Source organism: Trichosurus vulpecula, chromosome 4, assembly GCF_011100635.1.
Source record: "Trichosurus vulpecula isolate mTriVul1 chromosome 4, mTriVul1.pri, whole genome shotgun sequence".
In the NCBI taxonomy this organism is placed as follows: Eukaryota; Metazoa; Chordata; class Mammalia; order Diprotodontia; family Phalangeridae; genus Trichosurus; species Trichosurus vulpecula.
In genome coordinates, this window is record NC_050576.1 from 26,217,983 (window position 1) to 26,357,654 (window position 139,672).

Genomic DNA, 139,672 nt, shown 5'->3' on the forward strand with positions numbered 1-139,672 from the left:
GAGTTCTAGGTGCCACCAGGCAGGACAATGAAAGGCCACAAGGTTATCTTGGATGAGGATCAGTTGAAGGAAATGGAAGTGGAGAAAAGGAGATAAGACAGGGAGGATGCAGTTGGGTAACCCAAGAGTGTGGCCTCATGATGGGCTTTAATCATTGGAAAGGTTTGTTTGGATAGACTTATAAATTTGGCCCCAGAGGGAGGAACAAGGAGAAATAGGAGTTACAAAGAGGCAAATTTTGGCTTGACCTTAGGAAAATACCCTGCTTTGAGAAGTCATAGGATCCTAGATTCAGAGCTGCAAAGAGGCTTCAATGTCATCTCAGTTCAGCCACCCCAGAGAGATTAAGCACCTTGAGCAGGGTCACACAAGTTGTAAGGATTTGAACCCCAAGATGATCTTCGTACTCCAAAACCAGGGATCTTTGGACTGGTAGCAGAATGTTCCTCACTACTATGGAAGGAAAGACTGGAGTGTAGGGCCCAGCAGATCATATTCATTTGGACGCCAGTTCACTAAACACTCACATCTACTATTTACAGGTGATAAAGGTGGAACCAGAGGGATAGCTCCTCTAGTGAATGATGGGATCAGGATTTAAAAAATCTTGACATTAGGAATCTAGTAAAATAAAATTGAACAGGGATAAATGAATGTAAAGTCTCAAACAGGTTCAAGAATCTGTTTCATAAGTACAAGGCAGAAGTGCGGCTGAACAACTGTTTGTTTAAAAAGAAAAAAAAGATTGGTGAATCTTAGAGACTGCAAGCTCAGCATAGCTTCCAAGAAGTAATGCCATGAGAGCAGTGGGCATTGCCCTGCACCAGGAAAGTACTTCACAGTCTTGCTGTGGCCCTGGTTAGACTGTATTTGTATACTGTGTTCAGATCTTGGTACCACATAATTGGCTAAATGTTGGATCTGTTTACCAGAGGAGGATAACCAGAATGATGGGAGATCTTGGTTTGGTTCCTTCCACATGAAAATCATGTTGAAGGAACTGAGAATGTCCAGCCTGGAGAAGGGAAAACTTAGGGAGTGGACACAACCACCATCTTGCAAGTATTTTAAAACCTACTATGTAAAAGGAGAATTAGGCTTAAGCTCAATATTGGTTGAATGCCTCCTCATTGCACGTCCCTGCCTGCATTCCAGGAGCTTGGTTCTGCTGGAGGGAGACAGCGCATGCCCAAGTAATTGCCAGAAGAGAGCTCTGGGGACTGTGAGGTGGTTTGGGATGGGGGATGGAGTCAGAAAAGGCCTCTGGGGGCCCCTGGACATTGCTTCGAAAGGAAGCCAGGGACTCTAAGAGGTAGTGGTGAGGAAGGAGGGCCTGTCAGACATGGAAGGCCACTTGTGCAGAGACACAGGTGGGAGTGCAGAAAGGGAAGCAATACAAATGAAAGCTGGATGTGGGGGTATCACCCAGGGGAGCAATGGGGGAATTGCTGAAGATTTTTCTGGGTGATATGGTTAGATCTGTGTCAGGAACATCATTCTTGGCATCTCAGGAAGACAGATGGCAGAAAGAAGAAGCTAGAGGCCAAGTGACTCATTCTGTTTGGCTGGATTGCAGAGAAGTAAACTTAGTGTGAAGAAAACTTGCTTAAACCAATAGGAGCCGAGAATGCCCCTGCCCCCACTGGAGATCTTCAAACAAAGGTCATATCAGGGCTTCCTGTTGAGGTTGGATGCAGGGATCACTTTATTAGTCGGACTAGCAGTAACCAATAAATTGGGTCAATGGCCTCTCTCATTGACCAAAGACATTGAGTGAGGGCTGACAGGACCTTTTATAACAATAAGCAAGGTGACCCAGCAAAATCTGGAACCCAAGTGTCTCTTCTGATGGGCTATCAATGACATAGAATGGAGATTGCATCATTTGGACCTCTGCTTCTGAAACCCCCTTAACCACAGCCAAGACATATGATTCAAATCACAAGATAAAGGTTCCCAGGTGTTGGGAGTTGCTACAATAGTTTAAATTGATGAAATTTGACCTTTGAAGTTAATCAAGTTTCTCTGGAAAGTGCCCAGGGTGGTGGGTGGGGTTACAAAGGTGAAGGGTAACTAGTTGGTTCTGGGTGAAGTTTAGTAGGGGAAGGAACCTCCTTGGAAAGGGAATTTTAAATCTAGCTCCATTATGTCTTATCAAGATAGAATTTAAATCAAATTTTGATTTTGCTCCTCCAAGTTCTTTGACCCCCTCTAACCTACCCACACTACCTGACACCCTGGCCCCAGTCTGCCATTCTAGCCTTATTCCCTTTCGTGCACTCTATGGCCCAATTATTCTTTTTCCCGTCTCTGTCCCTTTGCATCGGCCATCTCTCAAGCCTGGAGTGCCCATGCTCCCTTCATTTTCACCCCTTAGAACCCCTAGCTTCCTTTAGGAGCTCAGCCCTAGTACCACCTTCTACATGAAACCTTTCCACCCCCCAGCTATGAGCACCAACCCCCACCCCGTTCTCTTTTATCTTAGCTTTTTTCTATAATAGCCATCTTTCCCAATGCAATGTAAACTCCCCAAGGGCTGCAACTGTTTTACTTTATAGAACAGGCAAGAATTATCCCCATTTTACAAATTAAAAAATGTCATACTGAGATAGGAGGATCACACAGGCTGCGTCAGAACTGAGGCTTAAGCCTAGATAGTGGTGACACAGGGTATGGGATCTGGACCCCCCAAAAGAAAAGACCCTCAGCCCTTGAACTTTCCACAAGTTTCACGAACCCAGATCCCTGGTGTGAGGCATTCCAGTATAATCCTTTCAACTGTCCTTTCATCGTGGCCCCTACCCAGCACTTTATTCGCTGGACCACCCCAGGCCACTTGACGTTCCTTAATCCCATCCAGATCTTCCCACAGTATTTCAGTATAAAAGTGTCCATCTTGCCCCCATCAAAGGTGCAGATTCTTAAAATCTGGCCCACTTGCATTGGTGTCACAAATAGCACAGACTCACTAGGAATCTCACCCACCCTAACCACTGTCATAATAAATTTGCTACTTGGACTGAAAGAAGGCTTGAGTGGTCCAATTCTTTCAAGGCGGACCCACATGCACCCCATACCCTTGCATTTCGGGGTTCCCAGCATCCCTAGACCGCAACAGTGGTTTGTCCCCAACACCACACTGACTTCCTAGCCTTAAGGAAAGAGTAAATCATTTTCTATACTGACCCTTGAAAGATGGAGGGAGTTCATACTTTTTTTTTAACCACATCCTCAAATTAGCTTTCCACGTAGCAAACATATTAACTAGCAAAATATCTTTTCAAATACCTTTTATGTCCTTTGCTGGTCCTTGGCTTGACTTTACCTCTGGTGGTGCAAAGCAGGCATTTACTCCAGAATAAATGAAGATTGTGCAAGCTATGATAGCAGCCCCCAGCAAGATCTAATCAGAAAAGCAGAAGACTCCTTGTCTGGAACCCAACAAATGGCTCTTTTGAGTGCACGGCCATGGGGAAAGCTACTTCTGACTCAGTGCTCCTACCCCATCTATCGCTGTTCAGTCACCATGTCCTCTCCAGTCATTCATTCACTTTTTCATTCATTAAAGAAATAAATGTTTGACACCTACTGTGTGCAGCTAGTGGGCACCTGCTGATTGATTGATTGATTGATTACAGGGCACATTGCCAAGCAGTGGGATGGATAGAAGGTGTAGGCACTCCCAGCCCAGTTACCCACACAAATAGCTGTAATACACAAAGTTATGCGCTGTGCACGTTTCCAATACTAACGCCATCTTGGTGTTGCTATATGTCAGCAAGATATACCACCTCAGAAGAATTATAAGTGAATTTCAAACAGGGCCCTGAGGAAGCAAGTGGATGTGAACAGGATGTGACAGAACCATGAGGAGCTCCAAAGAACCATCATGGAAGAAGAAAAATTGAGAGGTGACTGGCAGGTAGACAGCTAGAGCATTCTGCCCTGACACCCTCCCTAAGCCCGGAGAGGACACCAATCCTGTAGCAAACTTTTGGGAGAACATGGACAAGTCATAGGATGGAAAGACCAGTGTGGATGGGCTGCAATCTGCATCCTGAAAGGAAACTCCCCATCTGATGAGATCACACTTCCATTTGACTTAGTGGATTGTTATTCCAATTTTCTTTTGATTTCCTGCTTTAGCATTCCAATCTCCTATGACAAATGTGATTTTGGGGGGGAGTGGGGTTATTTCTAGAAGATGCTGTAGGTCTTCAGAGAACTGATCAACTTTGACCTTTTTAGCATCAGTGGTAGAAGCACAGAGTTGCTTGGTTTTTGCCTTGGATTCGAACAGCTATCACTCAATGATTTTTGAGTTTGCCGTTAGAGTACAAAATGCAGCAAGGCAGAGACTAATAGTTTGGTCAAAATAACTTGCTGGTCATAACGAACTCTTTCAGCCACCCAAAAGGCAACTCTACACCAAACGGTCCATGTGAAAATCAGATTGACTTTGCAGCCGAAGGTGGAGAAGCTCTTTGCAGTCGGTCAGACCTGGAGCTGACTGTGCCTGAGATCATGAGCTTCTTATTGCAAAATTCAGATCTAAATAGGCCATATAGTTATGACCTAGATAACACCCCCTGTGAACCTGAAGTGGAGGTGACAGATTTAAGGGATTGTATCTGGCAGACAGAGTGCCTGGAAGAGCTACGGACAGAGATTTGCAATATCGTACAGGAGGCAGCAACAGAAAGCATTGCAAAGAAAAAGAAGAGCAAGAAAGCAAAATGGTTGTCTGATGGCCTGTTTGATGGCTTTACAAAAAGTAGAAGAAAGAAGGAAAGGGAAAGAAGAAAGGGAAAGATAAATCCAACTGAAGGCAGTATCCCAGAGAATAGCAAGAAGAGATAAGGTTTTCTTAAATTAGCAATTCAAAGAAATAGAAGAACAGGTTGCTTGAATGCCAAGTAGTTTGAACTTTACTCAGGAGGCAGCCGAAAGGCACTAAAGATTTTTGAACAGAAGAAAGACCTGACCAGAACTATGTGTAAGAAAGATAATTCTGGAAGGGGTATGAAAAATAGATGGGATAGGAGAGAAGCAGAAAAACATGTTAGGAATCTATTGTATTTAATAATCTAGTAACTCCCAGGGTGTAGAGGGTGTTCAGGGAAGACTAGGACCTCTGGTGTTAGGGATGATGAGCCCTTTTCAGGGCTGTGTGCTCGCTCCAATGCTTTTTAGCATGATGTTCTCAGCAATGTTGTCAGACACCATCGATGAAGATGAGCACGGCATCAAGGTCAGCTACCACACCGATGGTAAATTCTTTATCTTGGAAAGGCTACAAGCCTAGACTAAAGTGGAGGGAGAGTTGGTGCATGATTTTTTGTTTGCAGATAATTGTGCACACAATGCATCCTCTGAAACTGAGATGCAAGAAAGTATGGATAGTTCTCTGCTGCTTGTACTAATTTTGGTCTAACAATTAATACCAAGAAAACCTGGGTGCTCTATCAGCCAGCACCACACCATCCATATGTGGAACCATCCATTAGAGCAAATGGAGAAGTTTTGAATGCTGTGGATGAGTTCACTTACCTTGGGAGTGTATTTTCCAGGGATGTACACATTGATAATGAGGTTAATGAGATGCATGCATTACCAGAACAAGCTCAGTGTTTGGGAGGCTCTGAAGGAAAGTGTGGGAAAGAAGAGGTCTACAGAGCCGTTGTACCAACTCATTGCTCTATGCCTGTGAAAACTGGACCGCCTACCAGTGCCATGTCAGGAAACTGAATGGCTTCCATCTGAATTGTCTTAGGAAAATTCTGAAGATCACCTGGCAGGATGAGGTACCAGACACTGAGGTCCTTTCTCAAACTAAACTGCCAACCACTCAAACTCGACTGCAGAGAGTGTAACTACAATGGGCTGCTCATGTTGTTCAAATGTCAAATGTCTTGTTTGTCTAAAAACTATCTTACAGAAAACCCGTACAAGGCAAGCACTCACCTTACTGTCAGAAGAAGTGATACAAGGACGCTCTCAAGGTCTCTCTGAAGAACTTTGGAATTTACTGTGTGACATGGGAGACACTGGCACAGGACTACTCAGCATGATGTGCCCACATCAGAGAAGGCACCGTGTTCTATGAGCAAAGCAGAATTGAAATACCTCAAAAGACATACGAGATGTGCAAATTTAGAGAATCCACCCCAAGTGTTCACATGGATTATTTGTGCCTGACCTGTGGTAGAGCCTTCTGAGCTCATATTGGTCTGACCAGCCATAGTTGGACACACTATGACTTAACTCTTAACATAGCGATGTCATTTTGGTTCTCCTCGAGAACAAAGGACAACGACCATCTCTGGTCCCTTTCACAAACTCCTTGCCTCAACTTTCTGTCCTCTGACTGATTTCTCAACCCTTTGCGCCCCAGAGTAAATTCAGTCCAGCTGAAGGAGTAGTGTGAGAGGTGAGACCTAAGAGGGTTAGAGCTCAGACTGGTTTCCCTTCCATGGCCCTGAGCTGGCCTTGGGATCTGGCAGGTTACAACGATAACATCATTACTAGTAATAATCACTTTAGAGTTTTACCAGGAATCAGAGTCAAGCTCACTGGCCTACCGTAGCTGGCAAACTCCATTCCCTCTACTTTTACAAAAAAATCAGGACATTCACCCTTCTCAGAGGCAGCTTCAGGGTACGGTGCATACGTAGAACATTGGATCTAGAGTTAAGAAGGCCAGAGTTCAAATTTGACCTCAAACCCTTACTAGCTGTGTGACCTTGAGCAAGATAATTAACTTCTGTAAAAGGAGGATAACAATAGCACCTACCTCAGAAGGTAGAAAGTGCTTAGCACAGTGCCTGGCACACAGTAGGTGCTTAATAGATGCTTGGTCCCTTCCCTTTCATCCCCTCTTCTCCATGACTGTTCCAAGAGCGCTGACATTGACTCACGTTAGTTCTTTTGATCAAAGGGAAACTGAGGCATAGCCCCACGGCCAGAGGAGATGGGGTGGCGCCACGCTGCGCCCCGATCTAGAGGGATCATGACGTCGTGATTTCTGCTACTCTGGCTGCCATGCCAGGTGGAGAGGTGTCTGTGTTGGGGCCAGGCGAGTCCCCTGCGGCTGGGCAGGGCCTTGGAGAGGCAGCTGGTGAGAAGAACCGACGCCCAAACAGACCTCAAATTATGGCTGCAAGATGGTCCAGTCCAACTGCCTCCTGTTACAGATGGGGAAACCAAGGCCTATAGAGAAGTACATTTTAGAAGGTTGTACATTGAGTCAGGGTCAAACGCAAGTCCGAGGCCCTTAACCCTATAGCACTTGGCCTTTCTGGGAGAAGTGGTCCCACCTTCTATGGCCCTGCTCCAGCCTCCTGCCCGAAGGCTTCCTCGATTCTTACCCCAGCCCCTCCCCAGCTGCACATCACCGTAGTTTCTGCTCCTCAGGGCCCCCATTCATCCCTCTTTGTTGTTCTCTCTAGGGCATTTTTGGTTCCGTGTCTTATCCTCCAGCTAAATCTCCACGAGGACACAGCCAGCTCTATTTCTCTTTATTTGGTAGATGCAGAATTGCGCACACAGAAAACACATTACAAGTTTTTGTTGAATTGATCTAATTAAGTCACAGAACCATATCATGTAGGACAAAGAATGTCAGATCCAGGAGGGACCTAGAACAGGGAATGTCAGAGCTGGGAGGGAGCTTAGAACAGGGGGTGTCAGAGCTGGGAGGGGCCTTAGAACACAGAATGTCAGAGCTGGGAGGGAGCTTAGAACAGGGGGTGTCAGAGCTGGGAGGGAGCTTAGAACAGGGGGTGTCAGAGCTGGGAGGGCCTTAGAACAGGGAATGACAGGGCTGGGAGGGGCCTTAGAACAGGGAATGTCAGGGCTGGGAGGGCCTTAGAACAGGGGGTGTCAGAGCTGGGAGGGCCTTAGAACAGGGAATGTCAGGGCTGGGAGGGGCCTTAGAACACAGAATGTCAGAGCTGGGAGGAAGCTTAGAACAGAATCTTTGTTCCTTAACTTTGTTCTGAGCACAGACCTTGTCCAAAACTCAGAGATTCCAGTCTCTGGGAGATCTAACAAGGGGCTTAGGAATCATAATATTCCCTCATTTTGCAGTGGAGACTCCCCTGGGGGAACATCACTAGTCCAGCGTCACACAGAATGAGAAGTCCATCTTCTGCTTCCTTCCTTTTTCACCGTGAGGCCTCCCAGCATCTTCCAGCCTCAGCGGTATCTGTAGTTTTAACCTCATCTCCTGCTAGGGAATGAATTAGAATTACCAGCCTCACAGAGGTGTTTGGGGGCTGGGGTATGGAAGTAGGGGGAGGGGAGGCTTCATGACAATTCCTCCACCAGGCCAGGCTTTTCGGTATTCCATTCAATAACTCACTTTCATCAGCATTCACTACGTGCCAGGCGCTGTGCTAGAACCTCACAGGGTTTCTGCCCCAGTTTGCCAGGGGTCTCTGAAGGGTCCTGGTCAAGGATCGAGCTTATGTAATTCCGTGACTGTCCACTAGGGGCTAGGGCACCTCCACAGATGTCACTTTCCCCTGTGACCCAGGAGATGGACCAAGGCTGATCTGAGCTAATCAGGGTTGGGAAAGGGGCGGGGGGTGGAGAGAAGGGCAGGGGAGCAGGGTGGGGGAGCAGTTAGCACCTCACAGGTGTGTACCAGAGAATGAAAGGACCTCCTTCCTTATTGTCCGCTCCCTTAGAGACCAGGTAACAACCCAGGTCCTGGCTCCCAGTCCTTGCCTAAACCTGTAGGACCCGAAGAGGGAACTTAACCTGGGGAGAGTTGGGACAGATCTCCACGCAGGCTTCGCCTCTCTCCCATCCAAGAGTTACTGCTCCAGCCTCCTGGGGACACTGAGGCAACCATGAATAGAATCTTCCCTCAGGTAACAAGCTTCTTAAGACAACCCTGGGGTGAGGCAGGGAGGCAATTTCTTAGCGGGAGGGAGAATAATGGAACTGTACCGCACACCGATAAGGCGTGCCGAGGAAGCCCAGGGACAATACTCTGTACTCCAGTTTGCCCCAGCAATAAAGAAACCCAGGTCCACACTAGCGAAGCATTGGCATTGGCAAACTGGCTGTGAAAGGGGCAGGGAGAGTCTAGCTCCACAGTGACAGCCACCCCGTTTAAATGCTGATTTGCCATTTTGATGAGGAAGAGTAACTAAGGAGAAATGTGAGCTGTGTACATTAACCATTAGGTGGCAGGGAGGGAACTGAAAACGTGGAATGCCTGAAGTGGGAGGAAACATGTAGAACATGGAATGTCCACGCTGGGAGGGAGCCAAGAACGTGGGATGCCCAATCTGCGAGCGGCCTTAAAACACAAGCTGTGCAATTATAGGCTTAGGCCTTAAGAGACTTTCTGTCCTACAAACCAGTGCTTCTCAGCCTCCATTCCACTCTCTTGCCATTAGCCAAGGACCTTGGATGGAAACCCAGAGGGGGAAAGCAAGACCCTTGGAAGTGAAGAAGGTAAGTGCTTCTGGTGTCATTGTCTTAAGCGATCCCTGAAAATACCCTGGGGTGGGGGGGCAGCTTTCTTATTACAGGGATGGCCCTAGTTATCCAACAGGTCAGGCCAAGCTCTGGAAGATTAATGTGGCTGGCCCAGCTGGCCCTCAGGCTTATCTTCCTGCTGACCTGCCTTTGGCTGGGCCTCGGGGGGTGCTGCTGTTGGGTGACAAGCATGGGAGCTGCCTGTCCATCTCAGTGTAAAAACAGTCGTCCCTGATGGGGTCCAGCCCTCTGAATTCACAAAGCATTTCACATCCATTATGTCACTAAATCTCCATAGCAGTCCTAGGAGGTAGGAGGTATAGGCTTATTCCTTTTCTGCAGAGAAAGAACACTGAGTCTCAGAGAGGGGAAGGGGCCCAGTGTTGGCAGATGGCCAAGCCCCAGATCCTTGCAGTCTGAGGACTGCAAGGCCACTGCCCCTCCTCACCTCCCCTCACTTCCCTACCCCCCTCATAGTCCTCCAGGGTCTGCTCTGTGTTCCTGGTCCCCCAAAACTGGATGTTCAAGCATCAAAAGATCCTTTCATTCAAGTCCCTCTGATGGAAATGTTTTCAGAGCATCTTTGAAACATTAGAGCCTCAAAGGGAAACTGGGAAAATGCCTCCTGTCTTTTGGAGAGCGGCCCAGGCCAACCAACCTTCATTCCCCTCCCAGCTGCACTTCTGACTCTGCTCTCCAGACTTCAGAAACATTGCCTTGCTTGGGCACCTCCACACAGCACCCCCTGGCCTTTCAGCTCCCTTCTCCGTTAGAATGTCAGCTCCTTTCTTTTTGCTTGTGTGCCTGGCACACAGTAGGCCACTAATCAATGCTTCTTGCCTTACCTGGCCTTGCAGAAGGGGGCATTTGAGCTGAGTTTTGAAGGCAGCCAGAGTACGGCAGGCATACCAAGAAGCCTGCCACTGGGTTCTCTCAGACTGTGCCTACAGAGCAAATTCAGGTAGTCCTAACCAAATTGGAAAAGCTTGGCTCACAAGGGGTGTGTGTGTGCGTGTGTATGTGTGTGTGTGTGTGTGTGCACGCGTGCGCATGTGTACATGTGTGCATGTGTTTCAACAATCTGGCTAGCAGCTGTTGTGGGGGTGAAAGACCAACACAAGCCCAACAACAAGCATGCTACCAGCACACTGCAAAAGCCAGGTTCTTTTGCTCTTCTTTGCTAAGGAAAGCAATGTTAAGGGGTTGACAAGTTTACTTTAATTCAGCATACAAATACCATTCACTTAGTTCAGGGGGAAAGGCCAGCATCCTGAACTTCAGAGCAAAATGCAAACAAATTACAAACATCAACAGTCAGACCAAATACAGATTCAAATCCTGATACATAGTTACCAGAGTTTAACAAAGTCCCAACATCCGGGTTACAAGCTGGAGGTCTCTTAGCTACAGCTGCCCAGAGTCCCCCCATCAGCGCACGCCACCAAGAGTCAGAGCCCCACACAAATGGCTCTGTCTTCTCTTCTTATACCATTTCAGACTTCATCAAACATCACCTGAATGACCAGAACTTAGGCTCCTACGATTGGCACTTGAGTTAGCACCTCCCCTTAGTACCCTGGGAGCTTCACACACACATAGGCTTAGCACCTAATAGGGGTTTGGGCCTGGGGCTTAGCACCTAGTAAGACTCAATGAAATACACTGAATTAATAACAAAAGCCAAACTCTTCAAGGGTACTTGGTTGAACTGAGTACTAAGAGCCCATTTTGCTTACCAATACAGTGTGCATGTATGTAAGTATGAGTGGGTGTGTGCATGTCTGTCTATGTGTGCTCCAATAAATGAATGGAGCATTAATTAAGCACTTAATGTGTGCAAAGCACTGGGGATACAAACAGAAAGCCAGACAGCCCCTGCTCTCAGTCCCAGGAGCTTACAGGGAGACAATACATAGGAGGGGTTCAGCTGCAAGTGAGATGGGAAGGTCCCATGGTCCTCAGGGTGCAGGGGCCAAGCAGAGCGTCAGGGCTCAGGCCCCTTCTTCTGGGTCTGCTTCGTAGGACGAGGGCTGAGGGCACCAGGCTGGAAGCATTGCTAAGGCCCTTGGGGTCGGGGTCCTGGGAATGCTAAGTGTGGGAAAGCTGAGGGTGGCCACAAGAGAGTGAATTGTTTCAGCCCCAGCAAGGGCTGCAGACTATACACTGAGGCACCGAGGGCTGAGCCCTGTGTCGGCCCAGGGACACCATCCCAGAGGAAATTCTGTCTTTGACGAGATGAAAGAGAGCTGGAGGGGAAGCTTTTGGCCTAGCCCTGGATTGACATCATGGGATTTTGACTGAAAGCTCCCAGAGCATGATATAGACCATGTTGAGCAAACAAGACATACAACAGCCAGCATGGCGCCCAGCAGTCCCTTGGTGCTTCCCTTGCTCCCCTGGGCCTGTGACAGTCACACCTTCTCCATGTTCCTGGACAGATTGCTGCGGCCCCTTCTCCTGCTGTACCCGCCGAGGTTTCTGGATCTCTACCTGGACCTTGCTCCTGCTTGTGTCTCTGACTCTTATCATCTGGCTGGTCAGCAGCTTCGGACTCCCACCACCATCTCCAAGTAAGGCTCCTGGCAGGGTGCAGGGGTCGCCTTGGGAGATAGTAAGCCCCCCATTCCCAGGCTCTTCCCATGGAGGCTAGACAACCACATGTCCAGGATACTATAAAGGGAATCCCTACTCCCATCCATGAGGTACCTTCAAATCTCCTCATTCCAAACACGGCCTAGGGAACCTGATAAGTGCTGGCCAATACGATCATCCCCCTATAGCGTCCCTCTCTACTGGGTAATGTGTACCTCAAGGTTACATGGTGCCATGGTGCGCTAGTGTGGGTCCCCTAACTAGATGACTTAACCCTTTGTAGGCTAAAAGGAATTCCTGGTTTGGGTCAGACTCTCCTCTCTGACATTCTACATCCTTCTAACATCGAGGACAAGAATCACACCTTCTTATCAGAAAGACTCAAGTCTGGTTGAGAACATGGAAGACACTGGCCTCCCAGCTCCCATATTTCCCACAAAATCATTGAGTCTCAGCATTAGAGGGGAACTCAGTGCATCCAGTCAATAGCTGGACAAAGGTTCCTTTCCCAGCATCCCCAGTGGGCGGTCACTCAGCCCCTGCTTGAAGATCTCCAGTGAAGGAGAGCCCAGCCCCCAACCCCCTTTTAAATAACACCCATCATCACTTTCTGACCTCAAGCCTAAACTTATCTCTGTCTAATTGCCCTCCACTCCTCCTAGTGGTGGCTTCTGCAACTAGCAGAATAGTTGATTTCCATTGGTAGAGGGGATGGATTCCTTCACTGGCTGGGAGTGTCCCCATACCAAAGAAATCACACGGCCAATATAGATCTTGTGGTCCACTAAGACCCCTCACTCTTCAGATGCGCTGCTATTGTGGCCACATCTCCTCCATTTTGTTCTTGTCAACATGACTTTTTAAAAGCCAAATGTAAGACTTAGCATTTATCTCTACTGAATTAGGCTCGATCCAGTTGTCTGGACTGTCAAGAGCTTTTCAAATCCTTACTCTGAAGGATAAAATCCTTACTAAGAGAGAGAGATAAGGAAAAAAGAGAGGAGAGAGAGAAGGAAACAAGAAATGGAAACACTGAGACAGAGAGAGAGAGAGAGAGAGAGAGAGAGAGAGAGATCTAACGGACAACTGGATAATTGAAGTTCCTCATCATTGCTAAGATAATGCCTCTATGCCAGGCTTGTGATCTGTTGCCCATACTCCTCATCAGTTTCCTTGTTCTGTCCCAGTGGTCTCTGGCCTAGTCTGCTAACAATAGGCCTTCTCTTTCTGCCTCCACTGATCTTGGCCCAAATACTCTCCATCACATTTCCTTTCTCTGGTTTCTGGACTTCCTCTCATGAATGTTCAGTGCTGTTCTAATCCTGTCTCTTCTGAATAAGTTCTACTCACCAGAGGCATATTCCAGGCGTAGGTCACGCCCTCCCAGTCTCAGGGATACCGCTGCAGACTAAGTGGACTCCTTGCATCAGAACATCTAGTTCTCACTCTTATCGTCTCAACTTGGGGTGTTTGTGTTTAGGCACCTGAAGTCATGGGTTCTATTATTGCTTTATTTCTTGGATTCTTTCCCACTGTCAAGTCCTGGGTATCTCTACTGCTACACTTCCTACCTTGTGGCAGTGGTTGTCAAAGGGGGTGAGTGTGTGTGTGTGTGTGTGTGTGTGTGTGTGTGTGCCACAAGTTTCTCTATATGAGCCAGAAAGTTTTGATTGTCATGGTCTTGAAGATAAAATAAAATTTATAAATACTTTTGTTCAATAGACATTGTACTTACCCAGCATACGTGGTATTTTTAAAGTAACCAAAAACTTGCCCCTTATACATATGCACAATACATCAGAGATGGCTGCTCTTAGTGAAGCAAAGCTGGGCATTGACGGAGCACCCCGAGTGTCTTGTGGTGGTTCTGGCTTCCGCGCTCGGTGGGCCAAAGAAGCCTGTGCCCTGGGCCAAAAAGAAAGAGCTGGAGATCCTCCACTCTGTGGCATCTACCTTGAAAGATCCCCACTCCTCCTGAGGCCCTCCCTAGTCTCTAGATCCCTGTGGAGCATGAGTGGTTAATGGGATTGTCATTCAACAGACATTTATGAAGCCGCTCTGGAGGGCTTGGCTACAGAGGTGGACGGGAAGGCCCTGAGGGGGAGGGTAAAGCCACCAGCTCTCTGAGCATTCCAGAGGCCAGCAGGGCTCCCCACCTGGATCTCTGATGCACAGACTGGATGTTGATAGGAAAAGCTGTTTGGAAGCTTGAGGATTTGAATCCCAGATCTACTGTGAACAAGCTGTAGGGCTATGGGCAAGTCCTCTGTCCTCTGTGGCTCAGACATAAGATGGGGAGAATAGCTTCTGTGTTCATCTGTCTCATAGGGGCAACTGTGATATCACCTATGACAAAGGGCTATGTGAAAACAGAATTATAGATTGTCCGAGCTAGGAGGGGCCTTAAACAGGGGATGTAAGGGCTGGGAAGGGCCTTAGAACAGGGGAAGTCAGAGCTGGGAGGGAGCCCCAGGGCTGGCTCTTGTTAGAGGTGGACAAGGCAACTATTTGTACAGACCATGGCTTGAACACCCTGGGCCTGGGCAGGTGCCACAAGTGCCCCAGGTTCTGACTGAGCCATTTTCTATGGCTTTCCTTCCTCAGCAACTAGGGCCTGTGCCACTACATCCAACCAGACAGGTTTCCTCTGTGATGACCGGGAGACTTGTATTCCTGCCAGCCTCGTGTGTGACCGTGTCCGTACCTGTGCACACGGAGAGGACGAAGAAGAAGCCTTGTGCGGTGAGTATGGGCTGGAAGGCCAGCAGGCACTGCCCCTTGGCTCCAGCCATCCGACCCCTTCCCTTGGGGCCTTGTCTAGAACCACCCAATGGGGGCGAGGCCCAACTTTAGTTGTTTTTTAGCCAGACCTGTGACCTGGTGCAGAGACTTCTGGGTAAGGAGACTGCCCAATCAGCCCTTGCCCTACACTACTTTCCAGTCTTGGTGGCCTGGAGGAGTACTGAGGGGCCTACCCACAGTCACACAGCTAATGTGTCAGACACAGGAATTGAACCCAGGACTTCCTGACCCCAAGGCTGGTGCTCTTACCCACTTTCCCATGATGCCTCTCTTTAGGCCACACTGCCCCATAGCCCCCTATTATAGATTAGGAAACCTTGGCCCAAGACCACACAAGTAATGAATAAATAGCTGGAATTTGATTCCAGATCCTCCACATCCAGGACTCCCTCTTCTCTCTTAGCTGCCATCAGGAGGCAGAGCATCAAGCTCTGGGTGAAGCTCTCACCCATCCTGAGTAGGAGGCAGGTGGGATGGATAGGGAGCTGTCCAAGGTTCAGACATTGCAGAGGAAGTCAGGGGTCTGGCGGAACCACAAGGGCTGCTCCCTCCCCTGATAGGACTGCTCCCTCCCCAGATATCGGAGCCTCTCCTGCTTAGAGTTAGCTAGTTCAGACTGGACCCGCTGTACTCCGAGGCTGGCCATCCCCTCCTTCTCTGTTGTCCCCTCTCTAGGCAACATCCCCCACAGCCTCCCCAGTTTCTTGGTGTTCCACTGCAGTGACTCCACGTCCTGGGTCTTCGAGGATCAGAAATGCGACGGCTTCAATGACTGCGGAGACTGCTCTGATGAAGGCGCCTGTGAGTCCCCCCATCTCTCTAGGTTCAGGCCCCTCTGCTCAGAAATGTCCCACCGAATTCTGGTGACTCCCAGGGAAAGCTCAGGTGCCTTTCCTGGGGAGGTGCCACCAGGGGCCACTTCCAGAGGCTCCTGGCACATCACTCCCGGCCAGACTAAGCCTGTCCTGTCATACTGAACGCTTGTCTTGGCTGTTCCCTGTGCCTGGTATGTCCTCGCTCTCCCCAGTCACTGACAAATCTCCATCCATTTTCTGAAGCCCCACTAAGAAGCTTCTTCCTCCACCTCCCACAACCAGGAAAGCCAGGCAGTTGCTCAGGAGGGCCAGGAAGCAGCAGCTGTGGCCAGTGGGCCTTGACAAACCTCCATTGTCTGCCCCTCTAAGATTGCCTATGAATCATCCCACAGAATCAGAAGTGGCCCCAGTCTCTGGGACAGGGTTCTAAGCTGGCCCTCATTGTGCAGAGCTAACTGTAGATGACCCTCTGGGGGACTGGTGGGGCAGGGGGCCCTGGCTACCTGAGTTTGTGTGCCTGTGTTGGGTGGGCTCAGTCTATTGACAAACACTTATTAAGTGCCTGCTGTATGCTAAACCCTGGGGATACAAATATAAAACAAGAAAAACAGTCCCTGCCCTCAAGGAGTTTACCATCTAATAGGGGAAGACAACACAGAAAAGGAAACTGAAAAGGGAGGGGGGAGAGGGGAAGCATGACAAAGAGTACAAACGAGTGGGAAACGGAGAGGTGACTGATTGGGGAGTCCTCTCTAGGTGGGGGCTTTGGGGTTCTGTGCCCCCCACCCAGCCCTGCAGTCAGAGGGCAGAGGGTACTGGCGAGGGGTGAGGACCACAGCCAAAGCTATCTGCATGGAGGATGTTTTCTGAGGAAGTGATAGAGCAGAGAGCACACTGAGCTGGCTGTGGGCTGCTGGGGATCTCAGGGCACTCAAACACTGAAGGACAGCAGGGATTGAACCCGTGTCTGATGTCCTGCCTTCTGGACAACACCTCGAGGACTCTTCCCCATTTTCATCCCTGATCCTTCAGGCCTTCCTTGAGTCCCCTTGGGCTCAGGCAGAGCATGTCCCCGCCTCGGCATCAGGCACCAGTATGAATCAGATTGTCTGGATCCTGAGCCCCATGGGGACCCGGACCTGTCTTATCTAGCCCAAGCACAGGGTAAGCATTTGCCCATTGATTGAGAGATAAGGCAGCACAGGCCACAGCTCGCTCCACTGGTGGCTTCCAAACTCAGGAGGCCTAGATTCAACTCAACAAATGTTTATTTAGCCAGGAAGTAGTCAGACAGCTGACGTTAGAGCCAGGGTGGTAACCTGGGCACACAGCAAAGAGGTAAAGGCCCCACCTAGCCAGAGGATGCCTCTCTGGGATGTGGAAGGGTCTGGGCAGCACCACACCCTCATCAGGGGCTAGGAGAGACCCTACCCCTCCTCGGCTGCCAAGCAAGGCCCCTTGTCATTGGGCCCCATCCAAAGAGAGCCAAGGGCCACCTTTGACTTTGTGCCAAGAGAAAATAGCCAAGGCCCAGAGACCTGATTCCAAGGCTCTGCTGAGACCATGGCACCTGGGAATGTCCTAAGTCTGCCTCTTTTCTCCCACAGCGCTACAATTCCAGGCCTGGTTGGCTCTTCCATGGCCTTCCTTTCCCCATTTAGAAGAGACCGTAGCATTTCATAGTTGGAAAAGAACTTAGAAATCATTTACTCTGCTCCAACTTCCTAATTTTATAGACTAGGAAACTGAGGCCCATAGTCACTCCATAGAGTCAGGATCTCAGGGAAGAGAAAATGGAGTGGAGAGAAGGTGGTTCTGGGAATCATGAAGACCTGGGTTTGACTGTTACTCCCCACTGACTAGCCGTGCCAACTAAACAAGTCTGTGCCCTTTGTAAAAGGAGGCGGGGTGGGCAGCTGATTTCCAAGGACCCTTCCAGCACTAAATCATGGCTCTCCTCCCTCCTGCGCTCTGCCCCCCAGCTCCACTGGCTTGTCCTGGCTCCCCAGAATCCTCTCCCAGACCCTTGAGCTCCTATTAGAAGGTAAACGCCTTGAGGGCAGGGCTGATGTATTTTTTTCTTTATTTTCCTAAGCTTGGCTTGGGCTGTGTAGGGGAGGACAGTGGGATTTGAATAGGCCCTAGGCCCCCTTTGGGGCCAAATTATCCAACTTCGGCGTCAATATCTTGCTTTCAGAGTTAAAAATTCCCAGAGAATCTGATAAACTCATATTCCAGAGCCCCCTGTAAGTGGGCTGGACTTTTTATTATGATAATTACCCATTTGGGGGGATTATCCAAGTTTCTTACCCTTGGAACTCTTGGTTTGGATAAGAAAGAGTCAACTTTCCCAGGAAGGGCATAATGTGACCAAGGCGACAGAGATGGGTTGATAGCTCAGAATGGACAATGAGTCTGCATGGAATGGAGGGTTTGAGGAAGCGGGCGGTCAGGGGGAGGTAAAACTGGGATGTTTAGGTGAGGGCCTTGAATAAGGAAGGAGTAAGGAGCTTGGCCCTTGTCCTTTGGGCCACGGAGAGATGCTGAAAGTTGGGGGCCGAGGAAACAGGCCGGACATTCTTATACTGTTCTTTTCTCTCTTCCCAGTGGCCCGCTGCCCGCCCTGCGGGCCCCAGTGGTGGAGCTGCCCCTCCACCTTCCACCAGTACTGTGGCTGTGTCCCTCGGCACCTCTGTCGGGACCGGGTGCAGCACTGCTCGGACTGGTCAGATGAGTACATCTGCCCCAGGTCTTGAGGACTCCCCGCCTGCCTCTGCTGTCACTGCAGGCTCCCCGCCATCTCTCGGCCTCCCTGTCTGCAGATAACAGAGGGTAGGGGCCAAGACCCATCCCCCATCCCCGGACCAGAGCTGGCTCCCCGCAACACCTGCAGCTTACATCATTCTCCAGCTAGATGTCTTATGCCTAGGGAGGTGATTGAAGAGCACCTGATTTGGAGTCAGAAGACTTGGGTTCGAATTCCACTTCTACTTACTGTGTGATATTAGGCAAGTCACCAACCCCTCAGAGCCTCGGCTGCTCATCTGTAAAATGAGGGAGCTGGACTGGCCAGCCTCTTCCAACCCTAAATCTGTGGCCCAAAGAGTTTCTACCAAGGAAATGGCTTCCTGGGGCCACAGAAACAGAACCTGACAATGGTGGATCTGTTACTGACAGAGAGCCATGGGGGCCGGGTGGGGGCATGGCCCAGGAGGAGCATTTGGAGAGTCACAGAGGTCAGTGTACTTCATCTTCTGAAAGGTTCTTCCTGTGGCCCACCTCTGCCAGGAAGGCCTCCTTACTCCTCCAGTCCTCAGGGATCTCCTGTCTCGGGGCTGTGGTGGCGGTTCACCAAGGTTTGCTGGGTGACCTTGGGTAAGTCCCCGATTCCCTCTCTGGGCCTCAGTTTTATTATCTGTGAAATCTCAAGGTTGGCTTGGGTGAGTTTGTAGGTTCCTTCCAGTTCTCATTTCTATGACCACCTGTCCCAGAGGACCATCAACACAGCAGCTGCCAGTTCCCCCCTGCGTCTCAGGGAGCTCTTGGTAAAGACGTCCCAAGGCCATCTCCTCGGTGCATTCGTTGGGCATTCACTGGTCACTCATTGGTCAGGCCTCACACCAAAGGGGGAAACAGCTGTGGCCCACCTGTAGCCAGGATACAGCTGCGCTGGGGGCAGAGAAGCTTCTTGTTCCCTCGGTGTTCGTGGAGGGGGGAGGATGCATCGGCCTCACATCACAGAGAGGCTGCCATGACGACACTCCCAGCCATGGGTCAGCAATGAGCTCCAGGAGATGCCTGGCGACCATGGGGTGGGCAACTCCCCCTCCTCCTCCTCCTTCCCTCCACTCATTCAACACCAGCAGAGGATCAGGTACAGGGAAAACAAATGGGGCCCCGGCGCTGGGTGTCCACTGTCAATATTTACCACCTCCTGGCAGGGCCCTGGGTCCAAGATCAGGGCGTTAAACACACACGTTCTTTGCTGTTCAAACAGGAGGCAGCAGATTAATGAGACTTAAAGTAGGCTCAGGTTATGCTCTTTGGTTTCAGCTTGAAATCCATCCCATTTAACCCCTTCTGGCTCCAGCATCCTTGCCCTTCTAACCCCCATCTTTCCACCTTTGGACATGGGCAAGGATCAAAGGATCATGGGATTGAGAGCCGGAGAGGGGGCCTTAGGGACCCTCAAGACCAACCCTCACATTCTACAGATGGGAAAACTGAGGCCCCGAGCGGGGATCTTGGAAGGGTCCAGAGAGGCCATCTAGTCCAGCGCCTTAATAGGATGTTAGAGGGAGATGTACATTGTTGTTGGGTTGTTGTGTAGCTGTTTTCAATCATTTCCGACTGTCCAGGACCCCATTTGGGGTTTTCTTGGCCCAGATACTGGAGTGGTTTGCCATTTCCTTCTTGGGCCTGTATTAGTGGGGATGATAGAGGGGCCAAAGACAGAACATTCATAGCCACTCTGTTTGTAGCAGCAGTGAACTGGCACTTGGCTGAACTGATTGTGGTCTAAGAATGGAATGGACTATTCTATGGAGCCATAGGAGACAACTACCACGACCAAGTCAGAGAAACGTGGGAAGGAAGACTCTGGTGAACTGCTGTTTATCTGTTTTTGGTTTTTTGTTTGTTTTTGCAGGTGGGAAGGCAGGGCAATTGGGGTTAAGTGACTTGCCCAAGGTCACACAGCTAGTAATTGTGTTAAGTGTCTGAGGCCGGATTTGAACTCAGGTCCTCCTGACTTCAGGGCCGGTGCTTTGCTTGCTCCGTCACCTAGCTGCCCCTGTTTATCCTTTTTTGAGGAGGCCCAATGACATCATGAGGTGACGTCTTGATTCAGGCATGAATTGAAGTGAGGCAGAGCTGGCCAAAGTGGTCGGCCTCACTCTCTCTTCCTGAGTCATCAAAGCTCAGTGGCAGGACAAAAGTCAGGATGACCGGCAATGGCCCAGGATGTGGTGGGTGACCTTGGTGTCTTCCATGTCTGACCAAGCTCTGCTCGCTCCACAGCACCTGCTTCAGCCGCCTTCATGGCTGCTGGACCAAGCTGTTCTCATCCACCCATCCAACCAGGGAAAGTCTTCACATGCTCGGGGTAGATGCCCCCTAACTCACCGCCGGGTCTGAGGCCTGTCACTTATCCTGGCTTAGTTCGTCCGCTGAGATGATTTACCAGGGTGTGGCCGCTGCATGTCCTACAGCTTCATGAAGCCACTGGTGGGTTGGGTGAAGGTGGACCCCAAAGGCAGACGGGCAGCCCTCATGCCAGAGGTGCTCATCCTCCTGAACAGCCCCTCCACCGCGCTCCTGTGAACTCATGTGGAGAAGAAAGACCTGGGGGAATGGGATGTATACTTGAACTACAAGAGTGGAGGAGAAGTCACTGGCTGGGCTCCAATGGCAGGAACGATTACTATGGTGCCAGAACACAGACATCAGTGCTTCTCTCCTCCTCTAGAATAGAGATGTGGGGTCAGGGAGGTTGGGTGCAAAATGTCTGCGGGGCATCCGCCCTCAAAGCTTCCAGCCAACCTTCCTCCCCTCTTCCCCACCATCAAGGGCATCGCCACCCTGTCCTGGAGGATCACGAACCCGATGTCATCCTCACCCCGCCACACGCCACCCAAACCCTGCCAGCAAATCCCACCTTCTGCAAGAGGCCTTCTCAGTCCCCCTACTTCTAGGGCCTGCCCTCTGAGATTACCCTGCTTACCCTTTGTGTGTGTGCATGTATTTACACACATATAGATTACACACACACACATATATGTGTGCATAGGTTTATGTGTACATATAGGCACACACACATATCCCTTGCTTGTATGTAATTTGTCTCTCTGTTTATATATTCATATATGTATATATAAATATATATAAATATGTATGCATACGTAGCCATTTATTTTGCTGCTGTTCAGTTGTTCCTGTCATGTCCGACTCTCAGCGACCCCATTTGGGGTTTTCTTGGCAGAGATACTGAAGTGCTTTGCCATTTTCTTCTCTAGCTCATTTTCTGGGTGAGGAAACTGAGGCAAACGGGGTTAAGTGACTTGCCCAGGGTCGTACAGCTGATAAGTACCTGAGGCAGGACTCAGGTCTTCCTGACTCTAGGCTACACACCTCTACACACACACACACACACACACCCCTTGTTTGTACATAATTTGTTTTCGTGCTTAATACAGTGCCTGGCGCATAGTAAATAAATGCTTAATAAACACTTGTTGGCTAAGTAGGCGCCCCTATGGGGATTTCTCATTGCTGTAAGAAACATGAACAGGAAAAATTCAGAGAAGCAAGGACTTCTGTGAGCAAATACAGTGAAATAATGAAGACCAGGAAAACAAGACACAATGCAGTGATGTAAATGGAAAGACCATAAAGTGAAAAGGAAAGCTGTCCGGGATTCTCTGAACCAGACTTGGCTCCAGAGGGCTGAGGAGACAGCCTTTCCTCCCTTCGCTGCAGAGGGGATGCGGGGGAGCGGGGACACACACGGGGAGGGGGCCGAGATGGAATAGCACAAACTTCCGGGTGCAGTTGACAGAGGTATTAGTAGGTTTTGTGAACTTTTTTTTCATCTTTTTATTTTTATTAAATCTTTGTTACAAGGCTCAATGAGGTGAGAGTTGGGATGTGTTCAGAAATGAAGATGATGTTAAAAAAAAAGCAGACATTTTACAAGTTTTAAATTAAGACCTTAACTAGAAATAACAATCCAAAGTTAAGGGGCAGAGATGAGAAGTTGAAGGCCAGCAAGCTGTCTCTTCCAGCAGTCCCAGGACCTGGGAGCTGAATGGAGGCTTCAAGCCTGTTTCTACCTTGTAAAGGAAGGCTCTCCTAGCAAAGAAAAGTCCCTTTGCTTTAGACCTGTGGTCACGAAGATGCTCCTAAGGACACTTCCTAAGGTCGGGGATGCAGGCTGCTCACGAGATGATCCTGGGATTAGGCATCTTTCCTGTAATCTGATCATGGGCTCACGTGATGGCTAGGACTTGGGGCGGGGAGTGTCCCTTCACTGACGTGGCTCACTCAGAGGCCCCTCCTCACCTTGAAAGACTAGACAGTGAGCTGTTATGGCCAAAAAAGAATCTCCCTCCCTCCAATGACCAGATGCCCCACGCTCAGCCAGGGTGGTTGTCCCACAAGAGGTTCATTACCTACACTCTTAAGTGTTTTAAGGGCAGGGACTGCTTCATTTTGTCTCTGTACCCCCAGAGCTGCCATAATAAATGTCAATCGATAAGACTGGGTATGTGGGACCAGGCCAACACTTGAAATCATCTGCCAAAGTTTGCATCCCACTGGCATAGAATTCAAAGACCCCAAGTTACTACTACCACACGGAGATGCTGAACCTGGGCTTCAGTGAAGGAGAGGCAGATTTACCAGTCTGAGGTAAACTGAGGCAAAGAAAAAGTAAACGACTCATCCAACGGTTGACAATAGACCAGAAGCAAAGTTAGAAAGAACCACCAGGAAGTTCTCATTTATTTTGTAGAAAATCTACTCCTCACCAGGTCAACAGATTATCCTGCTCTGAAGATTGGTGGCAAGTACTCCAGGATCACCTTCTTTCATCGGGACAAAGCAACAGCCCAAAGCAGAGGCTTGAAATGCCGATCTTGCTTGACTTTGTGCAAATGGGATATTCAGTGTCAGGACTCAAGGCAGCACTTCTGGAAACCGTCCTGAGAAAGTCAGAGATCCTTAAACTCCAGGGAAGCCCTGCTGGAGCCAGGAGCCTCATCCATGGGGGTCTCTGGCCCCAGGGGCCTCAACCCGCCCCCACCTGTCAAGTATTCCCCGCATGGAGGGCAGGGGGGTTCAAGATCTGGGAAGGAAAAACAGTAACATTTATTTCACTGTCATTGATTCTCTTTGTGATTCTGTGTATTGTATTTTATTTTAAAGACATGATGGTGAGAAGGTTCCTAAGTTTGACCAGACTTCAGTTCAAGGGGTCCAGGACACACAAAGGTGGAAGAACCCCCCGGTCTACACAGTGATGACAATAACACAACAGCTGAACATGGAGGGACAGCGAGGAGCCCCCTAGGCTCCGGAGAAGCTGTCTCCTTCCTCCCGGTAGAGGCGGGGGGACGACGGGTGGTCAGATTTGGCGGCTTTTGGCAGCAGTTCTGCTCCCCTAAAAAGCAAGCCCTTTTTATTTCTGTGATTGAGCAGGGGTAGGGCTGTGGATAGAAGGAAATGAGTGATGGAGGAAGAGGCCTGATAGAAAAGAGGTCAAAGGCAAGGCCATCTTGGCTGTCAGAGCCTTCTCTGGGAGATGTCGTGCCCCCCACCTCGAATCCAAGAACACCAGCTAACAACAGCAAAAAGGTTTATTTGAAAAATTACTATGTATTGAAAATATACAGTAGAAACGCTGGCTTCCTCCTGCTCCAGATGCGAGCGCCCCGCCATCTTGGCTCATTCTACCAGGCCATGGCCCACCGTTGCCAGTCCCCTGGCGCCCTACGGTACAGTCGGGGCCAGAAGTCTCCTTCCCCCCGTCGCCCATCAGTAAGAATTAAGCAAGTCCCAGTCCTCCACGGTGAGGCAGACATACTTCTGCCTAGAGGCCGGCGAAGAGCTCGGTGCTTCCTTCTCAGGCTCCTCCAGCGCTCTCTTCTTGGTGCTCTTGAGTTCCGGGCTCACGGCTGCCTCCCGTTTCAACGATGGCCCGTGGCATTCCACGGCCTTCTCTTTATAGAACTGGAGTTTCTCGCCAGAGTTTGTATGGGAGTCTGCTAAGGGACACTTGGTAGGGGCTTCCATCCGGGGCCGTTTTCCATCTAGGTCAGAAGGAAAGACAGAGACTCAGTCTGGCATGAGAGTCTGCAGGGGCATCAAGGGCCACCCAACACGGTGCTCCAAGACCTCCAATGACAAAGAGCTCACCACCTGTCACAACAGTCAACTCCGGGAAGATGTCTCCAAGCACTATGAAGTTCCTCCATACACCGAGCAGTCATCAGCCTCCCTGTGACTTCCCCCCTCTGGGCCTCATCCCCCCCGTGCCTGCTGTTGGCCCATTCGATTTGCTGTAGAGTGTTAAGGAAGGGTCTGGGTACCCTCCAGGTTCCTCTGACACAAGACAGGTGACCACAGCCCAGGCTATCTGGACAGAAGGCGGCCAGAGGCGTCAGGCCTCGTGGACCAAACCCAGACCATGCTGGAGGCTCTGGGCTCCGCAGGCCCCACATCACCCAGAACGGGCCAGTCGTCTGGTGGGAAAGCTCCAGGGTCTAAGACGTGGGTGTGAGTCCCAGCTTGGCTACTTACTAGCTGCGGGGGCACTCTCAGGCACCCACTTAACCTGGGCCTCTGTCTCCTACATGGTTCTGGGCGATCATCTCTAGATGACCTCCCAGCTCTGACATTCTGTGACTCTGGCCTTCCTGCTGAGCAACAATCATCGACAGCTTGAACTGCTCAGAGAGCAGAGTAGAGGCAGAGCCGAGGTCAGAGATACGTACAGAAACGTGACGCCGCCGTCCGGGACTTGTCCTGGCCTGCGACGGCTCCAGAGATCACTCGCTCCCACTGCAGAACAATCTGGAACAGAGACCGCCATGGAATCCACCATCATCCCACCACAGGGGCCTGGCAGGCAGCGCCCTCCCCTCCCCTCCCCAGCCCCACCTCCACCCCTCAGCACACTCAGGGGGGCAACGGGAGCCACTCAGAAGTCTCCTGGCCTGGGAAGGCCGGCCACCCACGGGGCTCTAGGCTCCCTTTATGGAGGACAGCAAAGCTCCAGGAGGGGTGTCACTTGACAAGCCAGAGGCAGGGCTCCTGACACCAGGCCTGGTATCCGCACCAGGGAAAAGGAGAGTCAGCCCGGAGTCTTAAGATCATTTGGTTTGTCTTCCCCAGTAAAATGGAAGCTCCTGGAGGGCAGGGATTGTGCTTTTGCCTTTGCACTCCCTGGGCCTAGCACAGAGCCTGGCACCACAAAGGGCTGGTCCCCCGTTCTAGGCCTCTGACGGCTCCCATCCATCCTGGTGGCGAGCAGCCAAGTGACCAGCGGAAGAACATGAGGCCTGGGTGGGGAAGCCCGAGTTCAAATCTGGGTGCAGACACTCACTAGCTGTGTGACCCTGGCAAGTCACTCCACCTCTCAGTTTCCTCATCTGTAAAGTGGGATCAGATGGGACAATGTCTGCAAAGAGCTTAGCACAGCGCTGGCCACAGGAGGCGCTACTGAAACACCTGTTCCTGTTATAATTCCATAGCTCTGCGACCAGGTGGCAGCCACGGCGGGGGTTCACGAGCAGCAGCAGTAGCCTTGCTGCACGAGGGAGAGCGGGCCCTGAGCTCTGGCTCCGACGCCATCCTTGAGTTAGCACTGATGAAGCGCCTACTGTGCGCACAGCCCTGGGCTAAGCATGGGGGGGGGGCGGCACCAAGAAAGGTCCAGGCCATAACATTCCCTGCCCTCGAGGCGCTTCTGTCTAATGGGGGAGACAAATGACCAAACCTATTTACAAACAAGGTTCAGACAAGATAAATGGGAGGTAATTAATAGAAGGAGGTCACTAGAATGAAGGGGGCCTGGGAGGGGCTTCCTGGAGAAGGTAGGACTTTGGGGGGACTTGATGGAAGCCTCCCGAGGCAGAAGGGGGCCAAGCTGTGACTTGGATTTCAGATTTGATCCTGGAGGTCACAGGGAGCCACGAATGTTTGCTGAGGAGGGAAGGAGGGACAGGATCAGAGCCTGGAGGCAGGGAGGCCCACAGGAAGGCTCCTGCGCTAGACCAAGCAGGAGATGGTAACTGAGGGTCTGAACCAAGGTGGCTGCAGGTGAGAGGGAGGCTATCACGGGGCAGAAGTGACCTGACCACTGACCTCTGCACAGGAGGGAGGAGACAAGAGCCAGGAAGTGAGAGCCCTGGGGGGCTGGCAAGACAGTGGGCCCTCTCAAGTTAGTGGACAAGTGAGGAAAGGGGAAAGACTGAGCAGACAAAAGGCTAAGTTTGAGATGTCTATGGGAAACCAGGCCAAGATGTCTCAAAGACCTGGAGGTGGGCAAGGAGATCTGAGAGTCATCCACACAGATGTAACTGAAACCATGGGAGCCGAGGAGCTCTCCCAAAGAAGTCGCAGAAAAGCCTTGAGGGACCTCTGTTTCCCCATCTATACAATGCATGTAACACCCAAACTTCACATCGCTATGAACGATCAAACACTCGCTCCCAAAGGCTGTGCTGGGCCCTGGCAGAGATGCTAAATCCCGCTAAGACTCCCAGGCCTTGTGGCCTTTGAACACACTATGTCTGTGTTCAGACTGCTGGATGAGGTTGTCCCCCAGGGTACCTGGTCTGCCCAGCCCTCCGTCTTACAGCCGCTGTGGTCAAATTCCTTCAAAGGCACTTTGGAGTGAACGAGGCCGATGTGAGTCTGAAGCTTGTGCATGACCGCCTTCACGTCCTAGACAAGGGAGACACCGGTAAGTGTTGCATAGACTCACTGCCACCAGGGCATCAGCCAACGTTCAGATGCTCCCCCAGAGGAGGGTCATGTTCTCACCTGAAGGCCAGTCCCAGAGATATCCAGGCAGTTCAGTTTTCTAAAAGAGAAGAGGTAGCCAATTCCTGCGTCAGTGATCTCCGGATTACCTAGAAAGTGAACCACAGAACAAAATAAAACTTTGGGCCAAATGCTAATTACGAGTCCAAGAAGTACGTGAGCATACAACTAGTAAGCAAACACTTATTAAGCACCTACTGGTGCCAGGCATAAGAAGGGCCACAAAGAGCCCCTCCTCTCAAGGAGATCATGGTCTCTCGGGGCTGACGAAATGAACCTAACTAGGTGCCCAGGCGTCGGTCAGGAAAAACTGGAGATCCTGACGATCGTTAAGCTCCTCCTTCAGGCCCTGGCCCCTTCCTCACTGGCCCATTTGCTGTTCCTCGCACCCAGCACTCCCCGGTCCCTGGGATGTTCCCCATCCCCTTCACTTCCCCCAGAAATCTCTAGTTTCCTGAAAGGCTAGGCTCAGATCCTGTCTTTTTCAGGAGGCCTTTCCTGGTTCCCAGAGACTCAAACCTCCCTCTCTGAGATGGGAGATGGACTGTGGCCCATCTCTTCTGTCTTCCCTTTTAGACTATGTGCCCCTTGAGGGGAATGGCTCCCCAGGATTTGCATAGGCTGGGCATAAATGAATGCTGATTGGCCAACGCGTCTACTCTGGAATCGTGGGAAAAGAGAGAATTCTTCGCACACCTTTGCCAGCCTCTTTGGCACCCATTCAATCCCAATGATAGAATCATGAACATCGGATGGGAAACAAGTCGGGGCTGGTGGGGGCAGTGGCACCAGGAGGCCTGAGTCCCAGCTGCGACCCCTCTGGAAGCCTCAGCCTCGTCATCCGCAGTACGGGATTACTGATGCCTGCGCAGTGTACACACAGAGGTGTTGTAAGGCGGGAGCTCTGCAGGTCTAGCACAGACGGCCACACTCACCCACAGCCAGGGGATGCCTCAGCTGGGACTTAATCCAGGTTTCACAGGGTCTTAATGCCTACTGGTCCCATGGCTGGGCACGATGTGCCCAGGCAGGAAGGTCAGGTGCCAACAGGTCCAACACCCACCAAAACAGTCGCTGCTGGCCCAGCCCTGGGGGCCGGGAAGGTTTTCTTTCTGCCTGTCTCCTGAGTGGCCTCATCATCCTATGGATACATTCAGCACCCAAAGATGCTGCCAAAAACCAAGTAGAAGCCCCTGATGGCCAAGTGATGACTGGTATGTGAGCAAGATGAGAGTGTGAAGGCGAATTCAGGGAATCCTGGAATTACCTGTCTGAACAGAGGCAGGGTAAAGTAGGCAGAACCCAGAGGACAATATACACAGTGAGCAGATAAATGAAAATTCAGAGAACAAGGACTGGCCAGAAGGGAGCCTGAATGGAGGAAGACAGCTGACCCCCACAATCCTACTCTAGCAAGAAGCCAAACTGAGGTCGCAGCAAGGGCCAGTGGCCAGAAGCCCCCAGGCAGTGGGGAAGAAGGGCTCCCAGAAAAGCCAAGGCTGACACACATCATTCTCAAGGTCTTCACGGCAGGCTGCTCCAGGCGGGCATACCCTTTGCAGGGCACGCCCACGCGGTCACAGGTGTCCAGTCCCCTGTCCGGAGGTGCCACACAGGGCCTCAAGGTCGACTGCTCTGAGCCTCAGAGATGCAGCAACAAAGTCTGGAGAGAAGAATAAACCTAAGAAGATCCTGACCCTTCTCGGCAATGAATGGAAGTTCTAAACAAACTTTCGAAAACAAAGCCGAGAAAATTCTGAATTGACTGAAATTCAGCATGGTGTCTGCAATATCTGCATGTATGGGATCTCAGCACCATCGTTCACTATCGAGTTTATTTCTTATTAAAATATGCAGTTTTTGGACAACAAAGAGTACATAATTTACTCAGAGTTGGGGGATGGGGTGCTGGTCGAGGTTACCAAACAGTAAACACACATTTTCGGCACTGTTCACCTCCTAAAAGGAGACCCAAAAGGAAAAGCCCGGAATGTCACTACCACGTTGCCAGAGCTTCCACGCTGAAGAATAAATACCCTAACAACCAGAACTAGAGTCCAAGTACCAGGAACCAGGGTCAGGGTCATATAAGCCTTGTCAGCTTCTATGGTGAACAGGAGGTGATCTTGGAATAGAATCTCTTCCAAAAGGCAACAGATGGAGGCTTATGACCAAGGAAGACTTTGCCTGCAAAGCTGAGCATACTTCTACAGGGGAAAAATGGGCCTTGCACAAAACAGAAGACTTCCAAGCATTCCTGATGAAAAGACCAGAGCTGAGCTGGAATCGTGAAATGCAAAAGCAAGAGAAACCTAGAAAAGCACATTCAATGGACCAACTGGAAGGAGCAGTGAGATGATGAAGGACCGACATCCTAAAGGGGGGAGAAGAAACAGGTGTCACTTCAGAACCTTAATGTCTTCAAAGGAACCTAACAGAATTAAACAAGAAAAACAGGGGACTGAAGGGTAGATGGGATGTGTTGTAAGGGTTCTAAGAGGGGTAAGAAAAGGAAGGGTGAAGGGAAGCATCCATGGTGGAGAAAGGAGGAAGGGGGGACTTGCACCAACACTGAATGGGTGGGTGGGCCACAAGTGGGCCACAGCCAAGGGGAGGTGGAAAACCTCCACCTCAGCCTCACTTAGAAATGCAGAATGAGGGATACAAGATGAATTAGCAAACAGCAGGGATGGGGGTAGGGTCAAGAAGAAGGCCAATGTGTGGGCAGAGATTAGTCACAAGCAAAACAAACTTTCTCATCCTTGAGGAGGAAGCAGAAGACAAAAAGATCTGGAACCTAAGGGAATGTTCCTCCACCGGGTAATGGAATGAAATGTTACTGGGCTGGCAGAAAGCCCTGGAGCCTGTGCCAGGGACCTCTGCTGTGGAGCCAGGGGGACCCTCCCTACAAACTACATGAGGGATGGAGGAACTCCGGCACAGCACGGATGTGCTTGGCTCAGCCCGGCTTCTGTTACTGGGATCCTTTCTGTATTTAATTAGGGTAGCAGTAGTAGTGACAGTGAGAGGAAGGCAGGAAGGAAAGATGGAAGGAAGGAAAGAAGAGAGGAAGGAAGAGAGAGAAAGAACGAATGAGGCGGGGTGGGGGATGCACTGAAACATCTAACAAGGCTGTGAGAAGGAAGCTCAGACGGAGCAGGGCAGCTCTGAATGTAACACAGAGGAGAAGAGATTGACACGTCACCCACACAACCCTTTACACGTTCTACTTTGCCCCCATAAATGCTCTTTTCTGGTGAGGCTTAAGTTCAAAATAAAAACATCCTAATGGGTTAGTTAAAAGATGAGAGAAGGGAGCCCAGCCCGCATTGCTGTACCAGCCAAATCCCAGAGAGTGGACAATGTACACATGTCCAACCCGGGTACTTCTCTGGACTCAGGCCGGCACCCACGCACTTACAAACTTACAGGACAAGTCAAGTAAGGCCAGGTTTTCCAGTCCTCTTCTCATCACCCGAACAGGAGCCGTCATTCTCCGGACCCCAGCATCAGAGAGGCAATTGTCCTTCAGGCGGAGCTGGGTCACACTGTGGGGGTGAGGCCACAGAAACCAGAATTGACTGGGAGGCTCCACATAGACCTCCAGCTGCGCTCCACAGGGCTGCCCGACCTGCCTCCCTTGAGGGGCCCCAGCATTGGCTCATTGGGGCTGCCCCGACTCACCTCCCAACTCCCACCTCCCACCTCCCTCAAGCGGCCCCAGCATGGGCAACACAGGTGTCTGTGCCCAGCCCTCTCGGACTTCCGGCATTCTACTCTGCACACGTATGCGTTGGTTTCACTCCATAATGTCTTTGTACCTAACTACCTATCACGGCGCCCAGCACATGGCAGGCACAGAATACCAAACTGACTTTTTAAAAGTAAGATTCTCAGAAGTGATTTGTTTGGTTATTTATAACTGTTCAAACAAGGTAAAAAGTGATGCCACCTCCCCTATTTCTTGAGCCACATGAGCCCTGGAAGGCTCTGCTAGCCTAACGTGAGGGGCTCTGAGCCTGGGTCCAGGCCCAAGGATGGACAAGCTGTTCCCAGCTCCGAGATCAGGACAGCTGAGTTTGGCAAGGCCCCATGCCACACTGGCTGCAAGGTTATCAATTTTTTCCCAAAGAACTCAAAGATACTTTGCCAAAGGGGTGAACGGGAACCTGTGCCTGTAGCAGAAAGACCAGCTCCCCAAAGTATCTGTGTGTTCTGCAAGAAAAGCTGAACAGCTCTGCAGCTATGAAATGGACAGGAAGAATCAGGACCCAGAGCATCATTCTCTGCGCCCTCAGAAAGGATCGCTCCAACGACCAGCTCGGCGTGAGCAGCTAGGTAACCTAAGGCAGATCCAATTCATGTTCTTGCATTTAGTAGCAGGGGCGGAAGAGAATGGACACAGTCCAGAGAGGTTGTCAGAAAGTACCCAGTCCTCAATAAATGCCATGGGACAATGGGAAGAGCCCTGGGTTCAAATTCTGCCTCTGCTACCTGTGTGACCCTAGGCCTCAGTCTCCTCCATTGGCTCCTGAGGTCCCCTTCACCTCTGGTGGAGAAGCCTGGGAAAGACTCACTGGACTCTGGGACTTCGGTGTGGCATAGCTGGGGGTGGAGTGGCTGATAGGCCCTACCTGGACAGGGCCTCGTTGGTGAGATGCTCCAGGAGCTCGTGCTCATCCCCAAGCTTACAGCAAGAAAGATCCAAGCAGGTCAGCTCCCGGAAAGACTTGATCTCTTCAAGCTTTTCTGAAATCACCAGGTACCTGCCAAGCAGGGAGTAGTCAGTGCACCTTTCCTTAGTTCCTTCTGAAGTGTGAACCCTCTGTGCCCCAGCAGATGCCAGGCCCAAGAGGTAGGTGATTAACAGGCCTCACTGCCTGTTGTAAAGCCCCCAGCCATGGAGGTACAGAGCCTGCCCTTGGCCCTTCACCCCCACAATCCCCTGAACATGTTTCGCCTGTGGTGAGCTAGGTGGTGAAGGAGAAATTAGGGGCTGAGACAAGGCAATGCTGTCAACATTACTGAGCAGCGGCAGCTCTCCTGTGGAGAAGGCCAGGTGAGACGCCTCAGCCTCAGATGTCAAAAAGGCACCACCTCCATCCAGTGCTGGTGGTTACACATGAGGCCAACAAGAAAAAATGAAGAGGGTTCAGGTACGTGGAGGAAAAGCCTTCCTTTGCCAGCCACACCCTCTGCTGTCTAGGGACATCATCCCTGAAAAGGTGATGTGCGAGGACCAGCAGGATAGTGTTGAGGGTTTAGGCCCCTCTCACCTGGAGCCCTCTTCTGCTGCCTGTAGGACACAGCATGGCAAGGAGGTGGGACCCAGGGCTAGCTTCTTCCCTGCCCCAAACCAAGGTAAGGTGTGCTCTGCGCAGGGGCAGATAGCTCAGGGCCTGGAAGTCCCTCTTAAATGCTGAATCAGAGATGGCGGACAACAAGCTCAGCTGGGCACACAAACGAACCTTATTAGGCCAGGCATATTTTAATTGCACTGTAAGTAAAGCTGCTGTTTTCTACCTTCCAATCACAGAGTTAATGGGGATTTGGGGAATTACTTGGCAATCAAAGAAAACATGTAGCCTCTGAGAAATTAATCAAGAGATGTTTGTACTTCTGTTGGTAGAGGGCATGAGAGTGGGCTAACATGATTACGGGATATAGCAAAGTCAAGGTCAGGAACCCAGCCAGCGAGGAAAGGAAGCCCACTAGGAACTCCTGATGGCTCCCCACGAGAGGCCCAAAGAGACATCTGGGGCTGTAGAGGAGCAGATGACTGGGCAGGCCAGAGCAGCTCAGCCTCCTTCACTGGACAGCAAGCCTGGGCCACGCTGCCTCCTACACTACAAAGACCCCCTTCCCCCTTCAGTTTGGGATTTTCATGATATCGCCCCAGGCCAGAAGCACCCCAATATAGCCCCTCCTTAGAGAGCAGGGGTCAACCTCTCCTTACAGAGATAGCTGTTGAGGTCCTTCTCAGCTCTAGCTTGAGAAACCTACATTCCTAAGTCATTCTCTCCCCCCAGGGCCTCAGTCTCACCTGTAAAACGCGGGGCTGAACTAGGAAAGCAGACCTATCCAAGAAGCGAGTCTAGCCTGTGCTCCCGTGACGGGGATCTGATCTAGTCTTTATAGTTTTCGGACCCCCCACTCACCTGTTTCGAAGACAGAGTGAGCAGAGCACCAGACGCCCGTAGGCCTCCGTGAACTTCTGCAGGGCGCGCAGTCCCGCGCCGGGCTCTGTGAACTTGTGCCTGGCTTCCGCAGCAGAGAAGAGCTTCTCGGCGATCTGTTCAGGGAAGCCGATGAGGGAGTCGATGTGGTCAACGTTATCAGAGATGAAGCCCAGCACGAGGCTGAAGAGGGACTTGGCAGAGTAGCGGAGGTTCCCTTCCCTGGTGTAGGTGAAGATGAAGTGGTCTGTCTTCTCCTTCCTGGCTGCATCATCTTCCCTGTTCATGCACAGCTCCACGGAGAAACCTTTGGGAAACAACCTCAAAGGCCTTGGCTCCCGCAAGCTCCTCGTGACACCATCGAGGGCTAGGCTTACCATGTGGAGGCGGCCATTTTCCCTGACATAGATAGGAGGACCTGGGTCCGGGCAACTTCGTGATCTGAGGTAGCAAGACATTCCCCTGGCTGCACCTACAAAAAACAAGACCCAAAGGGAAGAGGCTGGACCCAAGGGAGAAGGCTAGACCCAAGGGAGGAGGCTGGTCCTAAGGGAGGAGGCTGGTCCCAAAAGAGGAGACTAGACCCAAGGGAAGAGACTGGACCCAAAGGAGGAGACTAGACCCAAGGGAAGAGGCTGGTCCCAAGAGATGAGGCTTGTCCCAAGGGAGGAGGCTGGTCCCAAAAGAGAAGACTAGACCCAAGGGAAGAGGCTGGTCCCAAGAGAGGAGGCTGATCCCAGGGGAGGAGAGAAGAATGAGACAATCATTAAACAGACACTCATTAAGCTCCAACTCTGTGCCAGGCCCTGTTCTAGGTACCAGGAGAAGTACAGAGAAGGCCTGCCCTGGAGAAATAAAAGAGACACAATCAAGTAGCACTCATTACATCCCTAACATGTGCCAGGTAATGGGGATAAGAAGATGAAAACGAAAGAGATGATTATCTCCTACAGGGAGATGATGCACTAACACGCAGATGGTTCAGTCATTTCAGTCGTGTCTGACTCTTCATGACCCCTTCTGGGGTTGTCTTGGCAGAGATACTGGAGTGGTTTGCCATTCCCTTCTCTAGCTCCTTTGACAGATAAGGAAGTTGAAGCACACAGGGTTCAGTGACTTGTCCAGGGTCACACAGCTGGTAAATGTTTGAGGCCACATTTGAACTCAGGAAGATGAGTCTTCCTGACTCCAGGCCTGGAGCTCTGTGCACTGTGTCACCACCTGGCTGCCCCAACACTATATAAACACTATGTTGATAGAACCTGGCGGTTCAGAATATGAAAAATGTCCAAAAGGAACATATGTTGAAAAGGCCTCTGAGGAAAAAACCAAAGCAACTGTCAGCCTGGGATGTGGCTCTGCCGCTGTCCGCCAGGTGACCCTGGGCAAACTCTTGGTGCCTCAGTTTCACATAAAAGGAGGGAGTCAGACTTGGGCCGGGTCTGGCCTTGGCAGCCCCTCCCAGTTTGAAATCCTATAGCTTTACAGTTTTAGCAACATCAGAAAGAGAAGTCATCTCTCAAGCCAAAACCATGGCTCCTGGATGGAGTCCAGCCTGGTTCCCATGCAAGACTGGACAAGACTCTACGTGGAGCCAAGAACCATTCTGAAGACTGAAAACCCTAAGGTTTTGTGAATAGATAAAACCCTACTTTTTTCTCCAAAGAGTCTGTCCTGGCTGCTTCTGCTAAAACAGTGTGGGGATGGGCCCTGAAAATCATAGCAAGCAGTAAGAACCCAGGCCCCAAAGAGCCAAGATCCCTTCAGCAAAGATGGATCCCTGCTGCCCACGGGAGCTAGAGACAGTCACATTTCTGCCACAAACAGGTGTGTGCATGAAAGGTGCTCCTGGGGGTGGGAGGAGGGAGGCAGCCTGGGGCAGCTTCCTAGCAGCAGCCTCTCCTGTCCTGGTCAAGGTACTCCTGTAAGGAGGGAGCTGCAGCTGCCCCTCGAGTCTGAGAGCTTGATCCTAAGGGGGGGTAGAGGGATCACAAGGGAGATGGACAGTTTAGTTCAGTCCAAGCATTTATTAACAAACTGTATATAAGGTACCGGGAGCGGTTCTAGGGATATAAGGCTGCAAACGACCCAGTCCCTGTCTTCCAGGAGACCTCACTATCTCTCTCCCAGGAGAAGGCAATGTAATCCACACCAAATGACTCCTCTTCCTCTCCAGTCTGATACCTCTCCTTCTTCCACATACATACTCTATGACCCAGGGACTCCAGCCTTCTCGCTGCTCAACACCACCTCCCAACCAGGGCCTCTGCAGAGCTTAGCACAGCGCCTGGCACACAGCAGGCACCCAACAAATGTCTGTTGATTCATCGACTGTCCCCCATTGCTCTAATGTTCTCCTGCTTACCTCTGCCTCCTGTCTCCCTTAAAGACCCAACCCAAAGCCTACCTTCTGCAGGAGTCTTCCCCTCCCTCCAGATGGCCTCCCATCTACCCCATATAAATCTCGTGTCCACACCTCTGTTGCCTGCTATCTCGACCCCACCCCCACCCCAAATGTGAGCTCCTAGAGGGTAAGAGCTGTGTTTGCCTTTCTCATATCCCCAGGCCTTGGCACAAGGTCAGCACCTGCTAACTGACCTAGAAAATTAAGAACGACACCAGGCACAGTGTGGTGGGGACAAAAGGAAGCTTTCAGTTTTGGAGGATTCCTGGAGGAGGAAAACAAGAGGCAGCCCCCGAAGTGATGGCCAAAACAGCCCTGGGCTGGGTTCCAGCATCAACTCAGCAGCACCTGGGCTCTCTGGCCCTCTTAAGTGTCCCAGGAGGGTGGGAGCCTCATGCCCCTCCCCACCTGATCCCCACCTCCCAAGGGAGTGTAGGTACACACACACACACACACACACACACACACACACACACACACGCACACGCACACGCACACGCACACGCACGCGAACACGAGAGCGCATACCAGGGGGTGGGGCTCAGGAGGAGGCCACCATGGGGACAGTGGGTAATATAAAGGAATGTTAAGAAGCCATGGGACATGGCCCAAGGAGTGCTGGGCCTGCAGTGCAATCACCGTGGCTAGCAGACCAGGCCCTGGGCTCTTTGGGGTGAGCACTGCAGAGTCTAATTCCAATCAGCAGGGGGCACTAATGGCCCAGAGAGCCAAGAACTGGAAACCCTGGAAGCGACTCAAAAGCTTGAAGGGGTTCATAGAGTCCCACTCTCCCACTTTACAGATGAGAAAGGGAAGTCCAATGTGGCTCAGCGATTTGCCCCAGGCCACCTAGGCGCTAAGGAGCAGAGCTAGGATTTGAACCCAGGTTCTCTAATCTAACACCCTGCTGATAGGGTCCTTAAAAATCCCCCATGCAAATCTGGAGGCTCAATGGTTTACCCAAGATGACTCGGGCTGAGCGAAGCTGGGTGGCACCTAAACCATGGCCTCCAAATCCAGTGCTCTTCTGCCTGCTCCATGCCCAGAAAGTCACCAAATGGTAACGGGCAGCACTGGCTTCTCTGGCTGCCCACTGCCCTGGACTCCTGTGGCTCACATGGGCCTGGCCGGCTAGGCAAGCTGCCAATCCCCTGGCAAACCCTCTACATCAGTAGAAAAAAAAGACCAACTCTTCCTTTCTTCTTACCCCAGCCCCCAAGTGCACGGCCTTTTTTAAAGAAAATAACTATTTCAGATTGCCTTTCACACTGTATTTCAATTGGTCTCCTTTGTAATGCCATGTATTTATTTTGTGCATTGGAAACTGATACTCTGAGAAGGGTCCACAGGTCTGCCCAGCCCACCTGTCTGTTCTAGGATAAAATACAGATGACTCAGCAGAAGGCGGCCAGTCTTCACACGCTCTCCTCTCCTGGCAGCGGCCCGACTCACCCTCCAGGTGCTCTGCAAGCCCAACCTTCCATCCCCCAACAGGACTGTGCTTCTTGTCCCATGCCCTGCCTGAATCACACTCCTTCCTATCTCTGCTTTCAAGTCCATTGACAAGCACTGACTAAGCACCTACTATGTGCTGGGCACTATGCCAATCTCCGGGGATACAGAGAAAGGCAAAACCCAGTCCCTGCTCTCAAGGAGCTCCCAGTCTGATGGGGGGAGACCACATGCTGACATGTCTGCACACTGTACATGGTTATATACAAACAAGATAGAGACGGGATAACCCGAGGATCATCTTGGAGAAGGCCTGGCAAACACTCCTGGCAGGCGCTAAGACTTGTAGAAACCTCTACCATGCTCAGCCCTCCCTGATCTCCCCAGCTGTTAGTACCTTCTCCCCTTCTCAAATGACTCCCAAAGAGCTGCGATCTCACCAGGAGTCTCCCCTCCAATGATCCAGGCAGCTGGGGTCCAGTGAAGAGAGCGCAGGGCCCGGGTCGGGAAGACTGGAGCTGGGGGACCCTGGCCAACTCACCTGACCTCTCTCTGGGCCTCAGTTTCTTCATCTGTAGCACTTACTTCCCAGAGTTGCTGGGAGGATCAAATTGAAATACAAATGCAAAGCACCAAAGCAATGCCAGCTACAGTTATGCTCGGTCTTGTTAATGCAGCTCAGAACCCACTCTGGGGGTCTCATCTCTGTCTTCCTGAGGTTGACCGCAGAGTCTATTCCACCTCCCGGAAGCCTGGCCTATCCCAAGGACACCAACGGAGCCCACGGGCCGGCCGGCCATCAGCTGCTCCTGGGAACGGCCCGCCTTCTTGGTTTCTTTGACCACATCCTTCATTCTTTTTCTGCCTCATCCCCAGTCTGCCCACCCCAGGCCCCCTGGCTGCTCTTGGGGTGAGCCTTGGCTTCCGTTCTTCAGAGGCTGTGCGTCCCATGACTCAAAGCCATCCGTGGTGACAGACAGAATGATAGCTGGGATGGAGGAGATGAGCCACTGTCTCAAGAAGAAGCTTGGGGTCATTAAGAGAATTTTGCTATTTCCCAAAGGCCAGCCAGGCCACTCCTGCTCAGCTCCAGGCCCAGCTCCCTGTTTATTTCAGGTGTCACACATACAGACACAGACACAGACACACACACACACACACACACACACACACACAGATCTGCACAACATGGCAACGCCCAACTTTAGATCGGAGTCTGGACACCAGGTCCCCAACCATCATGCACAGCTCTGGGGGGTACGTGTTTTTGTCCTGGTACCCCCAGCCCCTAGTTCAGTGCCTCCCAAACAGCAGGCACTGAATGAGTTTGGAAGGGAAGGAGCTTGGAGGTCTTCTCCAGCCCCTGCTACTCTGGAGCAAGCTCAACGTCCCATCCAAAGAGAAAGCAGACAAGATCCCTTAAGGAGCCCACTATTTGAAAGAAAACAGCCCTTCCTTCTCTGCCAGGTAAGGGTGGGGGCTGGGGCGGCAGGGAGAGCTCTCCAGACTCAGTCTTCCTATCTGTAAAACCAGGGGCTGGATTCAACAGCCCCTCAGCTCCCTTCTTCCAGCTCTAGTTCTATCCAGGGATGGAGGCTGCTGGGACTCACTCAGCTCCCTCCACAGGACAAGAATGGTCCACGTTGGCACCACGGTCAGAAGGGCTGCCAGCTGCAGACTCGTAGCCCAGAATTCCGGGGGCAGGGTGTCCCACTGGCCCCCCCAGAGGGCAGTCACAGCGGCGCCCCGACACCTCCAGGGTCCGGGGGCCCTCCCCAGCTCCTTGCCTTGCCTCCCTCGACCTCGAAGGCTTCTCACCACTTCGCTTTCCGGTTCCCCAGCTCCTGGGCCGCTCACTGACACTCTCCTCCCTAGGGGCCCGGTTGCTCCCCAATGGCCAGTCTGACCTCAAAGCCCGGCCTCCCTCATGCCCAGCTCGGGCCCAGCCCCTGCCTCTGTTACCAGCCTCCCACCCCGCCTCAGTTCAGGGAGGGGCCCTCCCTGCTCCCCCCAAGTCACTGGGAGTTACTTTGTATCCACCGCCAGGTACCAGGACACTCCCCATGAAGCTCCCTGAAGCCAGGGCCCACTTAGGGGTCTTTGGGTGTCGGCCTCCAGGCCTAGCACACAGTAGGTGCTTAATGAAAGGTGGCTGAAGGATGGTTAATCACACGCCAATTTTGGCGCATCTCCCCACCTCTCACAGCCCATTCCCCTCCTTTTCCCGCCCCACCCCCCCCTTTCCAAATCGCCACACCCATTCCCCTCCCCCAAGCCCTGCTCTCCCCAGCTTCTCTCAACGAACACTCGTGGACCCCCCACTATACCCCATCCCAAACCCCCACGGCGACCGTGCGGAAAGCGATGCCCCGCGGTATGGGACTCAAAGGGCCCGGGTTCAGCTCCTACCCGGGAGCCCTGCTACCCGTGTGACCTTGGCCGAGTCATTCACCCTCCCTAGGCCTCAGTCTCCCCATCTAAAACCGAGGCGGTTGGCCTCCCGCTGGCTGGGCGGGGAGCCCCGGCCCCCGGGTGCTGCGCCCCTCCCCCCTTACCTGCGCCCGGCCGCCTGGGGGGCGGCTGCTCGGACCCCCGCTCCTGCGCTCCCCCGCTCTTCCTCCCCCCCGCACCGAGGGCTCCGCCAGCTCCGGCCCCTGGCCTCCCGCCTCGGGCTCGCTCCGTCCGTCCGTCCGTCGGGCCCCGGGACCCGACCGAGGGCAAAGGAATGGGGGGAAGGCAAGGGATAGAAGGGGGGGCGCGAGCCCGGGAGCACAGGCGCGCCGACCGGGCAGGCGCGGGTCCGGGGGCGCGCGCGGACGCGGGGGCGCGGTAGGGCGCGGCAGACGCGCAGGCGTGGCAGCGGCCTGGGCGAGAAGCCGAGGACCGCGGGCAAGGGGAAGCGCGAGCACGGCCTCGGGGACGCGGGTGGGGGTAGGGCTGGGGCCCTTCGGGGACCGCGCGGGGGGCGGGGCGCGCGTGCACGCGACAGGGAGCGCTCCCTTCTCCTCCCCCCACCTTTCTCCTGCGGGCGCGCGCCCGAGGGGCCGGAGTCGAAGGCGAACTTCCCACGGGGCTTAGCGGGAGAGGGGGCAGGGCTGGCGGCGGGTGAAGGGTCGAGGCTGGGAGGGGGCGGGGACGGACAGGAGGCCGGGCGGATCGAGCTTAGGCTCCGCGGCAAGGGTCGGGACGTGAGGAAGACCGGGGTTTGGCTGGGGGCGAGCGGCGGGACCTGATGGGGCGAGTTGGACCGAGTCAGGGCGGGGAGGGGCATAAGGGAAGGCCGGCGCGGGAGCAGTGGGTGCCCGGGCATGGGAGGAGGGGCCGGAGGCCGGGAGGGGCGGAGACCGAGGCAGAAGCCCTGGATCCCTGGGCGGGAACTGGCCAGAGGGGAGGAGCGGGGGTAGGGGAGGCGGGGCGGAACGAATCGAAGGGAGGTGCGTCCCAGGGAGCGGGGAGGGGATTGGCGAGAACGGATGGGGGCGTGGCTAAGGGAGGGGCGGGGCGAAGGGAAGGAAGGTGCGTGCTGAGGGGGGCAGGGCGGACGTCGATTCCGCTGCGAAGGCGTGCCGGTGGAGCGGAGGAAGGAGATTGCGGGCGGGAGCTGGGGGCAGGGCGCAGGCCGAGGACTGCTTTGAGAGTGAGCGGGGGCGGGGAGAAGGCAGGGTGAGGTAGGCGCGTGCCTTGGATGGGCGTGGCGAACTACGTGGTGGGGGAAGGGTACCGAGAAACCGTTGAGAGCCTGGGACTGCAGAAAGGGGGTGGGGAAGGGAGGGACTAGGCGCTGAGGGGGAGGGAACGGGAGGGAGGGGGGAGGGGTCTGTAGGAGGAGTCCAATGAATGAATAAAGGTAGCATGGATTAAGTGCACACACCGTCCCCAAAGTTTTGTGCTGCTGGCCGGGGCTACAAACGGAATAGTCTCTGCCTGTAGGGAGCTCACAGTCTGATGCGGGAGACGACACGTATTGGGGGGGGGGAATCCCTTGTCACCTGCAGGTCCAGCTTTCTTGATGCTGTTACACCATTTGACAGAAGGGCCGAGGCTTTGGGAAGAGAGCCTTCCTCCCTGGGTCTTCTGTAGCTTCGTCTGCTGGGGGAAGGGCAGGGGGGGGCGGGGCGCTGAGCTGCTCTAGGGCTGCGTCTCCAGAGGTACACCTTATGAAAACACTCTAGCCCTGCCCCTCCTCCCCGGTCTCATTTAGTCAGGATCCACCCCCACCCCCACCGCCATTTGGGTTTTCTTGGCAAAGCTACCGGAGTTCTTTGCTATTTCCTTCTCCAATTCATTTTACAGATGAGGTAACTGAGGCAAATAGGGTTCAGTAACTTGCCCAGGGTCACATAGCTAGTAAGTGTCTGAGGCTGAATTTGAACTCAGGAAGAGTCATCTTCCTGACCCCAGATCCAGCACTCTCTCCACTTGGTCACCTACTCAAAAAATGAAAGTGTTATTTATCAACTTCCACCTTAGGAAACAGGTCCAGGGGACTTAAGTGACACCCCACCCCTCCCGCCCCGCCCTGCACAACGGTAGGAGATTCAAATCTAAATTCTCTGAAGCCAAAATCATGACTTTATTTTGAGGCCCTTAAAAGGAGAAATCTTGAGATCCAAAACTGTCTTTCCCCTTTCTTTGTGTCCCCAGCCCTTAGCACAGAGTCTGGCACATAGTAGGTGCTTAATGAATATTTGTTTGTTACCAAAAGGTATCCTGGTATATTAGAGTCTTGGATTTTAAATCAGAGGACCTGATAGGCCAATGCTGGTTCTGCTGACAGCCTTGTGACCTTAATAGCTAAACCTCTTTGAACCTTGGTACCTCATCTGAAAAAGGTGAGAGAGTGGATTAGAAGATCTCTAAGGTCCCTTCAGCTTGAAACCTATAACTGTTGTCACCCTCCCCTCCCCAATTAATAGAACCATAGGAAGCTCAGAGAAGCAATCATTCAAAAGTAAACTAGCTATGAATAATTATTTAATTCTTTTAAAAGGATCAAAAGGACTTTGAATCATCTGGCTCTACATCTAACTACCAGCCAGTTCAGAATCTCAGATTCCAGCAGCAAGTCAATTGAGTGGTGGTTGAATCCAGAGGTGAAGGACTCCTGAAAAGAAACTGTCTTGAGGGAGAGAGGATGGAGTTTCTCTCCTTTCCTTTCCTCTTGACTAGTTAATGTTCTTGAGAACCCTAAAAGCTTTGGAGTTCTCCTAAGAGATGATAGCAGTGGACCTGAAGTCAGCACCTGCATGGAGAGCTGAGACAGGTAGGACAAACCGGACACATTGAGGAAAGGGCTCCACGAGGTCACCAAGCCTCAGAGCCCAGCAGAGTTCCCAGAGGGGAGCTCCCCTGTGAAGACTCCACAAAAGGAGAAAAGGATTTCCAAGAGCTTCGAGTTCACACTTTGGCTAAATATGTTCTCTAGGTTTGAACCCACTCTCCCCAAGGATTTTGTGTATGCAAAGGTGTGTTGGCAATTAAGTTGGGACTTTTTTTTTTTTACTGTTTTAGAATGTTAAATTAATTAAGTGTCTTTCATTAAGCTTTACTAGACACAGAGCCCCAGGCCCAAACTCCTATCTACTAGGTGCTAAGCCTATGTGCGCATGAAGCCCTCAGGGCTCTAAGGGGAGTTGCTAAGACCAGAGCTAATAATATGTGCCTAAGTTCTGGTTGCACAGATGATGTTTGATGATGGTGTATAAAAAGAGAGAACAGAGCTATTTCCTGGGGGCTCTCACTCTCGGAGGAGTGTTGATGTGGAGACTCTGGGCAGCTGTAGTTTAGAGCCCTCCAGCTCGTGAACACAGATGTTGATGCCTTCTTGGTAACCACAAAATGTATTTGGTCTGTTTATAATGTATCTTTGTAATTTGTTTGTATTTGCTCTGAAGTTCAGGGTGCTGGTTTTTCCCCTGTATGTTGGGTTGAAATAAGATTGTTAACCCCCTCACGTTACTTTCCTTAGTAAAGAAGATCAAAACAACCTGTGCTGGCGGCGTTCTTGTTGTTGAGCTTGCGTTAGTTTTTCACCCCCACAGCAGCTGCTACAAGAGGGAAAGTACATTTCTAGTTGGGGGACGCTTTCTGTAACAAGTGTTCTTGCTGTACCTGCTTAGTAAAATATCCTTTCTAAAACCTAATTAAGCCTGGCCAATAATCCAGTTCATGGATTCATGTAACAATTCTACAAAATATTCAGAGAATTTGGAGTGGGTAAGAAGGTGTGGTGAATAAGAGCAAAGTGTGAAATAGGAGGGCATGGGGATGATAGTCAACATAGGAAAAACCTAAAAATTAAATAGCAGAGGACAAGAGTGGAACCCGAGAGTCATCATTGCCTTCATTTAATAGCATCCGCTCCTTTATCTGACAAACATTACATCCCTACTGTATACAGGGGCCACCTCCTGTCATCCTGGTCTATATCTGGCCACTGGACACAGGTGGCTCCAGAGAAGAAAGTGAGGCCCTCCCTCACTTAAATCCAATTCCCTTCCAAGTCTTGGCTTCATCTTCCTGATGTCAGGGTCCTCTTCCTTCAGCTGTGGAGGTTCGAGTCTAGCCTGGGCCTATGACACAAGCAGAAATGACAACAGTATGAAACATTCCATCATGAGGGCGTGAGTGGAGCTGTTTTCCTTCTTCTCCTTCTCATTTCTGACATCCTTCTCCCCCCAGGTCCAGGTCCTCATCACCTCAGACCTGATCTACTGCTACCGTCTCCTATCTGGTCTTCCAGCTTCTAGTCTCTGCCTCTCCAATTCATCCTACAACGCTATGGCCGGATTAAGTTTGCACACTTCACCCCTCTAGGTCAGAAGCTTTTTATGTCTCCCCATTGCCTTGGGATGAGGTCGTTACCCCATAGCCTGGTATTCAAGGTCCCTGGCACAGCAGATTGCCCCGTAGATGCTATTGCATTCATTTTTTAAGAGCAAAGCACTGCGACCATCGCCAGTCACTGAGGGGAATATAAAGACACTCCCTGCCTTGCCTTACCTGCCTTAGCTGGGAGACAACAGTTAAAAACATTATCCATCAACATCATCAACCTCCTGTGACTATTAAAAAGGTTCGAGGCATAGTTTCTCAAAAATTTAATCATTTTACTAATAAGGCCACCAGGTTATTAATAAAAGGGTGGTCATTTGGCCGACTGTCTTAGGCCAAAGACACTCATGGTGGGGGGCTCAGAGTTTATATGCCCTTCCAATGAGGAGCTGATGTCACCCATCATTAATCACATCACCCTTGGACAGAGAAAATAGCTCTATACCAGACCACTCCCAGCCTTGGGCTAACTCCAGCGCTTCTTAAAATGGGTTCAAGAGGTTTAAGCAGTGCTGAAGGGGGTTGAGGGGAGAAAGTTCAAGAAGTCCTGGTCTAGATCAGGGCTTCTTAAACCTCTGCTGTTGCTGCTGCAGATAATCTTTGGAAGACTAGAGGAAAGCAGACTGGACTGGAGAAGAGCAGATACCCTCCCTATGTTCCAGAGAGGGAAGCCTGTGTGCGTCTCCAGGATTCCCTTGTAATTCTGGCCAGCATTGGAGCAGGCACTCTAAAGGGGAAGCTAGTGCTAAGACCCTCAAGATTAGGTCACGGTGACTCCCCTTATTTCCTTGGGGCAGGTGACCTGACCAATCACAGTCAATTTCACCAAAGCAGCTGATAGCCTCATGCTGCAGAGACAGGCTACAGAGGCAGGGTCTAGATCCCACTAGTTCTGTATCAGTGAGGGCAAAGGAAGAGAGGAACATTAAAAATGTTTGTAAATGTCTAGAAAAGGAAATGGTGGTCACAAAGCCCAACTTTGTCAAGAACAGGTCATGCCCTATTAACCTCATTTGGCTTCTGGACAGGGTTAATAAACTTAATTAGTAACTATATAGACACCTTTAAAACTTCATAACAGAAATTCAGATTTTTATATGCAGTCCCCTTTTTTGTTTTTTTAATATATTGAAATGCTTAAGTTAATAATAAGTTATTTTTAAAAAATTGACTGCTCTAATAGGGATACATTTACTTGTTCCGTTGTGACTGACTCTCTGTGACCCCATTTGGGGTTTTCTTGGCAAAGATACTGGAGTGGTTTGACATTTCCTTCTCCAGCTCATTGTATAGATGAAGAAAGGCAGAGTTAAGTGACTTGCCCAAGGTCACACAGCTAATGAGTGTCTGAGGCCTGATTTGAACTCCGGTCTTCCTGACTGCAGACGCAATGTTCTATCCACTGAGCCACCTAGCTGCCTCAGATACATTTATTTAGATTTTGGCGAAGCAATTGACAAAAGCGTTTCATACCATATTGTGGAAAAGATGAAGAAATGTAAGCTAGATGATATTAGTGATAATACCTCAGATGTATATAGCAATTTAAAGTTTACCAAACATTTTACACACATTTTCTCACTTAACAACCCTCTGAGATAGGCCCCACTAGAATGATTATCCCCATTTTATAAAGAAGCTGAGAGGTTAAAAGACTTGCTCATGGATGTAGAGCTAGGCAGTGCCTGAGGCCAGATTCAAACCCAGTTCTTTCAGACTCCAAGTCCATTACTGTGTTATATAATACCACAAAAGACCTGATTAGTCATACCTACTAAAGAGGAGTTATTAATGGTTGTTAAAAAGAAGTCTCTAGTGGAGTGCCCCAGGAATCTATAGTTGGCTTTTACTATTTTTTTATTGATGACCTGTACAGCATATTTACCAAGTTAGCAGATGACACAAAGCTAGGAGAGATTAACTAATATATTGGCTGACATGGGATCCAGACATCTTGGCAAACTGGAACTTCAAGTAGATTTTTCTTTTTACTCTGGACCTATGATTTCATAGGGAATTCCCAATGTAGAAACCTCCATCCTTCAATAGAATTCAATCAATTAAACAGCAAGCATTTATTGAGTGACTATTGTATGCTTTAAATACTGAGGATACAAAAATAAAAATAAAAGCAAAATAAAAATAAAAACTTGCTCTCAAGTTGCTAACATCACTCTGACAAGGGAAACAACCCAATCACATAGAAGTCTAGCATTGTGGAACCAATGACGGACCCAAGGGCCTAGGATGCTGATATACTCCCTTCTGCACTAAGGGGCCCTCTTGTTTTGGACCCAGGCTTCCTGTCTGCACCAAGATCAATCTTAGGGGAACTTGGCCCCTAATGATAATGGATTAGGGCCCTTTTTCTCATCCCTATTGACTCATTAAACCCCACCCTTGCACCCCAGAGGCAAATTAGGTTGTGGCTCACATCTAAGGTTTCCCAAAAAGGGAGTTTAAAAAAAAGTACTGAATGCATAACATGACAGGTCATTTTATTCCTGTTCACACAGAATAAAATGCCTCAAGGCCATCACCAGAACCAGGTGCAGGTGGCCCAGCCAAGTGTGCCACCTCCCACTGTGCAGGGCATTCTCCAGCAGTAGACCAGCCACCTCTGCTTCCTGCCCAAACTCCCATACCTTCTCCAGCTCTGTCCAGCTACGAGGTAGGGCCTTCGAAGTTCTCCACAGGATGCAACATTGCCACCTGCCATGAGGCTGGGTCTCGAGGGCAGACCTGGAAATGTCTAATCACCTGCTTCCCTCTCCTGACACACCTTGAACTCATTCCTCAATGGTTAGCATAGGCATCACCCCTTATACTCTTCCCATCACAATGATTCTGAACCCTCAAAGTCCCACTCCACATCTGTTCACAGCCTCCACTGTGCCGTCTGGAATTCCTGCTCCATAATTAGCAAACTTCCTTTCATCTTAAACCTCTTCTTTTCTCACTCTTTCCATCTCTGGCATTCACTGAGACCTGGGTCCTCCAGATGACCCCACTTTGTGGCTACCCTTTCCCGTTTGACCTCCTGGTGTCTCATCGCCTCTCTTTCTTGTCTCTTTTTCTGTGTTGTCTACCCCTTTAAGTTTTAGGTTCCTTGAGGGCAGGGACTATCTTTTTTTTTTGTAGGGGGGAAGGCAGGGCAATTGGGGTTAAGTGACTTGCCAAGATCACACAGCTAGTAAGTGTGTCAAGTGTCTGAGGCTGGATTTGAACTCAGGTCCTCCTGATTCCGGGGCCAGTGCTCTACTCACTGCCCCAGGAACTGTCTTTATGAATTGTATCCCCAGTGTTTAGCGCAGTGTCTGGCACATAGTAGCCACATAAACAATGTTTAATGGATTGGAAGTGCTAACCCATTGCTAAAAAGGTCTTGGTATTTTAGTATGTATGACATGGGAAACTCTGAGTGGTTCCCTGTCTCTGCCCTATGGCATCTTGTTCAGTGGAGTTGAGTTCTGTGGAGGCAGGGCAGCAGATGCAAAGTGGTGAGAGCTGAAGTCCATTACCTGCCCTATATAAAGGAAAGCATTGGGGAGAGTTTGGTACGCCACGCTTGAGTCAGCCACGAGGTGGTGAGTTTAGAAGTGCTGTTGTCCTGGAAGGGGCTGAAACCAGGCAGGGCAGCAGATGCAAAGTGAAGGACTCTGAGAGAAGCAGGCTACTGAGCTCTCCCATGGTTACCTGGGACCAGGAGGTTCCACTTTATGACTCCTCCCTGAGTTGGATGAGTGAAAGTGCTGAGTGAGGGGCAAGAGAGAAGACTCTGGAAGAAAAAACTGTGCACTCAACACACTTTCAAGTCAAATCTGCTTATTAACATTCTCTCCATCATATTCTTGTCTAGACAAGCAATAAAACAATCAGTCAAGCCCTGATTTGCTGATTTCTGAAATGTAAATGCTCACAGTGAAAATTTAAGTGTTGATTGATATGAACAAACTCTGGAAAACCCCTGAATTAAATACATAACACTTAATGGGAATATTACAATAATGGGAATAAACAGTAATTATACAAAGATGAGGGGGAGAAAAGGAGCAGTTTGAGGGCATTCGAAGACTACAAGCTTTTCTCCTCCTCATGGGGAGAAATCGAGGCAATTGCTTATATCTCCAACTTAGAATTAAAGGAGAAGGTATAATGTCTCTCCAGGAGAGCTGGGCAATTCATCTAACCTTGTATGATCAGCTCATCACATATCCATAACCTCAGTCACAGCAAAGCATTTGGAACTACTACTCTCAGTCCCTTTCTCTGAGGTGGGCAGTGGTGAGTAGAATGTCCTGACCGCATGGTCCCAAGAAGGACCCATTTCTCTTCTGTCCTCTTTCTCCTTAAATTCTTCATGAAAACTCTCCTACTATACCCCAGTATGACAGTATTAATGCTGATGGATTCTGGGGAAATATCTCCATCTCTGGCTATTGTGATGTGGGGTTACATCAATAACTCTGAGTCAAGTTAAGTCACCAACAAATATTTAATAAGCAAGCACCTGTGGACAAGGTCATATATTAAGGGCTGGGGATATAAAGAGAAGCAAAGACAGTCCTTATTCTCAAAGAGCTCACAGTCTAGTAGAGACATGCAAACAACTATGTACAAACAAGATACAGACAGGATAAATTGGGGGTAATCTCTGGGAAAGGCTTCTTGTTAAAGGTGGAAGACTTTAGCTGAGATTGAAGGAAGCCAGTGGGAGCCAGGAGGCAGAGATGAGGACGGTAAGCATTCCAGGCATGAGCAACAGCCAGGGAAAATACCTGAAGCTGAGAGATGGAGGGTCCTGTTTGTGGAACACCCAGGAGGCCACTGTCACTGAATTGCACAGTATGTAGAGGGTAGTAAGGTGAAAAGAAGATTGGAAGGGTAGGGCTTTGAATGCCAAATATAGGATTTTAAGTTTTATCCTGGAGGTGATAGGGAGCCAATGGAGTTTACTGAACAGGAGATGGTGACATAGCTAGACCTAAACTTTAGGGAGGTCACTTTGATAAATGAGTGAAGGATGGAGTGAAGGGAGAGACGTGAGGCAGGCAGACCCACTAGCAGGAACTGCAATATCCAGGTGTGAAACGATGGGGGCCTGCACCAGAGTGGGGCAGTATCAGAGAAAAGGGAGCATTCTGAAGAGATGCTGCACAGGCGAAAGCATCAAGAGATATTGCAAAGGTGAACGTGACAAGACATGGTGCACAGGTGAAATCGCCGAGAGAAACGGAAAGGTCTTGGCAACAGCTTGTGGGCGGGGGGAAGGGGGGGTGAGAGGGAGGAGTCCCGACTGACACCTAGGTTGTGTAAGTGGGAAACTGGAAGGATGGTGTGGTCTCTGCTGTAATAGGGAGTTTAAAGGCAGGGTAGGCGGTGGGGCGGGGGGAGAAACATAACGAGCTCCGTTTAGGACATGTTGAGTTTAAGATGTCTATCGGACATCCAGTGCAAGACGTTAGAAAGGCAGTTGGAGATACGAGACTGAAGGTAGGCCGAGAGGTAGATATGACAATCATTAGCATAGATGGTGATTAAATTCGTGAGAGCTGATGAGATCAGCAAGTGAAGTAAAAAAGAACCTGGTGGGGTTCAATCCCACGGTCCAGTCAGGAGGCGGAACGCTGCTGCGGACGGATCGGGGTACGGCCGGAATCCCTTCGCTGTGGCTCCAGCCCCTCTACTGGTTCTCAGGGCAGTCCTTCCCCCGGTCGCTAGGTAACGCCTCTCCTCCCGCTTTGGGCTGAGGGCCTCCCGGTTGTTGGGCAACGCCCCCTGCTCCGCCTTCCAGGTTCTGGCACCGCCTCCAGTTGCCAGGCAACGCGTCTCCGCCCTCCCTTCCCGCTGGCCTCGCTCTGGCGCCGCCCCTTGGTTGCCGGGCGACTGCCCCACTCCCGCACCAGCAGCCCCCCTCCCCCTGGCTCCGCCATGCGTGTGGTAGATCTGTGCCTGGCCTCCGAGGGCACCGAGGTCATCTTGGCCACGTCCAGCGACGAGAAGTACCCGCCCGAGAACATTATTGATGGGTGAGGCCCAGGGTGCCGCCCCCGGGAGGACAGACCGAGGCCTGGGCAGGGAGGGAGGCCGGGGCCCCATGGACGGGGCGGGAAACTGAGGCCGGGCTGGGCCCCGCAAGCCCACAGTTCTGGAGCCAGGGACGCCGCCAAGGCCCATGGACAGACGGGGAAACTGATGCCCCGTGGAGCAAGGAAATGGGATTATTCTGGTATAATGAAGGGATACTCTCAGGGATCTCCCCATCTGCTGGACTGGGACCAACATGACAACCCAGACTGTGCTCTTATGTGACTTTTAGCCAGGGGCGCTGGCCGGGGCCCATCCCCAGGCAGGCGCCCCAGGCCTTTCCTGGAGCCCCTATGCTGAACCTGGGCCCCAGATGGGAGGTGGGAAGGAGGGCCCTGTTCTTGATGAAGCCAGATGGCACTTAAGTGGTCACTGCTCACTCACTCAGTCATACATTCAGCAAGCATTTATTAAGCCCCTGCTGCATGCCAGGCACTGTTCTAGGTGCTAGGAATACAAAGACAAAGGTGAAATGGCTCACACCCTCAGGAAGCTTACTGTCTACTGGAAGGAAACAATGTCTCCACAAAGAAGTAGCCCCCTTTTCTAGATATTCACAAGCCATCTGGTAAATAACATCCTCTGAACTTTGCCGGGAAGCACAGTCAGGTTCTTTGGCTCCTAGTGGATGGACTCCTTTGGCATCTCTCTTTTTTTGAAGATTGGGCTGTTGGTCCTTCTCCAGCCCCTGGCCTCCTGAACGTTCTCCTCACTCTTTCTGAGATCACTGATGGGGACTCAGCTCTCACAAGCCCACATTCTCTTAGTTCATTGAATGTGGTTCTGGGTCTGGTGGATTGAACTCATCAAGGGTAACTCTCTCCTGTTTTAATTGCTAAATTTTTATTTGACAAAGCCAAAAAAAATGACCCATAAACCACAATTAGAATAGTCTCCCTGAAAACAGTTAAGTAGAGCAGCATAAAAGGATAATGGCAACTTCTGGTTCATGCAGTCTAACACTTTTGTAATTTGCTATTTATTTAAAAAAAAAAAAGGAAGAAGCAGTTAGGTGGCCAGCAAGGTAGCACAGTGGATAGAGTGTTGGGCCTGGAGACAAGAAGACTGAGTTCAAATCTGGCTGTATGACCCTGGGCAAGTCACTTAATTCTACCTCACTTTCCTTATCTGTAAAATGAGCTGGAGAAGGCATGACAAACCACTCCACTGTCTTTTCTAAGAAAACCCCAAATAGGGTCACAAAGAGTCAGACAGGATTGAAAAAAACGACTGAACCCTAACAACAAAATAACACGGCACTTCCAAAGGTCTCCTCGACTCGAAGTCAATGAGATCTAGGTTCAGACTCCACTGACTAGCTGTGCAACCCTGGACAAGCCCCTTAACTTCTCTGATCTTCAGTTTCTTTGTCTTTCTAATGAGGGGTTTGGACTTGTTGGCCTCCGAAATCCCTTGCAGCTGTGTATCTATACCCTATGATCCTACAAACAAGACCTAAGTAATTAAAGATCCAGTGTCTATGTTTCAGCAATATCAATATAGTAAAAATCATTACAGTACCCAAATTAATCTCTGAATTTAGTGCTAATGCTAACTAGATTACTCAAAATATATGTTATAGAATGAAACAAAATAATACAAAATTCGTTTGAATAAAAGGCCCAGAGAATCATGAGATCCAATTTAAAAAATAGGAAGGATGGGAGGTTTCAATCTATGGGATTTCCAACTTGACCCCAGAGCAATAATTACTAAAAACCATCTGTTACTAGGTTTGAAAAACAGAAAAATAGATCAGTGGAGTAAACTAGATAACCACAATTGAGAAAATAAGTTCCTGTAACAGGTATTTGGTAAAAACCAGGAACACAAACTTCTGGGAAACCTAGAAAGCAGTTGGCAAAAAATTGGTTTAGATTAGCCTCTTACACCTAATACCACATAAATTCCAAATGAATGAAAATCTTAATGTCAAAAACCAGAGGCAAAGGGGAGGGCATGGAGAAGAAAATATTTATGACCTAATAAGGGGTAGAAGTGATTGCAAAGGGCAACGTAGACCCTCCCAGTTAGTGGCACAGTGAGTAAAGTGCAGGGCCTGTCATCAGGAAGACCCAGGTTCAGACATGGCTTTGGACAGTTACAAGCTGTGTGACCCTGGGCTAGTCACATAACCTTGCCTCGGTTTCCCCATCTGTAAAATAGCACCTCCCTCCCAGGGTTGTTAGAAGGATAAGTGAGTTAATGACTGTGGAGCATTTAGCACAGTGCCTGGCACATAGGAAGTGCTATGTAAAGGTTAACTAGAGCTATATAGAAATGTTAAAACTTCTGAACAGTGAGTAATCATGCATTTATTAAGCACCTACTGTGTGCTGGACACTGTGCCAAGCACTTATGGTACAAAAGGAGGCAAAAAACCCCCATTGGTCCCTGCCTTCCAAGAGCTCACAGTAAGGAAGTCGTTGCCAATCGACTCAGGAGAGATGCCTTGGGGCATTCATTTGCATGAAATGCCTTTGATGGGTCTGTGTTTGAGATGGGGCCTGGCCGAGTGTCTAGAGAGGCAGCCGGGTTCAGGCCGAGGCCAAGTCCGGAGCTCCAGTATCAGGGTGGGGACCCATGGGTAGGCAGCCTGGCGAGAGGCTTCCTTGGTACAGGATCTGGTGAGGAACCTCCTTCCACCAAAGCGTATCAGTCTCAGAGAACTTCCTGGGTCACTGAAAAAGTTAGGACTTTACCAGCATCACAGTCAGCATGTGTTAGGGTCAGGGCTTGAACCCAGGCCTCCCTGGCCTTGAGGTCTCCCATATGAAAGCATTGCACAAATGGCCCAGTGGTGGCGGTTAGGGGCAGAGAGGGATGTGCAAATCACAAAATGAGTGTTTATTGTCCCCAATGTATCCTGTTTATGCCTTCTTTGCACCTGGTTCTGTTTGCATCTTGTCTCCTCCATTGGATTGTGAGCTCCTTGAGGGCAGGACCCTGTTGTTTCCTTTCTCTAGGTCCTTACTGCTTAGCATTGTGCCTGGCATGTGGTAGAGGCCTAATAACTGTTTGTTCACTGACTGACTGACCACTGGGGGGCCGGCACTAGAAGGGTTCATTGATGCTCTTGGGACCTACCTCACAACTCATAAAGGGCAACTAAAGGAAATGAACTAAGGGGAGGGCGTGGACAGAGCCCTGGGAGAGCTGGGTTCTAGTCTGGGCCTTGTGACTCTGCCTCGCTCATCCTCAGCTGTGGTTGTTGTTCGTCCTTCGGTCTGAAGAGGACCAATGACATCACAGGGGCCATCTTGAGTGAACTGGATTGGAGTGAGGCAGAGCCATACAGAGTCCTCAGCCTCACTCTGTTCAGTCATCAGAGTCCAGTGGCAGGACAAAAGTCAGGACGACTGGAGATGGCTCGGGGTGCTGTGAGTGACCTTGGCACCTTTGATGCTTGTCCAAGCTCTAGGTGCCCCAAACACCTGCTTCAGCCTTCATGGCCATTGGAACAGATTGTCCTCATCCACCCAGTCAGCTGGGGAAGGGGAGTCCCCTGTCAGTTACCCTCAGCCTGGGTTAGCCCATCTTGGGAGATGGTTTTACTGAGGTATGACTGCTGCACATGCTCCAGCTTCTTGTTAAATGGGGCTAATAAAATCTGCAAACCTCCCCTGAGGGGCAGTGCAATGGGTAGGGAGCAGGATTCTCCCCGGCCCCCACTACGCTCAGTCACTCAGGTCCTCAGTGGCCCAGGCAGCTCTCTAAGACTTTAAGTGGAAGAGAAGGTGGAGGGGTGATCTGTATCGGTGAAGGCAGTTTCCTCCCTGGGCATTCCACTGGCCAAGAAGCCCCAGTATGTTCCCCACGATGGATATGAAAGTCCTTTGTCCCAGGGCAGCGCTTTCTCAGTCATATGTCCTGTTACTTTGTGGTTTGTCTTTACTTTGATCGATTGGAATTGAATCATAGAATGGATAAATAGACGTTTCTGGCTTCTCTTGGTTTCTGAAAAAACAATAAAAACAACAAAAAAAAACCCCAACTCTCTTTTATCTGCAGGAATTCAACCACGTTCTGGACCACCACGGGGATGTTCCCCCAGGAGTTCATTATTTGTTTCCACAAACACGTGAAGATTGAAAGACTCTCCCTCCAGTGCTATTTTGGTAAGGGAGAGGGCCCCCACCCTGTCCATTGGGCTGGGGCAGAGATAAGCTTCCTGTCTGCCTGGGGTGGTAGGGAGGAGCATGACTGAATGGTTCCCAACCCAGTTAGGCCTTCTGCCCAACCAAGAAAGCCAAGCACCTTCCACGATGCAAGAGGTTCCATGCAGCCCACTCCAGGGAGGTGTTTGGCAAGAGACCTTATTGAAAAGTGTACAGAATCAGTTTGCCAGAGCCCGAATTCCATGGCATTTTGCTGTGGATTCATTTGGCATCAGCACCAAATTCCTGTTTAAAGCAGAGAGTCCTGCTCATTTACTCTGGAGTGTTCTGACCTTCATGTTCTCATGGGGAGCCCAGAAGTGGATCTCATCAGAAGGGAATGCAGCTAGGCAGGGATGCTTGTGGGGATCCATGGAATTCCTTTGGGCATGTGTGGGGGCAGAGGGGAAAGGCTGTGACCCCGATCATCCCTTGTTCCAGTTGTTTCTGGCCCTCCAGGCCAAACTGCCTCCCATGGGAACCCAAGTGAATGAATGTGGGGCCCCAGAGAGAGATAGGGACTTCAGGAGGTGGATCGGGTTTGGGTGAAAGATACTAAGCGCAGTTTAGAATCTGTTGAGTCGCTTCTGGGACGGATCGTGTAGGCTGAGAAAGGCAGGTATTTGGTCCCTAGATGCAGTTCAGAGAGTCTTCCCCCTGAGGGGTCATTGACATGATAAGAGTAAATGAGATTCCCAAGAGATGAGAGTGAGGGTCCGGTGGGTCGAGGAAGGAAGAGGAAGGGAAGGACTCCCAAGAAGGGCCTCTTCCAACTCCATCCACAGCCTTGATTTGCAGCTGCCCCAGGGCTGTGGAGAGTCTGGCTTCACCTGTGTCCTCCTCCAGTGCCACACCTGGGCCCCACTGAGGCAGTGCCTGCTTCCTTGGCCTTAGCTTCCTCCCACGTTGAGTTCGGGTTTTTCAGACTAGCATTTATTTAATGAGCAGACATTCAGAGAGCCCAGAATTCCTAGTTAGAAGGGCCCGGATCCTCTTCTGGCCCCAGAGGTTGGCACAAGTCTCTTGTTAGATCTTGCTCTGCTGCCCTCTCTCACCCACCTGGGCTGGGCTCCCACCCAGTGCCAGCTGCTCCCTCCAAGGGGCAGAAGCAGGGCCTCCCCTCCCACCAAGGGTGTGCCCCAGGGAGCACCCCAGGGCCCCATTCGGTATTCTATTGATTGTGTGGGCTTAAGAAAGTGATGGATAAAAATGTTCTTAGGGAGTGCCTCGGGGTGGATTGTTAGACATTTCCTAGCACCCCCTGCATCCAGCTAAACCCCCGGGGACCTCCTGAAGCCAAGCTGGCATCCATCCCTCTTGGCCTCCCTGCTAACTTCTCCCCAATATCTCATCTCCTGTGGTCTGCCTCGGGTTCCCTTCCTCAGCTCACGGTACCATCAGTACCCTCATAAACAAGAGAGGCAGCATGTGCTTTGGAGTCAGGGAGAACATCCTCTGACACCTGTTCGCTGTGTGACTTCTGGAGAGTCATTTCTCTTTTGGGCCTCCCTTGGTCTTCTCTGGGAGAGGCAGTATGGTGAGGATCCTGCCTCTGATATGTGCTGACTGTGTGGCCCTGGACAAGTCACTTAACCTAAGACTAAGAGGGAAGGACCTTGGGCAGATGAAGTCACAGATCCAGACCAGAAGAAGTACCTACACTGCCCACTTAACACTTGTTGGGGGTGGGGGGAGGACTTCTTTATTATCTGTAAAGGTGCCGTCCTGTTTAAGGAATAGGGAATCCTGGCTACTGAGGATTCTCGGGGCAGTAGGGAGGAGGACCTGTCACCTCCTCCACTCACAAATGCACCTGCAGGTTCTGTCATGCCAGAGGCATGTCCTAGGCACAGGAGCGGGAGTGCTGCTGGTGCTCCAAGGGCTGGCAGCTCAGGATGTGCGGGTTGTCACAGCTGGTGGAGGGATGGGAGAGCCATGTGAGCTGACTAACCATTGACAGCATGCTTGGTCTCTTGGTGATATTAGTGCGGAGTATAAGGATTGAGAAGAGCAATGCCAAAGAACCGGTTGACTTTGAACGGTGGGTGGAAAGAGGTGAGTGCGTTGCCTGAGGAATCAGCCCTGACTTTATATCCTTGCACTCCCAGCCCAGGTGAAAAATGCTGAAGACATGTTCCTTCTGACCCAAGACCCTACCTGGTGTGATTGAAAGAGATTTCAGAATCAGTAGGCCCAGGTTCTAGTCTTCTCTTTATCTGTAAAGGGAGGGCGTTGGACTGGGTGACAGCCAGGGCCCCTTCAGCCCCAAACATTTGGCTCAAAGGACATTCTCTGTCCTAAGTTCCTTCTTAACTCTGGCATTCTGGGCCACTTCTGGCATTTAAGCTCCCTCTTATCTCTGAGCCAGCTTTGACAGTCTGTTCTAAGGACTAGCCCCACTCTAACATTCTGGGTTCTAAGGCCCCTCCCAGCTCTGACATCCCCTGTTCTCAGGCCCCTCCCAGCTCTGACATCCCCTGTTCTCAGGCCCTTCCCAGCTCTGACATCCCCTGTTCTCAGGCCCCTCCCAGCTGACATCCCCTGTTCTAGAAATGCCCATAAGTCCATAAGCCCATAAGCATATTTAATGGGCTTGCTTTTTTTTGTAGGAATCCACCTATTTGATATATTGAATTAACACACTCAGATTAAACTTTTAAAATTACCCAAGTGAAATTTAAAAACACTTCTAAGGAAAAGAGATCAGAAAGGATCATAGGCAGTTTTCAAAATCCATATCAAAACTTCCCCTGCGGAGGAGCCAGGCTTGGCCCTCAGTCTAGTGGTCAGCAGGAAGGGCACGATGGAAGGCAGCTCTGGCAGCTCTGGGCACTTGGGTCCTCACCACTGAACTTTCCTTTTCATCTGGGATCATCTTTGATTTTATCTTTTGGCTTGAGCCAATAGAGACATTTTGTGGTGGTGGGATAGTCAGGTTTTGGCCCGAAGGGCACAGTTCTCAAAGGAGACAGAAGTAGGCATGCCTTGGGCTTTGGGCAGACCCTGCCAGGTTCAGTAGCCTCCTTCTCTTGCCAAGGGCAGTTTGTCCCTGACCTTGATGACCTCGCTTGGCTGTGGGTATGGGGCAGCAAGCGCCTTAACTCTGTGCTGTTGAATGTCTCTTGTAGACCTGGTGCACACCGAGGGACAGCTTCAGATGGAAGAGTTTATGGTAAGTGACTGTGTGCCCCAGCCAGTTATAGGCCACCCATCATGGCCTTGGGAAGTCCACCTGAAGCTCTTCCTGGGACTTGGCAGGTTCTAACCCTGTGCAGAGGGTGCAGCTCTTGGGATTAGGGAAACCTGGGCTGGAACCCCATCCCTGGCACTTGGTAGCTGTGTGACCCTGCATGAATTACTTTGTGTCCTCATCTGTAAAATGGGGCTAACTGACCCGTGGGGTTCAGAGGGACTGCTGTCTGTGCACCCTAAAGCTCCATAAAGCTGTCCCTCCCTGGTATTGCCGCAGTTACTTTATGGGGCTTATTTTCCATCATGCTTCAGGGAATGTGCCTGGACTGGGGAGGGCAGTGTGTTCTTGGGCATCTCCACCCAGAAAAGATGCCAGTGTGTCTCACAGGACATCATCTGATGGAAATTGTTTCTCTGGTGGCCTCATTGTGTTTTCCTAATCATTCCCACTTATGTAGGGCTTTCTTCCCAATGTCCCTGTAAGGCAGGCCCAGAGAATTCGGGTGACTCACCCAGGATCACACAGCTAGTCAGTTTCAGCTGGGACTTGAACCTGGGTCTCCCTTATCATGGTCCTTGCCTTATAACCACGCTCTTCAACGATATTCTGCCCTTTGCATTAGATGCTGATCGAATGATCTGTGTGGGTGGCCTGCCCCTGTCACCAGTTTACTGCTGACATTGAGTGCTTGAGCAGGGCACCCCTGCCCATGGCCTCCTGGCAGGCAAGGTCTTTAAAGGGGCATCTTTAAAATGGGCAGGAAGTTTGTGGTGCCTGACAGCACTATGCCCATCCCCAGCCACCATCTTTAGTCAACAGATCGTTGGACAAGTAGGTCTACCACTGTGGCAACTCCCAGTGATTCTTTCTCTCCCATAGTTCCGGGACGGCTACGCGACTCACTTGCGGTTCATTATCAAATCAGCCTTCGATCACTTTGTATCTGTGCACAAAGTTGCTATAGAAGGAATCAGTGTCTCATCCCTCACCTGAGGATTCCTGAAAGCAGTTTGTGTGTGATTTTGTAATAACATTTGTGTAAATACACAGTTGTCCTCATAGCATATTAAAGAGGTTTGGGTTCACTTCTGTGTCTCTGGTGCTTTTATTCTCTCTTCTGTCATCTGCCTGACTCACCTGTAACAGCCATTTGTTTCTACCCACAAGTGCAAGGCTTGGAGTGGGCGTGGGGGGTCACAGAAGGTCTGAAGGGACCCCAGAGCTCACCCCTGGGAACTCAAGGCTGGCCTGGTCTGGAATTCCTTCTGTAACGCGGCCCAAAGGGGTCATTCATCGTCCACCTTCTGAAAACCTCCAGGGAATGTGTTGTCTTCTACTTTTCAATAGTTCTTAATGTGGGAAATTTTTCCTTAGCTCAGCCTCTTGGCGACTTCATCTGTAATGATTCAACAAAAATTTACTGAGCCCAGGCTTAGCCAAACACTGAGCTAAGCATTAAGCATTCAAAGACAAAACATTAAGAGGCCCCTTGCCTCTGGCCTCTTGTGGTCCATTGGCGAAAACAACATGTATATGTGTAACTAATGAAAGAATGAAAAGCTTTTATTGAACTTCCTATGTGCCATACACTGTGATGAGTGTTGGGGTTACCAATACCAAAAGGAGACAATGCCTGCCCTCAAAGAGCTTACTTTCTTTTTTGTTTTAATTCTGTTTTTGAGTCCCAACTTCTCTCCCTCCAGCCCCTCCTGCACCCGTTGAGAAGGCAAGAAATAGATGCCCATCATACACATACAGTCACACAAAACATATTTCATCATTATCCATGTTTTTAAAAAAAGGGAAAAATGCTTCCATCTTCACTCTTGAGTCTACCTGTTCTCTATCTAGAGGTGCATAGCATTTGACATGAGTCCTCTGGAGTTGTGGGTCATTGTGTTGGTCAGTTACCAAGTCTTTCACAGTTGATAATGTTACAATATTGCTATGACTGTGTACACTGTTCTCCTGGTTCTACTTTGCATCAGTTCACATAAGTCTTCCCAGATTTCTCTGTAACCATCCCCTTAATCATTACTTAGAATATAATAGTATTCCTTCACAATCATGTACTACAACTTGTTCAGCCATTCCCCAATTGATGGGCATCCCCTCAGTTTCCCATTCTTTGCCACCACAAAAAGAGCTGCTATAAATATTTTTGTACATGTGGGTCCTTTTCCTTTTTTAAAAATCTCTTTGGGGTACAGACCTAGTAGCGGTATTGCTGGGTCAAAGGGTGTGCATAGTTTTATAACCTTTTGGGTGTAATTCCAGATTATTCTCCAGAATGGCTGGAGTAGTTTACAAGGAGCTTATGTTCTAATGGAGAAGATAACATATATGGGGGAGTAAAGGATAATGGAGAGGATTTTGGTCTAGAAGTCACAGAAATAGCGAATGGTGCCATATTGCTGTTCATTCACACCTTCCCAGAAGCAAGAGCAGCAGTAATTTGATTATAGTTCCTAGAGCAAAGGGCAGGGAGGGTGCCAAGAAGGTGGCAGGGGTGAACAGCTCTCTGCCATCATGTCTGCTGACTCTGTATGAGTATGGACTCCCTGACTTACTGCTAACAGGGTATCCCAAAAGTCTTAGTGCAGTCTGAGGTAGGGGCAGCAGGGGCAGCAGCTGAGGAGATGAGGGAAGACCTCATGTAGAAGGGTCTTTCTGAGCTGAGCTTTGAAGGAAGCTAGAAATTCTAAGGCAGAGGTGAGGAAGGCAGGCGACAGCCTAGATTAAGACCCAGAGGTGCCAGATGGATTGTCACATGCAGGGCCTAGCAAGTAGATCACTCTAGACATAGGGCACATGAAGAGAAGTCATGGTGAATAAAACGGATGTGTTTTTTGTTTTTTCATTTTCAGTAAGGGAGGTAGGAATAGAGTAGAAAGGAAGGAAGAAAAAGGAGGGAAGGGAGAAAGGAAAAAAAAGGAAGAAAGAAAGACAGGAAGAGGAAGGAAGAAGAAAAAGGGGAAAAGAAAGAAGGGAAGGAAGGAAAGGAGAAAGGAAAACAGGAAGAAAGAAAGAAAGAAAGGTGAGAAGAAGAAAAGGGGAAAGGGGAAGGAAAGAAGGAAGGAAAGGAAAAAAAGGTCAGTAAATATTTTTTAAAAAATGGATACAGAAGAGAAAAAGAGGACGGCTGGACAGCAGTGGGAGGTTACACTTGGTTTATTAGACATTTAAAGAAAAGCAAGAGAGATCCACAATTTCATTGCAATCCTCTTTCTGTTCTACTCCATACATGGAAATGCTCATTTTATTTGATGTTTGCTAAGTTCAGAATTTTAGAATTTTCTCTAAGTGACACGGTCAGAAGCATACTTCAGGGATTTTGAATTGGCAGCCGTCCAGAGGATGGATGGAATGCAGAGAGGCAAACTAGGAGGCCATGGAATAATCCAGGCAGGAAGTGATAGGATCATAGATTTTAAGCTGTAAGGGACCTTAGATGCCGTCTTCTCCAACTCCCTGATGAGGAAACTGAGGCAGAGAACGATGTAAGTGACCTGCCCAAAGCCAGCCAGGCAGTTAGTGGTTATGCTGTGAGAAGAGATGGACCTCCTCCTCTTATAATACGGTTGATTGATATCTCTGTTGGCTACATGTCCCTGCATCCTTCAGCCTATCCTCAACACTACACATTGTTCCCTTTTGAAGTAAAGGGCAGGCTCCAGAGTTCACCTTGGATAAAATAAAGACAGACGTGCCCATGACCTTTGAGTCGTGCCCTCAGTTAAGGCTCATCTTTGAACAGGCACGTATTTGAGTGTGGCTTGTCGTCTGAACTTTCGGCCTTAAATTGTTGTTTATCTTATAACTTGTGTGTCCTTCTCCCCAGGCAGTCATAGACCAGGGAATTTTGGGCAGGGAAAGAGTAAAACATAATGATGATGATGATGATTTCTATAGTGGTTTGCAAAGCATTTTAAAAATATTTCATTTGACCTAGATTGTGATAAACTGAGGCAGAGCTGGGGGCAGATCTTGGAGCATGCATCGAGTATTGAATATTAGACTTGGAAGTCGCCTTAGAACACTGAAGATAGAAAATGCTAGAGCGAGGAGAAGCCTTTGGGACCCTCTGGGGGAGCCCCCTCATCCAGCAGGGGAAGGGGAAGCATCCACTGGAGCATTGGAAGTGTTGGGGAAGAGGAGGGAGGGAGGAGGGAATAAGCATCCATGTGGCGCCTACTGTGTGCCAGGCACCGGGCTAAGTGCTTTACACTTACAATCTTGTTTCATCCTCACAATAATCCTGGGAGGCAGGTGCTGCTATTATGCCCATTTTACAGTTGGGGAAACTAAGGCAAACAAAGGTTAAGTGATTTGCTTGGAGTGGCATAGCTAGTGAGTGTTCAAGGCTGGATTTGAACCCAGTTCTTCTTAACTCCAGGCCTAGTGCTCTATCCCCTGTGTCAGCAGTGACAAGCGGAGGAGCTCGGAGATGCAGCTTTGAACACGGTTTGTTAAAAGCATAAGGGTGGAGTTCTACTCTCACCCCTGATTAGCCACAAGGCCCAGGCAGCTCCGTTCAGTCACTCAAAAGTATAGATCGTTAGACATGCCTTTGTCCCATGTAGAACAAAAACAAACTTCACTTTTGAGCCACTTTTGAGTGGGGCTGGGATCCAGCAGTGGGAGACTCCAGAGAAGGATTTCCCTAGGGGTGGGGGTGGTGAAAGGAGAGAAACTCTCCCTTTGTCTCTGTCTCCATCTGTCTCTTGTCTCTCTGTCTCTCTTTCTCTCCACTCTCCTCTCTCTCCTCCCTCCTCCCCTCCTTCCTCCCTTCCTCCCCTTCTCTCTCTCTCTCTCTGTCTCTGTCTCTCTCTCTCTCTCTCTCTCTCTCTCTCTCTCCCTCTCTCTCTCTCCCTCTCTCTCCCTCTCTCTCTTTCTCTCTCCCTTCTGTGAGAGATGAGTAAAAGTTAGGGAAAGTTAGGTTTCCACAGAAGAGTTGAGTTCCACAGAATAATTGATTAAGTGTCAGCCTGAATAAAGAAGGAGTAAAAATTAACCAGGATGAGAGTCCTCAGCCAATGGGAATAGAGTTTGTGGTTTTGCAGAAACTGAAGATCCGGGATGTTAGGAAAACTGGTCTAAACTGGCCAGATAATGGTCAGGGTTGAAGAGAAAACTGGGTCAAATGGCTACCATGCATGCTTAATTGGCTAATTGAATATTACCTCACACACCCACAGGGAGGAGTTTTCCACCATTTTTGAACATGGGATGTATGTTGAGGAGGGGGGAACATGCCAAGGAGTTGCATGTTGGGGGCATATAGGGAAGATTGTGACCTAGAAGGGAGCAAACCAATCCATTCTCTGAAGGGAGGTACTGAGCTGATGGTGCATCAGTCTATGCCAGTCTAACAGAATAAAGTTGGTCTCACTCCTGTACTCCTCACTCCCTCTTCCTAAAGAAGGGTGGAGTCCACTCCTGGCCAAGAACTTTACCAATTCCTTTGAATTCCTCAATAATAATAAATTGCCCTTGATACCTGAATTTCAGTGTCAAGCGTGTTTCTAACACTTCCCCCTCCTCTAGCTCTCTTTTTGTCTTTTTGTCTCTGTGTCTCTTTCTCCCCTTCTCCTCTCTCCCTCTTTCCCGCTCTGTCTCTGTCTCTTCTCTGTCTCTGTCTTTCTCTCTCTCTCTCTCTCTCTCTCTCACACACACACCACACACACACACACACACACACACACACACACACACACACACACACTCCACTACATTGATGGTACAAGTTTGAGCCCACTTTCCCAGGGGACCTTGTTTTATAAGGGGAGAGTGAACCTTCAGCTTGGAGGGCAATGTTTCTGTAACAATTATCCTTACCACTCGTGGCCAAGAAGGTGCAGTATGAGCTGAGAGAAGTGCTCACCAGCTGTCTGGTTTGTCGGGGACATATAACACACGAAGGAGAACAGAATGAAATAAGGTGTGGCCACAATTCGGCTAGCAGCTACTGTAGGGGTATAAGACCCAACAAGACCAACAACAAGAACGCTACCAGCACAGGCTCTTTGATCCGCTTTACTAAGGAAAGTAACTTTAAGGGGCTAACAATCTTGCTTTAATTAAACATACAAATATCATTCACTTAGTTCAGGAGGAAAAGCCAGCACCCTGAACTTGAGAGCAAATACAAACAAATTACAAACATCAACAGACAGACTTGTCTGATTCAAATCTCAATTCATAGTTACCAGGAAAGCATCAACATCTGGGTTTATAAGGGGGGGGGGGAATCTTAACTGCTGCCCAGAGTCTCTTCAAGTCACACGCCACTCTTCCAGTGAGTGAGAGCCCCCAAACAAAACATCTGGGTTTCTTCAAGGGGGTGGGGAAGGGGGGAGGGCCTCCTTAACAGCTACCCAGAGTCTTCACACTGACACTCTTCCAATGAGTAAGAGCCCCAGAGGAAAAATGTCAACCTCTGGGTTTATATATCTTGTTTAGGGTCAAAGGGTGTCACAATGTTCGACTCAAACCCACATGACCTAAAAGCGTCACAAATATGTGACTCGAACCCATGTAAACTAGGTTTTCCCTTGAGGCAAGCTAGTCTTCAAAGACCCCTGATCCAATCAAAGAAACAAAGTCCAGACTCTTCAAGGGCACTTGATTAAATAAGCACTAAAAGAGAAAACAGTAAAAGAAAGTCCCTCCTTAAACACTGATACAGTAAGTTGAGCCTAGGATCTGGTGACATCATGTTTAATTAAATAGTTCTTATTTTACCTTGTGGCCATTGGGGAGCCATGTGAGGTGTTTGAGCAGGGCGGTGATGGGGTGCATTAAGACACTGTTGAGACTTTTGAGACGGCAGGATTGGCAAGATCAGAAACTAAAGACATAGGCACCGACTGGGGGGCTGAAATCATGCAGGGGGAAATGAAGCCACTCACCTTTGGAACTCCTTTCCTGGCTGTCCCAAAGGCTGAGAGCCCAGCACTTCCAGGCGGCTCCAGAACACCGCCCTTCACCCCAGCCATCCGACCCCTATCACTGCCGCCTTCGTGTGTCCCCACATCCCCCCACCCCTCCATTCCCCATTATTTCTGGAAAGGCTGTGCCGATAAATTCGTGATTGCTCCCCCACTATTCCTGTGACTGACTTCACATTCCAAAGAGCTTTTCTCGGGCCGCTGTTAAATGCTAAGTGCCCAGGTTAGAATGTAAGCCCTTGAGGGCAGGGACTAGCTGGCTCTTGTATTTGTATCCTCAGTGCTTAATAAATGCTTTTTCCATCATTAATTCATTCATTCACTCACTCACCAAACGTAGAAAAGAAAATGAAAAGGCCGAAGTATCCTTAGATCCTTTTTAATCACTTCCCCGTGTACTCACTGCCTCTTATAAACATTTTCTCACATCAAGTCCCAGCTGGCCGGAGCTTTAGGCTATGACTATCATAAATAAATATTCACAGAAGCAGGTTTGAAACACACAGGAACGTGCCTAGTGAATCCTTCCACAGCTGGATGGAATCCACCCCACGTGAGGATTAGAAGGCTTGCAAAGACAGAAAAGCAGACTTTCTTAAATGAACTTGGGAGTAACTGGGCAAGCTGAACTGACCCAGGGGCAGAGACGAGAACATCTGGAGCCAATGATCCAAGCACTTCCAGCCCAGTGGGTGGGATCTGGTGCCTGGGAAGCAAGAAGTCTTAATCCTCTGCCACCAGAAAAGCCAAACTTCCATGTGGTTTATCTGCTTAGCTTTTGCAGGACAGCCTGGACTTCTTCTGGGTGGTAATTCCAAGGGCCTGGGTCACCCTGAAAGAGAAAAAAAAAACATTCCTGATGGGCATTGCCTGCAGGATCACTCTTCAATCCTTATACTTGGAAACCGAAGGGACCTTTGGAATTTCACCGGCCATCGATTTGCATTTATAGGCGAGGAAGTTAAGACAGAGAGAGTAGAAGAAGCAATTGGCCCGAGTCACACAAGAGGTTGGTGCCAAAGCCAGGACTCAAACCTAGGTCTCCCAACTCCCAAGATTCTTTCCACTCTGCCAGGAATTCAGGCAGTGAGCAACAGCTGCCCATGGGAGAAGCCACTCCACCACTCTGGTCATGAATGGGATGTTGGCTTGTTAGGGTGTCTTCTAGCTGCCCAGGACCGTGGACTCATAGGCTTTAGACCTGAAAGGGCCCCAGGAGAGCATGGATCTTCAGCCAACCCTCCTCATCCATGCTATGTGCTCCTGAAACACATCACTACCATCACACGGAGAAAGGGAATATGACATACAGTAGAGGGCTGAATGAGAAGTCCTGGGTTCCAGTTCTCCCTGGGGCACTTACTAATTGTAGCAAACCATTTAACTTCTTTGTGTAAAAGGAGATAATTGTAACTGTAGCCCTACCGCAGACACTTATAGTGAGGCCAAATGAGATAATAGTTCCCAAGACTTTAACCCCATAGAAATGTTTGTTCAGTTGTTTCAGTTGTGTCCAGCTCTTTGTGACCCCATTGGGGATTTCTTGGCAAAGATACTGGAGTGGTTTGCCAGTTCCTTCTCCTGCTCATTTTATAGCTGAAGAAACTGAGGCAAGCAGGGTTAAGCGACTTGCCCAGGGTCACACAGCTGGTAAGTGTCTGAGGCCACATTGGAACTCAGGAAGATGAATCTTCCTAACTCCAGGCCTGGCACTGTATCCACCAAGCCACCTACATGCCTCTAGAAATGGATAGTTGGCATTAAACATTCCCCCACCTCTGAAGCTGTACCTTCCTTCATCTCCTAACTCTTGCAGGTATGAGAGACTTTACTCCCTAGCAGAGCAACCTGATAAACTAATACCCTTTGAGATACTTAGGGCAGTAATCCAGGTCACCACTGCCCCCACATCTTACAGATAAAGAAACTGAGACTGAGTAAGGAGAAGCCAGAGACAGCAGAGTAGTTTGGGGAGAGCTTTGGGCTTGGAGCGAGACATTCAGTCTGTGACTAACCTTAGACACGTCACTTACTCCACAGAACTTCAACTGTAAAATGGGAATTTTAGTACTCTCTCTACCCAGCCTGTCTCTGTGGATTTGTTCATAGCCCCATGGATTGCTCTGTCTGGAGTGTGGGCAGGAAGAGAGAGGGCAGAGCTGTTTTATTATTTAAATTTATTAAATACTCAATAAAATTTAAAATTGATTTAAATAGCTGCTGCTATTTGTATTGGCAATCAAAATGGGCTCTTAGCACTTAATTCAACCAAGTGCCCTTGAAGAGTTTGGCCTTTATTTCCTTGATTAAATTAGCAGTCCTTGATGGCCTCCTTGCTTCAAGGGAAAGCCTAGTTTACATGGGTTTGAGTGACATGTTTGTGACATCAGAGGTTTTTTAGACCACGTGGGTTTAAGTAGAATTTTAGTGGCGATTTTAGGTCACATAGGTGAGTCGCATGTGTGACTCACCCTTGACCCTGAAAAAGATATAAAACCAGAGGTTGGCTTTCTCTTTTTTTGGAGCTCTGACCCACAGCAGGAGTATCGCATGACTCTGGGCCAGCCCTTGCCGAGCTCCCGGCTGAACTCAGATGTTGGTAACTATGAATTATATTTGGTCTCTCCGTTGATGTTTGTACTTTGTATTTGCTCTGAGGTTCAGGGAGCTGGCTTTTTCCCCCGAACTAAGTGAATGATATTTGTATGCTGGATTAAAGTAAGATTGTTAACCCCTAAACATTGCTTTCCTTAGTAAAGCAGATCAAAAGAACCTGGGCTTGCTGAGTTCCGTGAGCTGGTTGTTGTTGGTTTTTCATCCACACAGCAGCGGCTAGCCGGATTGTTGAAACACTCTTTAAAAAAATTCTTTCCCTATTTGCTCAATGATTCACAAAATTCCTTTAATGTGGAAAAGCCTTTCATTCCATAGCAAGAGGAGACTTACGGGTTGATAATTATAATGACCAGATGTATGTAGCACTTTAAGGCACTTTACAAACATTATCTCCTTTTGCCTTCACAACAACTCCTTGAGGGAGGCACTGTTATGATCCCCATTTTCAGGTGGGGAAACTGAGTCAGGCAGTGCTGAGGTTCATGCTCAGGGTCACAGAGGCAATAAGTATCCAAGGCTGGATTTGAACTCAGGTCTTCTTGAACCTCTGTGTGTGCCCCAGCTCACCCAGTGCTGGACAGCTCCATTAGTTAGAGATGCCTTCTTATCTCAAACCAAAATCTGCTGCTTCAGGTTCTGCCCTTGGCTCTCTTCCATGTGACAGGCCTTCAGAGAATGGGAAACAGGGCTCTTGGTCCTCCTGCCCCCCAAGTGTCAGTATTATGTGGCTCATAATTTGGGGTACGTTTCATGTTCCTTTCTACCCACCCCCCACCCTGGCTCCAGCACCCCTCAAAGCTGTGAAGATAGCTTGCATGGGCTAGCAGAAGTACTGGGGGCTCAGCAGAAGCTGCATCCCACATACAAGAGTGCACAGTGGAAGTAGCTGCCAAGTCCCTGAGATGGGGGACAATTAAATACAGGCTGAAGGAAAGAGAATCGTAGGCCTGCAGGTGCAGAGTAGGAGGGACCTAGGTCCCACCCTTTTAATTTATCAATGAGGAAACTGAAGCCTAGAAAAGTGAAGAGCTTTGTCCAAAGTCCCACAGGCAGTAAATGCCGGAGGTAGGAGTTGAACCCATCTCTTTGCCTCTACGCCACATCTCATGCCCTTTTCCACCCTGCCACACTGACTTCCCAAACACATCAGCCTGAAGCTGGTGTTCTGATCCTGACTGCTCGCCTCTCCTTTGGGAGGCTGTTCGTGTTGAGTGAAACACAGTTGGAGAACATGTTGTGGTAGTTGAACCTGCTTGGGACTTGCTCCCTAGTACTTGGATCCACAGAGGAGACTCATCTGTGGCATGCTATGTAAGTGGGGACCACTGAATAGGGAACTCATTAGTTTGTATTTATCTCAATGCTTCCCAAGTTTATGTTAATGTTCTAAATAGCCATGCCATGTTGTTTACTCACCTTGAGCTTGTGGTTCCTTAAGACCTCCAAGTCTATTTCAAAAGCCCACCTGAAATCACCCGCCCATACCTTGAAGAGGATCCTGCCTTCCAGGAGAACATAGAAGCGTTCTGGGAGTGCAGCATATTTCTTGCTGGTCAGGTTGTCCATGGTGTCTAAAACAATGGGGCAGAGTGGTTTCCTGTCCATCAATAGCTGGGCAGCCTCCCTTCGATCCTGGAGGGTGCGATGCTGTTTGATGTCTATATTGTTTTCAAAAGCCCAGCCATCTAGAGGAGAAAGACAAGTCAAGTCAACAAGCATTTATTAAGCACCTACTATGTGCCAGGCATCGTACTAAAGAAAAGCAAAAGCCCATTCCCTGCCCTCAAAGAGCTCATATTCTAATGGAGACTACAATATACAGACAATTAGGTACAAACAATATACATACAGGGTAAATTGGAGATAGTTTCAGAGGAAGAAAGGAAGGAAATAAGCAATTATTAAGCATCTACTGTGTGCCAGCCACTGATCCTTGAAACAACCTCGTATAGTAAATGGAATTATTAGGCCCATGTTACAGATGGGGAAACTGAGCCACAGAGAGGCTAAGTTACTTGCTCAGGGTCACACAGCTAGTCAGCCTCCAAGGCTGGACAGGGAAGGCACTAGCAGTTGTAGGTACTAGGCAATGGGAAAGGGAAGAATTGAATTTGATGGATGAATAGTAATAACATTCTTTGAGATAAGCTTTTGAGGTGGTTAATGAGGGACTCAGGCTCCACAAACAGGTTCAGGATGTGCTCACTATGGTCCAAAAAAGAAACCCCTGATAGACCCGAATTCCCCGGGGCATCTCTAGTGCAGGGGGCAGCTGAGGTCCAGCTGCAAGGGGAGGCTCACTCAGAAGAGCTGCTGATCTCTCACTCTGGAAGGAACAGTGAGTGGCAGCATCAGGATTGTGACAGCCACCGAGCTCAGCCACTTGTTACGTGATAGATAAAAGGGCTGCCCTGTTCTCCCAGAAACGAGATGAGCGGGTGTGAGCAACAGAGGCCTTGGCAAGTCCAAAGACCTGGACTGTGCCAGGTACATGGACAACTAAATCAAATCATCGATTTTGACATGGAAGGGGCCTTCGAGGCTCTCCAGCTGGGCATTTTAAAAATGGGGTCCCTGGATAATTTTGGGGGGTCTATAAACCTAGATACATAAATCTCCATATGAAATCTAATCCCAGTCCCTCCTCTTGGCAGGCTGAGGCGTCTGCGCCTGAAGAAAGACTAAGTTGTCCTGGTCAACCAAAAGGGATGTTGGGCTGCGGGCAGAGTGTCCAGGACAGTGGCTATCTACTCCAGTTAGGTCACACATGGAGGCCTGGGCTCAGGCCATTATTTAGGAGGGATGTTGATCAGATGGCAAGTCACCAGAGGAGGGTGACCAGCATGGCAAAGGACCTTGAATTCATGCCTCATCAATCAATCAGTAAGTATTTATTAGGTACCTACAATATACCAAGTACTAGGAGGTCAGCTGAAGGAACTGGGATTGTTTAGCCTGGGAAGAGAAGGCTAGGGAATGTGAAGGCTGCCTTCAAGTGTCTGAAGCATTATCGTGGGGGAAGAGGGACAACTTATTCACAGGGCACTGAAGGGCAGAAAGTGGAAGATGACAGCTCAATGTGAGGAAAAAATAGAACATTTAATCTCATCAAATATGGAATGGGCTGCCCGCCTCGGGACACAGCGGGTTCCCTCTCATTTTCTGGAGTGAAGGTATCTTCATATATTTGAAATGTTAAAATAAATAAATACTTCCATCTATACAAACATATATTTGTATGGAGAGAGAGAGAGAGAGACAGAGACAGAGAGACAGAGACAGAGACAGAGACAGAGACAGAGAGAGTGTGTCATATATAGGTGGGGACAAGAAGCCCTGTAGACAGAGAGACAGCAAAGTGGATCTTAAGTTTATTATCAAGAATCTTGAAAAGATTTAGGGAATAAGGTTTATATAAATGAAGCTGTATTGGTAAACAGATTGCTCCGGTGAACTCAGGCTTAAAGCTGCAAGGAAATTAAGAGATCTTCAATCAGAGGGTCTTAACCTAGGGTCTGTGGATTTAAAAAATATATATATATATAAAACCATTTCAAATGTAATTGATTTATTTGGTAATCTTGTGGATTTTATTTTCTGCCTTTAAAAACATGATTCTAAGAAGGGGCCATAGTTTCAGCAGACTAACTGCTGGGGGGGGCGGGGCTTGGCTCCCTGACACGCAAAAAAGTGAAGAATCCTCCGTCCACTCCAACAGCAGCTCAGAGATGGGGAGGGAGCTGACTAGTAAATTTACTAGTGGTAAGTAGCAGAGTGAGGCTGAAACTTGGGTCCTTTGATTCCAAATCCAGGGAACATTCCATTCAAACCAGCTGTTTCAAATTTGAAGCCAGTCTAGAGGACCCTGAAAGTAGCTTCTGTTCAGGACCGGGTAGGACTGCGCTAACTGCCAACCAAAGGCAGCTAAGTGAGCTAATATTTATTTTTTAAATTATGTTTTATTTTTTCAATCAGTAAAAATCAACCTTCTCTCCTCCCCCCCCCCACCACTGTCCCCCCTCATTGAGAATGAAAGGAAAACGAAACCCCTGTTATAAACGTGTATAGTCAAAGCAAAACTAATTTCTGCATAGGTCACATCCATATTTGTTGTTCAGTCATTTTCAGTTGTGTCTGACTCTCTGTGACCCCATCTGGGGTTTTCTTGGCAAAGATACTGGAGGGGTTTGCCATTTCCTTCTCCAGCTCATTTTACAGATGAGAAAATTGAGGCAAACAGGGTGAGGTGACTTGTCCAGGGTACCACAGCTAGTAAGTGTCCGAGCCAAATTTGAATTCCAGGCCAGTAATCCAATGGACTGTTAAGCTGCCCAGCATGTCTGTACACACACACACACACAGACACACACACACACACGCACGCACGCATGCACACAAAACACAATATATTTACACGTATGTACATGTGTATGTATCTACATGCATATTTACATATACACACAGATACACTATACATGTATGTATGTGTACATATACATGTATTGTATGTCTATATGTATCTATGCATATATGTCTCCTTCTTTATCTCGAGTCTCTCTCACCTCTCCTGGAAGTAGCTAGCATGGTTTATCATGGTCTTCTGGAATCGTAGTTGGTGATTACACAGATCAGAGTTTCTATTTTTTTTCAAAATTGTTGATCTTTCCCATTGATGTCACTAAACAAATTGTTCTCCTGGTTCTGCTCACTTCACTTTGCATCAGTTCATTCACGTTTTCCCAGGTTTCTCTGAAACGATTCGCTTCATCATTTCTTGCAGCACATAGTATCCATCACATTTACACAGCATCATTGCTCAGCCATTCACTCATTTACAGGTGCCCCCTCAAATTCCTATTCTTTGCCACCTCAGAAAAGGCTACAGATATTTGTATACATCCTTAGCATTTGTTCTGCTTAGGACTAGTCTCTTCCTTAATCTATCCTCCTTCTAATTCCCAGTTCTCTTTTCTCTTTTCCTTCCTGTTTCCCTGTCCATTGAGATTTTTTTTTACCCAAATCTTTGTGTGTGTAATCTTATCTCCTTTGACTAATTCACATGAGACTGAGGTTCAAGTGTCAGTAGCTCCTGCCGTCTCCTCCTCCTTGTTTGTGTAGACATCTATCTGTGCACCCTGCTGATATGAGATAACTTCCTCCAGCCTTCCTGTCTTCCTCCACTCCGCCCCCCTCACCCCAGTGTATTTCTTTTTCCATTCTTTTCTTAAGATCATCAGGACCTAACAGAATCACCCTCCTGGGTCTTGTCTAATTACACTCCCTCTAAGAGCCCTGATGATGGTAGAGTTCAGGGGGACACATGTATCATCTCCCCACATTAGAATGTAAGCAGTTTATCCTTGTGAAGTCCCTTATGGTTGTTCCTTCATGTTTACCTTTTTCTATTTCTCTTAACTCCTGTGTTTGCACTTCAAAGTTTCTAGGCAGCTTTGGTCTTTCATTAGGAATGCTTGGAAGTTTTCTATTTCATTAAAGATCCATTTTTCCCCTGTAGAGATTTATTCAGTTTTGCAGGATAAGCTGCTCTTGGCCTTTAAACCTATATCCTTTGCTTTTGGAATATTGAATTCCAAGTTCTCTGCTTCTCTGTGGTGGTGGCTATTAAATCATGTATAATCCTAACTGTGGTTTCTCAGTAGCTGAATTTTTTCTTTCTGGCTGTTTGCAATATCTTTTTCTTTGGCCTGGAGGCTCTAGATTTTCAGTGAGATGTTCTTGGGGTTTCTTTTAGGAGGTAACTGGTAGGTTCTTTCTGTTTTTACTTTTTCCTCTTGTTCTAAAAGATCTAGGCAGTTTTCTTTTAAGATTTCTTGGTTTTTATTTTAGGCATGGCTTTCAGATAGTACAAAGATTCTTGCATTTTTTTTCAATCTGTTTTCCAGGTCATTTGTTTTTTTCCATGAGATACCTTGCCTTTTCTTTTGACTTTGTTTTTAATATTTCTTGTTGCCTTACAGAGTCACTGGTTTTTATTCATTCTAATTTGCTTGGAGTTTGTTGCACAGGCAAAGTTTTGTGCCTCTTATGCCACAATGTTCATTTCTTTTCCAATTCTTTCTTCCATATCTCTTGTTTCTTTTCCAATTTTTTTCCTCCACCACCCCTGTCACCATAACAGCTTTTTATGGTGGAATTCTCTTTTTGTTTGCTCATTCTCCCAGCCTACTTCCTGATTTTGGGCTTACTGTCTCAATGGTCAGACTCTGCACATATCTGGAGGAAAGGTTGGGGCTAGTCTGGTTGCTGCTTTCCTGGGCTACTGAATGGTATATATCATTCCAGGATCTCAGGGACAGCTCAGACCTGGGCCCTTCAGGCTTTGCTCCCAAAGTGGTCTGATCCAGGGCAAAATCTGATCACTGCCTTCCTGAAAGTTCCTGACCTGGATCTGGGTCTGAACAATACTAGATTGTTGCTGGGTTTACCCTCTACCATCCAGCTGAATCACAGGTTCCCCTTGGTCTGACATTCCTGCCTTATTCCTCTGTAGGTTTAAGCCTGGGCTAGGGGCTACAGGGGAGACCCTGCCCTGCTTCTGGGTCCTGAGCCAAGCCACTGCTGCTTGTTTCTGAACTCATCCTCTCTCTGTACACAGCCTAGGGCCTGTACTGAGGAGACTGTGGGATTAGAGGTAGTAGGGTCCCTTTCTTAATCCTCCCTGGATCTGTAACTCAGAACTAGGTCGTCGGCAATAAAGAGGCCAGTTGTCACCTTTCTTGCTCGAGGTGCCCCAATATGGGTCTGGAACCTTTACTTGTCCAGTCCCCAACCTCTTCCTGCACAGGAATGCTCCTTGAACAAGCGGGCTCCTGGCCAAATCCAACTCCACTATCTGCAGACCTCTCTGCACCTCCATGTCAACCTGGGCTGGAAAAAGTACTCATGGTGACTTTTTCTTGGCTTTTCCCATCAGTTTTTGGTCTGGTGTTTTCTTTTCTTTTCTTTTCTTTTTTGCGGACATCAGTAGTTTATTGTATGTTTAGTCAAAATGCATTCAAAATGGAAACTCAAATACTTTCCACCAGAAACAATTAACTAGCTTCTATGAGCATATAATGCTTAACACATTACAGCAGTAAAGATGGTAATCCACTGTCTTCTATACCTAACTCAAGCCCAGATGGTAAAGTCAGTTTTATCGAAATGGGGTCAATGATCGAAAACCACTATCAATAAATCAGCAATTTACAGTAATGGAAGATAAATCTTTGCTTTTGCTGAAAAAAAGGGGGCCAACAATGTTAAAGTCCACAGTACAGTAGGTGAGCAATCACCACGTGCACTTTCGTTTGATATTTTAATTAATGATTTAACCATGGTTTTCAGAGAAGCAAGACTAAAGCGGAAAGACTCTTTGCTGTTCTAGGTTTCTCCATTTCTGTTTGTAATTACACCTGGTGCCACAAAGAGTTTATATGGTGGTAGGGTGATGATCGAACATTAGGAATTAGAAAAGTAAGAAAGGGAAGGAGAATGTGGGGTAAAAAGCGATGGGGTGGGGGAGGACGTGAGATATGGGCCAACAGGTTGAAAAGAAGACATGGGTAATAAACTACTTATTTTAAAATAGTTTAAATAATCAAGGCTTCAAAACTTAAGACCAAAGTCATGTTTTCTGGTTAGGACTTCAAGTACTATACTTAACTTTTGAAATCATAAAATGGTTTCAAACAAAAGGAAAAAAATCCTTAAACTAGAAATGAAATGCATCCCCCAAAACATATGGAAATAGTGCAAACATGGAAGACCTCAACTTTGGAAAGAAAAAACTAGACAAATATACTTTCACTCACGTTGTGTTTGTCCTTCGATTTCGAAGAGGACCACGACATCAGGAAAATGATGACGTGACTTACAGTTGACTTTGATTTGAGCAAGGGAGGGCTGTGCAGGGTCACCAGCCTCACTTTCTCCTCCAGAGCCATCTGGGTCCAGTGGCCTGATATTCATCAGGATGACTGGAGATGGCCCAGGATGCAGTGGGAGACCTTGGCTCTTTCAGGCTAAAGCCTTTTCAGATTCTCACTTTGAGTGAGGTAGTACCCATTCAGTGAATAGGCCTCTTTAAGAAGTGAGTCAAGGGATGGCCCCTTTAATTGGAAAAAGAGAAAAAAAATCAAAGTGGGAGGGGAAGGCGCTCAGCGTTACTGGTCAAATGAGAAACAGTTACCATTGACATTCACTCTGAGCCAGGAGGGCCCAAAACATAGCCATTAAGTGGAGCTTGGGCAGGGACCTATGGTGGTCCAGTCTATGAGCCTCAGAGTGAAATGGGTGAAGAAGGAAGGAAGGGAGGAAGGAAGGAAGAAAGAAAGAAAGGGAGGGAGAGAGGGAGGGAGGGAAGGAGAGAGGGAGGGAGGAAATAAGAAAGGAAAGAAAGAAAGAAGAGGGGAAAAAAGGACAGGAAGGCAGGAATCTAGCCAGTAAACCTCAAGTTAACTGGGGAGCTTCTGGCCATCAAAATTTACCTCCCTTTGGAGAGGAGAAGGAGAGGGAGAGGTCGAGCTGAGTTATCCAACTGGCTGGATCCCCATTCAGGCAGCTTGGACTACTCACAGGTTGTGTTTGTCCTTTGTTTTCAAAGAGGACCATGACATCAGGAAAATGATATGACTTGAAGTTGACTTTGATTTGAGTTGAGGTAACAGGAAAAACAAAAGATGCGCATCTGGTATGTTATCTAGATCTGCTTGGAGGTCTGTTGTGGAGAAGGGCTGGGGGGAATTCCTCTGATTTTGCCATCTCACCTCCCCTTTGAAAGCTAGTATTTATGACAAGAAGCCCTCAAGTCAGTAAAACCTAGCTCAGCCACCCTCAGTTCAGTGAATGGTTATGGCAAACACATAGCTTTCCCAGACAATGTGCACTCTCCATTGGTCATGAAGGCCATCAGTGGAAATGAAAGCGGACTGAGGATCTTGGTCCCAGCATGTCGAGGGCCGTGGACTTTTCTAAGGGTCCTGTAGGGAGGGTGCTCAGTCTGTGGTCCTGCCTACACCAGGTAAGAGCTATGTATGGTGCAAGTTGGAGAAGAGGAGGGTCCTGGAGGAAGGCTTCTGCACTCCCAGGGTTGTCAAGGAGTGATATCTCAGTGGGAGTATACTACAGACCACCTTGGCAGAAAGAGATGTTTGGGAAATAAGTCTCATGCCTGGCACAGGGGTAGCATCCATGAGGAAAAGACAAAAATCAGTTCTCTCTCTGCCCAAAAGCAGATCAAGCAGGACATTCTGGATTCTACTGAATGAATGATAATTTCATTATTCAGGCAGCAGAGGGAACCCCTCTTCTGCTCTTGTTCTGATCAATGAGAAGGAACTAGTTACTAAAGGAGAAATTGTGGCAACTTTAGGAGAAAGTTCCATGTGAGAATTTATGTTAGAGAAGAATCCAATCTAATCAAGACACATTTGTCAGGCACCTCCTCATAGTGTACAAGAGTCTCTGCTAGGCATTGGGGATACAAAGGCAAAGTGAAAAAAACAGACAACCCCTCTCCCCCTCAAGGCACTAACATTTCACTTCAGGGAAAGCTGGATGTGGTCTGATGGGTAAGAGCGGATTTCTAAGAGTTCAGAGAAAGGTGAGACAGATTGTTAAATTTCTATAGAGGTAACCCAGGAATAAGGCAGACCTGTCATGAATGAAATGCTAAGGTAACAGCTAGCATTTATTGGGGGCAGGTAAATGGTGCAGTGAATAGAGTCCTGGCCTTGGAGTCAGGAAGACAAATCTGGCCTCAGATACTTACTAGCTGTATGACCCTGGGCAAGTCTCTTAACTCCATTTGCCTCAGTTTCCTCATCTGTAAAATGAGCTGGAGAAGGAAATGGCAGACCACTGCAGTATCTTTGCCAAGAAAACCCCAAATGGGGGGTTTTGAAGAATCAGACACGACTGAACAACAACTCCACTTGGAGAGGAAAGTCAGGCCTTGGGTTTGGGTAGGTAGGTGGGGCTGCTTGATAGCAGCCTTTAAGTATTTGAAGGACTATCTAAAGACACAGATGTGCTTTGTTCTGCTTGGCCTCAGGTGATTGATTGAAGTAGGAGTAATGAGGGAAAGTCACAGGGAGGTGGGTTTCAGTTTGGTTCAAGGTAAAGCTTCCCAGCATTCACAGCCATCCCAAATGGAGTGGGCTATTTTGGTGGGCAGGGGAGGGGGGGGCTTCTCTTTGCTGGAGGTCTTCAAAAAATAGCTGGATGACCACATGTTGGGTATTTTGTAGAGCAAACTCAGATAGAAACAGTCCTTGCCTGCCACATATTGACTTAGAAAACTGCAAATGAACATTATCGATGTTTTATTATACTGTATTATGTTTTTACTTGTTTTGTTAAATATTTTCCAATCACATTTTAATCTGGCTTGGGCAGCACTCTGGAACACTGTGGGGCTCCAGCTGCCTGCCTGATTTACCCACTGGACAAGATGGATTCTGGGTGGTGACAGCAGGAGATGGGGAATGTTGGAAGGCTTCTGGGAAGACACCGTTGACCAAGCTATGACCTGCCCCAACCGTTAGAATTATGTGAGACAAATGGGAATGTGGTTCATCTTTTTTGATCCAGAGATCCTTCTGCTGGGCTTAACGAGAAGGTCAATGAGAGAGGGAAGACCCAACATGTACCAAAATATCACGGGATCTTTTGGGTAGCAAACACATGAGCAAAAGATGGGTATCCATCAATTAGGGACCAGCTGAACAATCTGTGGTATATTATTGGAATGGGATATTATTATGCTGTGAGAAAAAATAAGAATTCAAAGAAACTCAGGAAGACTCATATGAAATGGCATAGAAGGAAGAAAGCAGGGCCAAGAGAATAATGTACATGGTGAACGCAACACTGAAAAGACATTGGAATTCAGATTAGCGTGATGTCGTGGTGGTGGACGATGGGTGCAGAGTGGTGTATACGCTGTCACATATGCTGAACATGTTGACTTGTTTTACTTAACGATTTATCTTCATAACGAAGGAGGTGTTCTATGGGGAGGACCGGATGATGGTAGCGACATATTTTTAAAGTTTTAAATTAAATTTTTATCAGTTAAACTTTTCTTAAAAAGATGATCTCTGCGGGCCCATACATCTCTGAGAGCAAAATATATAGAAGGCTGACAAAAAGAAGGAGAAGAATCAGGGGAAAGGCAGTAAGCATCTCTCTCGCCCCTACTATATCCCAGACACTGTGACAAACACCTTATAAATAGTATCTCATTGGATCCTTACGAAACCCTAGGAAATAGGCGCCATTATTATCCCCACTTACGGCTGAGGGAATTGAGGCGAATGGAGACTAAGTGACTTGCCCAGGGTCACACAGATGCTAGATTGGAACCCCGGTTTTTCTGACTCCTGGCCCAGCGTTCTAACCACCGCACCATTGGCTGCCAACGACAGAGTCTTGGAGTTGGAAGGGACCTTGGAAACCATCTTTTCCTCCCAGCGGCCAGCTAGGCCTTGTTACCATCATGGAGGACATCCAGCCAGCCGCCCGCTCAGGACCATGGCTTCGTACCTGCGGCGTGAGCTTCCTCGATGTAGATGATGAGAAAATCTGCTATGGAGCTGAAGTCTTCAATGAGCTTCTGGAACTGGTCAAACTTGAGGATAAACGAGGGTCAGGTGCAGCTTCCAAAATTCAACACCAAAGGCCTGTTGCCTGCAAAAGAAATACAACCGTGAAAACCCTGGTGCCCATTAACACACAATCGAGACCGTGAGAAGGCTCCTTGGCCTGAGACTGATAGTGTTCTCTGCTTTGGATGGGAGGGGCCTTAGAACAGGGGATGCCAGAGCTGGGAGGGACCTAGAACAGGGAATGTCAGAGCTACGAGGGAACTGAGAACGGGGATGTCAGAGCTGGGAGAGAACTAAGACAGGAAGAGTCATAGCTAGGAGGAACCTAGAACAGGGAATGTCAGAGCTGGGAGGGGCCTTAGAACAGGGAATGTCAGGGTTGAGAGGGAACTTGGAATAGGGTATGCCAGAGCCAGGAAAGACCTAGAACAGGGAATGTCAGAGATGGGAGGCAGCTTAGAACAGGGAATGCCAGAGCCAGGAAAGACTTAGAACAAGGAATATCAGAGCTTGGAGGGTGCTTAGAACAGGGCATGCCAGAACTTGGAAGGCCCTATGGAACACAGAATGTCAGAGCTAGGAAAAAGCTTAGAACAGGGAATGCCAGAGCCAGGAAAGACGTAGAACACAGAATGCCAGAGCATGGAAGGTCCTATGAAACAGAGAATGTCAGAGCTGGAAGGGGCCTTAGAACACAGAATGGCAAAGTTGAAAAGGACCTTGGGAGAGAGTGGCAGAGCTGGGAGGGAGTGTTCGGTCTGGGAGGGACCATAGAATAGAGAATGCTAGAACACACAGCATTGAATGTTAGAGTAGAAAGTAACCTTAATCATCTTTTCCATCCTCCTTGTTCCACAGATAGGGAAACTGAGGCCCAAGGAGGAGAGGGGAATTACCAGCTTGTGGCACAGCTGCAATTAAAGTGTTCTCTACCCAATACTGTGCATGTCTGGCAAAAATTAGGAGGGTGCTAGGCAGCTGTCAGGGTAGCGAGGTGGTGCATTGGATGGAGTGCTGGGCCCGGAGTCAGGAAGACTCATCTTCCTGAGTTCATATCTGGCCTCAGACGCTTCCCAGCCATGTGACCCTGGGCAAGTCATTAACCCTCAGTTTCTTCATCTGTGAAATGAGCTAGGGAGGGAAATCACAAACCACTCCAGTATCTTTGCCAAGAAAATCCCACGTGGGGTCATGGTATGACTGAAAATCGACTGAACAAACAAATGCAACCTGAAGTTAACCAGTGCGATTCAGTTCAGCAAGTGGCTGCTCAGGGCCGGGCTCTGGGGACACACAAACAGAATGGAAACCGTGCATCCTGGCCCCAAGGAGAGGTCAAGGGCAACTCGGGGACAGAGCAGCCCCAGGTGCTTCTAACCACTGGGTTACCCATCCGGTGCCTGTTTATGCATAAGCAGATGTCCCCAATAGGTCCTGGTGACCAAATCACAGGATTAAGGGAAGTGTCTTTACTCAAAGAAGCAATGGTAACGTTTTCACCAGGGATTCGACCAAGAGCGTGCTGGTCAAGTTTAGTTCTGAGAAGTTCCACAGCTCTTCAGAACTCAGTTGCACCTCAAGTCCACCCCTGCCACCTGGCAGAAGCGAAAGGCCCCCCAGACTTTGAAGTCCAGAAAGCTGGGCTTGAGGCTGGGCTCTGCCACTTATAAACCCAGTGACGGTGGCCTGGTCCCTTTTCCCCCAGGAGTCTCACTCCCCTCACCTATAAAGTAGGGATGGGGGCGGGGAGTAGACTTGGATGAGATGATTTAAGATCCATTTCCAAGGAGAGGCTAGAGTTCCTCCCAAGCCAACTGACCCCCACAATTCAATTTAATTGAGCATATCTTTATTGAGTGCCTACTAAGTGGCAGGTTTCAAAGACTAAAAAGAAAAGAAGTTTGCCAACCATTTTCCAGACCACAGGATGTTTTCATATACATTCACTCACAGGATTGCTCAGACAGCCCACTGAAGTGGGCAGTCTCCCTAATTTGAAATTGGGGAGACTGAGGCCCACATTGGCAACATGACCTGTCCCATAGTAGCCTGTGACAGCTGGGATTTGTCCCACATTTCCTGCTCCCCAATTCACTGACCATGCATGAAGTCCCAGATGTGGCGACTCTCCCCCTTGAGGGTGACCACAGGAGGGTTGGGGGCCAGGCCCCCCTGTAGTGCCTGGTCCTCCAGCCGCTGCCACCGAACCTTCAGGACAAAGAAAAAATACTGGATGCTGAAGAATGTTGGGCCCCAGTTCTCATACGCAAACTGAGTGTTCTGACTGATGCTACTTCTCTGGCCCAGGCTGAGGATATGCTTCTTCATCATGTTTGGGAAAAGGGTCTTCAGCAGCTTTCCCACTACAACATGGAAGGCCACCTGCAGCAAGGCCCAGAACCGCCTGACCCAGAGCAGCGGCCCAGCCATGGTGGAGTTGGAGCCCCAACTGGCCGTGCAGGAAGGAGGCTGCAGAGCAGGGAGAGACAGGAGGACAAAGATCAAAAGGACAGTGTGTCAGATCACTCCCAGCAGGCTAGGCCATCCCAAGGGGGCGTAGAGCTAGAAGGGCATGAGGCCCAGCCATGTGCCTGGGGTGGGAGGGGTGAAATGTGCTATGTCTGTAGTCCCAAGAGACATCCTTAGAAAAGCGTGGGTCCTGGATTTGTTTTAGGGGATCGGTCAATCAATAAACAAGCATCTTGTTTAAATTATTTATTTACTATTTTACTTTTTCCTCAATTACATGTAAAAACGTTTTTATTTGTGGAACAATAAGCCCTAGGTTTACGCTACTTCTTTCTCTGCTATTTCAATGTCTCTGCTTTGAACTCATTGTATCGTCTGTCTGACTAGTAAAGGGAAACACGTCACTGGGGGCTTGTGAGCTGTGGTCTTGAGTAGATGCAAACCCATAGACTTATCTTGAACCTGGGGTACCTACTTGAGATGCCTCTAGGACTTATGCACGTAACAATAATTCTCCTACGGATTTTTCGCAGATGGGTAAGGAAGCATATGATCTGGTACTTACCGATATTTTCTCCACCGTATTTTTTTGGTAGTATTAACGCCTGTTATTGTTTCTATACATTTAGCATTCTCCCTTTTTTCTGATATCCGGAGAGTTGTTCCTTCAGCACTCTCAAATGTGTTACTTGGAAGGGCACATACTCCATTTGAAAGGAGCAGAATCAGTGAAAGGGGAACAGAGGGCAGAGATTTCTCAGCCAAAAACTAATCACCAAATAATAATAATTTCTTAATGATAATTTTCTCCTTTGTAAGGTGTAGGAGTCATCAAGGAGAACGTTATGATTCTGGGTAACCGGGGTGGGGGAGCTGGACCACGGAGTGGAAACCATGGGAAGCTATTGAGGGGGTGGGGTGGAAAGAGACCCCTCCCTCCTGGAGCTAGTGATAGAGGAGAGGAAAGCCGGACATAGTGTGTGTGCATCCTGGAGTTTAGAAGAACACATTTCAAACAGTTCAGAAAAAAAAGGAGAATTGAATTTCTTTGGATAACAATGGCTCTTTGTCCCATTTCCCATGTCTTTTTTCCTGTCTCCCAGAACCTATGTTTGCAAGATGTCATCAGTGTCTGTAGTCAGTTGACAAACTCAGAGAAAGGGTCCAGAAAATCTGAGAGTGGCAGGCCCTTTAAAGCCAAGTTTATACATGGGACAAAGGGGAGGTTGGAACAGCACCAACATTCTCGGACACGTGTTCATTCCAGGTGATTGACTAAGCCATAAATAGTATTTGCTGAAGGAATTTAGCTTCAGAGAAGTTAATTATCTGGACACAAGGCTTCAAAGATACCCTGCTTCTAGATATCACAGGGAAAAAAAGGACTGAACCTCAGTTAGTCAGTCAATAAACATTTATTAAGTACCTACTACGTGCTCAGGGCAGCTAGGTGGCTCAGTGGATAGAGTGCTGAAACTAGAGTCAGAAACAGCTGAGTTCAAATCCAGCCTCAGGCGCTTACTAGTTGTGTGACCCTGGGCAATTCATTTAACCCTGTTTACCTCAGTTTCCTCATCTGTAAAATGAGCTGGAGAAGGAAATGATAACTCCAGTATCTTTGCCAAGAAAACCCCAAACAAAGTCACAAAGAGTCGGGCATGGCTGAAACAACTGAGCAACAGCAGCAACAAATGTGGAACCACAGAGATCCCCTCCATGTTAGTGGGGAAGGTCTTGGGATGCCTACAGGAGAGACGGGATTGGGCATAATCATTCCTACAGGATTCCAATTGGGCAAGTGGTTGGTAGCCTGGGACAGGGGTGGACTCCCTGTCCAGCAGGGGATGACCAAAGAGAGAACTGTTCAACTGTAAGATCTAGTTTGAGGATACAGAGGGCTCAAGGGAACTGTTCTGGAGCTAAAGAATGGAACTTCTGATTACTCCGTCCTTAGAAAATTATGGGATTTTACCGAGCAACTCCCAAGACCAGTTTGGCGCAAACAAGCTATTGAGGTTGCTAACTCCTCCGTCTTCACGATATTTGAAGCTTTTCAGTTTTATTCAGTCTGTTTTTCTTTCTGTGAATGTACTTTTCCAACTAAAAGCTTCCCTGCTGAAGTGGAGATTCCCTTCAAAAAGGCCTTTTCTAAAAGGTCCTTTGTCTTCTCCACTAATGTGGAGGTTCCCTCTTATGTGGGTCCTTTCCTACAGCTAACACTTAAATATTCAGGGATCTCTTCTGGTGTATTCTCTAATTCTTTCAATTCCTAACTTGGGGGCTTAACCTTGACAGTCCTAAGGCTGGTCAACTAAGGTTCAACAAAATTTATGCCTTCTTTCCTTTAAAACTTCCCTAAAAAATTTAGCTCTGATTGCCAGTGACTGACTTTTTTTTAAGTCAGTGACTAAGAATATAAGTGAAAAAAGCCTTACTCATTAACTACAGTCATAAAGAAGAGGGTAAGGACTGGAGAGAAAAAAATTTATAATACTAGAAAGGTCTGCTTGGCAGCTATAACTTCCTACTTTTTGTGTTAGAGAAGGAGGGGACACGTCTGCTTTTACCTCCTCCAATCCTTCCTCCCTTTTATCAGCACCACCCCCGCCTTATCCTGTCCCCCTCCTATATATATTTTGTTTTAATATATTAGAAAATTATAATAACTCACCATTTGGGAGAAGAAAGTGGCAGAGCCCCCCTTCCAAGTTCTTTGTGAGTTAAGAGATTTTCACGGCCTTGCCCTTTGAGGAGAGAGGGCCTCTCCCAGCTGAAGTGGGGGCCATTTAAGATCATTTGGAAACTCATGCAAGTGTATCCTTTAATGCTTATTCACTGTGATGAACATGTGGTGAAGAAGTGGAAATAGAGATGCATGACTAAACAGGTCTCTTGGGTGACTGAGGAAGGTAAGCCACGCCTCCCCAGAACTTCTATCACTTAAAAAAACTGAAGACTGTGTCATCCTGGGCAAAGTAAGTCACCTCCTGGGCCTTATTTTCCTCATCTGTAAAATAGGGGGTTGGACTAGGCCATGGATAATTCATCTTTTCTGCATCACGGACCCCTGTGGCAGCCTAACAAAGCCTATGGACCTCTTCTCAGAATAATGGTTTTTAAGTAATTGAAGGACATGCTATACTTCTGTTGGAAGTTAGTGAAATGAAAGATGTAATTTTTTTCCCCATCAAGTTCATGATCCCGCTGAAATCTATCCCAGAACAGAAGGCAGAGTGTGAGCCGGTGTTGATGGTGGATGACTAAAGTCAATACCTCTCATGAAGATTTCATGACGCTCTGCAAAAGTTACAACTTTGTGGGTTCCAGGGTGCGCACCCTTATGGTAACACTATTTCAGGAGATACGCAGGACAATTGAGGCAGGCGGGTAGCAAGAGTTATAGGGCAGTCATTGTTGGGGCAGCATATGGGGCTTTAGGGCTTCCTTGAAGTAGTCTTATAAAGCTTCTGCAGCTCTCACAACACAGGGCCCATGGAGATAGCCCGTAACAAACCCAGCCCAAATTACACAAAGAAAAATCACCTGTTGTGGGACAACTTGCCTTGTCCCATACGGTTGTCCAGTCTCTGAAACGTCCTTGAATGCAGTCCTCCGGTCATCTGGAGATTTCTCCTCTTAGGAAGAGTGGAATGAGTGGGGCTTCAGCAGCTTCTAGCAGATTTGCTTCTCCAGTTCTGGTTGCTTGCAGAGATTCCCTTCTCTGTTAAAAATCTCTGACAAAACAGAGCTTAATCCAGTTCTAGTTTGCTATGACAATGACCAGGTCAGGTAGTGAGAGCCAGCTCAAACCTTAATAGCACTAATATGAACGTCGCTAGACCAGACAATTTAGTTTTAGGTTGGCAAATTCAGATAACAACTGAAAAATTAAGAAATGCTGAACCCAAATTTTACATTCGTCATATATAGTTACCTAATCTTACTACAACTATTTATTAAAACCAACTAAAGAAATCTTTCACTTTCGCTGTTTTCCTTAGGCTGCTCACCCCTTCCCTTATTTCCTCCCTTAGGAGGATGAGATTCTGCTAGGGAAATATTAATAGAACACCTTTTTTTATAAGATGGTGACCCCCCAATACACAACTGAATCCATTTAAAAGTTGCCAAAATAATTTCAATTTTAACGGAAAGTTCTGGGATAGGATGTATAAATACATTGAGTAATCGACTTCAAGACAGTGCAGATCAAATAAGTTATTTGTAATAAAACATGTTTGTCTTTCAAGACATGCTCAACAACCACATGATAATAACAAGCCCAAATAAAATTGGCTTTTCCCATTTGGGTAACATTGGATGTTTGTTTTCTTTAAACCAAAACTAAAGATGTTTCTGTTTGAGGCTTAATGATTAACAGAACAACAATTTGGTCCCATAAATTGTTCCATCAATACCCAGTTATTCTCACATTAATTTTAGAAAGGATTAAAATTTTAGATTAAATAGCTCAAATCTTGTAACTGTCTCTTATTATGATAGCTCAGATGTGCTTCAGTACTGACCTATGAAATAAAGATTTAATATTGTATTTATACTGATAACCTGCCATGATTATGGAAATTTGCCATAGAAAGAAAATAGGGACATTATACAGTAAAGGAAAAATGCTTCCCCAACTTCATGTCAATTCCAGGGTAGAGTCATATGGATAGCCATTTTTATTGAGCCAGGCTTAAAAGAAGGAATATTTTCCATTTAAGAGGAAATGTCATACTGGGTAAATTGAATCAAGAGAAGCCCCTGACAAGCGTCATTCTCCTGGTCTTCCCCGTGAGAACTCCACCTGTAATTCATGGATGTCAACCCCATAGGGTTACTGGCCTAATAAGATTTCTTTTTTTTAATTTTTAAATTTTATTTTTTTTATAATTAAGATTTTTTATTTTTAGTTTACAATGCTAAGTTCCACATAATTTTGAGTTCCAGATTTTCTTCCCCTCCTCCCCCGCTCCCTCCCCAAGACGGCATGGAGTTTGATATATCTTCTACGTATAACTTCGCATTGAGCTTACCTAATAGGATTTCTTGATCATATCTGGAATCAGACTCAGAATAATGTCAGTTACAGTCCTGTGAGGTCTAACAGCGAGTTCCAATAATCATAGCTTCACAGTTTTATGTGGATTCAGTGATTAAAAATCATATATCCTTGATGTAGATGAAAAAAGTCCAAGGTCTCTCATTTTATATCTCTAGAACAAGTCACCTTCTTAGGTCAGCTGTGGAGGGGCTTCTTCCTTCTAGATCTGGTTCATAACACAAACTCAATATAAAATAGAGCTATAAGAAAAATCTTTTTATTAAAAATACACAATTCACCTAAAATTTCAGAGAGTTTTAATTGTAGCATCATGAGGGCCTGAACTGGAAAATGGGTCTTTGTCTCCCAAAATATTATTAGACAGATATTTCAAACAATTTTTGTATATAAAATTCTTAATCTAATTTTGAGAATTGTCCCACATTTTTCACTGTGACATCTCCGACTAATCATATTATCATAATGAAAGAATGTTACAGGGTGATTTCTTATAAATAACCCACCAATTATAAGGCTTTATGGTCTCTATTATCTCTGATTCAAATGACAATTCAAAATGATCTCTCACTAGCGTGTATTAATCAAAAATCACCAGTAGGGTTAATCTTCTTTTACATTTGCCTTTATCAGTGGAGTTTTCTACGTGAGGAGAAAGGCAGGAACATAGTGGCATTAGTTCTGTTTGATTTCAGGTACGAGTCATAGGCAGCCAATTGTATGACAGGATGTCACAGCCAGGTTCAGAATTAACCAGGTGGGAAAATGTCTTATTCACCAAGATGGGGATAGATCAAGAAAATCCTACCTTCGCCTTTGCAAGGTCCTTTTCTTGACTTTCCCAGGGATAGATATCCACCTGTGGCAGTCATCAGACTGCAGGGCCCCCTGGCATTTCCCTTGAATGATGAACCAGCAGCCCTATGTGAGATCAGACACTTATACCTGGAGTCAAGACTTAGAAGAGCACCAAATTAAAGTCCCAAGAGACTCTTCCTCAAACAGCGAAATTTCATTAATTATAGCTCAGGGCTAGATAATTGTTGTTTCTCATATATAAGTCTCAAAATTTCATCTAGAATTTTTTAAACTTTTCATAGATTTCATCTATTTTCCCTTATTAGTACCCCCTTGGTCTTCAGACAAAGCCAGAGGGAGATCAGACCTTTTCTAGAGTACAACGAGATGAGATCCCCATTGAAGTCCATGCAGACAAGTGGGTCATGTTTGGGCACAATTTCCTTGTTGAAAGCTATGATATCAGAAGGAACTATGGCTTTAGAACTAAGGAATAGTTCTGACTTGTACACAAGTCAGTAAGTACTCACAGAGGGATGCAAGCTAGCAGGTGGCCACTGCTGGATGTGACTTGAAAGGCCAGCTGATTAAAAGCTACAAGTTGGACAAGTATCTGTCAGGCAAGTTGCCACTGGGGCAGTGCCTGGAGTAACCCACTCTTGGATAATTAAATCTATTATTCCTTGTGTGCCACAATGGCGCCCCCCCCCCCCACCTTAGGAACTAAAACAGTATACCTGGGGAGGAGTGGCATACCTTCCTCAGTCACTCAGGCCCAAGAGACTTGCTCAGCCTTGTACTGCTGTTTCCACTTTTTCACCACATGTTCATACACAGTGAATAGTTGGTTCAAAATAATAGCATTAAAACATACAATTACATGAGTTTCCAAATGATCCCAAATGACACCCACTTATTATTCAAACGTTTCATTTTTCCACTTTGGGTGGGAGAGGCCCTAGTTCCTCAAACGGCAATGCTGCTGATTTTCACAGCGCCGCATCAGTGGGGCTCATCCCAAGGAACCTTACAAAGATCTCCTCAGAGGACTTCACCATGCTTTTCTCCCCACAGTAAGTCATTTACTATGATTATTATCTTCTAGTTAAAATATGTACTCTAATAATCATATAACAGATATATTTATAATGCAACAGTATTCAGATTGAAAAGAGGAAGAAATTTGCTTTAACAGCTTCTCTTAGCCTTCTTGTACTTAAAACATCACCAATCAGGTGATAATGACTTAAATACCTTTCAAACTTATCAGTTCCTAGAAAGTCATATATCTTATTGCCCCTGCTAATCATAGTAGTTTATGTAGTGCCCATCACGTGCCAGACTTTTTGTCTTGGAAGTTGCTTAAGCCTGTTTTTTAAAAAAATACTTTAAAATGTTTAGTCTATAATTTTTCAATTTTGTTAACATTCCATTCCAGTTAGAAAAAGTACCCATATATGGGACAGCATTTTGTTCAATTGTATTCCTACAAGGTCTGACTAGTGTAGTGCCCATCCTTTACACAAGCCAGGCACTGTGTTGGTACTTCCCAACCATGGGTTTCTCCCAACACCCTGGGAGATAGGTGTAAATGTGTATTAACCCCTTTGTACATATAAGGACTGATTTGATTCTCTAATTTACGACCATTACAATATTTTCAACCCAATCAATTTTGATTTATGATGACTAATGGCAATAACTCAACTTCATTTTATGCAAGGTTCCACTATTTTCAGTTGGCTTATATTAAAAAACAATTCATGGTGACAATCCCAACTTTCTATCACTGCTTCTGTGTTTCTTTGAGTTACCCAAAGAGCCAAACCAATACCTTTAAATTTGCTAAATGACTAATGCTTTGGCATGACTATTTAAATCAGAGGGAAGAGATAATCCTTTATAATCAATTAACATGCATTTTATGGAACGTATTTTGTAGTCTCATATCAATTGGGAAAGGAAGACATAAAGCAACTATCAAAGGAGCATTGCTTTAAAAAAAATTCCTAAATCTTTTCTATTTCTATGGGATTAAGACCCTCTCTGAAATCTCCTTTTCAAAACCCCCAAACTCCTTCCTTTCCAACCCAGAATTCACTCTGTATTAGTGCAAACAGACTTCAACTTTCTTTACTCTTCTACTCATTCTTAACTTTTCTTGTTTCCTTATGCAACACTACTCTCTCTTTCTTCTGCTTACTTAATTCCCCTAGTAAACCCCCTTTTGGTTCTATTGTGGTTATAAATGCACAGTTTGTACCAATTTCTTTAAAGGCTTTTGGGTAATTAGAATTCATTACAACTGCATAGTTTTTGGTAAGTGATTGGCAAATAGACTCAGGAACAACTCACTTGGTACAACAAGTTCTTCATTGTAGGGTGTCACAGATTTCTGTAAGCAGGATGACTTTGGAGACAAAACCCTCCATCTCCTCAAAGTCAATCTCTTTTATGCTGGAAAAGCATTTGTCCGGCTATTTTGGCAGTGCCCAAGGGGAATGGCCAATGCCCAACTATGGTACAGGAATTGCGCTGCTGGAAAAGTATCTGTTAGAGATTGGACTTTTCTGAAGGGCTTTTCCCCTATTTCCTTTCAAGTCACTCAAAATTAACTCCATTTTTTAACCTATGTTATTGTAAGGTATCATTTAGTAGAGATTCTGAATCACTGTTTGTGTTATGACTTTGCAAGTGTCCAACTGATAAGAATTTCTTTTATATTGTAAGTTTCCTTATTTCATCGCATAAAATGTTTATTCGTCCTGAAATAATTTGCAAGTTCTGCTTTTCCCTCTCAAAATTTCAGTACTTTATACTTATATAAGCTATATGTTCATTTCTATTTGATCTTTTGTAATCCAAGCACCTGTGATGATTTATGACTATGATAATTTATGGCTCTTCATGACTTTCAGACTGGCCACCCTTACTGGCCAAGCTGCTGTCACTGACGGCTGCTCAAAGTGGCCTTGGCATGGCTGTAATGGGCCTTAATACCATAAAAGCTACTAAGAACCTTTGTGTCCCATTAAAGGGTTACAGGGCTCCACCGCCAGCCCGCATTCTGCAACTGGTACCACAGTGCCCTGCTCCTCCAGTCCCGGGTGTGGCTGCCTGCAGCGTTGCCCTTTTCCTTTTATATAAACTAAATTGTTCCTTATATTTTTAGGATTTGGGATATAGGGGGTCCTTGTCCTGAAGAATCATGTGGTTCAATCCCCTTCAGCCTTTATGGGAGGCTTTTGGAGCTCTAGTCACAGACTTGGTGTCCAGGCTCACAAGACTAGGAGATCCCCAAGGAGGCCCTACCTGGTAGCACTTAATTTATTAATTAATTATTAATTTATTCCTATATCTATCTTTTTTATATTCTTGTTTAATTCTATCTTCAATAATTCCTCTATAGTGTTATTTATACTAATTAATTCACTAATTAATTGATTTCAATGCAAGTTTTACTGTGTTATTAATTTACCTAAACAATTAATTTAAACTGTGGTAGTATCATTAAATTTCACTTACCTTCAGTTACTTTCTGATTTCAAAACAAATTTCCTTTTTCTGGGAGCATTTTGGGATTCACCTTCCATCAGATGTCCCAGTCAGGACTTGTTTGATTGTTTAAAAGCAATAAAAGCAAATTCCGATGCTACCCACTTTAATTCTTTTGTGAAGATGGTCTGGATTTCTTTATTCTCCCTCTAATAATATAAATTCCTTCTTATGATAAACTTACCCAACTTTAAGTACAGTTTTTAAGTATAGCTTTATTCTACACTAAAATTAAAACCAATTTCACAGGTCGATACCCCAAAACTTCAGACTTAGAGACTGGCTAGCTGAAACTTCCTTAAGCTTAACAAATGTGTTTCCTTTTTAAATCCTGAGTTGTGAAATTATTTAAACTCAGAAGAGTTTTATTCTAAATTTGCCTATAGTGTTCCCTAAATTTTTCTTATTTTAACACTTCCTTGAATTCCTGTTTTACTGAATCTCTCCTGAACAGATCTCATGAATAATAGGAGAGTGATTAAAATTCAAACTACAGCTTTCAATCAATCTGTAGTCATTTTAAAGTTCCCTTTAGAAGAATAACTGATCTGTGAATATTTTTGTCGTTTTCACTAAAGTCTACAGAGTTTGCTAGTACCCCATAAGCTCATCAAAATACTTTATAAAGATATCCAGATTATAATTTGGAAATGAAACAAATTTAATTATTCCTTTCTCACAAATTTGGTTTCCAATCATTTTTTTAAACCTTAGTTTTCAATTAATCTCTGTATTGGTCTTTTATCTCAGCAGTCTTCAACATGGCCAGTGTTGGAAACAGTGAAAGCAGAGAGATTTGTCCTCTATTAAGCTTTTTTTTTTAAGTTTACTTTTTTTTTTCACAGCCCTTTTATTTTGGGTTGATCACGCCAGAAGAAAAGGCAGCTATGAGTTAGCACAAAGCATGAATAGACTTACACAAACACACACTTATTTCCCATTCTCTTAAAGATTTTCCTAATTGTGTAAGGTCCCTTTCTATCTGAAGTAAAGAACCCATATTCCTAAACTGAGTTTTGTCACTTGCACAACAGACACACACAGAACATATAAGAAGACACAACATTAAATCAGGCCTGAACTTCTAAGTTTTTCTCTAGGAGATTTTGAAGTCAAGATCTTACCTGTCTCCTCTATTGAGTATAGAACATAAGACCATCTTGTAGCTGGGGTCCTACTGTCAACCTAAGATAATTCTTCTGTTTCCTAATTACGTTATTTCTTTTGCAATCTCATCAAAAATTCAATTTAGTAACAATGCAAAATTGCTTTAGTCTAATTTGTCAATTGGGCTCACCATTTGAAGTACACTTTATATTTAGAACACATCCCTGATAGTTGGAAGGACTGGTCAATGTTAGATTTTTTTCCCAAAGTATGATCACAGGAGGAAAAATTGGGAATGATGAAGAACTTAGCAATACCACTAGCTCATTTGTTCTTAGCTGATTTGGGGAGATTGTGTGATAAATTTTCGGTCACTTTCTAAAAACAATTCCCTAAATTCTTTGTATTCTCAAACCAAACTTTCCACAGCTTATTAGCTCTTTCTTTAGTCATCCCTGGACAGGGAGTCCACCTTGGCCCTGTGGGGATCCTGTAGGATGCATTTCTCCTCTTATGCCTGACCCCATCTCTCCTGGGGGCATGCCCAACCAAGAGTGCTACTCCTTGGAGGAATGTCTCCTGAGAGAATTGGACTAGATTCCCGAAGTACCGGCCTTTTGTCTTATTTCATCTGAGAAGATTCCCACTGAGAAGGCTAGAGACGGCCCCCTTCAGTTATGGATTGTGGGAGACAATCTGCTATCCGCCTGAGTTCCGCCTGTATGGAAGGTCTTTTCCTATGGCTGCCACTGTTTTGGCAAATTCTCCAATACTTTTAATTCTTAATTTCTGGGCTTAACCTCGAGGATCCTGAGACTGGTCAGCTAGGGTCTAAAGGTCCTTTATAAGTGAATATTCAGCAAAATTTATGCCTACTTTCTTTTACAACTTCCTGAAAATTTGGCTCTGATTGTCAGTGACTGACTTAATCCTACGCAAATATAAGCAATAATAACCTTATTCACTAAAGGAAAGGGAATCTTCTTCTTTTCTCATCTTTGTTAAACTAAAATGAGCCTTCTTCTCAGGTCAGAAAAGGTGGGATTGTTCCCAGGATGGTCACGTGCTTGACAACTTACCACTGAGGTGGGGGATCTCTCTCCCAAAGCTGTTGGATCTGCCCTGAATTATTGCTCGCTCAGGGTGGTATCAGAGCACTCAAGGGGGAATCATTCCCCCAAGCCCTACTCATCTGGAGATTGATCCCTGGGTCCTTGAGATGGAACCCCTGCCCTTTGTGAACCACCAAGTTTTCCCTCAACCAATTTAAGAGATTTCTTTACTAAGGACAAGAATGATTTAATTACTCCTTGATAAGAGAATTTAAAGGCCCCAAAGTATTTTAGCCCGGACAATAGGAAGTTTTAAAATGAGCTAGGTGACTAGCTGGCTGAAAACGGGGGGCTAACAATTCTACTGCTGAATCTCCTTGATCTTAACAAAATGAAAGTTAAGAAAACAGGGGGAAAAAGCCAATAGTAGCCTGTGTATGAGAAGTTAAAATTATAGCCGTATCGTTTTTATAAAAATAGAATCTGAGTGTTCTGGAGCTTATAAATTTAGACAGATCAGTCATAAATTCAGTCCCTCTTAGCCCAATTGGGGACCCTTCTTAAAGAAAATGAATTTAGGGTAAATCAAGGTAGAATCACCAATCTTAAAGAGACTTACCTCAGGCTCAAAGAATTTGGGGACAGACAGAGCTGGGGAGTCCAACCTCCCAGGACCAGTGTCTGTGGGGGAGCTATTGGTGAAAATTTGACCGGGTGTGTACTTCCTTGCAGGGGCCAGCCTAAAGAAGCTGAGGTCCATGCCTCACAGTCCCATCATGGGGTGCCATTTATGTGAGGATTAAAATTGTCTAACCTACAATAAAAGAGACTGAGGCTGAGCTCTGAGCCAATGGCACTTTATTAAAAGGTCCATGGTTCCCTTTAATGAAGTGGACCTCAGATCTTCCTCACGATTTGAAATGACCCCTTCTTCCAGGACCTTGTTTTTATACCATTTCCAAATATGCAAAGGAAGCATGGTGAAATACAGAATCTTATTGGTTGGTCTTGGACCTAGCTGTATCAGCAGGGGAGGGTCACAGGTGGGGCAAACACGGGACATCTCCACTAACTAAGTGGTCATAAGATGGTCCCTTGCCCATGTTGGACAAAAGAGAATGGTCTGGAGATTCGACAATAAATTGGGGGACTTTCTAAAGCATCAGGGTATCCCACCCATGCTGGGGTTGGACATGGAATTTGAGCAAAATAGGATGGAGATATCTTTGTCAGAATTCCTGTGGTTGCACAAGTGAGCCTCAATAACTTTAGGTAAACAAGTGGTGAACATCACATTAAAGTTTGAGGCCCCCTATAAGAACTCTCTATGCCTATATGATTTAGGTAATATATCAAATTACTGGAGTACAGCAGGGCTCCAAATGAATTATTTCTCATATTCTCTCCTTTATCAGAAGACCATGGGACCTTTCCATCGGACTTGCAACCGAAACCCCCCATTTGTGTTGTCTCCTCCATTAGAGTGTGAGTCTCTGGAGAGCAGGGACTATCTTACTTTTCTGTCTGTGCTCAGCACAGGGCTCCACTGCACATAGTCAATGTTTAATAAATGTTTTTTGCACTCGTTCATGCATTTGTGGAGTTACTCCCTGGGAGGGAGGACACAGTGCCACAGCTCTGGGGTCAATTGCCTCCTGGGCTGGATCCCGAAGGTCAAACCTTGGGTATGCACGGATGCCTCCCTTGGCTTGGCTGCAGTCTCTGCCCTGATCTCCCATCACTAGACCTCTGCTGGCTTCTCCAGCCTTTTGATGTCATTGTCATTCCATCTCCAATACTCCTTCAAGTAAAAGCAAGATGAAATAGACCAGAATGGTCCTCAGTTCAATGAAGGGAGCTTTGGGAAGGGCTCTCACCCTGGAGGTTTACAGCATTTCTTCCTCTTCACTTGAATTGTCCAGGAGAGAGAGAAGTGACCTGACTGGTTAGTGCCCTTTGTATACAAACTCAGTTCTGGCTCAGAAGACAATTAAAAGGCTTTTCTTCACCATCCAGTAGACAGACAAGACAGTCCCAGGATGCCTGTACATGGGGCACTAAAGTGAAGTGTCAGGACCCCCACTCTGCATCATCACTTACTCACGCAGCAGGTTCAGTAAACATCCAAGTAGGTCCTTTGCTCATACTCCCAGGACCGGACCCACATTAATCAGTCTTCTATTTTATGTTTACAAGTTCTATTAGTCTAGTAGAATATAAATTCCTTGAGGTCAAAGATGATTTCATTTTCTTCTCTGTATCCCCAGCACCTAGCAGGGCAAAAACTAAATATGTAAGCATATATAAACACTGATATAGATATAGATATAGGTATAGATGTGTTCTGGAATTTTGACAAGAATAGAAGTTGAGTTCACTGGCCTACGGTTTCCAAATTCCATTCTCTTACTTCAAAAAAACCTGGATAACATCTTTCCTGGGCTATTTGTCCTGGGTGCTTAATAAATGCTTGCTGAATTGAGCTGAAGAAAAGATGAATGATGATTCTAAAATCTTTACAAGTAAGACCTTAAAGAAAATATACTTGGACGCAAAGTCTAACTAGAATTCCTGGAAGGAATAAAGTGAGAGTTTTTTTTAAAAGAGTAAAAATGATTTTATAGATGAAATAAGAACGCTAGAGCAAATCATTGGAAAAGAAAAGGGCACTATTGGGGAAAAAAGTGGAAATGAGGCTATGGAAGGCAGAATTGGGACAAGAATTGGCAAGTTGGCACAAGAAGTACAAAACCTTACCCAAGCAACAGATGCTTTGAAAATCAGAATGGACCAGATAGAAGTCAATGGCTCTAGAAAACAATGAGAAATATTAAGACAAAGTCAAAAGATTGAAAAAAAAAACCAGAAAGTATCTCAACTCAAAAAGCAACTGACCTGGAAAACAGATGGAGGAGAGATAATGTAAGAATCATTGGACTTTGTGAAAGCCATGACCGAAAGGAGCCTCAACATCATATTTCAAGAAATAATAAAAGAAATCTGCCTAGGTCTCTTAGAACCATAGGGCAAAGTGAAAATAGAAAGAATATACCAATCACCTCTTGAAAGAAATCCAAAAATTAAAACTCCCAGGAACGTTAGGGCCAAAATTTAGAGCTTTCAGGAGAAAGAAAAAAAAATTTTTCAGTAGCGAGAAAGAAAGACTTCAAGTATCAAGGCACCATGGTCAGGATCACACAAAATCTGACAGCCACCCCTATAAAGGAGCAGAGAGCTTGAAATTTGATAATCTAGCATGCAAAAGATATTCAACCAAGAAAAACTTACCTAGCAAAGTTGTGTAAAATGCTACAGGGAAAAAAATGGATCTTTAATGAAATACAGACTTCCAAACATTCTTTTTTTTAAATTTAGTTTTATTTTAGACTCAAAGGCCAGAACAAATACAGAATAGAGAAAAGGAACAAAACATATCATAAATTTAAATATTGAAATTTAAATACAAAGCAAGAGAAAAAAAGCATGTGTGCATAGCAGAACATAAGAGAGGATTCAAAATATATAACAATAGATTTTCATTTCAAGAAAGCCTATATGATAAATAATACATGTTGTATTGAGACTTGTCCATCTTTGCTTCCTTGTGAGTTTTCTTTTATTCTCTGCTGGGTTTATGTCTTGAATTTCCCTACCACCATAATAGCTTTCTAAGGTAGGTTTCTCTTTTTTTTATTTGTTTATTCTTCATTCATCTTTTTTCAGTTCAACAAAAAGGCCTTGGAGTGGATTTTTAAAAAATGTTTTTGATGATCTTAAAAGAAGAAAGGAAGGGAAGGGGAAAGAAAAATATACTTGGAAGTGTGAGAAGTGTGGTTTTGGGGATCACTGGACTTCCCCAAATTGTGAGAACACGTGGCTTTGGGGATCATTGGACTTCCTAGGCAGGGCCAAAGTCCTGAGGAAGAACCCTGTGATAATCCCTAGGGAAGGTTGTACAGACCACAGGACTCCCAGAGGAAGACCAAGTGGTAGCCCCCCTTTAATCTGTGGGGATCACAGGGCTTCCTAGGGGTCAGACCCTAAGGAGGACCCAAGTGATGGCCCCTTAGGGCCACGGTAAGATCACAAGGCTCCTGAGACAGGGCCAGAAGTCCCAAGTGATGTCCCCTTAAGAAGGGTATGCAGACCACAGGATTTCCCAGGGAAATCAGGAGTGGTAGCCCTCTTAATACCGCAGTGGGGATCACAGGACACCCCAAGACAAATCCAAGAGTAAGCCTAGCGAGCTTCTACTGCCTATTGCTTCCCTTGACCTTAGGGAGATTGATCCATGTGATTTGCCCATTCTCACCCAAAGAACTCAAGACCAGAGTGGGCAGAGGAAGGCATTTTATTACACTCCTCAAGAGAGCAGGTGTAGTGCTCACGGGAACACTCATACGCTGATAGAGCTGCGGGGTGGGGGGGGTATCCATTCCCTCCACTCCTGCTAGAGTTATGGTTTACATTCTTTACTTTTTACATAGTTTTCCTAGGTTACACAGTTTATACAGGTAGGATAATAAGGATACAGAAGCAAAAGTGAAGTTAATTAGATTTTCCTTGTCTTAGTTTAGGGTTAAACTGCATTCTTTTACTTCCCCTACTTTCCCCCTTTAACATTTGCAAATTATGCAAATCAGTAGGCCTGGATTCCTGACCAAGACCAGACCCTAGATAAGCTTGAACAGGTTCAAGTGGGTTTGGCCTCTCTAATTCCCCAGACTGCCTTCTCAAAAAGTATGCACACGCGTACAAGCCTCTGACCTCTCACCTGACCGAGCTTGAGGCCTGGTCTCTGCTAAAGCTGGGGTGGGGAAGGGCAGGGAAGCACACCTTTAGTTCTGTGGAAACAAAACTCCTCCTCCCATTTCTGACAGAAGGCAAAAAGGAAGAGGAAAGGTGGGGAACATTGTCTCATGATTGGGCTGCATGGACTATCCAAGTAGGGAGGAAAGGGTGTGGGGCATGGGTAACAGCTGAAGCTCCCAAGGGACGGACATGCGCTCACACCTTCAGGCCTTCATACAGACACATGTACACACACACACACACACACACACACACGGGGGGGGGGGGGGGGGGACATGGGGGAGGTTGATTAAGCCGAGGGTAAGTTGTAAGCAAAACAAACTCTAATAGCAGGTGGACCGTGAAGAGCTGAGGAGCAGAGACTTAAAAGGGAAAAAGAATAACAAGAAGGACCTGTGATTGGCTCTGGGTCAGGGAAAGAGGAGAGGGCACAGGGCGCCCGAGCGGCCCGAATGAAGCCCAGAGCCCCACAGCTGGCCGCGCTCCTTCTTTCTCACTACCCTCTTCTTTACAGAGAGGCCCACGGTGATGACCTGGCGTTTGGGATGCGCCTTGGGGATCCCGCTGAGAGGGGGCAGGAGAAGCCCAGGGGCTTTCCGAACACTTGCAGGTGGTGTTTCTGACATCATCTTCCCCAGGCACATTCTTGAGTCAATACCTGGGGCTGTGGGTAGCCAGGAGGTCCAGATGAAGGACTGGTCGGGCCTGGAGGTAGTAAAACCAGAAAGGCAAGTCAGGTAAGTGGAAGGTCAAGCGCATAGTCATGGATGAATGGCCAAGCCAGCCCAGGCCCACCCCCACCCAGCAGGGTGGGCCCCTGGACACAACCTCAGAGGAAGAGAGCCTTGGGTGGGCCCCGGGCTGAGCTGCTAGACTCTTGCCTGGACCACGACTGACCATCCCCAGGTGCCCAGACTGGAGTTCTTCTACTGCCTTACCCAAACCCTCGTACCTGCTCTCAAAGTTTTCAAATTCAATAAACATTTATTAAAAGCCTACTGTTTACAGAGCAGCATGTTGGGGGAAGATAAAAGCTTGGCTAAGAGGTGTCTCTGCTCTTGGGGAGGTCACAGTGTGGGGGGGAGGGGCGAGAACTAAGACCCAAACATTTAAAGATCTATTGCACAAAACAAGAAGATAAATGCACTGGAGCCAGACAAATTGCGTTCTATACTGAGGGTGAAGGTAGGTAGGGGATGGGCTGGCATTTGACTTGGACCTTAAAGGTCTGGTAGAAATGCAGCCATCACAGAGAGAGGGCACTCCAAGGTTAGGGAGCAGCATGAGCAAAAGCAGGGAGGTGGGACTGGCCGTTAGGTGGAGATCTCATTCCATCTTTGTTTCCCTGAGCCTACCCTGGTGGGTAGGCTTAGGCCGGGAGGAGTGAAGGGGCAAAGGCTCAGAGGTGGGAGATTGCAAGGTAAACAGAATGTTCTACGGAAGATCTCTGCCAAACCGGACATAGCCGATGGGGAAACTGAGGCCCGAGACAGGCCGAGGCCTGCTCAAGGTCACAAGGGCAGGACTAGACCCCAGCAGAGCAGGAAACTTGATGGATTCAGAGTCAGGGGCCTGGTTAAAAATGGTGCGTGACTCTGAGGCCGCGGGGAAGTCATGGGCGCTCCTGGGCCTCAGTTTCTTCTTTGGTCAAAATGACAGAATGGGATTTGGGGGTTTCTGAGGCTCCTCCCAGCCCACGTAGGGGAGGCCCCCACTGCTCGGGGAACCCTCCCCTTTGGCGCCCCTTTCAACCCCGGGCGGGGTCTCGGGAGGGGAAAGGTGGGGACGGCGTCCCCAGCTCCGCCCCTTTCCCCCCGGGGTGCCTGTCTCTTTAATAGAGGAGGGCGGGGGGGCGGAGATGCCTGTCTCTTTGAGGGGAGAGGCGGGGAGAACCGTCTTTCCGGTTCCGTTGTCCTCTGGGATCCGCCATTGCTTGCGGGGTGGGGCTCCGGCTCTACTGAGAGGCGGGGCCTTCCTCTGTTCAGTCCCAGGATCCTCCTGGACCGACTCTCCTGTCTCTTTAAGAGACCGGATCTCGGGAGGGGCGGAGACCAGTAGTGGGGGGGGGGAAGGTGGTCCTTACTTTCTCGGGCCTGCGCAGTGCGGCGTGGAGGACCGGGGCTCCTGTCTCCTTAAGAGCGCGGTGAGTACGGGGGGGAGGGGAGGGAAGGAAACCAGGCCCCACCCCTGCCCCGCCCCGCGCCACGCAACGTGAGCCGGAGGTGGAGGCGGAGCCAGAGGGAACTGAGGCCGAGGCGCCCCCCGCCCCGCGCCCCCCGCCCCCTACCCCGTCCCGTCCGTCCGGCGTCTGAGCTGGGCCAGGTAAGAGTTTGGGCACCCCGTGGGGAGGGTGAACGACCGAGCCCCGGCCCCTCCTCCATCATCCCTCCGCCCCAGCGTCTCCCCACGGCCCCCACCCAAACACCCCCAGTGTCCCTCTCTTAGCAGCGCGGGGCCTTGAATGCCTTGACCATTTCCCTTCCTTTCTCTGTCACAGTGGCAGTGTCAGCCCAGGTTCTTGCCAAAGGCGTGGAAGGGGTGAGAGGGAGGGCTTCTGACCACCTGGTCCAGAAGTGGGGTCCCAGGACCTGGGTTCAAATGCAGACTCCATCTGCACGTCATTTTGCTTCTCCGTGCCTCAGCTTCCCCATCTGTAAGGAGAGAGGGTTGAACTAGAGGGTCTTGGCGGCATCTTCCTGGTCTGGCTCTGTGATCTTATGGAGCATCGGTGCCCCTTCCCCGCCCCCCCCCCCAAGCTCCTTCGGGACCAAGAATGATAAATGGAACCTCTGGCCCTTTTAGGTTTGCAGAGCACCAGGATCCCATTTCACAGATGTGTGTGCTGAGGCTCAGGGGCCTAGAGGAGCGACTTCCCATCTTAGCCCCTCCCCCTTTGTACCTGTCACCCCCCCCAATGCCTGGATTGCCCCCCATGCTCATAATGCCCCCTCTCCCCCCTCCCCCCCAGGTCTCCCCCAGTGAGGCTCTGTCGTAGCACCTCCTCCAGAGGCCTTCCGGGATTCCCTCCACCTTAGCGGTCCCTGGGTCTACAAGATACTTTGCAGATACTTTGTGTCCGCTTGTCCCCAAGCTCTGTTATTAGCGCTTAGTAACAGTAACGATAGTGATGAGCCCGAAGACAGCTTGAGGCTGCCCTCCGGGAGCTCAGCCTTAGCAGCGGCCGCATGACTTACAGTGCTGGTGTGTATGTGCGACAGAAGGGAGCAGTTTCCCAGGAAAGGCACCTGCTCGGAGGTGCGATGGGGGGAGAGGAGGGTCAGGAACAGCGGGAGGCCTGCGTGGCTTCGGATATCTGGGTGGAGTGCCCGCAGAGAAGTCATAGGGAGCCAGTGACTACTATTGAGTGAGGGGGAGGCAAGAGCTTAGGAAAATCGCTTTGGCATCCGGGGGAGATTGGTTCTGTTCTTGTCTCTTAGCCGAGAGGATGCTATGGAAGGCTTGAGGAGAGGCGAAATCATTTGGAAGAGTGTCAGTGGAGAGGCCGAGAGTGAGTCATTTAGGGAGGATCATCCTGGTCTTCCCCTGCAGCAGGTGGTGGGAGTGGGCCAAAGTCGGGGTTCAGCAAGGTGTTTGAATGTAGAGCTGAACTGGGGGGGTCGCTGTTCAGGGGTGATGGCCTGAGATGGAACTGAGCGTGGGAGGGATTGGTTAGAGGTCCCAGTGGTGATGGAGGACAGGGCTGGGTGTTGGAAGGCAGAGGAAGAGGTGGCACAGAGCCTGATTGCCAGCAGATAAAGGAATTTCAGATTTTGGGATTGGGGTGTGTGGGTGATGGCGAGATCCAGGCTGTGATCATCTCTGGGGTAGAGGAGGTGGTCCTGGGCAAGGAGGAAGCTGTGATCCTGGGCGGTGAGGGCCTTTGAGGGGAGTCCCGGTGTGGTGCCCTAGGATGAGGGCTGGAGCTGAGCTGGGGGTGGGGGGGAAGAGACTGGGAGCCATTCACCAAACTCATTGAGGGAAGGCAGGGCCCTGGTTTGGATGACCAGCTTGGTTGTAGGCCAGAGAAGGAAGAGAGCTTCTGGAGTGATGCTGGTTGGGGGACAATGGGGAGCTAGGACTGTTCCAGCTGCCCACCACAACTGATGGGTGGGAATAAGGGAGGGAGCAGCCAGCCCTGCAGAGGGTGTGTTACCAGGGAGAGCCAGAACATGGAGGATGGACCAAGGGAAAGGTATAGATGAAGTCTGGCTTGTTAATGATGGAACAGGCATCCCAGAGAGCACGGTGCGTGGGGTGAGGAGATCTGAGTGGGACATTGGGGCAGATGGGATTAGTGGTGGCTTGGATGCCCCCCCACCCTGCCCCCCCAGTTTATTTCTGGAGCTGTGATCCAGTCTTAGCCATTGGACCTGGACAGGGTGTGTCAATCTACTATATGTGTGTTGTCTCTAACTTCCTGGTGGCCAGAGACTGTCATTGCTTTCGTATTTGTCTCCTGAGGGGGCAGCTTGGTGGCACTGTGGATAGAGCACTGGGCTTGGAATCAGGAAGACTCTGAGTTCAAATCTGGCCTTCGACATTTACTAGCTGTGTGACCCAGGGCAAGTCACTTGCCTCAGTTTCCTCATCTGTAAAATGAGCTGGAGAAGGAAATGGCAAACCACTCCAGTATCTCTGCCTAGAAAACCCCAGAAAGGGTCACAGAGAGTTGGAAATGGCTGGACCACATTCATTCATTCTTCTGTCTTCTCTCTCTTTTTAGTAGGTATTGAAGGGAGAGGGCCGCTACATCCGGGAGATCTAATCCCTTGGTATCCCCATTTTAAAGAGAGTACTTGGAGTTCTCAGACTCTGATTAGGAATAAGAATAACATTGGATGATACACCAGGAGGGTTGGCTACTATTGGGTGACCTTGGGCTGGGCCTTCTCTGTCCCCCACATGTCACGTGACTTTGACAGGTTGACAATGCTTGACATGCCTCTGCTAGAGATGGCTGTGTGGCTCGGGCCAGGGACCAGGGCAGACCTGGGGTGGGAGCGGGACGTGGGCCTTAAAGGGACCTCAGAATGCCAGGCAGGCCCCGAATTGAGATGGAGCTGGTTGTGGGCTTGTGAACAAAGGGAGGGCTTGGTGTGGAGCCGGCCTCACAGGAGGCTCCAAGTACATGCCGGGCGATTGGTCAGTTGATTGACCTCCCTGAGTCTCAGTTTTCTTTCCAGGGAAATGGGGTTGAACAATGCCCCTTCACAAGGTGATTGTGGTCACGGCATTTTATAAACTTTGAAGGGTTCCCCAAATGTTAGTGGTTCTGACTACCCAGTTCTTCTATTTTTTGGACCATTTACAACGAATGTTCCTTTCTTTAGATCTCCCTGCAACCGTTCCTTTCAATCACTGGAAGGGAACCTACCGGATGAATGGCAGCTGCCGATGACTTAAAATTTGAAGGTAATGACCGTCCAGCCCCACCGGCAGGACCCTGTCCCAGAGAGCAGTGACTGCGCTCTTAGCGAGTGCCTGCTGTATGCAGCTGCTTCCTGAGAGGTGGGCTAGGTTTGGGGATGATGGCAGAATGACCATGACGTGGTCCCTGCCCTTCTTACAGTCTAGCAGGGTGAGAAGAGGCTGAGAGAGAAGGAAATTCAGCTAATCTAATCCGTATTAGATTTGTTCACAGTTTTTCTAATGGTCAAGAAAAAAAAGAACGCCTTTCATTGTCCAGGGCCTTGCCCCTTACTCTGAGGCAAGCCGTGGGCAAGGTCGCCTCCTCCCCAGCATCCTTTGGGGATTCCAGGTGCAGAGCTGACACGCCCCTCTCTCTGTTGGGTTCTCGTCTGCAGAATTTGGCGATGAGGCCAACCTGCTTCCGGCCCCACAGGATGCCACGGTTGTGACCATCGAGGAGCCTGGCCAGAAGCCCCCCACCCCGAGGGGCCTCCCAAGAGGCTCCGGGAGGGAGGAGGATGAAGAACTCCTGAGCCACAGTGACTCAGATAAGACGGAGGTGAGAAGGGCCGCCCCCAGGGCCTCGCCTTCTAGCAGCCATGGCCATGGCAGATCGGTCCTGAGACCTTCCTGTGTGTCCCAGGCTGTCTGTATTTAAATTGGGCTAAAGCACTGAATTAGAGGTTGTCCCGTCTCACCTGATCGGGACCTTCTCCTGTTTGTTTCCTGTGGTGATGCCTGAAACTCTCTTAGGGAGCCATTCCTTGGGCTGAAGCATCCCAGGCTCTAGAACAAGGACCCCCACTTCTTCATGTTTGTATCATAATAAGGGGGCCCAGCCCTGAGTGGGCATTCGTCGAGCGTGTTTATTTCTCCCCTGGCAGCTCCTGGCCGGACAGAAGAGAAGCTCCCCCTTCTGGACATTCGAATACTACCAAACGTTCTTTGATGTGGACACCTACCAGGTTCGTGTACTGCTATCACCTCTTGGGGGCAGGGGAGGGTGTGTGTGTGTGTGTGTGTGTGTGTGTGTGTGTGTGTGTGTGTTGTGTGTATGTATGTGTGTGTGTTGGGGGGGTGTTAGGAGAATGGCCTAGAGAGTCTGTGTGTGTGTGGCAGAGGTGCTTAGGGGAAAATAAAGGTGTCCTTTTTCCCATCCAGTTTCCCAGAGTCCCTGAAATCTACCCCCTGACCCTGGGGGGTTGTGGACCCCAGGAGAAGCCCTGATTTAGACTTGATGCCCTTGGCCCCACACACAAGAGGTTCCCACTCATGCTTAGCCACTTTACCGGTCCAAGGCTCTGACTCCTCCTGTAACTTGGGGAAGATAACACTTGTTCTGGCACCCTCTTAGCACTGTTCTCTGGGTTCTCTGTGGCCCAGCTGCTGAGGTGGCCTGGATTCAGTCTGGGGGACATTCGGTCTCCTTGCTCCTTTTGCCCCCACCTATTGTTCTCCCCAGGAGATGTCAGATCATGGCTGCAGTGGTTCACAGATAGGTCTCCCCAGATCAGAGAGATTGGACCCCAGGGGAGTAAAAGGGCTTTTACTTTCTAGTAGTAAATGGCAGCCTGGGATTTAGACCCAACCTCACTCACTCTAAATTTGGACGAGGGCTGGCCTTGATGTGAGGAAGCCCTGAGTTCAAACTCTGCCTCAGACACCTAGCTGGGTGATGCTGTGCTTAGCCTCTCAGCCCCAGGTCCCCATCTATAAAGTGTCTCTGCCTCTCAGGGTTCTTGGGAGGATTGAATGAAGATGAGACAATATTTGAGAGGTGCTTTGTTCCTTCTTGTCCTTGAGGTTCATCATCAAGCCCCCTTCCCATTGTATTCCACACTGTTCCCACTCCCCTCCCACATAAGCCCTCAAGATAACAGGACACACCGGGCATAGGACAGCTTCTTTCCTCCCCACAAAATTGCCCCAAACACGTACATTTAAACAGTGGTGATGGTAGCCTCTAGATAGCTGCCAGGACTCGCCTCCCTTCCCTTTGGGTCCTGGGGCATTTTTCCAGCCTTCAAGAACCTTTCTCCTGCGGAAGGGAGATGGAAGTTGGAGTTGCTAGAGAAGTTAGCCCTCCAGTGAGGTGAGACCATTCTCAGACCCCCACGAGCCTCTGACCTGAGAGCATTACCCTGAACACTCGGTTACCCTGGGAAGGCGAGGCGCTTGGGACTCCTAGAGAAGCCTCCTCCTTCTCCATTCAGGTCACTCCTGGTCACGGGTAGAGAGCAGAGCGTGAGGTCTGCTGCTGTCCTAGCTCAGTCCTTGCCTGGGGTCGGATGCCACCCACTCCTCTTCTCCTCTGAGACCAGGATGCGCAGCCCTCTCTGGGGGGCAGGGCGAGGCTCCTCCAGGAGGCTGGGACCCAGGCCCTGTCACTGTGGGCCCTGTGGTCCTTCTCTTTACAGCTGTCTTGGCCACTGCCTCTCTGGGCTGGGGCCAACACCACAGAAACTTGCTTCTTGGGCCTCCTCTCTGGAGCCCAAACCTATTGAAACGTGCAGTCTGTGGCTCCCAGGGGCAGGGGGCATGCCCTCCCCCCCACCCCCAGCTTGTGCCCTAGGTTCCTTCTTAGCTCTGCTGCTCTCTGGAGCTTTCTGAAAAGGGGTGAAAGAGTTGACTCTGTAATCGGAACCCCGTTTTTATGGGCCAGAACAAAGGAGTGATTTTGACCCACAACAATCCAAGCCAATGACCTTGTTCCCAAGAAATGAGATCCAAAGCAGTCCCCCACAATGTCCTCTCAACTTGTAAGCAAATCAAAGCAATCAGGAAAGTTTTGGGGAAACCTGGCTCATCAAAAGAGGGGCTCCAGCTCTTTTTCTTACACTTTTTGGCTCTTTATGCTCCTACTCTGGAGCCCTGCAGAAAATTACTTAACACTTACCTCGTGGCCATGGTCTCTCCCAAAGAGGGGACTAGAAAGGTACTCAACATATAGTGTTGGTCAGATTTCGGACAGCTATTTTTCTCCTCCTCACAAAGAAAAGCTAAAAACACAAAAGACTCACCAATGCACATTGACAAAGACTTAAGCAAGCAATAGGAACTTATAACTACCGATTTATGCTCTCCCGTGATGTATCTGAACCTGAAGCAGTTTGTATGATGGTTGAATAATAGATACATTACAGTCCCCATGTCCCTACACTGGATGGACACAAGGCCCAGATTCGATGAGTCAGGCCAGGGGTTGGACTTCTCATGATAGCAGCCGTCTTTTCCTCTGAGAAGCGCATCTCCTCTATGTGGCTAGCACTGACTGAGGGACCCAGGAGTTCTTGTGCTCTCAGACTCACAACGTTGCCCCCCAAGGCTGGACATGATGACCTTAAGCTAGGGGGTATGCTAGAGCCAGTTTGGCTCCAGAGAGCTGATTGTTAAATTTTCAATGTGAGCATTTATGTTTCAGAAATCACAAAGGTTTGATTTATTGTATTGTTGATTGTCGAAACTTAAGAAAGTGATTGAGAAAATGTTAATAATACAGATTAAACTTTAATAGGTGTCAAACACGTTTTTCATTCTGGAGGGCTGATTGTTAAACATTTACACACATACCCCTGTCTGCAGCACTAAACTAGCATACTTTTTCCGAGAAGTGACCAGGCTGCAGGCTGAGCATTCTGTGATTCTGCCACAATTATGAAAGTTTTGATTCAGTCTGGGCCTCTATGAGGAAACTCAAATATACTTTTATACTTTTAGAAATTAGGACACATTGTTTTTACATGGCCACTAATAACTACCACCACCCCTGCCCCTGCAGTTGGGGTTAAGTGACTTGCCCAGGGTCACACAGCTAGTAAGTGTCAAGTGTCTGAGGCAGGATTTGAACTCAAGTCCTCCCAAGTCCAGGACTAGTGGTCTGTCCATTGTTCTACCTAGCTGCCCCAACACTAATGACTTTAAAGAAAACATAATACATTTCTTAAAACAAAGGAGTGATTCCTTTTTTTAAATTCTATAAATCTATTTTTTATTTTAGTTTACAACACTCAGTTCCACAAGGTTTTGGGTTCCAAAATTTCTCTCCCTCCCTCTCCTCCCTCCTCCCCCCAAGACGGCATGTAATCCAATGTAGGTTCTACATAGACCTTCACACTGAACTTATTTACATAATAGTCCAGTTGTAAAGAAGAATTATGACCATTGGAATGAATCATGAAAAAGGAGAAACAGAACCAAAAAAGAAGGGGAAAAAAGAGAGCAAAGAGTTTGCCTCCATCTGCATTCAGACTCTGTAATTCTTTCTCTGGATGTGCATTGCTTTTTCTATCATGAGTCTTTTGGCGCTGTCTTTGAACCTTGTATTGATGAGAAGTGCCAAGTCTATCTACATTAGTCCCTACAGATACCGTGTGTCTGTAATTGTTTATAATGATCTCCTGGTTCTGCTCCCCTCACTCAGCATTAGTTCATATAAGTCTTTCCAGGTTATAATGAAGGCCATCTGTTCCTCATTTCTTACAGCACAATAGTATTCCATTGCATTCATATACCACAGTTTGTTTAGCCATTCCCCAATTGATGGGCATCCCCTTGATTTTCAATTCTTTGCCACCTCAAAAGGAGCTGCTATAAATATTTTTGTACATATGGGTCCCTTTCTCACTTGTATGATCTCTTTGGGATATAAGCCCTAGAAGTGATATTGGTGGGTATGCACATTTTTTATAGCCCTTTGGGTATAGTTCCAAATTGCTCTCCAGAATGGCCGGATCCGTTCAAAACTGCACCAAAAATGTAATGGTGTTCCAATTTTCCCACATCCTCTCCAGCATTTATCATTTTCCTGTTTTGTCATGTTAGCCAATGTGACAGGAGAGATGTGGTACTTAAGAGTTGTTTTGATTTGCATTTCTCTAATCAATAGTGATTTATAGCATTTTTTCATATGACTATAGATCTCTTTAATTTCTTCCTCTGCTTGTTCATATCCTTTGACCATTTCTCAATTGGGGAATGACTTGTATTCCTATAAATTTGGCTCAGTTTCGTGTATGTTTTAGATATGAGACCTTTATCAGAGACACTGGTTGTAAAAATTATTTCCAATTTTCTGTTTCCCTCCTAATCTTTGTTGCACTGGCTTTGTTTATACAAAAACTTTAATTTAACATAATAAAAATTATCCAGTTTGCATTTTATAACACTATCTCTTGTTGGGTCATGAATTCTTCCCTTTCCCATTAATCTGACAGGTAAACTATTCCTTGCTTTCCCAAATTGCTTATAGTATCAGCTTTTATTCCTAAATCATGAACCCATTTTGACTTTATTTTGGTATACAGTGTAAGATATTGGTCTATGCCTAGTTTCTGCCCTACCATTTTCCAATTTTCCCAGCAGTTTTTGTGAAATAGTGAATTCTTAGCCCAGAAGCTGGATTTTTTGGGTTTATCAAAGAGTAGTCATTGACTACTGCATCTTGTGTACCTAACCTATTCCACTGATCCATGACTGTTTCTTAGCCAGTACCAGGTGGTTTTGATGACTGCTGCTTTATGGTACAGTTTAATATCTGGTATGGCTAGGCCACCTTCCCTAGCATTTGTTTTTCATTAATTCCCTTGATATTCTGAACCTCTTGTTCTTCCAGATGAATTTTGTTATTATTTTATCCAGCTCTGTAAAATAATTTTTTGTTGGTTTGATTGGTATGGCACTGAATAAGTAAATTAATTTAGGTAAAATTATCATTTTTATTATATTATATTTATTATATTGGCTTGGCCTAACCACAAGCAACTGGTGTTTTTCCAGATCTGACTTTATTTGTGTGAAAAGTGTTTTGTAATTGTGTTCATATAGGCCCTGGGTTTGTCTTGGCAGATAGACTCTCAAATATTTTATAGTGTCTCCAGTAACTTTGAATGGAGTTTCTCTTTCTACCTCTTGCTGTTGGGCTTTGTTAGTAATGCATAGGAATGCTGAGGATTTATGTGGGTTTATTTTATATCCTGCAACTTTGCTAAAGTTGTTTATTATTTCAAATAATTTTTTACTTGATTCTCTAGGATTCTCTAAGTAAATCATCATATCATCTGCAGAGAGTGATAACTTAGTTTCCTCTTTGCCTATTCTAATTCTTTCAATTTCTTTTCTTCTCTTATTGCTAAAGCTAACATTTCTAGTACCAAATTGAATAGTAGGGGTGATAATGGACATCCTTTTTAGGAATGATTCCTCTTAAGAGAAGTGTAGATAGTATCCTAGGGAATGGACTTGCCAGTAATTCCCCCTGGCATGGAGCACAGTCACTTGGTGGTTATTTGTGGCGCTTCATTTACGGCTTGGCCAATTTCTCTTTCTGATCATGGGTAGCACGGTTGTCACTTTCCCATTGGTTACTTTGGGAATTTTATACTTTGTAGATATTCATCTCTATCATTTAGACTTCCTGTTTTGTTGGCATGTATCTCAGGGCAATGGTCTATTCTCTATTCTGCTTTTTATTAGGTTCTTTGGGATGCAAACACCCCTGGAGAGACAGGTCTTGTGCCCAGAGATTCTGTTCTCCCAAAAAGAAACCCTAGAGTCGGGCTGCCAACGTCATCATCTCCCATCATTACTCGGCATAGCCACGAACACTTCCTCTGATTCCCCAATAGACATAAGTTTTCTATAACATGATATTCTCACTTCTGCACTCCCCTTACAGCTGCCCGGCGCCTTGTCCACGGTAGAGTCCTTTCACAGACACTGAGGTCACAGTCCCCTGGGAGTTAAGTGACCTCCTCCAGCTCTCACAGCTTGAGCCTAGGCCTTTGGATTCCAGGTCAATGCTTTTTTCACACCATCCCCAGTCAGTCAGCTAGCATTTTTAAAATGCTTACTGTGTGTCGGGCCCTGTGGAAGGCCCTGAGGATACAGAGAAAGGAGCTGTGGCAGTGCCTGCCCACCCAGGTTCATGTCTCTGATCTCTGACTTCTCCACTGTCTTGTTTTTAGGTCTTCGACAGGATAAAAGGCTCAGTTCTGCCCATCCCTGGGAGAAACTTTGTCAGGCTGTATATCCGAAGCAATCCAGATCTCTACGGTGGGTGCTGGCAGTCCAGGCTCGTTCCTGTAAGCTGCTCTTCTCCAGCTGCTCCTTTTTCTGTCCTCTGGCCAAGCAGAGCCAAGCTTAGCCTTGGAATGGCCTGATGGGGACTACCTGCAGGTGCTTAACTAGCTATCCTGTGCAAGGGGGATTGGCCCCAGAGGCCAGAACCAGGAGCCTGCAGGGGAAGTGCCCATCATCCCTTGAATTTGTTGATCTCCCCCCTCCCTGTGAGGGGTGTTCTTCCTCCCCCTGAATCCTCACATTCCTTCAAGCCCCAACTTAGAGCCTTGTCCTGGGGACTCTTTCCCTCTTGTCTTGGCCTGGGCCTGCTTCTGTTTTCCTTTCTGACTTTGGGTCCCCAGGGCCTTGTCCATATCAGACACTTGGGGCCTGGAACTGGAGTCGGGAAGGCCTGAGGTCAGATCCTGCCTTGGATACTTCACTAGCTGTGTGATCCTGGGCAGATCACTGCGTCATCCTCCTCCCTAAAAAGAAGGGGTTGGATGAGGGGGCCTCTCGAGTCCCTTATGGCTCAATGTTTACAACACTCTGGCAGATTTAATAAATGCTGATTGGGTTGGAATGGCCAAACCAATGGGGAATGTTTTAGAGGCAAATAGGGGTCCAATGGAAGGAAGAGCCAGTAGGGTTATTATCTAAGGCTAGATCAGGCCGCCCCTGTCTCTGGAGGCTCCAAGCAGAGACCGGGTGACCTGTCGTTCCATGTAGTGGGAATTCTGTGGTTCACTGATTGCTGGAGATCTGTGTCCCTAATCTGGCAAGTCTTTAATCCAGCTAATAACTGATAGAGGCTCTGGCCTTTAAGAGATAATCACATTAGGCAGGTGTCGATTTTGTTTGAAGTTCTTTGTTCTCTCCTGGGCCAGTCCAGGGAGAGGGAAAGGATGTTTGCAACCGCAGTCTAGTGCTGCCTGTGCATATGTGTGCATGTACACACACGTGTGTGTATGTGTGAGAATAAGTGCGAAGGCTTGTGTCTCCTCTCATCCCATCTGCTCCCTGTGCTCTGTCTCCTTCACAGGACCCTTCTGGATATGTGCCACCCTGGTCTTTGCCATCGCCATCAGTGGGAATCTCTCCAACTTCCTTATCCACTTGGGGGACAAGACTTTCCATTATGTACCAGAATTCCGGAAAGGTCAGGGACTCACTCCGGCTATTGTTGGCATTGTCAGCCGATGTCCGCTGACGTCTGCCTGCCTGGGGTAGAGAGGGATGGGTGCTGTTGATGACGCCACGTTTGGGCCAGTCGGGGCATTTCTCATGAGAAAAACTGGTAATGTCAGTAGAGCTGGTACAGGGCCTTGGTGTGTGCTGGGCATGGTTTGGCAGTCAGGTTGCCCGTGTGTTTGTTTACGGAGGCTTTGGGCCTTCATCCAGGATAGTAGGATTTCTCAGTCGGTCAATCAGTAACCATTTATTAAGCACAAAGGCAGAGAACAAGCATTTATTTATGAAGTGACTACTCTGTGTCAGGTCCTGTACTAGCTGTTGAGGATGCAGAGACAAATAGGAAATGGTCCTTGCCTTCCAGGCATTCCTCCCCTTCCCCCCCCCCCCCCAGTGATCTTGTCAAGGTGCAGGTCTGACCATGTCACCTCCCCTGCTCAGTAATTGCCTCTGGCTCCCTATTGCCTCCAGAATCCAATACAGGCCCTTCCAGTCCTAGCCACACTCCTACCTTTCCAGTCTTCTACCTTACTCCCCAACACTGCTCTGTGACTTGCTTAAAAAAAAATCATTAATTAAGCAACAGAGCTGGGATTTAAACCCAGGTTGTCATTGATAACAACGTTTTCCATTTTTGTCTTTGTATTTGCAATATTTAGCAGAGTGTCTGGTACATAGGAGGTGATTAATGAATGTTAGTTGATTGATCGATTGAATGATGGTAGGGATTGTGTCTTAACTTTGACCCTCCCTCAGCACAGTTCTTTGTATACATTAGGTATGTAATGTTTGTTGATTGGCTGAATAGCCCAGTAACTGGGATTTTTTTGACATTAAAAATACATGCCTTTATAAATAGTCATATTAAAAACAACCCTTTTCTGTGCCCCCTCCTGGCTATGGTGCCCTAGGCAGTTGTCTCCTTTGCCTACTCCTAGGCTCAGCTCTGGTTGGACATTGAAGCAGACTTACTATGACTGCTGCTCTTCCTTCTGCTGCTGCCCAAAGTAGAAAGTAGGATGGGCTACCTCTTGGGGTCGTTTCAGCTTTGTGAAGCTGCATTCCTAAAGAGAGGGAGGAGGGAAGGAGGGAGGGAGGGTGGGGAGAGAGAGAAGGAGAGGGGAGGATAGAAGGAGAGGAGAGGTGGGAGAAAGAGAAGGGAGGAAGAGGGAGAGGAAGGAGGGGGAGCCAGACACAGACAATGCAGGAAAGTGCTTCCTTCCCAAGCTTTCTGCGGCTTCAGGAAGAATCGAAAGGTCAAATTCTAGGTGGACCCCGTCATTCAGAGGAGCTGCCGAGCGGCATGTCAGCCACTCAGGCAGCGTTATTTAGACAAGAAAGGGGTACTGGGCATCATTGCCAGCAATTCATCAAAGAACTCACATACCCATTTCCCAGACAGTAAGAGCGTTCAGTAACATGGTAAGGAAGTTCATTTGTACCCAGGGCATTTTAATAAATGTGCTAAAGAAACTGCTGCCAGCTCTGGTTATCGTGTGTGGGAGGACGCCCTCTTCCACGGGGATCGTTGGTCTGCTCTCCGCGGCTGACATGCTCGCCCATAGCCCCAGAGCTGTGTCCCTGTGGCGTCTTCTCTTGTCCAGTCAGTTACTTAATTGTGCCGGCCTTTTGTGGGAGGGTGGCCCGGTCCAGTGAGTGGCTGTGGGTGGAGGTTGTTCTGGCCGCTGCTGGCACGCGCACAGGCATTCGTTTAGACAGCTTCGGTGTCTTCCCCAGTGTCCATCGCAGCCACGGCCATCTACGCCTACGCCTGGCTGGTCCCTCTCGGCCTCTGGGGTTTTCTTCTGTGGAGAAACAGCAAGGTGATGAGTATTGTCAGCTATTCATTCCTGGAGATTGTGTGTGTCTACGGCTACTCGCTCTTCATCTACATCCCCACGGCGGTAAGTCAGGCCTTTAGGCAAGGGGGCAGCAGGTACGGTGGCTGTGCTCCTTGGGAAGGGGAAGGAACAGTGGTGCAGGGAGAGTGCTGGGGTTGGAGGTGGGAAGGCCGGGTCAACCTGCCTCTAAGACATAGCTCCTTTTCCTCGAGGGAGGGCAGAGCTGTTCCTCTGGGCCTGGTCTGTTGAGGGGCTTCACCACTGGCCTGCCCTGGACAGGCTCCTTTCCTAGAAGCCATAGTCATGGCCTCGGGCCGTTGATGTGCATTGTCATCCAGCTCCAAGAAGCAGATGGCCGATGTCATTAGAATAGCCCTTTGATCATCCAGACATCCAGACATCTGTAGGAGGGAAGAAGTTTGAGGATTATCAGTCCCCTCATTGTCTGTGGGAAACTCCCAGTGTGAAGGTACTCTCCTCTGATGCAGATCACACCTCATCTCTAAGTTACTGTCTTAAAGAGCTGCCTGCGTCATTAAAGAGCTAAGTAGTAGGTTCCGGAGACCCAACTTGAACCCCAGTCTTAGTGACTCCAAGGCCAAGTTCTTAGCCTGGATTCTTGTTCCAGTCACGTCTGACTCTGTGACCCCATTTGGGGTTTTCTTGGCAGGATGCTGGAGTGGTCTGACATTTCCTCCTCTAGCTCATTTTACAAATGAGGAGACTGAGGCAGAGAGGATTAAGTGACTCACCCAAGGTCACACAGCTAGGAAGTGTTTGAGGCTGGATTTGAACCCGGGTCTTCCTGACTCCAGGTCCTGCGCTCTATCCACTGCGCCACCTGGCTGCATTTCAGTCTAATTGGTTTCCTCTGTAATCCTGTGTAGATCTTATTTATGCAGCTGCGGGGATCAGGATCAGGAAGGGCTTCATGTCAGAGCTGGTGCTTGAGCTGAGCTTGAGCTGGGCGTTCTGAAAGACGAAGGTGAGGGGGACAGCATCCCAGCCAGGCTGAGGCAGAGATAGAAGTCTGTGAGGATTATTAATCCCATCTCACAGATGAGAATGCTGTGCCACCCAGTCAGGGGCAGGAGGCAGCTCTGTCCCCAGGGCCTGGCATCTGCTCTGGGGGCTCCTAACTAGTTTTTTGTCATGGACCTCGATGACAGCCGCCCAAGCCTGGGGACCCTTCTCAGACTCCTGTTTTTTAAACAACTGAAGGCAGTGCTGTATTGCCATTGGAAGACTGGTGAAGCTAAGATGGGTGGGCTTGTTTCTCCCCCAGCCAGGTTCATGGAGCCCTGGAGAAAGATTCTTTAGGCACCAGCTGACGGACCCTGACCTAGACGGGGTTTGACTCATGTTTCTTGAGAACAGTGATTCCTAACCTGATGAGATCTCAGGCAGTGTAGCCATACAAGCCCCTGTAATAACAGGGGCCAGTGTTTGTTTACACTGCCCATGAGACCCTCGCCCGCCCGCAGCATCCCCCTGAAGGGTCCCTCTTTCTCCCTCTAGATCCTGTGGATCATCCCCCAGAAGGCTGTGCGCTGGGTCCTGGTCATGGTCGCCCTGGGCCTCTCAGGCTCTGTCCTGGTGATGACGTTCTGGCCCGCCGTCCGAGACGATAGTCGGAGAATCGCCATCGCCACCATTGTGGCCATCATCCTGCTTCACACGCTCCTGTCTGTGGGCTGCTTGGTAAGGGCTCGGTCCTCTGTGGTCGCAGTGGCTACACAAACCTGGATGGTACCGATGAGTGCATTAGTGTTAGGGAATCCAGGAAGGTGTGAGCTGGAACGGCCCGTGGGGGCATCTCCCCCAACCCAGATGAGAGGCCCCTGCCCAAGATTAGGGATTGCGCTGGGTTGAATCCGGGACAAAATTCTCACCGCCCCACTGTTGGTCTCTGGTAACGTGCGGGCTCCTCTGTGGGCTCCAGGATTGTTGCCACATCCTGGGAGGGTGAGGAGGGGAGGTCTCACTGGTGAGTTCAGGGAAACACATTTCAGCCCCGAACACTGAGAGCTCTATCCCAAAGTGCAATGGGGTGTTTCATGAGAAAGTGAGCTCCCCATCATGGGGTGGGGGTGGGGGGCTTCCAGACTACATAACATGCAGGACACTGGACAGGGTTCAGGGGATAGGAAGATAAAGCTACCGTGGTCCCCTGCCCTCTGGGAGCTTACACCCCGGCTTAGTAAACAAACCCAGATGACCGTGATACAAAAGGGAATGTGTTCTTTGAGTCAGTGAGGTCCCATGGCACAGTGGAGAGCAGGAGAGCTTTCTGTGTGGCCTTGGGTGGGTCACTGCCCATCGTCAGGCGCCTTTCACGTGGATGGGGAGCTGGGAGGGTCTCAGAGCTTTGGGGGTCCCAGGCTCATGGTCTAGACCTGGGAAGAAGTTTGGGGGTCAGGGAAGACTGGAGATAAGTGAGGGAATCTGGGAAGCACTTGGTGAACCTGAAGTGCTGTGTAAGTAACAGCTAATGTCTAATAATAATAGTAACAGACATTTATACAGCCCCTACTGTGCGCCAGGCACTGCCCTGAGTGCTTTACCATGATCTCATTTGATCCCCCAACAACCCTAGGAGGGAGGCGCTGCTATCAACCCCGTTTTATAGATGGGGAAATTGAGGCAGACAACGTTTAAGTGACTTGCCCAGGGTCATACAGCTACTAGCGTCCGAGGCTGGATTTGAACTCAGGTCTTTGTGACTGCAGGCCTAGAACTCTATCCACTGTACCAGTTAGCTGCTTCTAATTATCATCTTCATCATTATTACTTGCATTTAAGATAAAGTGAGGAAGCCCCCTCGTTTCCTTCTGTCTGTGCAGCTTTGAGCCATGGCCTTGTTTCACATCCCTGGGCTGCACTTTCCCTGTATCCAGCCCGTGTAAACCTGAATGTGGCCGATATACGACATATACCTGCAGGGTCTGCTTCCCAGGCCGCTCTTAAGTGACCCATGAGTCCTCAGTCTTCATCAGAGGGAGGAGGTTTCCTCTCCGGAAGTTCCCTGCCCCCATGAAAGTAGCTGGGACCAAGACCTCTCTGCTTCCTTGGGGGGAGAGGGATGTGGAGGTGAAAAGACCCCACATCCAGCCCTCTCATTTTACAGATGAGTCCCCCAGGCCCAAGATCACACAGGTAAAAATAAGCAGCATTTACACGGTACTTTAAGGTTTGCAAAGTACTTTACACAGTCATTAAGCTCCTATCATGTGCCAGGCTCTGGTGCTAAGCCCTGGGATACAAACAGAGATCAAACAAATACCAGGCACCACCCTCAAGGAACTCACAGTCTCATGGGGGAGGTGCAGCAACAAGCAGCTGTTGGCCGCTTCCCGAGGAAAGCTGTGGAGGAGCTCTCCTGCTGCATTCTCAGACCTCCTTTGGCGCGCTCTGCCAGCGCCCCCTGCTGGTGACGAGGGTGGTGTGAGGCGGCCCTGCTCTCTGAGCTCTGTCCAGCACCTGCTGGCGTCTCCAGGACAGGCTCAGAGGTTTTCTCCCTCCTTAAAAGCTTCTCCTAAGACACTGGTGACCTGAGGTTTAGAAGAGTCAAGGGCCAGAGGTCGGGGATTGGGCAGTATGGTGTGGTGGGCAGGTTCTCATCCCCACCTGCCTGTATAAGCTGTGTGACCCTGGGCCACCCTCGAAGGCGCCCTGCTATGGTCGAGGGAGGCTCCATCAGCCAACCCTTGCCCCATGCAGCTCTTATGTCCGGGTTGGGCATCCCTGGTCCCTCTGGAGCTTCCCGACACAGGCTCACGGGGGAGAAGTTTGAAGCTAGGTGCTACTGTGGGCAGAGTCCTGGGAGTCCAGGGACCTGGGTTCAAAACGGGCTCTTGTGCCAACTTGTATGTGTCTGTGGACAGACCCTTCAGTCTTCGGGATCCTTACCTTTGAGTTGAAGGGCCAGCTTTGACCAGATGGTCTAAGAGCCCTTCCAAATCTCCCTGGAAACCATGGGAGGCAGCTGGGGATAGGGAGAAGAATTCTGGATTTGCAGTCAGAATGCCAACCCTGACACTTCTCTGTGTGACCTTGGGCCCAGGACTTGGTGCCCACCGCTCCCCCACCCCTTCCCTGGGCCTCCGTCTCCTCATCTGCCAGAAGAGGGGACTGGACTCCATGTCTTGATCCATTGAGCCTTATGATAACAAAGTAGGTACTGGGCATGGGGTGGGGAGGCCATGTGGTGAAGGAAAACAGGAGAGCTGGCTGGCTGAGGGCAGGGGGTCTTCCCCTTTTCTGACTTCTCTGGCAATCTGGGGCAGCCTCTGGACTCCTCAGAATCATATTTTTAAATGCACAAAATAAAAGAGAGAGGATTACACAGGACACCAGTTCAACTGAAATTCAGTTATTAGAATCTTTAAAGAAATTCATGTGCCCTAAATTCAGGACCCCTGGACTTGGCAATCTCTAAGGTTTCTTCCAGCTCTAAATCTTACGATTCTGGGTTTTAGACCATTCAGTTTTTTAAAAAAGCAGTTTTGTTGATGACCTTTTTTAAAACGTGTTTGACACTTTCCAGCCCCTCCACAGTAGAATCCTCCCTTATAACCAACAATGCTGGCCTGGTCTATCTTGATGGGTTTGGACCTAGGCCGCTTCTGAAGTCTCTTCTAACCATGAAGCTCTGTGACCTTGTAGAGATTCCTCTCCTGAGCTCTCTATCACAGGGTCTCCTTTCCTCTAGGCATACTTCTTTGACGCCCCCGAGCTGGATTATCCTCCTGTGGTTACCCCTGCTCCTACTCAGAAGCAAACAGCCGGAACGGTCAAGGTCGGGTGAAGAGGATCTTCCTGGGCTGGGTGACGAGGACTGTAAGTCATGGCAGGGTCTCATCTCCCTGCTCTTCAGTGTGTTCAAATAACCCAGATAGCTTGTAGGCCACAAGGAACCCAGTGTCCACCAAGCTGTCAGAGGAGACAGGCTGAGGACCCTTTTATCTTTCTAGAAGGGAGTAAATTGGGTAGTTCACTGATTGAGGGGTGGGGTGGAGTATGGAGACTATAGCTGAAGAATTTTTATTCTTAAAACCGGAAATCCCTTTGGCATTGGTGTCTTTTTGGGTCCCATTTGGTAGTCTGCCCAAGGCACCTTGTCTTCCTGGCCTAAGCAGCATCACCCTCATAGGGTGATGCTTCCTTTTTTGCCTCTGCCTCCCTGATCTCAGCACAGGCCTAGGCACAGGACAGTGAGTTGGGTCTCCTCCCCCATCTGCCCCTCCAGGCTGTAAACATGAGTGCTCGGATCTCCCAAAGAGAGAGTGATGAACGGCCCCTCCAGCCCCGCTCTGGCAGAGACATCAATCTCCTTGTCGATGAGCAGGGGCCATCCTGATCCCGGGCTGCTCGAGATTTATGGCCTGGCCAAGCATTTTACTGTAATCTTGGGCCCGAGCTCTCCTCAAGAAATAATAGTTTCTAACCTCTCTGCTCGTCAAGATAACCTTCACCATGTAAATCAGCATTGCTGCTGGAGGAGATGTTAACCCCTTCCCTGCCCTGGACTCTGGGCTCCTTCCTCGAAGCAGCAGCTGGATCTGGCATGAGGCAGAAAGGCCATCTGGTCAAGGCCCCTCCTCTTAGAGGTCAAAGGGCTCAGGCCCAGGCCGGGGAGGAGGCTGACCCAGGGCCACCTAGACAGTAAAGCCGAGGTCCAGACTTAGAACCTGTTGACTGAATCTAGGGTGCTGAAGGCAGACCACAACAGCACCAACAAAACCCAGGCATTAGAAGCTCAAATCAACATGCATTTATTTTCTAAATTATTTTTTCAATTAATGGAAACATCCTCTCCTCACCTCCCCAACCCCCACAGAAAAAGAAAGGACAACAGCTCTTGTGACAGATAGGCATGATGAGCAAAAACAATCCTGCCTCAGCGGCCCCTCTCTGGCAGGAGCCACTTTCAGCCTGAGCTATTGGAATCCTGGCTGGTCACTGTGCTGATCAGAGTTTAAAAAGGGTTTTTTAGTAAGTTTTAGTGTTGTCTTTTTTTTTAACCTCACTGTAATTTTCCCCCTTCTCCTCCCAACAGGCTGTCTCATATAGCAAGTAACATTTTTAAAGACAAAAAAAAAAAACAGGAAAAAAAGAAGAGGGGAAAAAATCAGCATAAGTGATTGACACATTCAGAGTGTCTGTGCTGTGTGCCAGCCTGGGGACCCTGCCTGTGCCAGGGTTGGTGGGGTGCCATCTCATATTTCTCCTTTGGAGCCAGGCTCTTTTTTTGTAGTTTCGCTCCATTCCCTTCGGGTTAGTTGATTTTCTGTATTTTTCTTGACCTGGCTGACCTCCTGGGCATCAGCTCCCATGCTTCTTTCCTAGTTGTTTGTCTTGTCATGGCCGGCGTGGCCCTCCTGGTTTTGCTCACTTCTCTCTGCATCCGTTCAGACGAGTCTTCCCAGGTTTCTCTGCAACCGTCCCCTCTGCTATTTCCTTTTCCTCCCCTGCTGTAGTTTGGGCAGCCATTCCCCCCTTCCTGGGCTCCCCCTTCGGTTTCCAGTTCTTTGCCAGTGCAAAAATTGCTCGGGGCCCCAGGTTTTTGGGGTTAGCAAAGACTCAGAAACAAAGCAGGTGCCCATCAGTGGGGGGATGTCAGACCTCATTGTGGGACACAAATATGGTGGAATGTTACCATGCTGTAAGAAAAGATGTGGGTGATGAATGCAGAGAATCCTGGGGAGACTGATGGCAGCAGACACTAGTAATAATTAACAGCTGGCTTATCTGGAGCACTTTCAGGTTTGTAAAGCTCTTCCTTCCACATCACCTCATTTGGGCCTCATGACAACCCTGGCAGGCGGCTGCTAGTACTGTCCCCATTTTACAGATGGGAAAATTGAGTCTGAGAGAAGGTGACGTGACCTCCCATAGCTAGGAAGTGTCTGAGAGAAGATTTGAACTCAGGTCTTGCAGACTTCAAGTCCAGTGCTGTATGCAGGGTGCTGTCCGGCTGCCTAACTGAGGCCAAGTGAAGTCAACTGAGCCAGGAAAACAATATATGCATTGACTGTCACAATGTCGGTGGAACCAAAATGGGTGGCTGGTAAAAATTATAAAGAGGAATAAACCACCCCCTTCCCCCCACCCCCAACTCCTCCACAGAGACTAGAGGCCACAGCTGGGGGATGCTGCACATAATTAGATCAGACTTATTCAATGTTGTCATTGGTTTTCATGGATTTATTTTTCTCTTTTTTGCTTTTTGAAAGACATTCTCTGTTCTAAAGGCTGTCTCTTGGGGTAGGAATAGGGGGAGGATATAGGGTGAAGGGTATGGGGGGAAGGGTATGTGTGTTGGTAAGCAAAATGGGCTCCTTAGCACTTAGTTCAACCAAGTGCCCTTGAAGAGTTTGGCTTTTGTTCCCTTTGAGTAATTCAGTGTATTTCATTGAGCCTTACTAGGTGCTTTGCCCCAGGCCCAAACCCCTGTTAGGTGTAAAACCTTAGTGGGTGTGGATTGGCAACTAAGGTGGGGCCCAAGGTAGGGCTAACTCCAGGGAGGGCCTAGTTTACGTCTGGGACAGCAGAGGCTTTTAGACCTCGTGGGTTTAAGTCGCCTCTTTGTGAAGATTCTAGGTCACGTGGGTGAGTTGCATGTGTGACTCACCCCTGACCCTGAAAAAGATATAAAACCAGGGGTTGGCTGTCTCTTCTTTGGAGTTCTTACCCACAGCCATGGTGGCTTGCGTGACTCTGGGCCAGCCCTTGTTCTGAGCTCCCAGGCTGAACCTAAATGTTGGTAACTATGAATCTGTATTTGGTCTGTCTGTTGATGTTTGTAAGTCGTTTGTATTTTGCTCTGAAGTTCAGTATGCTGGTCTCTTCCCCTGAACTAAGTGAATGATATTTGTGTGCTGAATTAAAGTAAGCTTGTCAACACCTTCACCTTGCTTTCCTTAGTTAAGCAGATCGAAAGAACCTGTGCTGTTGGTAGCTTTCTGGGTGCTGGCTGTGGGTGGATCTTATACCCCCACAGAAGCTGCTAGCCGGATTGTTGAAACAGTATGGGTGGAGGGTATGGGGGAGGGTATAGGGGGAAATTGAACTGTCTGAAAACAAAAGCTGGACCAGTGAAAATGTTCCTTCACAGTGTGCAGGGAGAGGCCTCAGGAGGGACAGAGACCAAAGTATTTGCGGTGGCCCTTTTTGTGGCAGCAAAGACCTGGGAATAAAGCAGGTGTCCATCTTGGAAAATGGAGGCCACTGTCCTGGGAGGGTGGGTCTGAGTCCTTCCAGGGAGCAGGGGAAATGTTCTGGGAATTGAGGCAAAGAAAGCAAGCAGAAGCAGGGGCAGAGCAAACAACTCCAAAGGAAACCACCACGAAACAGCCTGTAACCACCATGATCAGACTTGTCCCCAAAGAGGAGGGGGGAAGCTCACCTCCCTCCTTCACAGAGGCTGGCGATCAGCTGAGGTGACAGTGGTTTGCCCCCTTTGTTACCAGGGCTGGCTTGCTGAGTAGGAGAGGGGGGTGGGCTGGGATATATCTGGAAATAACAGAGATGTAAAAAACAGGAGTCAGCAGTACAGATTGAGAATTGAAAAGACCCCAGGACGGGGTGCACCCTTTCTTGCTGGGGAAGAGGAGGACGGTATTAGGGAGAGCTTCACGGAGCCAGGGGTGTTTGTGCTGGGGCGTAGGAGGATTGGCTCTGAGGCCTTAAGCAAGTGAGAAGCCCCCTCATTTTACAGCTGGGGAAGCTGAGGCCCGGGGATGCTAAGTGACTGAGTTGTCCAAGGCCACCCAGGTAGCAGGAGTACAGCCAAGGCTGGGCAGGTGGTAGCCAGAGATGCTCCTTGAGAACCTGATGCAGATGGGGTTCCAGGATGATGGAGGGGGTACAGTACGGGGGGGTTTCAATTGTTCATCCCCAATTCTGCCTTTCGTATTTTCAGGTCTGCTGTCTTGTTTCCTGGATTGAGGAATAATGGAAGCCCAAGACACAGGGATGGACCCCCCTGCAGGCCCCGGGCTTCTGGAGGTCACCATCCTGGAGACCAACCAGCCTGTGAATAACTTCAATGCTGTGCAGCCCCCACCACTGCCCCCTTCCCAGGATGGGCTTTCTCTTCCTCCTCATCTTTGGCATCCTTGGCTGTCATGGCTGGGCCTGGGTATCTGTCCTGACATCTGTCTCCCGCAGTCCTGTGACCTTGATTGCTTGTTGGAGCTGTGTCCACAGCACGTGAATTATTTATCATTTTTGCTGGTGGGTGAGAAGCTCAGCAGTTCTGAACGCCTAATGTCATGTTCCTGCCCAGCATCTCCAGGCCAGGGAGGGAGCTGGGGTCTCGCTTCCCTCTACTCCACTGGGGACTCTGAGGAGCTCACTGTAAGTCCAGCTCTTGTGGGACTGGGGCTGGGGTCTTGGGTGACCGGATTCCAGGCCATTGACTCAAACAGTGGTGCAATAAATACCTCACAGAATGCCCCAGCTCTCTGCTCTCATCTTTTGCTTATGTGCCCACCCCGGGATGGCAGTGGGAGGATGCCCGAAATGAGGTCAGCATGGCTGAGGCCCGAGGCCTGAGGCCCGGATGTAGCTTCCTGCTGGGCTTGTCATCATGCTGGGGTTTTCTCTCTTTCTTGCTGCTCTCCTGTGCCTCCTGTCGTCCCCGGCTTTGGCCCCTTCCGCTGCTGGCCCACACGTCATCATTCACAGGCTGCCCCGTCCCCTCGTCCTGGGCATGGGGCGTCTTCCCCATCAGGTGACATGCTGGAGGCTGGAACGGTGTCCTCCAAATCCTTGTAGGAGAAGATCAGTCGGCGTGTGGAGGGGGAAGAGTGCTAAGCTTGGAGGTCAGGGAGCTGGGGTCTGCTGCCCACTCACCGTGTGCCCCTGGACATGTCCCTCCCCTGGGCTCCAAATGAAAGGGGCTTGCGGCGTCAGGCCTAGGAAGCCCGGTGTAGGAGAGTTGGGGTGGAAGGGAGCGTCTGAGCGGACTGGCAGAGTGCGGGCAGCCTCACGCCCCTGGGAAGCCCCCTCCTACCCCCATATTTCTGTGCTTTTGTATGTCCAGAGCCTTACTTAGTAAATGCTTGTCACTCAGTTATAATATTATTACTTGATACTGCACTATAAAGAGGAACGAAAGGACAGGATCCGAGAGGTCAGTAGTGACTGGGCACATCAGGATGGGCTTCCTGGAGGTGGCAGCCATGAGAGGGAATCCATAGGAAGGGTGGGACGGAGGACATCGGGCGTGGAGGTGTACGTTGGACAGGTCAGCCCTGACTCACAGAGCCTGAGTTTGAAGGGGCCCCGGGGCCCTCGAGTCCAAGGCCAGGAGTGAACAGGAATGAATCCCCTCGATAGCATTCCTGACCAGTGGTCATTGGGATTTTGCTCGGCAACCTCAGGTGAGGCCCCTAGGTCATCCCTTCTCAGCTGGCAAAGCGACTTCTTACGATAATGATAACTTGCGTAATGCTTTCAGGTTGCTTGTGTGTTCTCATTTAGTCTCCGCACCAGCCTTGTGAAGTGGGTGCTTATCCCCATTTTTCAGATGAGGAAACAGAGGCTGAAGCCAAGTCTAGGGTTGCCCAGGGTCACACAGCTAGTGAGAGTCAGAGGCAGGATCTGAACTCGGGTCTCACTGACTCCAAGGTCAGTGCTTTCACCCTCTGTACCACCTGGCTGACTACAGGTAACAAGGTTTTCCTGATATCGAGCCTCCATGGACCTCTTCGCAATTTGCACCCCTTTCTTTTGCCGTCTTCATCCACCTGGGACTGGTCTATGCCCTTGTCCATCCCAGAGTCCTGTGGATATCTGATGGGAGCTCTCATGGTATTCTCCTCTCCAGCTTAAACGTCCTGAACTTCTTCAGTGGGTTCACATTGGGCAGGAACATGAGGCCCGTCACTGTCTTTCCCTGGGCTAGTCCCTGCCTGTGAAGCTTCAGTGATTCTCTGTGGCCCTTAGGTTAAAATATCCCCTCTCTTTGGCATTTAAACCCTCGAAATCTGGCCTCTGCCCATCTTTGTAATCTAGTTATATGTTGCTTCTCCATGCCTGACATTCCACAGAACATCATCCCGCCTCTGCTTCATACCCAGAACTCTCCCCTTCCTAAGCCTTGGCTCAAGGGCTCCCACCTTCACAAGGGCCTCTCCCAATTCCTGCCCTTGTGTTAGGAATTTGTCCGTATTCTGTATATGACTGTTTTCAGTAGAATGTCAGGCCCCTTAAGGGCAGAGGCTGTCAGGCTTGTGTCTTTGCAGCCCCAGAGGATCACTCACAGTAGACACTCAGTAAATGCTTGTTGACAGATTCCCAAACTTGTACCCAGAACTAACCAGGGTACTTCAAATGTGGTGAGACCAGAGGACAGGAGGAGAAGCCTTTCCTCATTCCTAGAGTGATGGAGTCCAGCTCTACAACCCTCTGGTTCTGTTGCCTGGGGCCATGCTTCTTCAGCATTGGAGGCTGGATGCCCAATGGCACATGGCTATTCTCCATCACTGGGGAGGGTGGGGAGCCATCAACTTCACTACCTTCCCAGCACTATATGAGTTCTTATGTTCAGGTGGCCAGGTGGGTCTGGAGGTGGGCCATAGATGGTCCCTGACTTCAAGGATGCCAGTCTAGCTGGGGGGACAAGAATCTCCTGGGCATGTGGTATGTTGTGTGAAGGCTACCACCCCCTCCTCTCAGGACAGGTGTGACGGAAGCCTCCCCGCCATCACTGTCATTAGGGCTTCAGGGATCAGGGGCAGCGGGAAGCTGAAGGACGTCAGGAAATCAACTTCAAATCAACAAATTTAGTAAGCACCTACTATGTGCCGGGTTGGAAGTTTTGATTTAGTTCGTGAGATTTGAATTTGTGACAAAATTCCCTTTGTCCTCGTGGGTGTTCTCTCCCCTCCCCAGGCCTTCCTGAGCACCCCAGCAGGCTGCGTATTGGAGTTCTGAAGGAAGAAGATGTCAGCCTTCCACTATGGATTTAAAGTGGGAAGCAATCAGAGTCCATCTATGGTGGCCTCTGGTTTTACAGATGAAAAAGCTGAGACCCAGAGAGGTTGTCCAGGGTCCTGGCTCTGACTCTACACCCAGCCCTCTTCCCACTTCACAGTCTTCCACGAAGCTTCCTGCATTCTATTCACATTTCCTGAAGATCTAGGACGGTGGAGAAAGCCCTGTGCCAGGCACAAAGTGGGGAGAAGCAAAGACCCGCCAAGCTGGGGGTGACACAGATGATGCATTGTTACAGGTTGGAACGTCCTGGAGGCTGGGAGGTTTGGGCCTCTTTGTAGAGTCCCAGTGCCCAGTACACAGCAGGGGCTTAATCAATGCATGTTGACCGGCTGATGTCCTCAAGCATCTTACAGATGTGGAAACTGAGGCCCCACAGGAGCCGAGGATGAGCAGAGATTTAAGTCCGGGAGAGCACAAGGAGGACAGAGAGCTGGGGGAGAGGGGAGGGGGAGAGAGAGAGAGAAACAGACAGATGGCGGGGGGGGGGGGGCGGGGGCGGAGGAGGAGGAATGGAGGGAGGTGAAAGGAAAGAGAGACGGGAGGAGGTTTGTAGGGGCATTAAATGCTAGTGTTTTGCGTTTTCAACTGGGGGAAACTCCAAGTCCCAGCGTGCACTGCATCCCCTCGGGGAAACTCCAAGTCCCAGAGTGCACTGCGCGGGCAGGCTGGACGGAGGCGGGCCGACTCTCTTTACCTCTCCGTTCCTCGCTCACCTCACTTCTCAGCATGCCAGCTAGTGCGTCGAGTCCCCTCGGGAAAGCTCCAAGTGCTGCGCGCATCGAGCGCCTATGCGAGCAGACAGCGCTCCGACTACCGTCTGTCTCCTGCTTCTCTGCCGGCTGGGGACTCCAAGTCCCGGCGTGCATCGCGCGGCAGCGCAGACTACAGCTCCCGGCATGCCCCGCCCCCGCGACCTTTCCAGTCAGGCGGCGCCGCGGGCAGCCCGGTCCGCGTCGGGGTCCTCGCACGGCCCGGCCTCCTTTGAACGGCTGTGGCGGGCGGGCAGGCAGGCGGCCGGCTTGGGCTGCTGCTGCTGCTGCTGCTGCCTCTGCCTCTGCTCCTGTTCCTGCTCCTGCTCCTGCTCCTGCTCCTGCCGGCTCCATGGCCACGGCCTCGGGCTCGGCGGCCGCCGGCGCCCCGGCACCCCCGCCGCCTCCGCCGCCCCAGCCCCCAGGCCCCGGGAGCGCCCGCTCCGCGGCCAGCGTGGAGCGAGACCTGCTCTGGCGGGTGAGCCGCGGGGGGCACGGGCGCGGGCATGTGGGACGCGGGGTGGGGGTCGGGGTGGGGCATGGGGGCCAGGCCGCGCTCTTCCCCCGGGCCGGGGAGGGGAGGGGGGAGGGGTTCTTTTGCAAACTTTAGGAAAGGCCTTTGTCTGCCCCCTCCCCCACCCCAGCCTCCAGCCCTGACCTCTCTCTGGGGCCGGTTCTAGGGCCTCTGCTCCAGGCTGGGCTTTTGTCTCTTCTGTTCCTCCTGTCCCTCTGGACTATCCTTCTGTCCCTCTGGTCCGTCCTGTTCCTTCTGTCCATCCTGACCCTTGCCCCCGTCCAGTCCTCCGCCTCTTTCCTCCCTTTGGCCCGAGGACCTTGGCTGTCATCCACACCACTCCCCCCTATTTAACAGAGGAAGAAATTGAGGCCCAGGAAGGTTCCCTGGCCCAGTGTGTACAGACAGCCCAGGGAGAGCTGGCCCTCAGACCCCGACCTTCTGCCCCTTGCCTGTTTGCTTCTATCACTTTTGTCCACTCTCTTCCTTAGACCTGGAAGGCACTTTGGAGGCCCCCAGATCCAGCAGAGGTCCTGAGGAAGGGCTGATCAGAACTTGAACCCAGGCCCTTTGGCTCCAGATGCAGGGCTCTCTGTGATCCCTGCCCTGCCTTGTTCCTCCCCCACAGCCTCTGGGTGGTCCTTGTACTCTGGTGACTCCCAGGATACCCCCCCCATATGACCTACTCATTCATTCCATACACATTTATTAAGTGCCTACTGTGTGCCAGGCACTTTGCTAAGCGCTGGGCAGGCCAAAGACACCCTGCCCTCAAGGGGCTTACAGTCTAGGCTTCATTCTGTGGTCACCTCGGACGGAGCTGTCCTTCTGCCTGCAGTCGTCCACCTGGCTCCCTCGCTCTCAGGATCCTCTCTGATCTGCTCTCTCCCTCCCCTTACTTGTCCAGACAGTGACCAGGAAGGGTCAGTGTTACGTGCTGGACATCTGCCTCTGCCCCCGCCCCCTCCCTCCTTGGCCTCCATGCCCATCTCCCTTCCCTGTGCGGCCACATCCCTTTTCAGCTCTGCCTTCAGCAGCTCTCCCCATCCCGCAGCTGGGACTGGGGGAGTCCAGCCACCTCTGCATGTGGCGTTTGGGCCTGATGAGGTCAGCGATGCCCAGGTTCGGGTTGGGAGCCTGAGGCCCTCAGGCCGCTCTTAGAGCAGCCAGGGGCTGCTTTGCTCCCCGCCTCTCACGCGTGTCTCCTGCCCTTACTGGTAGAAACCTCCGGGTGCAAACACATTCACAGCTAGTTTCACACCATCCCACGCGTCCACGTGTGTGCACCCAGGGGCACGTAGACCACCCCGTTGCACCTGCTCTCACACACCCATGCTTGGGTGCTCATGCCCTGTGGCACTGCCCAGCAGTGCTGGTGGGCCCCAGAGGGAGGCTGAGGTGAGGCCCTCTGGAAGCTGAGGCTCCAGGCTGTGCTGGATACCTCCTCTGTGGCCTGAGGCCAATCTCTGTCCCCTCCCATGTGTCCCCCTGCAAGCCTGGAGCCTAGTGCCCAGTCATGTCCAGGGCCCCCAGAACTCTCTGGCTTAAGGCAAGGACAGACCTCAGGCTCTTGACAGTCTTTGGGAAGGCTGAGGGAAGCCCACCTGGGCAGGGGCAAGAGCAGGGGGTGCTGCTCAGAGCTACCCCCACAGAAGGATTCATTGATGTGCCTTCTGTGACAGGGAAGAGCACCCGCCTCTGTTCATGAATTGTGCGTCTGTTCGCCCTTCTCTCAGTTCCAGTCGTTTAGAAGGGGGGGTTTGGGTGCATCCTGTGGTAGGGTTTGGGGAAAAGTCTGGAGTAGCATTGAGAGGAGGGAGGCTGTGGTCCATCAGTGGGTTTGGGTAGTCCCACCATCTGGGGTCACTCAGAACTGGGGGTCCCCTGTATGCCTGGCCCTGGGGACGGCGCAGGCCTGCCCTCACTCTGGGGCACTTGTGTAGACAGCGGGGCTCATCAGGTGGGAGAGTGTCCCTCAGAAAGGACAGCCCTCCTGGCAGCCCCGGGCCTCTGGACCTGCGGCCCCTTGCCTGCCGCACAGCTCTGTCTGGCTCGTGGAAGCCCTGTGGGCTGTCCTTAGGTTGGCTGCATCTGCCCCCTGGCTGCAGGCTTCTCTGGGTTTTCCTGGGAGGTTTCTACGTGAAAGGAAACGGTCCTGATGCTGTGCTCCACGCTTCTGTGTGCCCTTGTAGATGCCATGTGTGCCCAAAGCCGAGCTCGTGGGCACAGGTGGTGTTTGGCCAGTTGGTGAAGGGACAGATGGAGCCATTTAAAAAGGGCATTTTTTTGACCCGGCAGTGAGCTTAGTTCCGAAGGAGAAGGTCAGAGGGCAGGCTCCACGTTCTATTTTTGCCAGGTATTTGTTTACCGATCATGGCCCCTGGGCTTGCTGTGAACCGGCCTGACACGGTCCCGTAGCCATACATCCTATTCTTAGTTGTGGCCTATGGGGAGCTGTCCTCATGGGGGACGTGGTTGTAAACACTGTGAAGCTTGGGCACACAGCATGAAGGCAGAGGGTCCAGCTTCCTCGGACCTCTCATGTTCTTGTCCTGACTCAGATATTGTGGTTTCTGCCCTAGGTTCTTGGCTGGAGAATAGCCACCAGCATGGTCTGGTCTGTCCTGCTGTTGCCCGTCTGTACCACAGCCTTCATTATCTTCAGCAGCCTCAACCTCCTTCATCCCATCCAGTGGGTCTCAGGTGGGTTGGTTTACAGGGGACAGAGCAGCAGCTCGGTGCCCCCCCAGTGGCTGCGGAGAAGCAGGTGGTTTTAGGTGATTCTCCGTTTCCTGTTCTCATCAGGCAGTGAGGAGGATGTGGCCTGGCCTGTAGAAAGCCCTGGGTAGCTTGGAGTTGGGGGTGCAGGGCTTTTGCCTGGTTTTCCAGAGGAGGTCATGTTGTCCCACAGCTGGGGAGCCGCCGTCTGAGGTGGAGGAGAAGCCTGGTCTGGGGGACTCCCGAGTGTGGGCCTCTGGGCCCTGTCTGGTGCTCTTCCAGAAGGTTCTGGCCCCTGGAGCTGTGTTTGGGGGCATGTGGCAGGGGTCTTTGGGCTTGGCTCATGAGGGTGCCCCTGATCCTTCCCCACTCGTTGACTCTGTGATTTTACCACTGGACCAAGGGAAAATCAGTGAAGAGCTGCTTACAAAGGCTTTTCTGTTTTGTTCTTTTAAAGAAGGAGATCTAGAGGCTCAAATACAGAGAATATTAAACTCTTCGAGGGAGTGTGTCCAGTCCAGGTGTGCTTCCTCTAAGCAGAGCTGGGGTGCCTGGCACCGCACCCTCTCTCCTTCCATCCTTCGGTTGTCCTAGAGGTGTCCCCTTGCTGGGGACACTGTAGGAGGCTGACCTTGTGTGGAGGTGGGATGGGTAGCTGAGGGGCTCCCTCCCCACTCTCACATCCTGTGGCAGTCACCCCCCTTCAAGGAAATGGACTCAGAGATGATCTGCTCACGGCCATGCAGCTGACGAGGCTCAGAGGCAGGTTCTCATGCCTCTGGGCAGTCCCTACAGTGCCATGCCTCCTGTCACCATAAACGCCTAAAGAGCAGTGAGGATGACGGGGAACCAAATTGACAAAAGTCACAGCCAGTGAGCAGAGCCCAGCGAGTAAAGGAGAGACAGACGGAGACCAGACTCAGGGCAAAGGTCACATTGTTCATTCAGGCTCAGTTCGGCTCTTGTTGGGAAAAGGAGGCCTTGATGGGGACTCGACCAATTTACTCTTGGTCTGGAGCAGCTGCAGAGTGTAGGAGCCCTAGGAAAGCAGCCGTGTGTGCGGCTTGGGCTGGAGGAGAGGGTCAGGGGGGCTTGGGTTAGCCTGTCTCCCTGAGATCCAGATGAAGAAATGGGGGCAGTCCCTGTAGAGGGTCCAGGGAGGGCAGTTGAGTGCCTGTGACCAGGTTATTTCTTGGGCCATAGAGAAGGGCGAGTGGAGTCGCTTGTGGCCAGAGGCCTCCTTCCTCTTTGTCTGTTTAGTTCAGGCCCCTGTGATGTGCCAGGCCCTGCTAGGCACAGGGAATACCAGGACAGAAACCAGCATTGCCTGTCAGTGGCGATCAGTAGGCCTCCCTGAATGTTGTTTGAGGCCTGTTGGCCTGTGCCTGCAGGGAAGTAAATTGTAACTAATTTACTTGGTTTAGAGAGGTTCTTGTGCGCCAGATATTGGTTCTAGGGATGAAAGCTGTGGTGAGGAGCAGAGGGATGTGAGGCCTTGCCCATCATGGTGACATCCCTCGGTGTGTCTGCTCCGGGATGCTCTCTGCTGCTGCTGGGGCTGCCCCTCGGGGCTCTCTCCGATCAGGCCATCCTCACTCAGCACCATTGACTCCCTCCCTGTTGCCTCCAGGATCAGATAGAAAGTCCTCTGCCCCAATGTACCCTACCATTACACCCCTCCACGTTCTCTGAGATCCTGTGACATTAATAATAACAATGATAGCTGGCACTGGAGAGCCCTCCTTCCGTGTCAGGAACTAGGCTGAGCACTTTGCAACGAGGATCTCATTTGATCCTTACAGCTAGATGGGGAAACTGAGGCAAGCAGGCTAAGTAACTTGCCCAGGGTCACACAGCAAGTAAGTGTTTGAGGCTGAGTTGGAGCTTGGCTCTTTCTGACTCCAGGCCCAGCGCTCTCTCCATTGGGCCACCTGTTAGCCCTTCTGCTGCTGTTTCTCACACATGATGCTCTGTCTCTGCCTCTGGACATTTTCATGGGCTGTCCACCGTGCCTGGAACGTTCTCCTTCCTCATCTCTGCTTTGCCTGGCTTCCTTGCTATCTTGGCTGGGAGGTGGGATGGCGGCTGGCCCTCTGGCCCTTGGCTGGCCATACAAGCCCCTGTCAGGTCTCCTGAGCCCTTGCCCTGCCCATGTGGTGGCTGCTGATGTGCCCTCCTGACCCCCCCCCCCCCCAAACCTACAGCCTTAGCTCTCGGCGCCATGCCCAGGCATCGATCAGGTAGCCCTGGCGTGGCAGGGTGACTGAACTGCAGCGTGAGCTGCCTGGGGTCATCGCAGATGCCGCCGGAGGAGCTTTAGTGCTTTTCAGCTGGGCAGCGCGGCGCCTGAGGTGCCCACCACCGGACCGGCCCACAAGCACGTGGGGCTGGTTGTGTCCGAGGTGTGAAACCGACCTTTTGGCCTTCTGGGCTGGGGCCCAGTGACGCTCAAAGATGAAATGTCACAAATTCTCCTCTCTCCCATTGTAGACGCCTTCCACGATCTGTACGGCCCCTACCTCATCTTCTACCTCCTGTTGCTGTCGGTGGTGGTCGTCATTATCAGTATCTTCAATGTTGAGTTTTACACAGGTGAGTGTGGCTTCAGGCAGGCCGAGTTTCTGTTGATTATACTTGTGGGGTGTGGGTGGGTGTGTGTGTGTGTGGGGTGTGGGGTGTGGGTGGGTGTGTGTGTGTGTGTGTGTATGTGTGTGTGGGTGTGTGTGTGTGTGTGTGTGTGTTTGGTGCACTGTGAGTACGTGCCCACGGATGTCATGTGGTCCAGGGTGCAGTGATTTTGAGTCTCACGATGGAGACTTCCCTTCAGTCAGTAGTGCTCTGGTCAGTCAGGAGGGGGAGAAGTCTGGATGCTGTCCCAAGGCCTCTCCTGAGCCAGGTGCCGGGCTCTTCGTTCGGCCCTCCTTGGGGCCTGGAGTGTTGCCTTGGGAAAGATCCAGGGCCTTTCTTTCCCCCGTTGACTTTGATGCTCTCTCTGCAGTGGCGCCGTCCATCCCCTGCTCCCGCCTGGCACTGATTGGGAAGATCGTCCACCCCCAGCAGGTGATGCACTCCCTGGTGCACTCGGCCATGGGCATGCTGATGGCGTGGTGTGCTGCTGTGATGACCAAGGAGCAGTACCACGTTCTGGCTGTGCCCTGCACCGACTCTGGCAGGTAATGGCGGGGGCCACAGAAAGTGTCTCTGGACTTCCTGGGGAGGACAGACTCTGTAGGCTCTGAATGACCTTGGTAGCTCAGGAGGTGGGGCCGTGGAGCCCGAGGGCTGGGTCAGACCCTGGCTCTGCTGCTGACCTTGGGGTCTCAGGCCCCTTGACCGTAAGATGGGCTCTGGATTCGATGCCTCTGGGTCCCTTTGGCTCTAGGTCGATGGTCCTGTAAAGTACGTAGGAGCATATCGGGTTGTCTCTTACAAGAGGTTAAAGAGAGAGCTTTGATTGGTGATTACAGAAAGGATGAAGAGGGCACCGAGGACTGACTGAAATGTCCTAGAGAGGAACAGCTGTGGGTGAGCTTGGAGCGCTTTCGTCTGCCGCTGTTGTCCTCGCCTTGGTCAGGGGTGAAGGAGCGGCAGGGCTGGCATCTCTCAGGCCTCCCTCTGCAGAGAGGGGTTCACAGATTTCCCCGGCGGGTCAGACCTGGTGGGCTTAGAGAGGGCCCAGAGGCCGGAGGGGAGAGATGAGGCTCTCCAGACATTGCTATACCTGGCCTTTCTCCAGTGGTGCTTCAAAACTCTTTAAAATGTAGGTAGCTTCCAGATGTGTCCTCCCCCCACCCCTGTCTAATCAGCTTTCCCTTGTAACAGCTGCACAAAGATCCATTTACAAAGCCGTTCAGCAGAACCAGTCAGTGACAGTGTATGTAGGGTTCCCTACCCATGGCCTCCACCTCTGCAGGGAAGAAAGAGGTGGGCACATTTTCTCAGCCCTCCTCTGCTACCAGGCTCAGGCACTGTAATGAACAGCTTGGAGAACTTCTTTTATGTAAATATTGATATGGCAAAAACTTGTGCCTCTTCCCAGCATTTCAGACCTCCAGAATATTTTGTTCTGATGCCATGATAGAAGGGCTGGAGGTTGGGGAATACAGAAACCAAAAGGAGGCAGTCTGGCCATAGAGTAAAAGGCCCCTGAGAGTCAGAAATGCCATTGGTTTGGTAAATTTTTAGTTGTGATCGAGGACACTGCCACTGTGGGCCCCTGGGGTCAGGAGCGTCTCTAGATGGTTAGTTATCCTAATTTTCTTGATCCCTTCCAAGAAGCTTCATCTTCTTTTCAGGCTGACGAATACCGGGTGTCAGTGACAGGTAGATGGGGGCTCTGACGTGGCTGGCTTGACTTTGTGCTCCCTAATCTTTGTACTTACGGTGAGGGACCAGGGCCTCCCCTGGGGACACCCTTCCTGGCTCTGGTGGGAAAGGTCTCTTAGCTGATGTGGACACGGCTGCTCGGGCTTTTAGGGCTTCTCACCTGAGTTATCTTATATGATTGTCACACTGGCTAGCCCTGTGAGAGCAGTAGTGGAAACATGTTTAGCCCCATTTTACAGATGAGACCACTGAGGTTGAGAGGAGGTAGAAAGAGCACTCTGGGTATGTGTTCCATCTCTGGGCCTGTTTCCTGTCTCAAACGGTGGGGCAGGGCTGACTGACCTTGGGGGCCTGTGATTCGCCCATCCCCTTCTGCCTCAACTCATTGTGGTGTCCCCTTCTCCCACCCTGGATGTTTCCTCGTGGCATGGAAGGGACTCTGGTTTCTTGGAGGCTTTGCTGTCTCAGGGGGAGTGGCCTGAGTGGGTCCCAGCAAATGTAGAGGCCTGTGAGCAGATCATATGTCTTTGACTGAGGAGAGAGCACATTGCTGGCTGGGACTGGGGAGTGCCTTGGGGGGCCACAGCCCCTCTTAGAGCCCAGCCCCAGGTTAGCGGTGGTTGTGTAGCAGCTGCAGGGGGTGGGCCACTTGTGCTAGGCGCTGCTTCTAGGTTAGACGCTCCCTGAAGATGTGGCTGTCTTTGCTCAGGGTCTCTTAGTTGTTTTAATTGATGTTCAGGGCCCTGAAGTGCTAGCCCAAGGATGAGAGGGAAAGGGAACCCCACATCCATTGCTCCTTGTGCCCTCCCAGAACCATGAGGATGGCTGGGTTCTGAGCCCCCAGAGTATTCAAAGTGACAGAGAAGAGGGGTTCCAGTTTGTCACGTGAGGCAGATGTGGTGCTAGCTCAGTGCTGGTGAGCCTCGGCTAGGGATGGCTGGCTGTTGGCCTGTCTGCTCTCAGGATCAGAGCGTTTCTTCCAAGAGTTTGAAGCCAGGCTGTGCCGGGCATCCCTTGGTTTGGAGGCTTAACTCAAGATACTCCCTTGTGACTGCTCTGGGTGGGTGCTCCCCTTCAGTGCTTCCTGTCCATGCCCCAGGTGGGGGCCGGGTGGGCTGCCCCCTCTGTTCTCCCTCACTCTGCCTGCTTCCTTTCAGCTTGGACAGCAAGGCCGCCCGGGCCTGCTTGAACGAGCATCACCTCTTCCTCTTGTTGGCCGGAGCCTTTATGGGCTACAGCTACAGCTTGCTGTATTTTGTGAACAACATGAACTACCTGCCCTTCCCCATCATACAGGTAAGAAGGGGTTCAGACTCCCCTTGTGGCCCCTGCCTGCTGGCTACCTTCCCAAGGTCAGCACTGTAGCTCCAGTGGCTGGAGCTTGGCCTGCTGCTCCAGCCCAAGCTCCCCTTGGGAAGGAGACTTCCTCTGCCTCCAGGGGCTTTGGTCCAGGTGTGGAGGCTGCTCTAAGTGGGTTGAAGATGAAGGAGGGGAAGGGTGGGGCAGAGGCCCACGGGCCACCAGGATGGCCAGTGCAGTGAGGGGGCCCAGGTGGGCAGAGCTCATCCTGACTTAGGACACCTGGTGGCCACACGGAGTCTTGTGACTCAACCTTGCTTTTTGGAGCCTGTGGCTCTCCGGGAAGAGTTGGGGGCCTCGTTTTGAGAAGTCTGCAATGAAGGTACTGCCCTGGAATGACATGACAGGCAGCCTTGCCCAGGGTCACAAAGTACATTTAATCGGCTTTGAAACAGTGAGCTTGACTCCAGATGTTACTGAAGAGCCATCCTGAGTCAGAGCTGGCTGTCTCCAGATACCACACTCTCTGTCCACAGGGGAACCCCCAGGGTCTAGACCTGCCTCAGAGACCTTGGACAGCTTCCTCCCCTCATCTTTGCAAGAGGGGCCTGCACAAAGTGTCTCTAGGGACCCTTCTTCCTCTAGGGGGTGATTTGTCTGTCTATTCACTGAGCAAAGCATTTATTAAGTGCTTACTGTGTGCAAGGCACCAGGGATAGAAAGGTGCAGGATGGGCCAGGCCTTGCCCTCCAGATGCTTCCATTCTGTGGGCATTCTGATCTCTTTATTGTAAAGTCTGGAGGGCAGAGTCATACACCTGGAGGGCCAGGGCCCCCAGCTATGCATTAGCTCCAATGCTAAACTGAAACTTTCTGGGAAAAAAGTGGGCTCTTGGTGCCCGAGGCGTCTTCCCCTGGGTCATGGGCTGTCTTCTGAGCTGAGCTGGGCCCTCTCTGCTCTGCTTTGCTATCCCCCCCCCCCCTTCTGGCATGTGGTGGTGTGTGACCCCCGGGCGAGTCCCCTCTGTCTTCTCGAGGAGAAGGGGCTGCTGCCTTCAGTGTTTCCTCCCCTGGGTCTTCCACGGACTGTGGAAGGTTAGAGAAGGGAGGAACCAGAGAGACCATTTGATTTTACAGCTGAGGACACAGATTCCAAGGGACTGAGCAGCTCGTTGAAGCTCATTAATGGCTGACTGAAACCCCCTGCCCATCATCTCAGCTGCCTTCCCTTGCTCTCCTCAGAATTTCTCCTCTCAATATGTGTGGCTCCCTAATCGGGTTTCTGATCTCAGTAGGCTTAGCATCCACCAACACTTGTAGGGAGGGGCCCTGAAAGTCTGCAGAGCCTCTCACCCACAGGTGAGAGGGGGGCAGGTGCTGTGCTTCTCTTCATCACTGAGGCCCAGAGACAGGAAAGGGATAAAGTCACGTCTTGGGGGAGGGGGCTGGCCAGGGCCTGGTGCTGCCTTGCTGTGGTTCTCCCTTCTTGGGCTGGGAGCTCCTGGAGGACGGCCCAGGTCCCACTCATCTCATCCCTCTCTAGGCCCAGCCCCTGTGCACAGTAGGCATGCCTCAGGGGTTTGCTGGATTCCTCAGCACATTCCCTCTGGGCCGTCCAGCTTGGGCTCACCTGCCAAGAGGCTTGTGTGTGAGCTGAGGACCCGATGACTGTCACCATCTGACAGCTGTCGCTCCCCTGTCCCCGAGGGGTGGGTGCTGTCTGGATGCCCAGACGAAGCCCCTGGGGGCCTGTGGGGTGGGGTGCTGGTGCACTCTGCCCACTGCCTCTTTTGTTCCTTCTCTCCAGCAATATAAGTTCCTGCGGTTCAGGAGAGCTCTGCCCCTGCTCCTCAGGCACAGCGCCGTAGAATCCCTGTACCTGGTCAGGAACTTCTGCGGCCTCTACTATTTCCTGGGTAAGGATCTGTGGCCCTTCATGGATGGCTCCTTCTGTCTCTGTTCCTGGGAGGTCAAGATGCCATTTCACCCGTTGAGCAAATGTTTATTCCACATCTGCTATGGCAGATGACTGTTCTGGACCCGGAACCCAGGGCCCATCATGCTCATCATGTGACTGGCGCCCCTTTAGGACCCTGACTTGGTGTCCTAGACTAGTGATTGATGGTGCAGTCCTGGTTCTGTGCCATCTTCTGGTACCAGGTGCTTTTGATCCATTCCTTTCTGATTTCTTGTTAGGACTCCTCGAGGTGGGGGAAGCAAGGAGGTCTGAGCAGGAAGGGACCCTGGAGAAGGTCTCCCAGCTCCCAGCTCCACCCTTTCCTTTCTGTGTGGAGGCTCTTTGCCCAGGGTTATGCAGCTCGGGTGATGGAGGCCACATTGACCCCTTCCTGATCCCCTGGGTTGGCCTGCATCGCAGTGAGAAAGGGCTGTTACTGAGGTTTCTCCCTCCCCTCGTGGGGCTGACAGAGGCTGGGCCCTGGCAGAGCTCTGGGGCAGGGCCCCTCACTTGTGGCCTAGTCTGGTGTCTTTAATATTTACAGAAGTGTCCATTCCTGGGAGGAGGCTGGGGCCTCAGCTCAGCTCAGAAGCAAGGGACATAACTAGCGATAGTGAAAGGGCCTGGGCTGGGGGTCCTGACCTGGCATCGAGGCCTGGCTACCTTTGGGCAAGTCCCTGAACTCTCCTGGTCCTCAGGCACTTTAGCTGTAAATGGGGATCCCTTCTAGCCGTGAGCCCCCAGGACCAGGCTCATGCCCCTTCCCTCTCACTGTGTACACTGGGCTATCCTCTCCCCTTTGTCTTCTCCCTAGCTCTGCTCGCAGCCTGTCCCTGGCTTGCCCCCCAGGCCCACCCTTGCTTCCATCTGTTCCTCCTCTTCCCCACCCTTGTCTCACAGCCATTCAGAGGTGACCTCACTTGACAGAGGGGTGACGGATGATGTGACTGAGGCCCACAGGCCCAGCCCATCTGCTTTTCCTCCTCTCTTGTCATCCCTGCTGTTGATCAAAGCTGAAATCTGGAGAAAATGATGCCCTCTGAGAGCAGGGTACCTGTAGAATAGCAGGCAGTTGTGATTTCTCTGCCATCACCAGGGGTTTCTGTAGACCACCCGGCAATGCTGGAGGTTCTCTCCATGCCAGGAGAGCCTTGCCAGTCAGCGTGGGCTCAGCATCTCTGTGCATCCTGCCCTGTGAATGCAACCCAGCTGGGAAAAATGACCCTGCTAGCAGGTGCTGGTGTCTGGGGATGGGAACCTGGGCATGCCCACCCAGCCTTGGGACGGAGGCAGGTGCAACTCAACTGGTGATGCCGATTTCTCTGGTCAGGTGTCTTTGCCAGGGTTACCCAGTAAGTGAGGGCTCCCACAGGTACCCTTTCCCCTTCGGTGCTCTGACTCCCAGCCGCTCACTGCTCTCTGGTCCTGGGAGCTCTCCCTGGTGGTGCCAGGTGGAGGCCCTGACTCCCAGCTGGTACTGCCCTTCGGTCCCAGGGGCTCCCTGGCGGTGCTAGATGGGGGCCCTGACCCCCAGCTGCTTACTGCCCTCCGGTCCTGGGGGCTCTCCCTGGCAGTGCCAGCTGGGGGCCCTGATCCCTGGCTGCTCACTGCCCTCTGGTCCCGGGGGCTCTCCCTGGCGGTGCCAGATAGGGGCTTGAGTGATGCCAGTTGTGACTCTTCTGTACTAAGAGAAGCAGAAGCTACACCCGGGATTCCTCTGTGTCCTCCCTTGTTTTAGCTCCTCAAGCAGGGAGAGCTGGGTGGCTGAATCAAGGGGTATCTTGAGAGACCAGGGCACATGGGTATATTTGTTTTGTTTTATGACTGATAGAGACCTTATCGTCTGTGACTTAAAAGCACGTCACAGGCACCGTGTGATCTTTCATTCTTTACCAAGCAGGTCTGTAGGGACAGCTGTTATCTATTTCTATTTCACAAGTTGGGGAACCAGGACACAACCCAATCAATCGAGCAGCATTTGTTAAGCTCCTTCTGTATACCTGGGCATACAGATCAGCCAGAGGCCGGCTTGAGCCGGTGCTGCGCTCTCTGCTGACTCCTTCTGTGCTGGGCCCTTGTCATTGTCCCAGGTCGCTCTTAAAGGCTGGCACCCCCCCACCTCTCCTCTGGTGGCAGCAGGGCATGGTTAGGGGCTGCCTGGGACCTGAATCCCCTCTGCTCTTGGTTCCCCTTGCCCAGCATGTTTGTGGCTGGTGCTGGCAAGCAGAGGGTAGCTTGGCGATGTTGGGGGAGTGCAGACAGAGCCTCTCTCCAAAGACTGTGTCTTCCTGTTAAACCCACTGTCCTCTCTCCCAGCCTGGAGGCACTATGGACGCTCCCCTGGGATTCTGTTTTTGATGGGGTCTAAGATTTCAGAGCTCCGTCCTCCTTCAGACACAGGAGTCTTGTGTTTGCATTCCAGGGTCTTGTGGCTTTGCCTCAGTTGGGCTGCCCAGTTTTACAGTTTGGTGTATTTTCCCTCCAGGCCATATCCCCAAAGCGTGGATCAGCACTGCGATGGACCTCCAGGAAGATGAGTGAGTGACCCTTCCCCTTCCCCCTCCCTTCCTGTGCCTCTTCCCCTGCCCCCTCCTCCTCCTGTCTTCCTCTTCTTCCCTGCCTGCCCCCTCTCCCCTTTTCCCATGCTGTGTACAGGGCTGGGAATATTTGATAACATGGAGTTCTTGGCCTTCTGGATGGTGGAGGGGGCAGGACCTGTAACTAGATCACAGCAGCACAGCGTGAGAGAAGTGTCGGAGAGGAGATAATTGGCAGGCTCTGTTAGCTCACCTAGCCTCAGAGATCCTGGGAAGGTTGTCTGGGGGGAAGCCTGCCTGGGGGAAGGCTCTGGATTGGTGGGGAGAAATTCAGCAGGTGGAAGGGGAGAGTGTTTCAGGAAGAGGGAGCATCTAAGCAAAGGTGTGGAGGTTGTATATCCAGAAAAGACCATGAGTAGAAGGGCAATTGGAGCCCAGCCTGTGGAGATGGCCCAGTGGGGCCTAGGGGAGGCAGTTAAGGAGTGTAATTAC

At 49.4% G+C, this 139,672-nt stretch overlaps 6 protein-coding genes across 8 annotated transcripts in view; 4 read left to right on the top strand and 2 right to left on the bottom strand.

Moving 5' to 3' along the window:
* The first annotated feature begins 8,855 nt into the window (after positions 1-8,855).
* LDLRAD1 (low density lipoprotein receptor class A domain containing 1) lies at positions 8,856-21,023 on the top strand. The gene is made up of 9 exons (XM_036755441.1): positions 8,856-8,876; positions 9,411-9,468; positions 11,931-12,062; positions 14,689-14,826; positions 15,562-15,687; positions 18,309-18,450; positions 18,990-19,076; positions 19,355-19,474; positions 20,912-21,023. The coding sequence occupies exons 1-9, from the start codon at positions 8,856-8,858 to the stop codon at positions 21,021-21,023; spliced, it is 936 nt and encodes a 311-aa protein (XP_036611336.1).
* Positions 21,024-24,037: 3,014 nt separating this feature from the next.
* On the bottom strand, positions 24,038-40,070 carry LRRC42 (leucine rich repeat containing 42). Of its 2 annotated transcripts, none has more exons than XM_036757951.1 (8): positions 39,833-40,070; positions 33,404-33,893; positions 31,880-32,011; positions 30,675-30,793; positions 27,246-27,334; positions 27,033-27,146; positions 25,193-25,271; positions 24,038-24,508 (listed from the first exon to the last, which is right to left on the bottom strand). In XM_036757951.1, exons 2-8 carry the CDS (start codon positions 33,877-33,879, stop codon positions 24,234-24,236), a joined length of 1,284 nt encoding a protein of 427 aa, XP_036613846.1. In that variant the 5' UTR covers positions 33,880-33,893; positions 39,833-40,070; the 3' UTR covers positions 24,038-24,233. The 2 variants fall into 2 exon arrangements, with proteins under 2 accessions (XP_036613846.1, XP_036613847.1); XM_036757952.1 differs by lacking the exon at positions 39,833-40,070 and adding an exon at positions 39,096-39,134.
* A 9,899-nt stretch (positions 40,071-49,969) lies between these two features.
* HSPB11 (heat shock protein family B (small) member 11) lies at positions 49,970-58,633 on the top strand. The gene is made up of 5 exons (XM_036757280.1): positions 49,970-50,140; positions 54,210-54,316; positions 56,342-56,410; positions 57,484-57,527; positions 58,428-58,633. The coding sequence occupies exons 1-5, from the start codon at positions 50,043-50,045 to the stop codon at positions 58,539-58,541; spliced, it is 432 nt and encodes a 143-aa protein (XP_036613175.1). The 5' UTR covers positions 49,970-50,042; the 3' UTR covers positions 58,542-58,633.
* Positions 58,634-64,861: 6,228 nt separating this feature from the next.
* DIO1 (iodothyronine deiodinase 1) lies at positions 64,862-81,197 on the bottom strand. The gene is made up of 4 exons (XM_036757225.1): positions 80,823-81,197; positions 78,662-78,805; positions 68,600-68,799; positions 64,862-65,330 (listed from the first exon to the last, which is right to left on the bottom strand). Exons 1-4 carry the CDS (start codon positions 81,151-81,153, stop codon positions 65,262-65,264), a joined length of 744 nt encoding a protein of 247 aa, XP_036613120.1. The 5' UTR covers positions 81,154-81,197; the 3' UTR covers positions 64,862-65,261.
* Positions 81,198-99,680: 18,483 nt separating this feature from the next.
* YIPF1 (Yip1 domain family member 1) lies at positions 99,681-122,532 on the top strand. Of its 2 annotated transcripts, none has more exons than XM_036758297.1 (10): positions 99,681-99,721; positions 102,909-102,990; positions 103,383-103,546; positions 103,872-103,952; positions 109,950-110,037; positions 111,086-111,202; positions 112,972-113,138; positions 114,594-114,776; positions 117,787-117,914; positions 121,999-122,532. In XM_036758297.1, exons 2-9 carry the CDS (start codon positions 102,960-102,962, stop codon positions 117,880-117,882), a joined length of 927 nt encoding a protein of 308 aa, XP_036614192.1. In that variant the 5' UTR covers positions 99,681-99,721; positions 102,909-102,959; the 3' UTR covers positions 117,883-117,914; positions 121,999-122,532. The 2 variants fall into 2 exon arrangements, with proteins under 2 accessions (XP_036614192.1, XP_036614191.1); XM_036758296.1 differs by lacking the exon at positions 99,681-99,721 and adding an exon at positions 99,787-99,900.
* A 3,337-nt stretch (positions 122,533-125,869) lies between these two features.
* The window catches only part of NDC1 (NDC1 transmembrane nucleoporin), a 34,349-nt gene continuing 20,546 nt past the window's right edge, over positions 125,870-139,672 (top strand). Inside the window, 10 exon segments of the mRNA XM_036757784.1 lie at positions 125,870-125,894; positions 125,897-125,978; positions 125,980-126,070; positions 126,072-126,308; positions 128,927-129,047; positions 131,553-131,654; positions 132,061-132,235; positions 134,546-134,684; positions 136,494-136,602; positions 139,129-139,180. Coding sequence (XP_036613679.1) covers positions 125,870-125,894; positions 125,897-125,978; positions 125,980-126,070; positions 126,072-126,308; positions 128,927-129,047; positions 131,553-131,654; positions 132,061-132,235; positions 134,546-134,684; positions 136,494-136,602; positions 139,129-139,180 — 1,133 coding nt within the window.

What these genes read in the sequence shown, in the direction of transcription:
- HSPB11 (XM_036757280.1), top strand. Translation starts at nt 50,043, where the DNA reads ATGCGTGTGGTAGATCTGTGCCTGGCCTCCGAGGGCACCGAGGTCATC. An exon ending in CTCCCTCCAGTGCTATTTTG is followed by an intron (nt 54,317 to 56,341) that starts GTAAGGGAGAGG and finishes TGGTGATATTAG; the next exon opens with TGCGGAGTATAAGGATTGAG. An exon ending in TTCAGATGGAAGAGTTTATG is followed by an intron (nt 57,528 to 58,427) that starts GTAAGTGACTGT and finishes TCTCTCCCATAG; the next exon opens with TTCCGGGACGGCTACGCGAC.
- LDLRAD1 (XM_036755441.1), top strand. Translation starts at nt 8,856, where the DNA reads ATGAATAGAATCTTCCCTCAG. An exon ending in CTGCTCTGATGAAGGCGCCT is followed by an intron (nt 15,688 to 18,308) that starts GTGAGTCCCCCC and finishes CTCTCTTCCCAG; the next exon opens with TGGCCCGCTGCCCGCCCTGC. An exon ending in GATGAGTACATCTGCCCCAG is followed by an intron (nt 18,451 to 18,989) that starts GTCTTGAGGACT and finishes CACCTCTGCCAG; the next exon opens with GAAGGCCTCCTTACTCCTCC.
- LRRC42 (XM_036757951.1), bottom strand. Translation starts at nt 33,879, where the DNA reads ATGTCTTGCTACCTCAGATCACGAAGTTGCCCGGACCCAGGTCCTCCT. An exon ending in TCTCTGGGACTGGCCTTCAG is followed by an intron (nt 27,147 to 27,245) that starts GTGAGAACATGA and finishes TCCCTTGTCTAG; the next exon opens with GACGTGAAGGCGGTCATGCA. An exon ending in GACGGCGGCGTCACGTTTCT is followed by an intron (nt 24,509 to 25,192) that starts GTACGTATCTCT and finishes CTTCTGACCTAG; the next exon opens with ATGGAAAACGGCCCCGGATG.
- YIPF1 (XM_036758297.1), top strand. Translation starts at nt 102,960, where the DNA reads ATGGCAGCTGCCGATGACTTAAAATTTGAAG. An exon ending in AAGCAATCCAGATCTCTACG is followed by an intron (nt 110,038 to 111,085) that starts GTGGGTGCTGGC and finishes TCTCCTTCACAG; the next exon opens with GACCCTTCTGGATATGTGCC. An exon ending in TCCTGTCTGTGGGCTGCTTG is followed by an intron (nt 114,777 to 117,786) that starts GTAAGGGCTCGG and finishes CCTTTCCTCTAG; the next exon opens with GCATACTTCTTTGACGCCCC.